The sequence below is a fragment of the Leptodactylus fuscus genome, chromosome 2, assembly GCF_031893055.1.
Source record: "Leptodactylus fuscus isolate aLepFus1 chromosome 2, aLepFus1.hap2, whole genome shotgun sequence".
NCBI lineage: Eukaryota > Metazoa > Chordata > Amphibia > Anura > Leptodactylidae > Leptodactylus > Leptodactylus fuscus.
In genome coordinates, this window is record NC_134266.1 from 19,168,574 (window position 1) to 19,312,752 (window position 144,179).

General features: G+C 43.3%; 1 protein-coding gene and 1 long non-coding RNA gene across 2 annotated transcripts; one reads left to right on the forward strand and one right to left on the reverse strand.

The window, feature by feature from the left end:
* Positions 1–15,662: 15,662 nt before the first annotated feature.
* On the reverse strand, positions 15,663–94,955 carry ADAMTS5 (ADAM metallopeptidase with thrombospondin type 1 motif 5). Its single transcript, XM_075263461.1, has 8 exons — positions 93,615–94,955; positions 73,459–73,591; positions 51,385–51,552; positions 36,738–37,021; positions 35,140–35,323; positions 31,615–31,790; positions 30,874–31,049; positions 15,663–17,970 (listed from the first exon to the last, which is right to left on the reverse strand). The coding sequence occupies exons 1-8, from the start codon at positions 94,653–94,655 to the stop codon at positions 17,415–17,417; spliced, it is 2,718 nt and encodes a 905-aa protein (XP_075119562.1). The 5' UTR covers positions 94,656–94,955; the 3' UTR covers positions 15,663–17,414.
* An 11-nt stretch (positions 94,956–94,966) lies between these two features.
* Positions 94,967–97,966, forward strand: LOC142194401 (uncharacterized). Its single transcript, XR_012715034.1, has 3 exons — positions 94,967–95,033; positions 96,442–96,602; positions 97,847–97,966. It is a non-coding gene; the product is annotated as an uncharacterized LOC142194401 (long non-coding RNA).
* The last annotated feature ends 46,213 nt before the right edge of the window (positions 97,967–144,179 follow it).

Sequence of the window (144,179 nt, forward strand, 5' to 3'; positions counted from 1 at the left end):
AGTACACGGTCACAGGTAGCAGGAGGCACATCGCTATAGGTAGCAGGCAGTACATGGCCACAGGTAGCAGGAGGCACGTCGCCACAGGTAGCAGGAAGCACATGGCTACAGGTAGAAGGTAGTACACAGTCACAGGTAGCAGGAGGCACATGGCTACAGGTAACAGGCAGTACATGGCCACAGGTAGCAGGAAGCACATGGCTACAGTTAGCAGGTAGTACACAGTCACAGGTAGCAGGAGGCACATGGCTATAGGTAGCAGGCAGTACACGGTCACAGGTAGAAGGAGGCACATGGCTACAGTTAGCAGGTAGTACACGGTCACAGGTAGCAGGAGGCACATGGCTACAGGTAGCAGGAAGCACATGGCTACAGTTAGCAGGTAGTACACGGTCACAGGTAGCAGGAGGCACATCGCTATAGGTAGCAGGCAGTACACGGTCACAGGTAGAAGGAGGCACATGGCTACAGTTAGCAGGTAGTACACGGTCACAGGTAGCAGGAGGCACATTGCTATAGGTAGCAGGCAGTACATGGTCACAGTTAGCAGGAGGCACATGGCTAGAGGTAGCAGGAGGCACATGGCTACAGGTAGCAGGTAAGTACACGGTCACAGGTAGAAGGAGGCACATGGCTAGAGGTAGCAGGTAGTACATGGCCACAGGTAGCAGACAGTACATGGTCACAGGTAGCAGGTGGCACATGGCCACAGGTAGCAGGAGGCACATGGCTACAGGTAGCAGGTAAGTACATGGTCACAGGTAGAAGGAGGCACATGGCTAGAAGTAGCAGGTAGTACACGGTCCCATGTAGCAGGAGAAACAAGGACACAGGTAGCCAGAGCACATGGCCACAAGTAGCAGGAGGTACATGGCTCCAGGTAGCAGAGTAATAATGCAGAAAGTCCAGAGGCTACAAGAACAGACTTGGACTAATAGCAGACTATACAGACAGACAAAACAGAAGCATGCAAACAGGACAAGGAACTGAAGAATACATACACATTGCTCAGCCAAGGTGAGATGGAGGAAACAGACTTAAATACATGTAGACACGCAGGGATAGGCTGGAGGAAGTAAAACAGGTACAAACTAATAATTACAGAGACAGGAGCAGGGACATAACACAGAGGTCTGGGAGAAAGGGAGAGGGAGAAAGCCAGAGAAAATAGATAACTGACGTTACAAATTGCTTGGCAGACACGACCACATATATTTTACTCCATAGTGGTCATTACATTGGATCAAATTGGCCATACATTGTGTCTGACTCCCGAAGCAACTAATCTATCTAGACATTTTCTAGCAATGTTCTTTCGAGGAAAGATCTTTCATCTACTGGAAGAGACTTTTAATCACAGCAGACTACTTTCCAGATAATGATGGCGTATCATCAGTCGGCCAAAACGGTTATTCGTCGTTAGATGTCATCCAACAAAAAGTCATTAGAACTTGTTCTCCTTATAGGAATCTGTAAGACATATGAAATATCTGGGATTCACCTGAAGTGGAAAATACTATGGCAGCGGTTCATGCTCCCCATCTATGGTACTCTGTACAGGGTCCATCAGCTGGAAGGAAAGTGGTGCCCGGACCAAGGTGCGTATAACTAGAGAGTGGGCAGGAAAAGGTTAAGGGTTCATAATTCTCCTCATTGTCAGGATTTTTCACTGTCTTCGGCAGTGACAAAGTGAAAAGTACATGTCTTTCCCTCATACGGAATAATGAGGCATAGCAGAAGTAATAGGATTGGATTAGAAATAGTAATAAAAGATAAGCTGCCCCAGTGCCTTGGCTGACTGATAAGTATAATGATAGATCTCTGAGTCATTCCCATACACTTGGATTATTGCTCTAGGTTAGGGATAATTGGATTGATGTTGACTCTGAGGGCTGTGCAAGGTGATTACTTTTGTTTCTCTGGGAGATCAGTATTCGCTGTCCTTTAACACTGTCCTTTAATATTCAAAAACCAATGTTGTTCCAGAGGCCACGGCTCGGAAATGTATAAAATTGGAAGCAAATGCTTGGGCTGACATGTTAGACATGTTCTCGACTCTTGGACCTGTGGTTACATCCGATTTGTAAAAGAAAGGCGATGGCGATGAGTGGTTTTGGTAAAATATATCATTTTTAGGTTAAAAAATGTTGAAAAAAATTGTCCATCAAGTTCAAGGGTCCATAAAGAGAAGTGGAGGACGCATCGTAGAACTTTATTTCTCCTTATAGGTAGAATAGGAAGGTGGAGAAACCTTTAAAACGCGAGTCAGTGTTCCCTAAGGCCCCACGTAGCGGGCCGCATGAAAAAGCATTGTGGTTTTTCTTGCAGCACTTTTCATAGAAAGTCCGCAGAGTTTTCCGCTGTGGACCTTCTGTTTCAATTATATCTATAGGGAAACCGCCATCGCTCCATAGTTAATTGGCATACTGTGATTTCCAAAAAAGCTTCCATCCCCAGGAACAACATCATCACATCAGGACCAATATGGTGGTGGCTGCTCTTTAGATGTCTCAGTCGCAGTTGGCTGAGGCGTCTACAGTGGAACAGCTCTGACTGGTTCCAAATGTAAGGGGGAAAGATAGGAAAGAGTAACTTATTTAACATAATGTCATAGATATGACAAAGTAACACAAGTCAACGTTCCTGTTTCTACACCAACAAGATAATGGTGGACAAGTGAGGAACTCCCAGAACATGTGGCATTGTGGTGTTGGTATACCTTTGTGGATACATCTTCCCATGCTGAGCCCCCATCTAGAAGATATGAGACAACATGTTTCCATTGTCCATGACATGTTACATTGTCAGGATGCCAGACTACAATTGTCCCAGAATAGAAGAGAAAAGTGCGGAATAGGGCATTGTGATTGGTACGGTCATAGTGTCATGGGGATATTTGTGGCAGGTACATTGCCATGGAAGAATATGTAGCTATTATATATGAGGCCTTCTTCTGTGACTGCTATACTTTTTTCAAACATGTTGGTCTTGGTCGTGCTAGAAACCTCTTGGTCTTGGCCCCACCATGGCGACCAGTGCTTGTCTGAGTGATCATTTCCTATGTTTCAAGAAGGGCCAAAAAGTAGAGAGGGTCGGGGGACCCAGGGAAAGTTGGAACAAGAACATCATGGGATCAGGGAGTTGAGTATTGACTATCTTTTAACCCATAGCCAACCCGTTCGGGGTTATTATACTAATTTTTGCCCATATAAAGCAAATATATTTAGTAGGGCTGGTTGGAACTTGTCATATCTGATAACAGTCCTTGTCCTCTAAGGGGCTTCCAAGTTATTACCTAATGTATTATTCCTTGCCTCAAGTCCTTAAAGGCAACACTTTTAACCCCTAATTGCCATGTGCTGACATAAGGGTATGCCTAAATGTGTTCACAGTTTTTCTGTTTATAAGCTCCCATATCTAACCGTGTTACAGACTATGAGACCTTATACATAATAGATAATAATATGATGCTAATCTCACACCTCTGGGATGTGGAAAGCAATAAACGCCCATGAATCAATGTCAGTATTTACAGCATTTGATGCTCTTTTTAATTTCACCTGCCTGACAAGCACGGATTATCACTTAAAAGGTGATAAAATATTAAGAAGACCCCGTCTGATGTACGAAATGAGCAGCAAATCGATAAAATATTAAGATAGAAGGCAACGAGTCCTGACGTGATTCCTCACACTCTGCCTTACTCGAGTGTTAAGACCCTGATATACGAGGACCCTGATGCACGAAGACCCTGATATATGAGGACCCTGATGCACGAGACCCTCGTACTATAGTCTTATACCATTCTGGGCTGGGGTTACTGGGCACCTGTATGGGAAGGGGGATGGGGGGGTTGAGTCTTCTTTATTGAGGTTCTTGACACACCTTGTCAGGGGAGAGTGGTCAGCTCTAGAGATGAGCGAGTAGTACTCGATCGAGTAGGTGTTCAATCGAGTACTACGGTATTCGAAATACTCATACTCAATCGAGTACTACTAGCTGTTCGAAGTTAAGATTTGATGCAGAACCAGCGTTGATTGGCAGAATGCTATACATTGCCAATCAACGCTGGTTCTTCTCCTACCTTTAGAACTCTTCTCCCTGCGCAGCGTCCCTGCATCCTCTTCCAGCTCTGCATTCACCCTGCCAGGCATCGGGCCTGGGCAGAGCCGACTGCGCATGCCCGCTTGTAGTGCGGGCATGCACAGTCGACTCTGCCCAGGCCCGATGCCTAGCAGAGTGAATTCAAGGCCGGAAGACGCCATGGGGACGCTGCGCAGGGAGAAGAATCCAGCCCGACCCTCACTCATGGACTTGGTAAGTTGAATTTGATCGAATGTTGCGTACCCCTGAAACGAGCATTTCCCCCCATAGACTATAATGGGGTTCGAAACCCGTTCGAACAGTCGAAGTGTGCGGCTGTTCGAATCGGATTTCGAACCCTGAACATTTTAGTGTTCGCTCATCTCTAGTCAGCTCCTGATATAATCTAAATCCATCGATATTTGGTGTGACCGCCCAATAGCTCTTGGCCAAACGCTCATTCAGATGACAGCTATTCCTCCTGACATACACTTATGTTCAGCCTAGGCTAGGTTCATATCTGCACATGGGTCTCCACAAAATTTGAGACTGAAACTACCCAAAGGATTGTTTTATTCGAACACAGGACGAAACGGATCTTATGAGATTTGCCATCTTTAGTGGCTTGGCTCAGTGGGGGGCCGGGTGGGGGTCTCATTTATCATTCTTGATGTTATTATTTATTATTAATGTCTTCTTATTCCTTGAGGATGCGCCTCGTCATATATATTAATAATGCCAGTCCTCATAAATCTGCCCCATTGTTTCTAAGAGAGAACGAGGCTCATTTACTAAGGATGTCGTCCCGTATACCATTCTCAATAATGGTCCAGACTGGCACAAGGCTCCCTTATAAATCAGACACGTGCCCATGTGCCAGAATGGATGTCTGGGCCAGTCAGAAACTGGGGTAGAATTCCTGAATAAGTCATGGATAGAAAAGGGAATATAGTAGATGAGGTTGGATGAAGACATCAGTCCATCAAGTCCAACCTATAACCCAACAGTCCCCTATAGTGTTGATCCAGAGGAAGGCAAAAATCCCCATGAGACACCAATTCCACCATTTCAGGGGAAAAAATTCCTTCCCGCCTTCAATCGGGCAGTCAGTATGGCGAATATGGCGGATCTGTATGGAGGGGCCACTATGAGACATTATACTGTATGGAGGGGCCACTATGGGACATTATACAATAAGGGCGCCAACGATGAACCACATCATCATACAACTCTACCAGAAAACTGGAATCCATGAGTTGATAAATGGAACTATATGGTAGCTGTGCAACTCTGTATCCGGGATCTGCACATACCGCACACCCATATACTTTAGACCCTATTGCCGTTTTTTTTTAATTTAACCTTACAAAAAACGTGTTTAGCTCTAAGGCGTCTAGTGTCATCTATGACATAATACATCACCGTCTTTTTGGAGGGTTTATACCTCTAGTCTCTGCTCCCCGCGCACCTTCGCTTACTCACCACCGCCATGAATATAAGATGATTCTTCTCCCTTTTCTATGTAATTTGTTATTGTTTTGTGCCGTCTTAGTCGTCTCTATTGTAGATCATACGGCTGAGAACAATTTTCGAGCCGCAGCAGTCGGCGGTACACAACATATTTTCAGGTTATCTATTTCAGAAAGGACTTTTCATTTTATTCGGTTTATGTTATTGCTATACTATTCAGGCTTTACAGCGCTCCCTCTTTTTTATATATAAATATATCACTTTAAAGGTCTTTCATAGAAAAAGGAGCTTTATAGACAGAAGAGAAAAATATTCAGAGGCTTCAGACGGAAAATAAATAAATCCCTGATATACACAATATAGGACGGAAGACAGAACTAAAGCCCTGTTCACATCTTGGCTTTTCTTAATATCATGAACTATGACAGAGGGCTGAATACCTTGACCGACCAATGGATCCATTGCCTTATAAAGGTAACCATCATGAATTGTCTGGGGAAGGAATATGCCATAAATTCTCCTGGGTAAAAAAAGGAAAACTTGCTCTAGCACCACCTTCTATAAGGTAGCTACCTTCAGAAAGGTGGCACTAGAGCAAGTTTTCCACCAAGCAGGATGTGTTTGCATATTTTTTCTTAGAAAAACCTGTATGGCATGTAAGGCAGCTTTATTAGGGAGGTTTAGTACCCCTTCTGGTCTCTGAATTTTCTTGGTAGTAAAATGAATACTCTTATTACACCCCATAGTATAATAATAGCTAGTGACTGCAAATCCATTGGGGTACTACACTATATGGAGGGGCCACTTTGTGATATTATACCACATGGAGGGGCCACTATGGGACATTATACTGTATGGGGGGGGGTCACTATGGGACATTATATTGTATGGAGGGGCCACTATAGGACATTATACTGTATCGAGGGGCCACTATGGGACATTATACTGTATAGAGGGGCCACTATGGGACATTATACTGTATGGAGGGGCCACTATGGGACATTATACTGTATGGAGGGGCCACTATGGGACATTATACTGTGTGGAAGGGCCACTATAGGACATTATACTGTATGGAGGGGCCACTATGGGACATTATACTGTATGGAGGGGGCACTATGGGACATTATACTGTATGGAGGGGTCACTATGGGACATTATACTGTATGGAGGGGCCACTATGGGACATTATACTGTATGGAGGGGCCACTATGGGACATTATACTGTATGGAGGGGCCACTATTGGACATTATACTGTATGGAGGGGCCACTATGGGACATTATACTGTATGGAGGGGCCACTATGGGACATTATACTGTATGGAGGGGTCACTATGGGACATTATACTGTATGGAGGGGCCACTATGGGACATTATACTGTATGGAGGGGCCACTATGGGACATTATACTGTATGGAGGGGCCACTATAGGACATTATACTGTATGGAGGGGCCACTATGGGACATTATATTGTATGGAGGGGCCACTATGGGACATTATACTGTATGGAGGGGCCACTATGGGACATTATACTGTATGGAGGGGCCACTATAGGACATTATACTGTATGGAGGGGCCACTATTGGACATTATACTGTATGGAGGGGCCACTATGGGACATTATACTGTATAGAGGGGCCACTATGGGACATTATACTGTGTGGAAGGGCCACTATGGGACATTATACTGTATGGGGGGGCCACTATGGGACATTATACTGTGTGGAGGGGCCACTATGGGACATTATACTGTATGGAGGGGCGCTATGGATTATTATTTTGTGTGGAGGGCGCTATGGATCATTATACCATATGGAGGAACCACTAATGGAGATTAGACCAGGTGAAAGGACCACTATGAATTCTTATAGTGTGTGGAGGGATCACTATGGGACATTATTCTGTATAGCAGTCTGTTTGTGCACAAAAATCGCAGATCGTTTTCCAATGATAATGCATGCCTTTTTGTGCAAAAACACAGCATGTGAATGTAGCTTTACATCAAAGTGAAGGTAGCAGCGGCCTAGGATTGGATGCAGCTATAGTAGATATCCTGCAGATATTGCCATACGGTGCCCCTGGACGCATACATTTACCACTAGTTGGGGGCTGCACATGGACTTTCACTGATTCTAATGGGAAAGTACAGGTGAGTCCTGGGAAATAGCAGTACATGCATGTGTCCAGAAGTATCTGGTGGCAGCACTTCCGTGTTATGGTTTATGCTATATGCCTTTAGTCTAGGGCTCTTCATCCTTAGCTCAGGGTCTCGAAGACAGTTTGCAAGGTGCGGAGCTGCACCCGTCATAGGCCAATTCCTCCGGCCAAACTCAATCCAATGTGTTCCCGTCTTTCTTAGTAGCCCGGTTCACTTCTTCTTGCAAAACAACGGCGTCTGCTATGAAAGCAATGTTAACTCCGTAACCGGTAAATGAAACAGGCTGAGTAATGTCGCTGCCTGTTCGGCTTACTGTGCGCTCGAAACGTACAAATGGCTGATGGGCGATAATGATGCTCGGTGCAGATTTCCGCCTAAATTCCCATTCTCTTTAATACACCTTCTTATGCTGAATCTCATTCTCTCTCATTCCCAATTCATCATATCTGCTGTTTATTCCAACATTATGCTTATGCCTGCGTTGTACGGACCAAAGTCACCTCTGTCATTTCCGCACGGGGTAGCACAATAAAGAAGCATTGCGCACGGGTAATTTAAAATAACCATGTACTACATCTTTATTTTTTTTTGCAATTTCGCCAAAAACATCAAACAAAATCCAAAGTCGAGAGTATACATTGTAAATAAAAACGTAATTGTTTTCGGGTTTACATTTGCTTTTGAACAAATTTTTTTTTTTTCAAAATTTTTTTATTTTTTTTTGGAAAAAAACGTGACATTAACATTCCATTACATTGCTGATACAGTACGGTTTTTTTTTTTCATTTTTTTTTTTTATCCTACAGTTTTTTGGATAATGTGGTGCAAACTACTGCATATACGAAGAGGAGACGACGTCAAGAAAGGGAGGTAACCATATATCATCTACCCTTAGATCCAATAGTGCAGTGGATTGTTATAGTCTTGACCTCAGCCCGGTAGACTGAGCTGTCCGCTAATAAAATACGCGTATCCTATCATTGACATTCATCATGGAGAACCTTAGTTGCATAATAATAACATAGACGGCTATACGGTGCGTCTCACCAAACACCAATAAGTAGGCTTGATGAATAGGGTGACCATTTACTTGCGTTATGTTGCGAATATGACATATGGTACAAGAATAAGGAATCTGGAATCTGATTTATTTTTCTAATTTTGGGATATGATTGATCCTTACATCTGGTACGCCAACCCAATAGGAACCCAATGGGTTGTGTTAACTTGTATCGGTAAGTTTGTAAATTACTTTGGACAAAGGGAAGACATAGGGGCAGTCCACACAACTTTTAGGATAATCTTATCATGCTACATACATATTTACGTAGGTAGTGGTAGCCTTCCACAGCACCCAATAATTGTATAGCATCTATCCCAGGATGGTCAACCTAAAGGGGGTATACATTTCACTAAAATCATTGGTGATCCACTTTGAAGGGATTCTCTAGGAAGTCTATGAACACTTATTTCCTCCAAGTGCCGAATGTAAGGGTTCTGGGATGGTGATCGTAACCAACACCTAGGCCTTGAGTTGTTCCGCCATATTCCTCCTCTCCCGTGTTCACTGGTGGTTATCCGTGCTACTTGCATTAGTATTATAATGATCTAATCTGCCAGTCCCCATAGCACAAACAAACAGATAAAAGGCGAAGCAGATCAGGGCCTAGTGCTGGCTCGAATCCTGTGCCCCAGCTCCAAGCCACCAGGGTCACCGCCTAAAAATACCAAAGGAAGTAAGTGATTATAGACTCCTTAGAGAACCCTTTAAACTGTACAAGAATCAGAAAGTGTTTAATTTCCTTGCAGTGCCTCCACAGGAGAACCAAAGTATTACACAGTCCCCGTGGACTTCAATATGCTACCTGCATAAAAAGCGGTAGATCAAGACAAGGCTTTTGTAGCCACTCTGACACATAGATGACAGTTCAACATGGGGGACCCCAATCTACTAACATAGAATTCCTTAATAATATATATGAAAAAAAAACAACAGAGAACCCCTTTAAGTTGTATGTCCAGGAGCCATAATATCTAAGAACCTTATTATACCGTACAGTAGTATGTTTTAGCCTGAGATATGCCATAAAGAAGCAAACACGTGATAAATAACATTAACTCATAACACCTCTCAAGTGTAGAGCCAAGGATCGTACAGATCAAGAGATCACTGTAGTTAAGTGAGGACTGCTGAAAAATCATATAAAATCCTAAAGAATGGGCTTATACCCATTGGCTTTATACCTTGTGATGTGGAATCTGATTATTGGCCTTTGCTTCCGCGAAAAAATTCAGTTTGGTGAAACTAATGGTTGTGTCCACTAAGTGGCCTCCGGTAATTCTAACTCGAAGGCCAGTCAATGGCCTGTAACATTTTTATTTGTAGAAATTGCCATTTATGAACCTCTAGAAATACAGAAAACAATGCACATTGCAATAATTCAGTCTGTTCGATGGGACACCCGCGTTCTATAGGTGTCTAGTCAAAATGTCCCAAGTCAAAAAAGTCAGAATGAAAACGACGGAGAGAGGAAGTAAAGTTTTTTTGGCCTTCGATAGGCCAACCAATAGCTACAAAGCTACTACTAATCACTGTATTTTGGATGTTTTGCAACTTTTTCCAGTTTTACTGTTGCTTTGCTACATAATTACCTTAATAACAATTAAAATAAGAATGTTTTTAAATAAATAATTTTTGGCAAGAAGCTACTGGTTCATTGAAGAGACCTAACCAGTATGGAGTTTCATAGGCAATGCTCCAAAAAGTATAATAATGAGCTCTCCTCCAGAAGACAGGAAAATGTCACTCTAGCGCTACCTACTGTAGGTAGCTAAAATATCAGTCAATGGGGCAGATTTATTAAGCTGTGCACACCAATTTTCTGTTGTACTAGGCCTAAAAAGTTGAAAATTTTTGTCTCAATTCGAATTTTTTCATTTTTGTACCATTGATAATGACGGTCTTAATGAATCTCCCCCAATAGGTCTGACATTGACTTACAAGATGGTTTATTCCAACAGGGAGCACCTCTTCCTACAGACTGATATGGACTGAAACATGTAGGTCCACCACATAACCACAGAGTTTTGGAGGGTGTGTATCCATTATAGGTTGCTTAAGCTGGATATAAGTTGAAGCTCCTAGGCCCTATAGCAAAATCTATATCACTGCCAACCAACCACCATATTCCATTTATAGTACTGGTTACTCCTATGTAGTAGAGGGGCCAAGTGGGCCAAATGCCCCTCTGCCACCTGTGTACCCCATACACAGTTACGCCCCTGAGCCTATTCCACATACTGCTACATGGCCTGAGTTGTGCAAACATAATAGAGCTTTTGATACAATTGAATATGGATACAGTTGGGTGGTTGGCTTCCCTTTGGTGGGCTCATTTTACCCCAGGCCATATGGGAACCATGACACTTTTTCACTATACTGTAAAAATGCCCACGTTCGACTCAGTAACATCTACATCAGTTCGCATTAGGCTCAAATTTGCATGTTCACATTTACCAGACATATGCAAGATTTTCTTTTTGGCCATCGTCAATATACATCTAACCGAGGCTACCCGATCGGTTTGCCTAAAAATACATTCTGAAAATACAACAACCTCCCAATGGTTGAGCATCATTCATTTTCAATACGGTGTACAGTAGAATCTATGGCATGAGGCAAAATACAACGAGTAATGAAATAAAGCAACATAAGAAACATACTCAATGAACACAGCTATATACGCACACAACAATATAGCTTGCAAATATCATTGGCGCCTACATTCGAAAACAAAAAATGTGAGTATGGCAAAGACGAGTGCAAAGAGCGGTGGGTAATATAGGATAGTTTAATAAAATAGAGTAGTATTTTCTATTATAAATTGATACTTGACTCATAAGATATACGCTTTTCGTAATTTACGTCTATTATTGCCAACTTTATCAATAGAAAAAGTATATTTTTACTTAATCCATTTCATTTATCTACAAATATAATTTTTTTTTGGGGGGGGAGAAAAAAAATCCTCTATGTTTATAATAAAAATATATAGGTCGACAGTTTACGATTTGTTGCCGTTTGGATTTATCAACTATATTTAACATAGAATTGGTGGTCGCAAATGGTACACACGTTTTTTAGAAAAAAATATTTTGTGATTCGAAAAAGTCAATGGTGGAGATATAGAATTTACACGTTTTAATATTAAAATACTCAAAAAAAATTGGTAACTCTTTTTGACTATAATATGGGTTTGGCGGGACTAAAACATCAATGGAGCGGAGCTATAGCACAATTCATCGGTGTAGGAATAAAAATTGAAGGGTCCGCAAGTGGCCCTTCGTTTCGATGATCTGCATGGATCGTTGGCAGTGGTCGGTGCTCTATTGATCAAATAACAATGGCTTGGCATAAGGATAGACCATGAATGTTTTAGATTTCCAATTCCCATCCAGAAATATTGGTAACGGGGGCGTAGCAGACTAAAATACTACCTTACTAGTTCCGAGTTTCCAGTTCTATGTTACTCTGGAAAGCTAGTAACACAAAAACACAAAAAGTTAATTTGGCCATATTGGTAATCCCAAATTATTAGGAAACCAATGAATTTCCAAAGTAGAGAATTATTTGGGAACTGTAGGACATTTTCCACTGGGGGATCTGTATAATGTCCTAACGAAGATATACAGTGGTTGTAGTGGAGTCACTAAAATTGGTGGTCTGAAGAAGGTCTATTCTCCTGACTCCTAAGGGTCTTTCTAGTTATAAGGAGTAAGGACTGCTGGAAATTGTGTAACATCTCTAATATCTAATAAATTGTTTCCTTTGAGAAAAGAAAAATCTGGATCCTTTATTTCACCAGGACATAAGTCACCACCAGTGGTGTTGGCAGTGGCTTCTGCTCCATTACTATATGGATGGATGCTTAGCTGAACCAAGTGTGAAGGTATATGGGGAGATTGATAGAAATAGTTGTTGCTCAGGTCGATATGGGACACTAAACCACCTGTATGTCCTTATGAACCGGAGGTTTAGTGTTCCATATAGACCTGTAGGTCATCTGTACCCCCGTAAAAAAACAAAAAAAAACACTCACCTAGAGATGAATCCAATTAGTAACATTGGAGTCATATCTGGTGGTCCTTGCACCTGTGCAGTTCTTTAGCGAAGATGAGGACATACAACCCAACGTCATGGCACATGTGTCGGAGATCTGGCGCATGAACACTGACGCTGAGGTATACTCAAGGTGGTTCACTAAAGAACTTCGCAGGTGGCTGGAGTACAGGAGCTTGGTAAGTATAATTATTTATTTTTTTTATGGTGGGTAAGGTGTCAATAAATGAGGGCTATATGGAACGCTATAAGGACCTATGGGTGGTTCAGTTTCCCAAATTTCCCAACAGGTTCCCTATAAGCCTTAAGTGCCTTTATGGCATCAAACTCAAACAATCCCACTAATTTAAGAAAATCTGAGAATTTGGTTCTTCAAAAGTGGAACAGAAGATCCAAAGTTCTTCTCAACTTGGTCTTCAAACAGAAGTGCAACCTTGAATTTATAGTCCTAGTTCTGTATCGGCACTGAATTGTGCCATGGTCTGTAACTACAAAGGTTGAGCCGATCTTGAGATTTCAGGATCGATTTTAAAATCTGATTAACGATCATTTTCCAGCCAATCCTGATCGTGAAATTTGCTCGATCGCCGATCGGGATCTGATCTTTCCCGATCCTGATCTCTCAACCCTAATTGTGTATTATATATACAGTGGGGTTGAGCCGATCTTGAGATTTTAGGATCGATTTTAAAATCTGATTAATGATCATTTCCCAGCCAATCCTGATCGTGAAATTTGCTCGATCGCCGATCGGGATCTGTTCTTTCCCGATCCCGATCTCTCAACCCTAATTGTGTATTATATATACAGTGGGGTTGAGCCGATCTTGAGATTTCAGGATCGATTTTAAAATCTGATTAATGATCATTTCCCAGCCAATCCCGATCGTGAAATTTGCTCGATCACTGATCAGGATCTGATCTTTCCCGATCCTGATCTCTCAACCCTAATTGTATATTTTATATACAGTGGGGTTGAGCCGATCTTGAGATTTTAAAATCCGATTTCCGATCATTTTCCGGTCGATCCCGATTGTGAAATTTGCTTGATTGCCAATCTTTCCCGATCCCGATCGCTCAACCCTAGCAGCGACCTAATAGTATGCTATATGCATTTAGTATATAAACCTTATAAAGTAACTCTCCGTCCTTACAGTAGATTTTGTGTCATATTTTTGAAAAACCAAAACTGAAAAAAAAAAGTTGCCATTGAACAGTACAATCTGATTTTTTTTCGAAGTGTAGTTTTGATACCAAGTGAACTTAGTTTGACCTGAATTTCCTAAGACTACATAAGTACATTTTGTTCAGCAGTGTGCGTAGACCATTGCCTGTCATAAAAATAAGAAAAAAAAAAAACAAATAACAAAAATAAAAAAAGCCAGTTTTTACTTTTCTTTGAAAGGCAAAACAAGCTGGTGTCTGAATATAGTCCTATAAAGAGAATATATATATATATTATTTACAGTATATGTATATGTACATTTATCTTATATTGAATGCTTTTTTTGTAAAACATAGAAAAGCAACCAGCGCTGCACATTATGTAAACTCACAAAGTGTACTATTAACACACAGGAAGCATAAATAGGAAAAAAAAAAAACTAAAATGACGAGAGTAAAACACGTTAAATACAGAACTTGTACAATAGGTATTTTTTGTTTTAAATAAAAAAATAAATAAAGTCATTACATATGTATTTTCACATATGAGTTGTAAAAACAATAAATTATTTCTCTCATTTTTTTTTTTTTTTCAGTGCCGCATCGCAAACGAAGGAGAATCACAGCCAAGCTGTACGTCAGGTTAATTTACGGAAATTTGTAGACAATACAATTTTACAAAATTGCTTCTCAAATTTTTGAAAACAAAAACAAAAAAACATGAAATCATGTTGGGGAGAATTTTGGAAAAATTGGAATAAAATTGATAGAATTTTTTTTCAATTGCCAAATTAAATTTTATAGTCAGTAGACCTATTTAGTATTCTATAAAAAAAAAAAAGAATATTTAGAACAAAAATCTAATTTAATAGTTGGCCATACGTCTCCTTTATTGCCTTCGTAGAGATTTTGTTTTGTTTCTTTTATATTTTTTTTTAATTATTTTTTACCTATTTTGTAACTCAATGAAACCACATTGAAGGTTATATGAGATTTTTTTTTTTTTTTTTTTTTTACCGACTGTGCAGTCCATTAATAAACCTTTGGTAACTGGAAACCTCCAAATCTCGGAACAATGTCCTTGTCATTGAGAAAAATGATACTGTCGAAGACACTTTATATAACGCTTACTGCCATTGGTGTATACCATGCATTGATTTTTTTTTTCTTAGTACATAATCAATAAAGTTAGGATCAAAAAGGTTTTACTTTACCGAATATCCTTATATCTATCCTTTTTTTTTTTTTAAAGGAGAATAAGAATCGTGTTTACCCGATGATATAACATTCTCACGTCGGAGAATAAGTCCTTTGTGTCCAATCCTCATCTCCTTATTGTCTGAATATATGTTGTCTGTAGAGTGTTAAAAAAGAACTTCATACATCTCCCATCCGGAAACCAAACTACTATGTCCCATAGACGTAGCAGAACCTATACATGGATCATACATGACCATGCCAACAGAATTTTTTGGGAAATGGGCCATATAGCCCCAATAGTTCTACAGTTCGAGTTTTAGTATGAGTAAAGTTGATAAAATGGAGGTACCAGATTGAAAAAAATGGGCACCACATCAAACATGGGAAATGCATGATAGAACAAAATCTGACAAATCAGTCGTAATGTGAAAATTTTGCATTCTGACTAGAATATTAACAGATCTGTCTGAGGTTCTCCATACATATGCTTCTCCAAGTAACTGGTAGCACCTAGTAGTATTTGTAAGATTATTACATGGAGAAACACGTCGTCCATTGAAGGTTCTTTCTTATCCCTCAAAATTTTAGTTAAGCCTAGTTTGAGTCAATGGTTCGAGAAACCTTATACTTGTCTTAAGAAAATTTGGTATCATATTGACTCTTTTTCTAATTTTTTTTTTTTAATTTTCTTACTATGTTTACACAGACTTTTAACCTAGTTTTAGTCAATGGTTCATCAAGAAACCTTATACTTGTCTTAAGAAAATTTGGTATCATATTGACTCTTTTTCTAAAAATTTTTTTAAAATTTCCTTACCACGTTTACACAGACTTTTAACCTAGTTTGAGTCAATGGTTCATTGAGAAACCTTATACTTGTCTTAAGAAAATTTGGTATCATATTGACTCTTTTTCTAAAAATTTTTTAAAAATTTCCTTACCACGTTTACACAGACTTTTAACCTAGTTTGAGTCAATGGTTCATTGAGAAACCTTATACTTGTCTTAAGAAAATTTGGTATCATATTGACTCTTTTTCTAAAAAATTTTTAAAAATTTCCTTACCACGTTTACACAGACTTTTAACCTAGTTTGAGTCAATGGTTCATTGAGAAACCTTATACTTGTCTTAAGAAAATTTGGTATCATATTGACTCTTTTTCTAAAATTTTTTAAAAATTTTCTTACCACGTTTACAGACTTTTAACCTAGTTTGACTCAATGGTTCATGGAGAAACCTTATACTTGACTTAAGAAAATTTGGTATCATATTGACTTTTTCTAAAAAAATTTTAAAAATTTCCTTACCATGTTTACTTTTAACCTAGTTTGAGTCAATGGTTCATCGAGAAACTTTATACTTGTCTTAATAAGATTTGGTATCATATTGACTCTTTTTCTAAAATTTTTTAAAAAATTTCCTTACCACGTTTACACAGACTATTAACCTTTCCACAGAAAAACACTTCTTCCCGTTAAAGGGAATGTCGGATACTTAGATACCCATTGGGCTGCTTTTATTTTGAATCTGAAATGTCAATGCCCTTAGAATTTTTAGTTTAGACTGAAATGTATATTTGCTCCTTACATTTCGGTAGGTCGCTCTAATGCATAAACAAACGTGTTGGAAATATCACAATTTCTACCGTGAAAATTGGTCATTCAAGGTTGGTCTGTCGGCAAAAAATAGTTGAACCTAACAATGACAGTGCTGATCAACCCGTCAGCGAGCTTCCATTTTGTTTCCCAGTAAATATCCACAGCTGTATTTGGAACAATAGGAGAAAAAGTAGCTGTAGATCTACTTTGGTCAATCACCGTTCTTAAGAAGCAAGTGATATATAAAGTGACACATCTAATGACACATATGTACAAAAACACCACAAATATAACCTACGACATGCCGTCCACAAGTATAATTTAGCAGATGTTCCTGAAGGCTGTCTTCTTGAGAGGTAGGTGATGCAAACAAGACGTTAAGGAAGCCAGCATCCATTCCATCACCTACAGAATGTGGTTTATTAAGGAATTCCTTTCCACCTTTAAGGTTGGTCGAAGAGCCCGCGTCCGAAAGAGTATCTTCATGGAGGCCAAAATAGTGTACAGCCCTTAAGTTATTTTGGTTAAGCTCGAACCAAACCTTAGCCAACTTTGACGTGCTAGAGCTACTTTTACACAGCAAGAAGACTGTGTCGTTGGAGACGAGGTCTATCCTTTGGCTAACATTTTTTCAGCAAGCATTGTTTAAAAGCTGAAGGTCTTTGAGAAAGTAGACATCCTTTAGCTAATTTTCCTTGTCCGTCTTGGCATTGGACAGTTCTGGTGTGCCATCCAGTGTCACATGTTCTAGAGCATGATAACCAAGGTCCAGTCACCCATTGAGGTTGGTTACTTTGAGGAACCACATTATTGTTAATGCTATTGGCGGATGACCCTTGCTTTGAGGGTACAAAGAAACTATAACGTACATCGATTGGTCTACTGATATCTGTAGCAAGAATCTGTACAATTAAAACTTCCTTCGTCGAGGCATGCCCCATACTGTGAAACGAATCCTCGGCATGGCTCCAGCCACTGTAGTTCAGGGCAAAGCTGTTCATTTCAATAATGGTCTCCGAAGTCGATATCATATATTTTCCATTAATGATGTATTCCCCGGTCTTCTTTTTTAAGGCTAGGTATGCAGTAAACTTAGTCTGGTCTTTGGCCTTGTACTGTCTCACTTTTATATGGGTTGCTCCTTCTGGAATCTTGACAATATCCGTGTAGCCTTTGCTGTAAAACAAATGAGAGTAATAAACATGTTATTTAGAGGATACAAAGTAACCATAAAGTATAGAAGGCAGCCAGAAATTACTGGGCACCGGCTGAGGAACATCATATTCTCCGTTTTCATTAAGGACTAGAGATGAGCGAACACTAAAGTGTCCGAGGTTCGAAATCCGATTCGAACAGCCGCACACTGTCCGACTGTTCGAACGGATTTCGAACCCCATTATAGTCTATGGGGGGAAATGCTCGTTTCAGGGGTAGGCAACATTCGATAAAATCATACTTACCAAGTCCACGAGTGAGGGTCGGGCTGGATTCTGCTTGAAGTCTTCTCCCGGCGCAGGGTCCCTGCATCCTCTTCCGGCTGGAATTCACTCTGCCTAGGCATCTAGCCTAGGCAGAGTGAATTCCACCCGGAAGAAGACGCGGGGATGCAGCGCGGAGAAGACTTCAGAAAGGTAAGAGAAAAACCAGCGTTGATTGGCAGAATGTATAGCATTCTGCCAATCAACGCTGGTTCTGCATCGAACCTTAAACTTCGAACAGCTAGTAGTGTTCGATCGAGTACGAGTATTTTGAATACCGTAGTATTCGATCGAACACCTATTCGATCGAACACTACTCGCTCATCTCTATTAAGGACCATTAAAATGGAGTTCAATAGAGCTTTACCGCTATTCCGCCCTCTATAGGTGTCCTTACTCTATAACAACAGAATAAGTAGAAATAGATCTATTTTTCAGAAACAGAAGGGTTAATAGTTTATTTTTGGCAAGTCACAAAATGAAGAAAAGAGAAATATAAAACCCATCAACATTCGGTGTGACCTTTGCCCTTTGCCTTCCATCAGTTCTTCTCGGTACTTGCAGACAGCTTTGGAAGAGCTCGGCAGGGAGGTTGTTCCCGCCATCTTGGAGAACTAAGCACAGATCTTCTGTGGATGTAGGCTTGTCCAATCCGTCTGTCTGTTAATCTCATCCCAGACAGACTGGATAATGATGAGATCAGTGCTATATCTATGAGGGCCATATCATCACTTCTCCAAGGAGCAAAAGTCACACCAAATATTGATGGGTCTTACATTTCTCTTTTCTTCATAATTAACAAAAATAAGTTATTAACCCTTCTATTTCTGAAGTTGCGTAATACATTCCTTCTGGTTACACCACAGTTGTAGTCCTACCATCTTAACCTAACTTTCTATGAACAGCAATAACTCAAGTCCCATACTGCAAGGCAAGTCCCTCATGCAAGGCAAAATATTCTAGCCTATACAGATGTGATCTTTCCTTTCAGCTCTTCAAAATAGGTATCTGTGTCACGGGATGACCAGCTTTTTAAGAGAATATGGTTTTGCGATACTGTGTCACAAAGTGATATGCTATGTGTGTCTATGCGGAGCCACCTAGAGGTTGCGTTGAGCATTGCAGGCCTTTCATAAGCCTGTTCTATTAATTTGCATTCACAAGAAATTGAAGCCCTTAACCAAATTCTAGCTGAGTGAACTGAGTGAACACTGGGCACATCAGTAAATACCCAAATACACAAAAAACAACTCCGGCGCCTCGGAGCACAATATATCAACCAAAGAAAACAATCACAATTTCTTCCCCCGGAGACTTGTTTGATAAAAATGATTCGTTGGCCTCATATTTTTTTAAGACACATTAACTTCCTGCGGAGAATTCTGCTGTTTAGCTCAATTCCAGTCTAACAAGAAAATGTTCGGCGTTCCCTTTCTGGATGAGATAATCTGCTGTCACTTGCAGAATATCGCTTGAATTTCTTCACGACTGGCGGCGAGATGTACAGAAGGGTAGGAGTGCTTACAAGGCATCCACATTGCAGCTTTTAGCATATGGGCCGCAGTGTAGAATTGCCATCTTGGAGATTTTATCGAGTGGCTGACTTAACGTATGAAAGCTTTTGGTATAAAAGGAATGCTTTTAGCAGGAGGCTTTGAATTTTATAGTAAGGACAACTTCTAAATTATAGATCTGCTTCTTTCCAATTTTAGATATATGTTTGAGGTTTTTCGAAGTCATAAATCTTTTCTTTAGCATTCGATTTCCAATGTGGGTTTTGGAGTTAATATGGAGCAGATGTGAATAACAAAACCCCGCAAATTAGTTTTATAGGGTGGATGGTGCAATAGTCAATAAAATACGGCCCTGGATCTAAAATGGTATGAGCCATGTGAGCATTGACTTTTACAGGAGTGGGGCCGAGCTCCAGTATGAGGAATAGTCAACTGCATACTTGTCTACAGTTGTGAAGGAACATCCGGGAGACTAGTGCAGGCGACTTAATATAAAGGGATGTTGTCACCCGTATGGGCATGGCCAATGCCACTGTCTTGTGACATGGGCATGAAATGTGCCCCTTTTCCATAAGGTGCCCAAGCCATATATAAAATAAGGGGCTGGGGAAATCTGCCTTCTCGTCTAGGAGTATGTCACCCCTATTTTTACAAAGCCTCCCAGACCATTCTGGAAAGGTTGACCAGTATGGGCTACTTTACTAGGAAAAACATTGAAGGCTCTATCCAGGATTAGAAAACATGGCTGCTTTCTTTCCAAAAAAAGTTCCACTTTCTCTTCTCAGACCGTGACATCAAATCCACTGGTGAAATGAATGAGTTGTAGAACGGCCGTGTGACTAGAGGACGTGATGTCACTACCGGAAAAGTGGATGCGGATCTCTTTATGAAAGAGAGCAGCACAGCGAACAGTAAAAGCGAACAGTAAAATGTTCAAGGTTCGATATTCGTTTAGAATAGCCCCTCAATATTCGACTACTCGAATCGAATATCGAATCCTATTATACTCTATGGGGGGAAAATGCTCGTTTCAGGGGTAGGCAACGTTCGATCAAATTATACTTACGAAGTCCACGAGTGAGGGTTGGGCTGGATCCTCTGAAAAGTCTTCTCTGCGCAGCGTCCCCGCGGCGTCTTCCGGCTCTTCATTCATTATGCCAGGCATCGGGCCTAGGCAGAGCCGACTGCGCATGCCCGCACTACAAGCGGACATGCACAGTCGGCTCTGCCCAGGCCCGATGCCTGGCAGAGTGAATTCATAGCCGGAAGGCGCCGCGGGGAAGCTGCACGGAGAAGACTTCTAAAGGTAGGAGAAGAACCAGCGTTGATTGGCTGACTGTATAGCATTCGGCCAATCAATGCTGGTTCTGCATCGAACTTTTCCATTCGAATAGCGAGTGGTACTCGATTGAGTACGAGTATTTTGAATACCATAGTATTCGATCGAATATCTACTCGATCGAATACTACTCGCTCATCTCCAGTCATGACCCCTTTGTTTTCCTGGAAGTTGGACCTCAGCTGAAAATACACTGATGCCCATTAAAGGCAAAGTTCTTGATGACTTATCTTTAGGACTGACCATCACTATTAGACAAGTAGAGGTCTGACTTGACTCTTGGCACTATGACCCATCAAATCTTTGAAAGGGCAATGTAACACGAGCAAGTGTTCAATCTTATCATTGTGTATATAAGTTTGTACAAATCAGACACCGTACATATAGCACTTGTTCTGGATATTGTAGTGCAGTCTCAGTCCTGGTATGAAATATCCAAAATCACGGCTAATGGTCCAGAGTCACAAGCAACCAGGGTTACAGTTTAACCAAACTCTAATGGTACTGATAGTAGGAGGTGAAAAAACTGGAAGAATTGGCTGCTTATGGTTATGACTAGCCTTTGCTTAAGAGGGGCTCTACATAAAACCTTCTATTGATGCCCCCATTGGTGAACCATACAGTATCCAGGTAACACACCTAGGCAGTTGCCTAAATAACATAGATGAATGAAGGGATTGTAGTCATATCCTGTGCAGCCATCAAAATGTACTTGACACTCAGAGGTTAGTATGTACTTGCGATAATGTTTTCTTAGGTAACCTGTTCAACAACCCAAACATTGGATTACTGGACTTGGAAGATGTAGAGTCGGTGTGCAGTGTTATGGAATGGCGACCTCCACCACGCCAGGAATGTGGAGAGTACAATCATTCATCTCCAGGCTTGGCCTCTAATGGGAATCGGATGTTTGATAAAGGTCTGACTTTCAGAGTGTAATGAGATCCTAATAGGATTATCAAAATTGCTACTACCCTTTAAGCGTGGTGTACCTTCCTATGTTATCGCACCTGCGTTTTTGTCGCTTTCATATAATACTTTCATTAGATCAGGCACCAAGTCAGGTATGGTATAGGTGTTGGTGCAAGCTTCGAATGCCAAGGCCACCGACTCCAATTGCATCACCTTCAGTTATGACAACTGATCTGCAGAGGTTGCACACCAACTACGGTATTGGGTGGTGCTAACTCCTCATGGTAGGGTCACCTACGTCAGTGGCATTCCCTTCACTGATGACCACTGATGAGTAGAAATCACCCAACTTTATCGACAACCCAGTTTATGGTATTCCCAGCTTCTGTACTCTTCACCTGCAAAAAGTGCTTGGGAACCAGGGATATAACTTGAAGGAATGCACTCGGTCACTTAGGAGGCCTATAAGTTGTCACTTCCAAATACGGAGACCAGTTTTATAAACAATACTTTGGGGTCTCTGATTTTAGTATTGACCCAGGAGCTTCACTGCCTGGAAATAACACGTCATGAAACTTCCCCCATTCGTGGTGGGAAACTTTTACGTGGTTAGTTAATTCAATAAAAAAGTTATTCGTAAACTTAAAATTTCCCCTTATTTTGTATTGCGGACGTACAATTGCTGACAGTGTTGAATGTGAAGTTGGGTTTTAGTAGATGATAATCCCTTCAGGATTACACAAGTATCTATTTTACTTCCCCTAACTCGACTCTAGTCCTACGTCTCAGATTCTTTTCTCATTAAAATCTTGTGATTGACGTGGAAGAGGGAAGCACAATGCACTTTAATACAGTATTAACTTCATCTTGGTTTATTACTTGAAGGTCTAAGGCACCTACTCGCTGGCATCTGCTGTGTCAGTCCAAGTACAAATCCGGAGTAAAACCTGAATAATCTTATCTCAAAATACACAGCTCTACTATTGGGAAATTACAAAGCTAATAGAAAAGATGGTAACATGCCAGAATTTACTTCTGCTGACAAGGACAACAATGAATGAAGGATGATAGACCTCTTCACACAGATGGAAAAGTTTACATCGGAATACCCAAGAGTGCAAGAGTAATAGACACCATACTGAGCAGACTGAGGGTGGGGTGGTATGTGCCCCAAGTGCTAGTCTCACTAGTCATACTAAGAAGGTTCGATATTCGTTTCGAGTAGCCCCTCAATATTCGACTACTCTAATCGAATATCGAACTCTATTATAGTCTATGGGGGGGGGGGAATGCTCGTTTCAGGGGTAGGCAACGTTCGATCACATTATACTTACCAAGTCCACGAGTGAGGGTCGGGCTGGATCCTCTGAGAAGTCTTCTCCGAGCAGCGTCCCCACGGCATCTTCCGGCTCTGAAATCACTCTGCCAGGCATTGGGCCTGGGCAGAGATTGGGCACTACAAGCGGACATGCGCAGTCGGCTCTGCCCAGGCCCGATGCCTGGCAGAGTGAATGAAGAGCCGGAAGACGCCGCGGGGAAGCTGCACGGAGAAGACTTCTAAAGGTAGGAGAAGAACCAGCGTTGATTGGCCATCTGTATAGCATTCGGCCAATCAATGCTGGTTCTGCATCAAACTTTTCCATTCGAATAGCGAGTGGTACTCGATCGAGTAGTTCGAATACCGTAGTATCCGATCGAATACCTACTCGATTGAGTACTACTCGCTCATCTCTAATGGTTATGTTTCTGGGAAACCTCTTTATCTTCATGGATAACCTCCTAGAGCTAATACGATAGTGACACTCCAGTAGATACTAATAAGCTTAGTACAGGCCCATAGAGGGCGCTGCAATCCATATGTCATGCTCTGCCCCCTCAGGCCCTGTACTAGAGACAATACAATGTTCCTTTAACTCATGGGAAGGTACAGAAAAGAATGACCTAAGGTGGCACGAAGTGTAAATCCTCGCCTGGCGCTTGTGTTTCTAGCCTGAAAATAACATATTTTTTCTTCCATATCACAGCAGCCAAATGTTTGAAGCAAGAAGTATTTTTGGGCACGGTGCCTTAAAAACAGCATTTCCCTTGCTCAATGGAAGCCAATAGCTTTAATTACATTTCCACCAGTTCAAGATTTTCCCAAAATAGTCTACAATATATTCTACTTGCCATCAATGAATGTGCAAATTATTTTTCATCTTACGAATAGGCTATTGATGTATGGACTTCACATCTCCTGTGACGCAAAGTAGACCATATAGATGAGGGTTGCGCAACGTGAATACTGGATACGTGCGCCATTTTATATATGCACAGGAGGAGGAGATTTACTTTCCTATAACCACCATTTCTATTGCTTCTTCATTCCAAAGGGTCTCTAAAAAAGTAGATCTGGTATGATATTTAGAGATGAGTGAACAGTAAAATGTTCGAGGTTCGATATTCGTTTCGAGTAGCCTTCAATATCGAATATCGAACCCTATTATAGTCTATGGGGGGAAATGCTCGTTTCAGGGGTAGGCAATGTTCGATCAAGTTATACTTACCAAGTCCACGAGTGAGAGTCGGGCTGGATCCTCCGAGAAGTCTTCTCCTTGCAGCGTCCCTGCGGCGTCTTCCGGCTCTTCATTCACTCTGCCAGGCATCAGGCCTGGGCAGAGACGACTGTGCATGCTTGCACTACAAGCGGACATGTGCAGTCGGCTCTGCCCAGGCCCGATACCTGGCAGAGTGAATGAAGAGCCGGAAGACGCCGCGGGGAAGCTGCACGGAGAAGACTTCTAAAGGTAGGAGAAGAACCAGCGTTGATTGGCCGACTGTATAGCATTCAGCCAATCAATGCTGGTTCTGCATCGAATTTTTACATTGGAACAGCGAGTGGTACTCGATCGAGTACAAGTATTTCGAATACCGTAGTATTCGATCGAATACCTACTCGATCAAGTACTACTCGCTCATCTCTAATGATATTGGTTACAATAGACAACTTCTATCTTATAAGATTGAACCAGGGTTAAAGTGGTTTGCCAACCCAACTGGATAGGTCATCAGTATCTAACCATTGGGGGCCCGACACCTGGACTCTACAACAGGTGCTCCGGTTACCTACTAACAATGGAAGCTACTGTCGTGGAAAGAGCCACGAGGAGATACAAGTAGTAGGTGTAGAGTTGCAGTCCCATGCACTTACATTAGACTAAGGTTGGCCAAACCAAAGGTGGATATTCCGGCTATGAAAAATGATTGGCCTTGTTGAATTTCCAAACTCCCTATCCTTTCATTCTCAGAGGAGATATGGTAAGCTGCCACTAGAGGTGTCTTCCATGATCAAGAACACACATGCTTAACCAAGCCGAGTATGTATGCGTATAGGACCAATTTTCATACTCACGACCTACCATATCCACATTATAGGTCAGTATATGATTGGTGCACTACTGATGGCCGACCAGTACTGCAGCTCTGCTCCTTTTTAAGTAAATAGGGACAAAGCTTCAGTATTTTTTCACGGTGTTAGACAGTGGATGGTGACTTCTATTTCCGGCTGTGACCCTGTATAGCTTCCAAAGCTAGGAGGCAATAGGAACAGCTAATCTATGTGGAGTCCTGGTTTTGGATCCCCACGAGTCAGATACTGATGACCTATCCTGGGGACAGATCAGTAGGGCATTTGCCTCGGGGCCCAGAAAACTTCTTTAATTAAAGAACTCCTGCTTCCCCCTTATTGTGTGCTTAATCCTTTACAGGATAATGCCAGGTGGGTGGTGTTAAAGCCAAATAAAAATGTAATTGATTAACAAAGCCTCAGTGTGAGCCAAGGTAGAGCCAAGTCATTTAGTTGACGTCTTTGTTTTAGATTTAAAGCGAATGTCCATTTGTTTTCGCTGTCTTCTCGTGTATGTAACCTTCAATCAATCACGTGGATTGGGTAATAATTCTCAGCAAGGCCAGTTACTTAAGGCCAAGAACTGATTAACTCAAGGCTACAAAGCTACAATACTGTAAACTGTGCTCAGGGTCTGCGCTGCCAAGGTCTAAATGTATTATAAGGGAATGGAATGATATAATATATCATAATGATATAATACTTATAATACATAGGAAACAATCCAACATATTCTATACATTATAATAATAAAAAATAGCCCATCCTGACTGACAACTTTCATGTTTTTCATGTCATAGAATACAATGGGTGAATTATTCTACAGCTCTAATGGGGTTGTACAGGATTAGGGAACCATGTCTGTTTTTCACCCGCACAACCCCCCCCCCCCCCCCACCTATAAACAGATTATATTTGGCATTGTAAGCCAATTTCATTCCTTGCATATGATGGAATAGATACCGTATATACTCGAGTATAAGCCGACCCGAATATAAGCTGAGGCCCCTAATTTTACGACAAAAAACTGGGAAAACTTATTGACTCGAGTATAAGCCGAGGGGGGAAATGCAGCAGCTACTGGAAAATTTAAAAAATTATAATGGTCGGAGTTTTTGGGTGCAGTAGATGCTGGGTGCAGGGGAAGGGGAGGGGGTGTTTTGGTTGTCTGTCTGCCCCTTCCCTGAGCTTGAGGACTGGGTTTTTTTTTCCCCCACTTGGAATTCAGCCTGGCTGAATATAGGGGATCTGCAGTGCTCCTATTAACCCCTTCCCAACGGAACAGGAGCACTGCAGATCCCCTATATTCAGTAGACCGGGCACTGTCAGACACAGGGATACCTAATGTGTATGTGTGTCACAGTCATTTTCTACTTTTATATGTATTCTAGGGAAAGATGGGATTTACAACTTTTATTTACTTTATTTTTTTTTTTAAAGCTTCTTTTTTTATTTCACTATTTTATGGGAGATTCTATACATTGATATTGCGGTTGGTCATAGACCCCCCTTCCGCCTAAAAAATAAATAAAAATATAAAAAATGGGTTTTTTTTTGCTGACTCGAGTATAAGCCGAGCGGGGCTTTTTCAGCTCAAAAATTGTGCTGAAAAATTGGGCTTATACTCTAGTATATACAGTATATATAGTGCAAATCCATAATTCAGTAATGTATATGAGGTCTGTGAGAACGGTTCTGAACGACCTCATGTGCACATCTAGGCAAATCTGGAATTGGACATAATATCTCTAATATGACTTCTGGATGGTTAAAGGAGTTGTCACATCTCAGACATTTTGTCACACCTTTGCTTAGTCTGTTGTTTCGAAACTCTCATAGAAAGAAAAAGGAAGAGCTGGAGTGAAAGGGCCGACGAGACCTCTATTAAGGATATAGACGCAGATCCTAGAAGCAGGACCTAGATATGTGATATATATGTCTACCTCCTACCTTTCACCACCTCCTCTAACTCTCACTCACATCCTAGGATAGGGGCTGCATCTCTGATAATGGGGCAGTTGAATTTTTTTCTTCAATCCCCACCTTTTCTGAGCAATTCTCTCTATTATTTTCAGCATAGCTTTGCTTTCTGCTGTCAGGTGGGTGGTTTGTTGGCGTTGTCTGCCCCATCCCAGGACCACCAACCTGGCAGTAGAGAGATAACAGAAATGAGTGCTCGGGAACTGTGGAGGCACTACATCGAATTGGTGGAGTGGCATCTATGGAAGGGTACAAAGAGTTGGTGGAGGCGGTGAAAGGTCTATTGTAAAGAAGGAATCTCAAGCAGAAGGTGGTGGTGAGAAGAAACAGTAATGGTAGTTAGTCAAGTAAGTATGGATGTTTATAGCATGGGGACAGACCATGCCGTGGGTTTGTGCCCTTGGAGAGGGTGGTATAGCCATGATTAGTCCCTTTTTTACTAATGGGCATCAAGAACATGAAGCTCCTGGCAAAATCTGTACCAAACCCCCAACTATAATCTATTGTTTATAGTATTGGGCTCCAAATATTGGGAAGAGACAGCTTATAGACCCCCTAACGTATGACTAGCACCCACTTATGTCCCTAGGAATTGGGTCTACTGGTGGATGAAGTGGTGCTTCTGTCCAAGGGTGCACCACAATGGGGTTTTCTCCATTTGCGCCATGGTGAGTAACTAAAGGAGATGTCAAACTGTTGCCTCGGGATCTCAATCATTTTTTTTTTGTGTTCTGCTATAAGAAGAGAATTTCCATTGAAATGCAGAGTGGGTCCATGCTGTCACGTATTGGGAAGACGTTACAAAACATCTTCATAAATGTTATCGTCTTAGATTCTTGGTATCAAGGGTTTTGAGGCTGCGGATAAGTCATACGTAATTACACCGCTTTATCGAGCTGAGTTCTGTTACATTTAAATGACTCTCTAAACTGGGATAGATTGTGATCCAAAGTCATTTATACAAGCGCATAGTGTTAGCGGCGCGTGCCGTAAAGGCCAATTTGCAGGCTAAGAAATTCACTTTTCATTCACTTTCGAATTGTATTTTTTTTTACATTAGAAGTGCTCGGTCTTCCATCAGTATCTGGAGGAAGAAAGGCCCCGGCAAATTCAGCGTCTTTCATAGTTGAGTGAAGGGAGATGCTCTGCAGATTAAGTTTCCCGTATAAAGTATCTTTCTAAGTTTATTTTAATATCTTCTGTTTAGCTCCACTGCATTGAGTGGGGTCGATGGGCAGAACACATTAGATTAAAGCCAACCTTTGCAGTCTCGGAGCAATGTGATGTGAAGATGTCTATTAGCATAGTGCTGAGTGTTCAAGAAAGACCGAAAAAGCCTTATAGTCAAGGAATTGGGGATATTTGTACTTCATTGGAAAGCCGAGCTATTCCTAAATGCTACAAGCTAGCAATTTCGATAAAGTCGTTCTCCGTTGTGGAGGTGGACACCATACCTAATGCACACCTAACATACCAGTGTCATTGACTCATGGATAGGACTGTGATGGAAGTTGGAAAGGGTTGCTCAATGTATAGGAGAAATGGAAATGATCCTACAGGGTCTAAGGCTGGTTTGAGATGGCTGTGTCTGGTCTGAGAATTACAGATCCTACGTTGGCCACATTTCCCAAACCAAACACTGAGAAGAGACCAGGACTCCAAGTATCAACATCATCTATGATACCAGGAGTCCCTGCTTTCCTGAAACTACTGTTATGTCCGGTTCCCTACTCTGTGAAGTGCAGATGACTTTCAGACCATATTTCACAGACAAAACACAGTCTTCTAAAACGGGCCTAAGTCTGAGATCGGTCTATTTACCCAGTCTATCTTGAGCCTAAACTGCTGGATTAAAGATTCACTTTACCGTTTATTCATCCTTACATCAGGTATGAGCAGTGGCGTCACTACCGCTGTAGCAGCAGAGGCAGCTACCACAGGGCCCGGGACATTAGGGGGCCGGTGACAACCGCTACCGCTGCTATCATTATACTCGGGGGTCTTTTCGGACCCCCGAGTATAATGATCGGCGGCCCGGTAAAGGTAAGAAACATAAAAAAAACTGTTACTTATCTCTCCACGATCCGGGCAGGCTTCGGCCTAGTAGTCTGACGTCTCATGACCCCGGCCTGCGTCCTGGGTCATGTGACGTCTGACGTCATTGAAGACGGACTACTTCGGAGGCCGACATCGTAGGAGCCGGGAGATAGGTGAATAACAGAGTTTTTTTTAATGTTTTTCTGGGTCTCCGATTATTATACTCTGGGGTCTGAATAGACCCCAGAGTATAATAATTGTTTATGAGTGTCAACAGTGGGGCATAATACTGTGTGCAGGGGCCACTATGGGGGATAATACTGTGTGCAGGGGCCACTATGGGGGATAATACTGTGTGCAGGGACTTCTATGGGGCATAATAGAGCGCGCAGGAATGCGTAGGAGGGGGTCGGTCGAGGTCTTCGGCGTCGGTCGGGGGGGGGGGGGGGACACCATTTCAAAAGTTTGCCACGGGGCCCTGCCATTTCTAGTTATGCCACTGGGTATGGACAATGTCAGACTGGTCTACCAGACTACCAGAGGATCCTCCGATGGGCCCAGGCCCTAACACAATAATGATCCAGTAGAAGGCAGCCAAATCTGAAGGACACTGTTGTCTATTTTTTAGTGTTGTTGGAGGGTGGACTCCAGAATCATCTGGTGGACTCAAGGACCTTCAGTCCGATGTGGTATAGAGAAATATAGGTTGCAGTACAGTTGTTAAGGGAAATGTAGGACATCGAAGGTGTCTCATGAACGTTTTATTCTGAGGACCCATGCATGAGATACCTAAAGCATAGTATGTGTACCTTGGGAGCTGCATGTCAAATTGAACAAGAGATTGAAGGTAAAGTGACTCTTTAAACATATACTAGGGCAAATTTATGAAGTCTGGCATTTCACACTCATTCTTGATCTTCTGCATGTTGGAGTTAGAAACACAAAATGTATTAAGGTACACACCTTTTGGGTTAATCTCTGGTCCTCTGTGCACTACAAAGTGAACTTTATGCTACCTAGCTGTACAACTCACTTTTGGGAAAAGTGTTGACCGTAATAATACAATTATTTTCCTTATTCTGGATCAGTACTACTGGATCTTCTACTCCAGTAAATCCAGAACCTTCTAATGTAATTAGGAGTCTAATAGGGAGTCTTTTTGTAGTCTACTAGTGTCAATACTTCCCATAGTATGATAGTGGATTGGTCAAGAAGAGAAGCCATTTGACCACGGACTGTGTACAAAGTTAAAGGAACCCCTAGACAAAGGATATACAATGTGTTATGCGCTATTCCCAGTCTATAACCTGAGAACATATGTAAGTTATCTAAAGCAGATCACAAGAATACTCTATGAACTTCTCCAAAAATCAACTTATGGAATGTTTTGCCGAGTTCTGTAGAAAATGACTATACCTCATATATAACAAATACCTTTTAGTGGTGAAGGTTCCCATGACTTTAGTGCAGCTGGAGTTGTCTCCTCCACAAATTCCACATTTGTCAAACTGAAGCTTGGATCCTATAATGCCATCGCAACCGGTACGGACACATTTCCCTTTTACACATACAGAATTACTGTACGGTCTACATTCAGTGCCATCGGTCACCTAGGGGGGCAAAAACATCTTTCAATAATAGATATTTCTCGGACAAAACCTTAAGAGTTGAATATCAAACCTGAATGGGCCACCTTCAAACCAACTTTATATCACTATCCATGACTTAATGGATCCCTCCAAGTTGATCTGCCATATACTGGTAAATAAATTTGTTGAGCGAACTTGATAGGTTGAAGAACTGGAAAATGTGGTGGATCATGATTGATGTCAAGTTGACAACGGCATAAGTGGAGACCAAAGCGGATAACTCCACCCAGGGACAACATTAGGCGTCTATGTTGGGTTTTCAGCTCTATCACGTAACTGGTGGATGACATAGGCCTCATAGATCTCAAGCATTGGACCAGGCGCTGTCTTAGATCGACGAGATCTTCATATGTATATGACGTACAACTTTTTCCAAGTATTTTTTATAACGCTATCAATAATTGATATGAATCTTTCCAGGACGCAAATGGTGGCTGACCCTTGAGAAGGTTGGAAAGTGGCTGATTTATACCGGAGATGTCTCTCTGGGTTTTACCTTTATACTATAATACTGTTATGTATTTACCTTTTGCGAGAAGACAACATAATATCCAGTTCCTTTAGCCTGACATATGAGCTTGCAGACGTCTCCAGGCTGAATCCCTGCATATTTCGGAACCCACTCAACAAATGTCTTCACACCCTTTGCATCAGTTTGATAACCGTTCCTCGCTTCACATTGCTGCTGTCGGAATGATTTAGCTTAAGGGAAAGAGAAAATAAAGTTCTAATGTTATATCTCCTTTCATATTTCACTTTCTTCTACATACTTAGAACAAGAACCGAAAATATGCTGTGTGAAAGTGTCCTGTCCTCATATTTCTTGCTAAAAACAGGAACGGATCACAGTAGGAGGAAAGTTGGAGAAGTTTTCATTTGTCAAAGGTTTTGTTTCTTTCCTTTGCTGGGATACATTCCCATCCTCGACAAGAAATGTAAAAACAGAAATAGGTCCTTAAGGCGGTGATTCCCAAACTTATTACCAAGGAGGACCCTGAAATTTTTTCCACTTCTGGGAAACGTTCGGCTCCCATTCCACTTCAAAGAATCTTGGATTAGGGAAATGTGAAGCATTCTGTAATTCCAGTGATATATCTTGGCCACAAGTTGCCGTGCCATCTCCAGGCCAAGCATCTTTGAGCAATTCAAGTCAGCTTACTATCCCCGTTGTAAAATTGGCAAGGCTTGTTTCTCCTCTTTTCTGGAGAAGCGCTAGCCAATTTCAAAGGAAGACCAGGTTTCGTAAGATACGTGAAAAATGTCTCATAAGTAGGGGTCCCATTTATGGAGAAAATGGTTCATGGGAATGGAGTGCTGCCCACATGAAGGAGAAGAGAAGTGTCAGCCCATATGGATGTCCCAATATGGTTCCTACTTATACTACTATATTCTGATTTATGGCATATCAAGAAGTTTGGTGCCAAATATATATCATTACTCTATTTACCATCACATCTATATGTGGCTGTTTACGTGAAAAGGGCCCAGATCGTCGATTTAATTTGTCACTTTAATTCTAACGAAATCTGCACCAAAAGTGTACAAATTCTTAAAAGTCTCAACAAATTTGTAAACTTGACATATTTTTAAATAAAATTTTTGCATAAAACAAAATTGTGATTTTTTTTACCCAAATGTTTTGGACTATTTTCTCTATAATTAGTATCGACGATCTGGGCCCTTTTCACGTAAACAGCCACATATGGAAGAAGAGATGACCCATATGGATATCCGAGTACGGTTCCTAGAGCTGTTATTTTTTTGTTTCAGCATCTTACATTTTGGAGCCATAGGGTAATAATTAAGGTTAAGCGATAGGGATTGGAAAAGATCGGATTCCGATCGGCAATCGAGTAAATTTCACGATCGGAATTCCGACCCGATCTTTTCCAGCGGGATCGAGATCGGAGGTTATCTCAAGATCGGCTCAACCCTAAAAGTGACTTTTCCCATAGAGAAGCATTGATTAGGGTTGAGGATCGGGATCGGAAAAGATCGGATTCCGATCGGCGATCGAGCAAATTTCACGATTGCGATCAGCTGTAAAATGATCGGAAATCGGAATTTAAAATCGATCTTGAAATCTCAAGATCGGCTCAATCCTAGCAATAACCAATACTATAGGACAGGTTCTCTTAATATGTATAAAACTTTGATTTATTGCATCTTTAGCAGTTTGGCACTTAAGATTTATCATTATCCATTTCCTGTCACATTATTGAGGGATAAGAGAAGTGACAATCCATATGGACGTCTCCATATGGTTCCTAGAGATTCCTTGAACATCTGATCTTCAGTTTCTTAACTTGCTAGGCAAATGCCCATAGGGTGCAATAATACCTATCCAGATGTCTCAATATGGTTCCTAAAGCTGTTGTGATTTTTTGGCTCGAACATCTGAGATTCAATCTCTTAACTATTTGGGGCAAATGCCCATAGGGTAATAATAATAACAACCAATATGGCGTCAAACATATACCTACTTATCAATGACGAAGAAGAGAAGTGACAGCCCGTATGGATGTCCCATGGGTTATAGAGCTGGTGTGAATTTTTGACTATTTCTTAAATTTTAAGGCCAATGCCCATTGGGTAACAATAATAACAACCAATATGGCGTCAAACATATACCTACTTATCAATGACGAAGAAGAGAAGTAACAACCCATATGGATGTCTCATGGGTTATAGAGCTGGTGTGAATTTTTGACTATTTCTTAAATTTTAAGGCCCATGCCCATTGGGTAATAATAATAGACACCAATGCCAATATATCACTACTCCATTTCCATTCATATTGATGAAGAGGAAAAGGAATTACAATTCATATGGACATGTTGAGATTTTTTTGTGCCTAGGATATCTGAGCTTCAGTTTATTAACCTTTGGGGCAAATGCCCATAGGGAAGTAATATTAAACCAATAGCACTGAAAAGACTGTGTGAAGATATATATAATATTATTATATTTTTAGGACATATATCACCACATCTATGGGGAGAAGAGAAGCTCTAACGCATACGGATGTCCATTATGGTCCTTAGACCTATTCTGATGTTTTTGTCAGCGACATCTGAGCTTCAATTTCGTAACTTACAAGGCAAATGCCCATAGGGTAATAAAAATAAATCCAATACTAGAGAACAGACTGTAACTGTTACTATATATACAATACTTTGATTTATTGTATTCTTTACTAGAGATACATCACTTTCTCACTTGCAATAAAGGACATCTGGCCACCACTTGAGAAGCTCAATGGGACCTATAATGATGCCGTCTTGATATGAAATAACCACGGAGGGTCGTGGACCTGGTGAAGTCGGACAAGTGAATTACGCTGTGTTGTAGACCCCCGGCCTATTAGCATTGTATTTGTTTTCTCTCTTTATTTGGCGTATGATTTAGCGGCTCCATTGTGCGGAGTGATTCGGCGAGGGATGAGATCCGCCGCTCTGCTGACAGTAGATTTGCTATGCTTATAAAGCCGGCGCTCGGCGCTAATGAGACTTTACAACATTTTCTATTAGGAGTGACATGTTCACAGCAGGTACCGGCTCACAACACAGGGATAATATTAGATCATGTATTTGTAATATCTCCACCTAACTATTCACATCCCTGGATAAAGTACAATTTAATTTGCTGTAGTTAACAGGCCACACGGATTCCTCTCACGCTGACACATGCTGAGGGAGAAAATGAAGATACTTTATAGATTTTCTATCTAATCATTCGCTTGATAATTCTTATTGTACTGGAGACGTATTGTTTCTGCTTTTCATTAAAAGCGTTAGGAGGGGGTCTGAAGGATTTAGAGGACGTTGTCTGCTTAGGACAATCCATTTTTTTGGGGGGTCCCTGGAAAATAAGATGACCACGGAATGTCCTACTAATCTAAGAATCCATGATGGAACCCAGCAGAAGGGCCAGGTTCACAAGGACCAAAGTGAAGAGGAATTTAAGATGTTTTTCCATCTCAGATTCTCCCCCACTGGTCTTCAAGGATAGGCCTGGAGAACCCCTAACATTTCTAAGGAGGCTTTCTTACCATTGGATGGACATGGGTTGACGTTACAGGACCGGTTGATCGCACGCTTTCCTGTACAGTATCTACCACTGTTTCTTGGAGCAGGGTCATTGCAGTGACGATAGGCAAACTGGACCCCTCCTCCGCATGTCCGGGAACATTGTCCCCAAGGGCCCCAGGAGCCCCAGTTTCCATGGCTGGAGATCTGCAAAAGACAATGAATCAGTTGAATAGAATAAATCAAGACAACTTAATAAAATATGATGAATCCAAAGAGATTATAGACTTCAGGAGGAAAAACTTTGACAAGCAACAACTGTATCGAAATGAAGATCTAAGTCATCAAATAACTAAGATCATTTTGGCGTGTGGTTTTTGGTCATCGTCCTATAATGCTATAACCATCTCAAGGCAGTTGCTCAAGATTACAAAAACTTGGCTGACTACAAAAACAGTGTCACAATCGCAGAAAAATCAAGCACAAAGTCGGTCGAAGGATAAAATCACCTTTTATTTGGATTCATTAAAAGCCTCCATATAGGAACCGTCTGTTCATTCCATCAGTGCATAGATGTAACTGCTACGCGTTTCGGGACCAGGGAGTATGCCATGAGGAAGGGACCTTTCTGGTCCCGAAATACGTAGCAGTTAAATCTATGTACTGATGGAATGAACAGACGGTTCCTATATGGAGGCTTTTAATGAATCCAAATAAAAGGTGATTTTATCCTTCGTCCGACTTTGTGCTGGATTTTTCTGCGATTGTGAGTTGACTCAGCTGGAGAAGCCCACTGGCGTCCATGCACAGTTAGACGACTGGGAACCCAATCTACTCCATGTGAGGGTGAGCTGAAAGAATCTTTTTCCTTTTGTATATACAAAAACAGTGTCCTGCTTCTCCATATTCACTCATTTCAAAGAAGCTCAGATGCAATACCACACACAACCTGTGGACAGGCATAGCGCTGCAACTGTAAGGGTAAGTTCACATGGTTGATTTTGAGGTGCAATCCACCATTCAAAATCCACTGCATGAATCTTGCTGCCATTAGGGTTGAGCCGATCTTGAGATTTCAAGATCAATTTTAAAATCCAATTTCTGATCATTTTCCAGCCGATCTCAATCCTGATCGCAATCGTGAAATTTGCTTGATCGCTGATCGGAATCCAATCTTTTCCGATCCCGATCCTCAACCCCAGTCAATGCTTCTCTATGGGAAAAGTCACTTTTAGGGTTGAGCCGATCTTGAGATAACCTCTGATCTCGATCCCGCTGGAAAAGATCGGGTCGGAATTCCCATCGGGATCGTGAAATTTACTCGACCGCTGATTGGAATCCGATCTTTTTTGATCCCGATTGATCAACCCTAGCTGCCATTAGCAGAAAGGTATCAACTTCCATTAACTTCAATGGGAAGTTTTGGTGGAATCTGCCCAAAGATCGGGTACGGTGCTTCTTTTTTCTGTTAGCTAATGGATTCTCCACCAATTATACTCTAGTGTTTGAAGACTCCTACACCATCATGAAAACCTTGGTGAGATAATAGGCCAGACCCATGAAATAATTGTTGTTATCACCTGTATATATACATTATGACTAGTGTCACGTCGTAACGTACCGAATAATACTTCTTCTTGGTTTTGTCTACACACTTGCCATGCAGACAGATTCTTCCTTTTCCACAAGGAGTTCCCTCCACAGCCGGCAGTTTCTTGGTTAGACAAACCATCTGACCTTGCCGAACGACCGCACACCACAGCCGAGAGCAGACATCCATACCAGGGCACACAGTGTATGTTGGTCCAAAGGCCAGCTTACATTGCCGGACGGCGTCATAACTCTGTCCAGGAAGCTCTTCAGGACCCAGAATTTGGGTTCTTGGTTGGTCCAGCAAACAATTTCCTAAAAAAAATAGATAAATTGTCAGCTTAGAAGGTTGGACATAGAAATTTAGGCCTCAAAATTGGACTCTGTTGAGTTTTAGCATTCTGTCTAGGTTCCTTTTACTTGTGCTAGGCTTGATAGTTGTGACTTGAGCCAGGGCAAGGTGCAACCATTGGATTACAATGACATGGAAGTAATTCAGAAATTCTGTCTGTCCACAGACACCAGTAGAGGGCGCTTACTGCATACTGATCTAGTAAGCTTCTAAGCTCCTCCTAGAGGTGGTGAAGGAAATTACTACAAATTTACCAAGTAAAGGGAGTCTACCTCCTCGCCCAAGCATATTCAACTGTTACCACCACATCACAGAGAACATTACAGTGATAATAATATACGTTTGGCATCTATGTCCCTTTTATAGTTTTGGAGGAAACAACTTTGAATTGTTATGAAAATGACACAGTTGGTGCACTGGAGGTGGGACTTTGGTTCCCTGGAGCACTGATTTTGCTACTCAGACCCCTACCATCTCCTGCCTGTACTCCCCTTTACTGTGACAGTTGATCCTCCCATTGCTATGACATCATCAATGCAATTTGATCAGAAACCCTAAGTGCTGCAGGAAGCTGAAGGCCCGCCCCCAGTGCACCAACTGCCTCATTTACGTGACTTTAAAGCTGTTTTCCACCAAATGTACAAAAGTGACATATATAATAATGGCATGGTGCTTGGGGGAGATAATAGACCTTTAACAAAGTTGATGATAAGGCTCTATTCACATCTGCAAGGTTTATTTTTGTCCTAGAAAACAAAAGCACCCAGTCAATCTCATTGACTATAAGGGGGTTCATTGCCGTTCACTTTACCATAGCATGCAGCATTTTTTTTTTTGGCATCCGTGACTCAGGTACCTGATGAACCCTCCAAGGAAAATGTGAACCCAGACTAAAGGAAAGCATTGGACTTGGAACTCTGCATTATTCAACGGTGAAATTCGGACCTTGAAACTGTAATGTCAAACCATCTTCTGGGGCCACTTTACAGGGCTTGGCTGGTTTCCCATAAATGTGCTCATACATCATAAAATGCAAAATTATACAACCTATTAACTCTCTGGCAGGTTCAATTTCATGCTGTTTTTGCGATCACACAATCCCCAGCTTGGTCGCCCATGTTATATCATAGCCCTTGAGGTCATGTGATATACCTATAAAAACGTTTGCTCCGCGTCTTTCTGGTCACGCTTAGACTGAACTCATCGTGTCTATAGCATGGAGTAAGTTTATCCTTTCGGCTGTCGCAGGTGATGAACCTTGAACAAGGTGTACGTGGAGAAAAAAACAGGGGTCAGGGGTCTGCTACAGTCAGGATTTGCTCCGGTTTCTTACAAAAATAATGGAGTATTGTATATTATTAAAGGGGAACTTATCATAAAAAAATTTTTTTCACATATCAAGAGTTTTGTTCAGTCCAGACTCCCACCATTCCCTTAAAGGGATCCTATCATTTAAACACATTTTTTTTTCTCCCTACCACGTCAGAAAAGCTTTAAGAAAGGCTTTTCGTTTCCTACTTTTAGAAGTCTTCTCTAGGCTGCTGTTCGCTTCAAATACCGGTTTTCGCCGCTATGCCAATTAGTTCTCTCACAGTAATGGGGGCGGGCCCCAGTGCTCAAACAGCACTAGGGGCGTCGCCAATGCTGCCAGAGAACTCTCTAGCGCCGCCTCCATCTTCGTCAGGAATGCCATCTTCCTGTGCCTTTTTCCGGCGCAGGCTTTGAAACTTGTAGGCCTCGGGCAGAGCCTACTGAGCATGCCCGCAGCCACAAGAAAAATGGCCGCTTACACAGTAAGTAAGCTGCCATTTTCTTGTGGCTTGTGGGCATGCGCAGACAAATTTCAAGCGAATGGTGGCCCGGAGAAGACTTCTAAAGGTAGGAGACGAATAGCCTTTCTTATGGCTATTCCGACATGGTAGGGAGAAGAAAATTTGTTTAAATGATAGGATCCCTTTAAAGAAAGGGGTAAAAGAACTTAGCCATGAACCATACCCCTTCATTCCTCAGGGAAAGGACAGAGCAGTGTTTTCTAAAATTTAACACGCAGGTCAGGTTGAAAAAGTTGCAAAAGCTTTATTGGTCATATTTTTAGTCACTTCGGTGGTGGTAGACTCTCTTTAAGGGGGTTACCCAGTAGGAAATTAATGGGATTGAGCTGCATCATGGCCATATCACCAACGGACATGAAGTCACATCCTGAGAAGAAGAAAGAAGCCATGGAGAACCCTCTTATGGTGGAATATCCCTTGAACAACCACAATGAATACGCAACACTTACATTTACTTAAAAAAACCTTGCAAATCTGTGTTGGTGATAGTTTTGGTATCAAACTGGTTCTATATTGTTTGTGGTTGGTCTGTGAAAGTTTTCATCTTGGACAACAAAACAACAAATTCTCTGGTTTGTCTGGGCTTTCCTTGATGGAATTGAACTATGGTACCCAACAAAGACTGTAAAAGTCCAACACCAACTGAAAGAGACTAACTTTTTTGCAAATGGGCTACTGGTCTTTACCTGCCACTAAAATGTGCCAATGGACTTACAACGTGTCTAGTGTATGGCCGGTGGCACAAATACATGGGTCAGGTCATGACATTTCCTACCACCGGTCAAGGCGTCCATTGAATACAGAACGTTCTATATGTTTAGAGATGAAGTTGGATGTCGAACTCATGGTCACCCCAAGGTCCTGGAGCCTCGTTCTTTGTATCAATACTATAAATGGCACATGGTCGTTCGGGATCCTCTTACCGATTGTGCAACTTCAAGTTACTCCGCAGACAACCGTCCTAAGTCTATAGAGCTGTAACAATATTCTTTATTTATTACAAGTGCAGTGGAAATGACGAAGATAAGATCTCCAATACAACAATCTAAAACTTCCAGTTCCTAGAAAATTCGGGTCTGTGAAACAGGAAACCCCCTCTCCGATAATGAAAAAGGAAATAGTGTTTGCCAAGGGAGAGCGCTGCATTAAAAACCCCGTAATAGATTCCAAAGGGAAGTTTAAGCAATAGATGTATTTTATTGAGAACAAGATTGCCGAGCCAACAGATTGAAATCAATAAACAGGTTTCGTCTACTCATATAGCGCGCGCGGTACTGAAGTCATGCCCGGGGAATAAGCCTCTTCTAATGCTTTCCATATCCTTGGCTACGACAACGTCTCTTAAATGGGTTTTCATGACTGTCAGCAGTTTTGAGCAAAGAAGAAAGGTATAAATACAAGCGCCCCCGTGGAATTTAGCAGAGCTCTGTTGACTCTCAAAGAATGCTCCTTGGCGCGGGTCCACCAGGACTCAAACACTTGTGCCCTTGTGCCCGCCGCTGGCATTGTAAATCAGCCCCAAACAAGTAGTTGGGTATTATGGAAAGAAACACTAACATGAAAACCGGAACATTAAAACAGGCTGCTGGTGGAGCATAAAAGGCCGATGTGAAAACAGTCTGCTGTAATTTCCAAAACAGAATCATGGTGACCTCATCTACCCTCTGACTGCGCTTAAGAATTCAGCTCGGCTTCCAGGAGCTTTTATCAATTGCTATGTGTGTTGTTTTGCTGCTCCACTGACAGGCCTGGCACTGTCTAATAGGGGCAATGAGCGTGAAAAGTCATTACGGGAACAGTCTATTGAGTGACCCCGGTATTGGTGTCTACTTGTTTGATCGCTTTATACTACGTTCTATTGAATTGTTGCAGATGTAGCAGAGCTGAGGTTGAATCGATGTCTGGTTACATAATAAGAAAACTCCCGCTAAAACGATTCTCGTAATGGCTTTATACATGAAGGACGACAGGTGATCCGACACTACAGTCAGTAGTCCATAGAGATCGTGGCACACCAGGGTAACACTAAACCGTATTATATCACGCCATACTTTGTAGGCTGTGTATCCAACTCTCTACTCTAATCCCGTCTTCCGACCAGAAGTGAATCCATAATTCTCTGTGTTAGGTTAAGGCTACACAGCGACATCTATCGGGCAACTCGCAGCAAAGTTGCAAGACGACCTTCAATGTCTCAATAGCGTCACACTCCGACATGCAACATTTTCTGTGTGTCTATTTACAGCTATGAAGGAGCAATAACAATTGGTGCCATATATATGCCCATAGGCCTTGAAAAATAGTCATTTTTCACAACTGATTTTCATCATGGTTATGTGAATAATGACTTAAAAATAAAACATATCCAATGGTAGACATTACAACCAACTCTCACCTTCCAAATGGTGGTGCTAGAGAAAGTTCTCCCATTCCACCAATATGTTTATTCACATATTCCTTGACCAACTTTCACTGCATGAGAAATCCCAACTCCAATGGCTCAATGGCTAGGAGCCTTTTCATATATGGTAGACCTGGCCCTGAAAATGGGTTTGTACTGGACCTGGCCCTCACTATGGGTTTGTACTGGACCTGGCCCTGACTATCGCTTGTACTGGACCTGGCCCTGACTACGGGTTTGTACTGGACCTGGCCCTGACTATCGCTTGTACTGGACCTGGCCCTGACTATCGCTTGTACTGGCATATGCAAAAAACAACTTGAGACTAACAAAATATAATAAAATATAAATAATTTTATTGATAAATATATATAATCCAAATCGATTGTACTGGACCTGGCCCTGACTACAGGTTTGTACTGGACCTGGCCGTGACTATGGGTTTGTACTGGACTTGGCCCTGACTACGGGTTTGCACTGGACTTGGCCCTGACTATGGGTTTGTACTGAACCTGGCCCTGACTACGGGTTTGCACTGGACTTGGCCCTGACTATGGGTTTGTACTGGGCCTGGTCCTGACTATGGGTTTGTACTGGACCTGACCCTGACTATGGGTTTGTATTGGACCTGGCACTGACCATGGGTTTGTATTGGACCTGGCTCTGTCTATGGGTTTGTACTGGGCCTGGCCCTGACTACGGCTTTGTACTGGGCCTGGCCCTGACTGCGGGTTTGTACTGGACCTGGCCCTGACTATGGGTTTGTATTGGACCTGGCTCTGACTATGGGTTTGTACTGGACCTGGCCCTGACTACGGCTTTGTACTGGACCTGGCTCTGACTATGGGTTTGTACTGGGCCTGGCCCTGACTGCGGGTTTGTACTGGACCTGGCTCTGACTATGGGTTGTATTGGACCTGGCCCTGACTATGGGTTTGTATTGGACCTGGCTCTGACTACGGGTTTGTACTGGACCTGGCCCTGACTATGGGTTTGTATTGGACCTGGCTCTGACTATGGGTTTGTACTGGACCTGGCCCTGACTACAGGTTCGTACTTGGCCTGGCCCTGACTATGGGTTTGTACTGGGCCTGGCCCTGACTGCGGGTTTGTACTGGACCTGGCCCTGACTATGGGTTTGTACTGGACCTGACTCTGACTATGGGTTTGTATTGGACCTGGCTCTGACTACGGGTTTGTACTGGACCTGGCCCTGACTACAGGTGTTTACTGGACCTAGACCTGGTTGTCTCAGCAAATCTTCTTGTGAGTTCCAGAATTGGCTCCTACGTTACCTCTCAAGCAGCTTAGACCAGAACAAAGCAGAGCTGGAGCTGCTTCTGATGCCGAGCACACAGACCTGGCATACGGCTCGATGGCTTAACAGCGCCATGCATGAAGCAGCTTGCACAGTGAACTCTGTTTGGCAGCTGAGGTATAATGTACGAGCAGGATCCTGTCAACAAACGTGAGATCTGGGAGCTGTCAGCTTGTTGCTAAAAACAGTTTGTGCTGTTTCTTCCCTGTGTAAAGAAGAAAGAAGAGCAGGAACTTGGGAATATAGAAGTGAGGGTTATGCTTCTATGTCCACCGTTCCCCTGGGGATGTTCTTCTCGTACTGATCTGAAGTTTCTGAAAGTCTAGTTCACACCAGTCTCTAACTTTTAATATAAAGTCACGACTATCATAAGGGAAGGTCATAAGCCCATCCAGTGCCAGCCACCAATAATAATCTAATGTGTAGGGCCATCATTATTTTTGAGTGTTTAATCTCAAGTGTTTGAGAAGGAGCCAATTCATCCAACTAAGTTTCCGTGATCCATGAAAAAGTAAGACATGCTCTATTTTCCATGGATCGGACTCTCGGTTTCATTTCATGGACCAAATTCAATAGAAGTGAATGGGTCCATTAAAGAAAAAAACATGGATCTACCAAACAATCGGCTTGACCATGTGTATAGAGGATAATGGATGGATTGGACAACCATCTACATGTTCGATAAGCAGCAATTTTCCAAATTAGACACGGTCCATTCAACACCAACCCAATAACAGATGCTAGAACGTATATGGATTGTGTGATTCAAAAGGATAAATGGATAGGAAACCTATCAATGACAAATCTTCATTGTCTTCACCTTAGGCAACTCTTTTCCCAAACAGTATATTATAAATCACTGCCGTCCAGGGAGAGTTTCCGTAGGATCACGCATGGTCTGCACGGGTTGTATAATTATCAGTAGCAGTCACATGTAAAAGCCATTTATCTCCAAGAAGTGGAAAAATAAATGACACGAGCTGTAAGTCCTAAACAAAAGTATGAGAGCTCTCGGAGTTTACTCGGTGGTGTCCTCAGGCAAACTTGCAGCAGTTACTCAGCTCAAAGCAATGCTTGGCACGAGACTTCAATGGTTCTCTGCCATGGTCCTTGGTTAATGTTATTAAGTCTGATAAAGAAATATGCTTTGTATTTCTTTATCAGAATAATTAAGTGTGCCAGAAAACTAATAGGACTCGACAATGGAAAGACTTGTCTCATGAAATAATAATGATGTACTTTTACTTTGTTCTTTTTTTTGGGAATAAAAAAATAGTCGTCATCATTCTTTGAATTGTGGAGAAGAACTAGGAAGGCGATTCTTCATCTTATTGAAGATAAGGGCTAACGGAGTGAGATGGCTATGGTACATGGGTCTATATGCTATAGAGACAAAGTAAGTGGATGCTATGGGGTCCTCTGGGATAGAAGGTGCAAACCTGCTTTCCTTCTGAATGGTGAGAACATCCCAAGACTGGTGAGAACATCCCAAGAATGGTGAGAACATCCCAAGACTGATGAGAACATCCCAAGACTGGTGAGAACATCCCAAGACTGGTGAGAACATCCCAAGACTGATCAGAACATCCCAAGACTGGTGAGAACATCTCAAGACTGATAAGAACATCTCAAGAATGGTGAGAACATCTCAAGAATGGTGAGAACATCCCAAGACTGGTGAGAACATCCCAAGACTGATAAGAACATCTCAAGACTGGTGAGGATATCCTAAGACTGATGAGAACATCACAAGACTGGTGAGAACATCCCAAGACTGGTGGGAACATCCCAAGAATGGTGAGAACATCCCAAGACTGATGAGAACATCCCAAGACTGGTGAGAACATCCCAAGACTGGTGAGAACATCCCAAGAATGGTGAGAACATCCCAAGACTGGTGGGAACATCCCAAGAATGGTGAGAACATCCCAAGACTGATGAGAACATCCCAAGACTGGTGAGAACATCCCAAGACTGGTGAGAACATCTCAGTGGTGAACATCTCTGAGGCTCCGGAGGAACTGTACTGTTAGAAGCGGGTGGAGACCTGACCTAAAGTTTATGGAAAGGGTTAAATAATCACTAGGACATTCTACCCTTCTAGTAGGGGTTCCAATTTAATTTTTGCGGTGGGGCATTTCTCTAGTCTGTGTGTTATTGTCCTAATTAGTTTTGGTTGGTTGGACCAATTTTACAAGCTGTCACTATCCACAGGATAAGGCATAACTTTTTCATCATGGTGATCTGACCTGTGGCACCCTCACTGAGCCAAAAAAAAGGGATCTGAGGGGTCGGATTGCCATGATCAATAAATTATCACTTATCCTGTGTCAAGTTAACTTGGTCCAACCACCCAAAACCAACTTGGACAATGACACATATATGAATCTGGTTACACATTTGCGATGCGGACCACCGTAGATAGCTGAGTACAGGGTTAGGCATTGATGGCCCAATGGGTAGTGCACTGGGCACGTACGGCTGGTGGATCCCAGGCATTTTTATATTACTATTGCCTCGTTTGCTTCTAGTATACTTATCTGAATTATTCGGAACCCCCTGTATGTTGCCATTAAAATATCTGACAGCTGCAGCTGTCCGCTTTGCTTGAATCCTTCCATTTCCAGGCAATAACCTGAGCGCCCGTTATAAATTCATGAGTCTTCCGTCTCCCTATCACTCTTGTATATTTTATTCGGTGGCGCACGCCTGCTCCGCGCACACTAAGCGCTGTATTTCAGCACAGCTGCACTTTCCGTATTAATCTAGGGTTTACTATGCCGAAGTTAAAACATGATTTTCTGAGAACGGTTAATCTTTGGCTGAGTACATAAGTATATGTAAAAGTTTGTACTATTATCTCTATCCCATCATATTAGAGTGTGCGTCTATCAAGTTGCAGAAGACCCATCTGTTTGGGATTAGGACCGGTTTTACATAGTGCCTTAAAATGAAGCTCCACTACTGTAAAAATATATTAGGATGCTGCATAATGGCCCAATGTGAAGTTATTATTTCTATTGCCTCCCTATAGCAGTCCTAGCCAGGGAATAGGTATAATGGACCCCCGCTGACCATAAGAATGTGGGTCCCTGAGTCGCTCGTATGGACCCCCACTAAGAATATGGATTCTTGAGTCCCTGGTGTTAATGGATCAATTGTGAGCATTAGTGGACCCCTCTCTTTTTACTTCTATAGTCTGTTGTCTCTCAGTCCTATAGCTGGAAAGATGTATCATACTAATTCTATTCAACTGATATTGTACCTGAAATACCATGGTTAACCAGATGGTGTGCTGTTGAGCAACAAAAAGCACAATCAAAGCACTCAGGTATGTGCCACCTAGTGGTAGAAAGTTAGAGCATGAAGGGGCAACACGGTGGCTCAGTGGTTAGCACTGCAACCTTGCAGCACTGGAGTCCTGTGTTCGAATCCCACCAGGAATCACATTTGCAAGGAGTTTCTATGTTCTCCTCGTGTTTGCGTGGATTTCCTCCCATTCTACAAGGACATACTGATAGGGGAAAAAATGTACATTGTGATCCCTATATGGGGCTCATAATCTACATGAAAAAAAAAAGAAAGTTAGAGCACGCCTGGAGACAGATAGAGGAGCGGTGTCTCTGTTCCTAAGACCACTGGAAATATGTGTTTTCCGATGGTCTTAGTTGACCCCCGTGATAGGGTCGTTTGACCACCAAAGGTGTCACCACTAGAGATGAGCGAGTACTGTTCGGATCAGCCGATCCGAACAGCATGCACGCATTGAAATGAATTGACGTAGCCGACACGCGGGGGGTTAAGCGGCCGGCCGGCGTCAAAGCGGAAGTACCAGGTGCTTCCATTCATTTCAATGCGTGCGTGCTGTTCGGATCGGCTCATCTCTAGTCACCACCTATTGGTTGAGAACCGCTGCTCTAAACCAACAATATAGACATTTTGCAATCCTCAGGGAAATGAAAAGCAAGACAAAAATCAAGTTCTTTGGGGAAAAAACATATGGAACACAGAAAGATATAGAAAGGCAGAAGGAATGGCGGTCATGACTGCAAAAACACAGCTGTGTTGACAAAATCAGTTTATACTTAGAGGATAAGCAGGACCATCCAAATACGACACACGGAGAGGAAGATCAGCGCAAGACGCCATTTGGACCAAGTTCAAAATAAAAATGGAATTATACTTGAGTAATTCCATCTAGACAGATAAGTATTCCTGTTATCTACGCTGTATAAACACCGGACTACGGATGATTTATTCTTCCTAAGCTCAGAACATTACAAGATACTTAGATGTAGCTATAAAATATAGTATAACATATACAATATGTATACAGATATATATATATATATATATATATATATATATATATACATATATATATATATATATATATATATATATATATATATACACCGAAAATGGCTGTCACACTGGAGAACATCTCATCATGTAAAAATCACTGACTGCAATGATTAAACTTCACCCAGATTGGCAGCCGTTGTCAGGGATAGGGGTGAATATCAAACAGAATGGAGAGGATGAAGCGGAATATAAAAGCCGAGTATGGCGAGTCTTTATTTCAATTACCGTACTCATAAAACTGAAATCAGGACCCACAGATTTTTTGGACATCTCAGAGTACCATCTATTGAACCCTCTCCAACCCCTGACCTAGCTATAAGAATTGGAGTGGGGTCACAACTGCCACCAGGCCCAGAACCCAGGGGGGCCACAGGACTCCGTCACCACACTAATGTGAATTACACCTTTCTGATTTCCTTTGGTAGCTGTCAGTCTCTGCATTGTAAATGTATTACCCCTGCCCACTGGTACACTGAAGGGAGAAGATTTATGATGCACAGCCTTCCACTGTCAGAAAGGAAAAGAGGGGATGGGAATGATGGATAGCTTGTGTGCACAGATATGTTGTCAGCGCATTTTCATGGTTGTCTGGGCCCTGCTAGAGAAGTAAAGGCAAATGTAAAATCTTTAGGGGGGCCACATGGCACTGTGGGGGCAACCAGGGGGGTGGGGGAACATGGATCTGTGGGGGCAACTTAGAGGGAGATAGGAAAGGGTGGGGGCAACCTGGAAGGGGACATTATAAGGGCCATTATCTTGTATGCGTTCACTAGGGAGTAGGGTTGAGCGATCGGGATCGGAAAAGATCGGATTCCGATCGGCGATCGAGTAAATTTCACGATCGCGATCGGAATTCCGACCCCATCTTTTCCAGTGGGATCGAGATCGGAGGTTATCTCAAAATCGGCTCAACCCTAAAAGTGACTTTTCCCATAGAGAAGCATTGACTAGGGTTGAGGATCGGGATCGGAAAAGATCGGATTCCGATCGGCAATTGAGCAAATTTCAAGATCGAGATTGGGATTGAGATCGGCTGGAAAATGATCGGAAATTGGATTTTAAAATCGATCTTGAAATCTCAAGATCGGCTCAACCCTACTAGGGAGGCATTATACTGTGAGAGTGCCAGGGATGTTATACTATATGGGGCCATTGAGGGGGCATTATAATTCGTGCAGGTCATATATTTCTAAGTGGTAGTGATTGGGGCCTACTTATGAAACCTTTGCACAGGGTCTGCCAATGTGTGAAAACCAATGCACTCATTTTCACATTGGTTAGGTTCAATATTCTAAGTCTCAAAATTGTAAAAGTCTAGAATTCACACAATGAAAGAAAAAATTTTGAGTTTCTTCCGCCTGTTCTACCTCCAGTACCTACAAAGAGCGGTGTCAGGAACTTGGTCCTATTGTATGGATAAGTAAATCTGGTGGCAGGAGGATATACCTATTCAGAAGGCAGGCACATATTGATCTCTTTTCCTTGCAAGAAAAATTTAAAAATTTTGAAAATTTTAATTGTTGAAAAATGATAATTCCAGAAAATCAAACATTTTTCTAGCAAAAAATAAATGAAAAATTGAAATCATTCAGAAATTTCCAAGGAACCAAGCATAACAAACAGCTGTAACAGCTAATCTAGAATACTTGTAATAATAAATATTACCGCGAGTCGGCGACATTGTGCGCAACGCCTCCTGTTTGCTCAGTAATTGGTCACAACTGCCCCAACACCAGAGAGCTGGAACGTGAGACGTTGTGTAGCAGACAATGCCGGGCACCAGACGCATTGAATTTCATCTCCGTAAAATAGGATCTAAAATTGTCTGTGTGGTATGCCAGGCTTCTTCTGACTAATTTCAGTCAATCGCCCACAAACCTCAAAGGACAGATGATTAAAAGGCGAACGAAAAATATTATTTTATGGTGGATGGATGAAGTTTCCTGTGCAGCTTATTCTGGAATTAAATGTGTTTTATATTTGTGGTCTTGTAGGATTGTGCCATGAGTCTGCCATCATCCTTGTGTTATCTCATGGCCGGGGGTGGGCACGGGCCCCTGTGCCAGAGAAGCTCAACATAGAAAACCTACTTTTGTCTCTTTAACAATTGACTCGTAGGCGATAGCTTTTAGGGTAACAGTGGGCCCCTGGGGCCAAGCTAGCCCATGTGCAGGAGCAGTATATAGCCCCTCGGTCTTCAATATCAACAGAGCACCATTCTTACTTCCCTCTCTAACAAGGGTGAAAATGGGCCCTCTTACCTATTCAGACCATGCACAAGAGCAATATATGGGCCATTTGGTTTTTAAAGGTTCACCATATTAGTCTATCTAGCAATCCATCAGTGAGAAACTGCTTTTAGGGTGGAAGCGGGCAATCTTACCTACCGGGCCCCTGTGCAAGAGCAGTATATAGGCCTTTTGGTCTCTAATATCTGAGCACAGAGCACCATTTTTATATCTCTCTCTAAGGCCCGGTTCACATCTGCGTTCGATATTCGTGGAGTCTGATTGAGGACCTCCCGAACAGAATCCTATACGCATTAAAAAGCCACATGGAGCCCCCAGACTATAACGGGGTCTGTGTGGTTTCGGCACAAAACATGCGGAGAGAAAAGTCCTACAAGCAGCACTTTTCTTTGCGCATGTTTCGTGCGGAAACTGAGCGGGAACCACATGGACCCAGTTTTATAGTCTATGTGGTCCGTGAGGTTTCTTAGGTAACCACTTTTTAATGAGTATAGTTTCGCATGGGGAACGGAAAACCGAACGCAGATATGAACTGGGCCTAACAATCCATGATTGGAAAGTTTTTTTTTAGGATAGCATGAGGTCCTATTATATACTAGATCCTTGTGCAAAATCCACATATTTGACCCATGGTCTGCAATAGGTCATTGTATAGTCTCTCTAATAATCTACCAGCATGGAACTGCTTTTAGGATGAAAGAGGAAGAGCTGTCTATGGTCCCTTGGTCTAATAATATCATAGAAAACCTCTGTTATAGGATGTATCACTACAACCTACGATATATGGGCCCCTTGGTCTTCAAAGGTTCATCATAAGGCACCTCCATTAGTCTCTGTAACAATCCACCAAAAAAGCTGCTTTTAGAGAGGCAGTGGGGCCCATTGCCTACTGGGAGCCCGTGAAAGAGCATTATAATGGCTACCTGGTCTTTAATGGCTAGTCATAGAACACCTTCATTAGCCACGGGTAGAAAGCTGTCTTCTGGGGTGTGAAGGTCTCCTTACCTACTGAATCCTGGTACAGAACAGAACAAAGACCTCTTAGCTCAGATAACCAGTTTCCTCAGCTTATCACCAATAAGAGCCACAGAGTGCCCCATTTCCCACTAAACCCTTACACAAGGGCCTCTTAGTGTCTAGTGGCTCATGATAAAGCACTCCCCTTACCGTTTCGATTATTGCACCAGTAGGACGTTCCTTTAAGGGTGTCATTGGGCCACCTTACCTAATGGAACTAGATAAAAGAGCATTATATTGGGGCCTTGATCTTTGCTGGGTCTTCCTAGATCACCTCTCTAATAGTCCACCAGTAGGAAGATCTTTTTAAGATATCATTGGGTCCCCTTACCTACCAGGATTAGGTACAACAGCACTATATTGGCCCTTTGGTCTCCGATGACTCTTCATAGAGCACCTCCATTAATCTCTCTAACAATCCACCAGTAGGAAGCCCATTTTAAGGTGTCGTTGGCATCCATAGCTACTAGGACTATGTACAACAGCAACATATTGGCCCTTTGGTCTCCGATGACTCTTCATAGAGCACCTCCATTAATCTCTCTAACAATCTACCAGTAGGAAGCCCATTTTAAGGTATCATTGGCATCCATAGCTACTAGGACTATGTACAACAGCAACATATTGGCCATTTGGTCTCCGACAATTCCCCATACATTCCTCCACCACTAGAAATCTCCTTTTAAGATGTCACTGACACCCGCTCCTATTGGGACTTTGTACAATAGCATTATATTGGCCTCTTGGTCTCCTGTGACTCTTCATAGAGCATCGCTCTTAACAATTCCCAGTTGGAACCACTTTAAGCTGTCAGCGGGCCCCTTTACAAGCCCCTTTGCACCTGCCAACTTTCTCTTCTTCACCCCTGTTTTAGGGAGTCAAGCAAAACCGGACCACTTTAATTTTTAATGAAGTGTCAGGATCCCTTTTCCCGGTTAAGAACTTTTGTCACTTTTCATCCATTAGAATGTGTTTAACACATTTTATCTCCCATTTCGCAGACGGATAATGTCCCTGACCCAGCACCATTAGCATTTACCATAGGAAGGACTTCCAAAGTAATAAATTGCCGCCTGACTTCATAACTGTCAGTGATTAAAATTATGGAATATTCTTGACAGTTTGCGCACTTCGAGGCACTTACCATGGCCGTCGTCCAAAAAATCAGTGATTGTCGCTGAGGTGCACTTTGACCACGGTTTGGAGGCATCGATGCTTGTTAGAACAGATGACATAAGACGTTTATCTTCCAGGGAGCCAAAGTTTTCCTCGCAGAATTTCGAGTCATCATGGGAAAGCCCAAGGAGATGTCCTGTAAATGGAGAAAACATATGGATGGAATGTATTACAGAGAGCGGTATGAAGGCTGCGGTTACGTCTTCATGAGCAGACACCTACAGATATTTTCCATGAAGAAACTCTGGCTAGAAGATCTGTCATACTAATGTATATAAAGTTGAGGGTGTATTTGTGCGCTTATGTATAATGCAATGCCCACAAGGAATATATTATTATACAAATTTCTGGACCCGTCCCGGACCATGGGATAGTGGCCATATCAGCACCATCAATCTGTTAACCTGGATCCATACCAGGAGATGTAGCAGAGGTAGCAGTTGCCCCAAGCCAACTTCTAAGAACGCCCAAAATCCTCTCTATCACATAAGAAGATGCCAGTATGACGGACTGCGCCGTACCTGTTCTAAGATAGATTTATATCGGGGTGCGGGTTCTTCAAGTTAATCCTCTGTCTACAGCTTGTGACCCTGCAAAAACAAACCTCCTACTTCTATAGATACTCAGGTGAGACAATGGACGCTTTCTTGTGTTCCATATGAAAGTTTGAGGGCAACTAGCAATATGCTGTTACTAGGGTTCAGCCGATCTTGAGATTTCAGGATCGTTTTTAAAATCCGATTTCTGATCATTTTCCATCCGAACCCGATCCCAATTCCGATCCTAATGCAAGTCAATGGGATTTTTTAATGATCGAAAATCGGATTTTAAAAACGATCCTATTCACTACACAGCATGGAGTCAAAAAATTGAAGGCTTCCCCCTGCTGTCCGGTTACCTGCACAGAACCGCTGCCGCTTCCATTCCCGATGTGTACGGTGCTCCGGGCCATTGTTCTCTGTCCGTTTCTCTTCTCTCTCATTCAAACGCCGGCAGAGTGCCTACGCGCCCCCGCCTCCCCTCTGAATCTCCCCGCCCTGTACCTGCTCACACTCTTCTAAGCCACAACAAGCCCCACCTACTCCCAGTGTCAGTAACACTAGCCTAGGGAGGAAGGGGTGTGCACGGCACTCTGCCAACTTGTGAATGAGAGAGGAGAGGACAGAGAACAACGGCCCGGCGCTCCGGGGAGCGGCAGCAGTTCTGTGCAGGTAAGTTACAGTTAAGTTGAGTTAAGTTGCAGGTAAGGGTTGAGCGATCGGGATCGGAATTCTGTTCCCGATCTTTTTTAGTCAGGATCGGAACCCGATCGCGATCGTGAAATTTACTCGATCGCCGATCGGGATCTGGTCTTTTCCGATCCCTCAACCCTAGCTGTTACTTTTCAAGATTGCAATACCTCTTAAAGTTTAGAGCTCTGTCCTATTGCCAAACATTATTTAGGCTAAGATACCACCTAGTGAGCCACAACAAAAAAATGTTGCGGAAATTACTGCAAAAACGCATTGCAGATTTTACAGCAGTGTTTTTCGCAGAAAGTCCACAGAAGAAAAATCTAGCAGGGGTATAATATCAAACTCCTGGACCCCAATGCAAAATCTGTACCAGGTCCCTTAACTATAATATATTGTGCATAGCATTGGTGTCCTAATATTGGGAACAAACACTTTATGGGCCCCATAAGATGAGCGAGTACTATTCGAAACTCCCGTTTCGAGCAGCATGCACCCATAGGAATGAATGGACGCAGCAAAGGAATGAATGGAGGCAAAGTCTGCATGCCGGTCGATTCCATTCATTCCTATGGGTGCGTGCTATTCGAAACGGCCGTTTCGAATAGTACTCGCTCATCTCTAGACAGTATTGGAGCCGGAAGCCACCCTTAAAGATTACGACTGTAACGGGATAAATATCTGTATAGACTTTATCATTGACAACCAATACTTTCAACCCGTCACACGATGGAATTCTGTTAACCACCCACAACAGAAAGTTTTATACGTGTATCATAAAATCGTACCGTCAGCAATTATTATAGTACCGTAGACATAATTATCGGTAATGAACCAGGTTTCGGGGGGGTTCATTAACATAGCTTTCCATCTTTCGTCAGCAGGGCTCTTAGAACTTTCTTCTCTATTTTCTCTGCTTCTCAAAGACGCTCTGTCGTTACATAACACCTTGTGCATAAACTGCTATAATGCGCTCAGCTTTAACTATTAAACTAACAGCAAAGTAGCATAAAAAAGTAAACAGGTCTGAGAGCGGCGACATATTGCAGGTGCGCTACTTACTATTTAATTAAACAACCGGCTCAAAGCACTAATTGCCCAGAGCTTATTCCCCCGGTAAAAGTTACGTAATTGCTTCTTGTCACCTAAGATTTTTTCCATAGCGTCGAATGCCAACATTAACATGGCTTTACTAGAAAATTCACGGTGAGTATCAAGTGGTGTGTAGATTGCATTTCACAGACTTAAGAATTTAAGGAGCTTAAATTAAGAAACACACATGCCGTTCCCTCTCGAGCTTCTCCAAGTGTTGGATATCTCCAAACAGGGGAGCCCAAAAAACTTCAGCTTAGGTTTCTAATCTTTGGTCTTCAGAAGCCATTTTGGGATAATATTTATGAAAAAAGTTAGAAAAGAAAAAAAATCAGTTCTATTGTCCAATTGGATAGGTAATATCTAATAGCAATAGGGCGTGCAGAGGTGATAACTGCACCAATGGCGGTCCCATTTTCAGAGGGGGCATAAGGATACAGATTTTGGAATAGAGCCTTTCCCGATTGATCTACATTTTTGAGTTGGCCTAAATTGTCATGAAGGGGTTGCCTCTTACCCGCACCTATCCACAAGATCAGGAGTACAAAGTCTCCCTGGATCCATCCTGTAAACGAAGTGCCAATGCTCCATTCATTTCTATTGCAGTCCCAGAAGCTCCATAGTAGTCAATGAGTGGTGGTCACACAAGTATGGACACCACAAGGAGGACGTAGAGGGACTCTTAGCCCCCCATTCTCCTAATGGCTGGGGAATCCAATGGTTAGACTTTTCCCCTATAAAGGATTGTCCCATGACCAACACTTATCCCCTATTGAGAGGACAAGGTATAAGTGCCCCTCTCCCTGCTACTTCCAATCCTATGGGGCCGCAGAAGACACCCAAGTCCCGTGGCCATGTTTTTCCACTGTCGCACCATCCCATGACTGACTAAGTCAATAAAAACCCCTATAAAAATACTCAGATCCTTCGTTCATAAAACCTTTCCCAGCAGACAGAATTGCTCGAGCCATGATCTACATATGTAGAGGAAATGTAGCCCTCGAGTTATAGTGTCATGTCACTGTCATTGGGTTTGTCTCCATGAATTAAGCTGTCTTAAAAATGACGTTAATAAGTTTTATTATATTTATGTAACTTTGGTGAACCCCATTGCCTCACAGTGACAACATTTCTGGGTGAGTGGCTCTGACGTCAGTCCTGGCATGTCTAGTATGTGAGTGTGGACGAGTGTGAGGTTAAGAAAACGGATATCATTGATGATGTCCCAGGGGAGAAGGAGGAAAACCACCAGAATTAGCTGGTAATAGACAACTTCCTGGAGTCAGACTCAGAGACAAAAAATGTCTTCTGGTGGAGGTGTATGAGGTCAGTAAATCCATTCGCTTTTAACCAAGTTGGTGTCTACTTTCCCAGATATTCTTCATCCTTTGGCCAACTAATGACTACATTCTCTACTCTTCTACTTGCCATGTTCTTGGTGGATCTCGCTTCCCTTCTTCACCTCTTTTCTTAAGCATTTATACCTGTATAACAAGCAAACATCTGTTCTCCACCCATGGAGTGGTCTTACTTTTCACCACTCATGTACCACAACTAAACCCAACCAGTATCTCACAAGTCATACATGGCAGCTATAGAGATCAGTTCACATCAAGGGCACCAAGGTCAGAACCCAAGGACATACCTACACGCTATATAGCTAGGACATGGATGACCCTGAAGGGAAGGGGTTTGTCCAAGACTGTAAGCAATTGTGGTCAAGACCCCCTTGCAAAATATAATAGGGTACTGTACATTTGATCTTTGGTAAAACAATGGGTTTGATCATCACATACTCCCCTAAGGCGTTGCGTAGTCAGTTCACACGAGGGAATGTACTTGTCACCCCAGGCGTTTTGTCAGACCTGTATAATTTTGCCAATTCTGACAATTTGCTCCTGTACTTGCCGTGCTACCAGTCATATTTTACGTGACTTGGGCACAAATGTTACAAAAAAGAGGAATGACTGGTATATTTTGTGATCAAAACACAAAAAGAGGGCTTGTCATGTCCCAAAAAGGAACGCAACAAATGCACAGGGATTTATTACAATTAGCTCCACTGTAGAGAGACTTTGCTGCAGTACCAGGCACAGCCTGTATATAGGTGTGGCACTGTGTTAAGAAATAAGTCACTACACCTGTCCATTAATTATGATATTGCAGTTCCACTGAAGAGAATGGGACTTTGCTGCAGTACCCGGAACAGCCTGTAGTTTGGTGCGGCACTGTTTTAAGACATAAGCATCTACACCTGTCCATGATTTATGCTATTGCAGTGAATAGGGATTTGCTGCAGTACCAGGCACAGCCTGTAGATAGGCGTGGCACTGTTTTGTACGTAAGCAACCACACCTGTCCATGAGTTATGCCTAGGAATACTGCTTTATTTTAAGAGAATGGAGCATAGCTGCAATACCAGGAACAGCCTGTAGATTGGTGTGGCACTGTTTTAAGACATAAGTAGCTACACCTGTCCATGAGTTATGATATTGCAGTGAATGGGGCTTTGCCGCAGTACCAGGCACAGCCTGTAGGTTGGTGTGGCACTGTTTTAAGACATAAGTAGATACACGTGTCCATGAGTTATGATATTGCAGTGAATGGGGCTTTGCTGCAGTACCAGGCACAGCCTGTAGATTGGTGTGGCACTGTTTTAAGACATGAGTAGATACACCTGTCCATGAGTTAACATATTGCAGCTGTTTTGAAGTGAATGGGGTTTGCTGCAATACGAGGCACAGCCTGTAGATTGGTGTGGCGCTGTTTTAAGACATAAGTATCTACACCTGTCCATGAGTTATGATATGGCAGCTCTATTTAAGTGAATGGGGCTTTGCCGCAATACCAGGTACAGCCTGTGGACAGGTGTGGCGCTGTCTTCAAAAGCAGTTTTGCACACCCAGGATAAAGAAGAGAATGGCTCTCATCCCGCTCCTCACCTGCTCACATGTTAATTCTAGATTCCCCTACGGTGTTAACCAGGAATGTGGCCGTAACCTCAGATTTCCTCTCCGTTTTGCATGTTATCATCCCAGCAGCAGCTTTCAAAATAAAAGTCTTGTTTAATTTAGCCGTTTGTTGGGAAGAACTTTCACATGGATCAGCAGAAACGAGAGGAAAAAAGCCTCAAACCACAGCAAACGCCGCGCGGAGATAGTGTTGTGTCTGAAGCACTTCCTAATATCTTGGCTGTACATTCTGCTTTGATTTCAGATTGTCTAACTTGTGCCTTTGACTCATTTTACCAGCCGAAAGACGAAAGTAGAACAACATCACTTAAAAGGAGGAAGAAAAGGAGCAGCCGATCCTGGTGCGAAGCGCGGCTTCAAATGGAACAGCGTCTTGAGAAAGGAACTTGTGGCTCAGAGGGGAAACTCAGTTATAGGATTACATCTCGGCGTAGTCAAGCGTTAGTCGCTTCGTAATAGAGAACTAAGGGCCGGGATCTGCAGGAATCTACAACCTGGATAGAGCAGAGTGTGAAATGTTATAAGACGTAGCTGAGCTGTGTTTGCTATTTGCCCAGGCGCGGGGAATTTACTGGGATAAAGTTGCACCTTTGCTGCACTTTCTCTTTTTGAAATTTTTTAGGCTGGGGGTCTGTTTTAAAGTACCCCTAGCAATTAGGTCCCATCTCTTTGGGGCCGCTACAGATTGACATCTCGCATCGGTCCGGCTCACGGTAACTTACTGCTGAACACAAGTGGATTTTGCAATGGCTTCCAGTTGCGATTCCCAGGTGGCTGACTCTGATTTCAACCTTTGCACCGCAACCCGGGGAGAACATGCGGTAATAATTGACATTAGAGATGAGCGAACACTGTTCGGATCAGCCGTTCCAAACAGCACGCTCCCATAGAAATGAATGGAAGCACAGCCGGTCGCCGTGCCAGGTGCTTCCATTCATTTCTATGGGAGCGTGCTGTTCGGAACGGCTGATCCGAACAGTGTTCGCTCATCTCTAATTGACATGCCGTGTGTTCGGAATCCGCAGTGCAAGACCCTTACTATTGTGGGGTTAAGGAAAAGTATCTTAGTACCATGTTAGCCAGTGGATACGAAATATTAAAAAAAAATGAGAGTCTTTAGTAGTTGATACCTTTTTTAATGGCTACAATGATGACAGATTGCAAGCTTTTGGGACTTCTTAGGTCCCTTCGTCAGGCAAGTACCCGACGAAGAGACCTAAGAAGTCCCGAAAGCTTGCAATCATTAAATAAGGTATCAACTACTGAAGACTCTCAATTTTTATATTGTGGGTTTGTTTTTATGCAGTATTCAGGGGCAGAACTTGAAAATTCGGGGCCTAAATCTGGTCACGGACCCGTGAATGGGCCATACCTCTGCAGCCCCACTCATAGACAGGAATAGGACCTGTTCTGAGTCTTGATCTTGGTTCACCATACAAGGGACCATGAAAATACACACCATAGAAATGAATGGGTGAGTGTGCTAGCCATGACAAACACATTGTCTGCGCACACGCTCGTGTGCATGAGGCCTAAGGCTGGTTTCCTGTGGAACCTGTAGTGGACAGCTGAAGCAGAGCTTTGGCTTTCCAATATGGGTTTGCACGCTGAGTAGTTTCACCCACAATGGAGCTGATCAGCGAGAGTCTCACGTCACAGTCTCCGGGACTAAATCAGCTGTGGAAACTATGGCAAGATCACCGTATATACTCGAGTATAAGCCGACCCGAATATAAGCCGAGGCCCCTAATTTTACCACAAAAAACTGGGAAAACTTATTGACTCGAGTATAAGCCGAGGGGGGGAAATGCAGCAGCTACTGGAAAATTTCAAAAATGAAAATGGTCGGAGTTTTTGGGTGCAGTAGTTGCTGAAAACTGTGCTGAAAAATTTGGCTTATACTCGAGTATATACTCGAGTTGGATGTTTTTTTGTTTTTTTTTCAGCATGGAAGGCCCTAAATACAGATCGCGGCAGCTGAAACCTCTGCTGATCACTAAGAGAAGCTGCAGTGGCCACTACAGGAGACATTTGGTATTACATGCAACACCTAATCACTCTATGGACTGCCATGTGATATATGGTCCCATTGAGTCCTCCAGAGCGGAAGACCCTCTTTACCAGGCCTAAAGGGCTAATGTGAAGTCTTGAGATGTCCTATTGAGACGAGCCGTGGATATCAATAATGTGCAGAGACTATAATAAAAAATCTCTAAAGGATAAATGCTATATCCATTAACCCTTTAAGCACTGCCCCGACAGCTGTACTAGAATATGATCATCATCTATAAGGCTAGCCTTCATTTCACGCTCCGGTAACCGCTGTTATTATAACATGACATAATGAAGGGTTACTGTAAGCATTTGCTATGGACACCGGCTACTCCCATGTGAACAGCGCTGACTCAGCTCTTCGTTTACCGCCTACAACCCCCATCCTCCATATACAAGGATGACTTACGAGAGTGACAGCGAAAAACAATTGTGAAGAGCCCCGGATGGTCGTGCTCTGTATATTACTGGTAAACAAGACGAAATGCTGATGCCGGCTATTACCGCTGAGGCTTTTAAAATTCCTTATCTAGAGATCTTGAAGGAGATTCCTGGGTCTTGAGGCACAATGAGAAGGCTTCATAGTGGGGGAACGCTTTCAGCATCCAAACATCTGTTCTCAATCTGCCTACAGACATCTATACGGGACAACATCATAGTCAAATTCTCCAGATCTTCTCCATCTATACATCTGGATAATGCACAATACAAATTGCCTGTTAGCTACTTAAAGGGAGGTTCCAGTCTCATGTAGACTTTACAATTCATTGGACTCAAGATCACTGCTTAGGCAGGGTTCACACTACCGTTGGATTTCGGAAAAAAAAGAACCCATTAAAGTCAATGGGAGGTTTTTTTTTTCCACGCAGATTCAGTGTCAAAATCAGCGCCAAAACAAACTCTGTGTGAATGGACTCTAAGGCTGGGACCCCACGGGCCGGAAATGCCACGTGGCGTTTTACAGTACTTGCAAAGTGGATGGGATTCATGCGATTCCCATCCCCACTTTGCGGACACACTGCGATTTCCAAAACAGGTTTTGAATATCGCAGCATGTCCATTATATCTACGGAAACGCCAGCGACTTTCCCGTAGATATAATGGTAATAGAAATTCCGCAGAGGAAAACTCCATCAACTTTCTGTTCAAAGCGCAGGAAGAATCGCGATGTGTTCACGCCACGTTTTTTCCCGCTGCAAGGCACCATGTGGGGCTTTAGCCTCAAGCAGATTTTTTCTGCTTGTCAAAAACAGATGAGGATTTTGACGCTGAATTTGAAGCTGATTTTGGAGAAGAGTGTCGTTGTAGGTTGCCGCTTGTCCAGAGCCAAATATCCAAATTCAGCTCTGATCTTTTGTGCCCTGGTTTGCGCCACACATGCACCGCTTGTTGTTTTTACACCATAGTCGGTGTCTCTGAATACAGTGAGCTGAACAAGATAGGAGTGAGTTATAGCTAACAATTGCATCAGTCCTTGGCTAACATAACTTTCACCTAAGAGGCACTAAAGTCTCTTAATAATTCTGGTAGTTAATCTGGTGTAGAAAACATCAGCCTTAATACATTCCCTGGACATTACTGGATGCAACTCTCACTATGTTTCATGAATACAATGACAGAGAGCAGTAAAGACTGACACACCAGCAGATCAGTAACTCCATAGACTATAATGGGGGCCCTTGGGAATCAAAGGCAATGTATGGTGGCCATCAGGTTTCGCTTCCTCGTTGCAGGACTTTTCTCTTTGTGCCGATTATAGTCGGACACTAGTGTGAACCTAGCCTTACTAAAATGATGGAATAGCATACAGGGCTGTTACCAATTTAGTGACAACCATAATGGGCAAGGCAATGGCTACCAATAGTAGTTGTCACCCAGCTATTACTTGTAGAGGAGCTCATGATAACTGATGGTCGAGCTCTACACTAGGCCATTTTTTTTTTCCTTAAGAGTGACATGTTGTTTTAAGAAGGAAACAGCTGCTGAGATTATTGGCTGTGTGAAGACAAGTCCAAGATACAGTGAAAGAACTTCAATAAGGAATCCCGGGCCTCATTTATCAAAGCTGGATGTCTTTGTTGCCCATGGCAAGCAATCAGAGCTCAGGCTCCACGAGCAAGGAAGGCCCCACGTACTTCTATGGCGGCCCTATTACATCTCCATGCAACAAAAAGCTATAATATGTCCGGGCAGATGAGAACTTATAGGGAGATGTATCAAGACTGGTGTAGTGTACGCCAGTCTTGATAATCCCTGATCTATCAGGAGCTTCCTCCCCTAGGCCATACACCTATACTGCAATGTATTCCAGCAAACCTGGCGTATATTTTTGGCATCATTTATGCAAAGGGGTTTGATAAATCTGTCCCATTATGTACCCGTTGGCCAAAACAAACTTTTGAGCCTTGTGAGCTTCCATACACATGCATGCTTGGCCAATGCAGAATACGTTTAGAGGGTAGACTCCTCTGATGGCGGTTTTTCTCCTCCAACATCTCCCATAGACATTAGTTGGCGAGTCCGTCCCGGCCGACATCGGAGGGTCTGGATCTAACGTGTATGGCCGTGTATTGCAGTTCACTAGACTTGCGTCCTGACCCTGACAGTACAAGAAAGAGACCCTACAAACATTAGGAGACCATCATTCACCATCTGAAGAGGGTGAAACCCAAACCCCCGGCCTAAAAGCTTTTCTACAAACAAATTAGAGAAGAAGTAAAGTGCTCTCATCTTTCACGTATAGAATCTTAGTCCGACCATAAAAAATCCCTTATGTCACAGACGGGACGGGAAAAGCCCCAGGAGACACCTTAAATGGTCGGCAGCCTCGTATCTGCTCTGCACATAGAAAGCCATCGCCTGTTGTGTGAGACGTGTAAGAATTAGATCAAATTTAGAGAGAAATGGTAAAAAATAAAAAATTCAGAGAAGACAATATGGCGGTATTCTGCGCTAAGCTGTCACAGGAGCTTGAACTTTGGTTCCTGGATGCCAAGATAACCGTATTAACTCTGTGCTGGGTAAAGATAGGCAAAACTGGATGACGTAGCCAAAATTCCCCATATAAGATAATGGATTATAGTATTGCTCTCTCTATTGTTCAACGCCATAATACGAGCTTCAGCCCTCGGTGCGATGCCAATGTAATATTCACAGATTCAGTCATCGCTAACAGGGACGTTAACAATACAAAACTTTTAAGAAGCATCAACAGTGCCCAGAAATACCGTACGAATCCCAACAATGACGGTCATAGCTTCTCCGTTACCAGTGCCAACAAGCGCCCCCATCAGAGGCGTGCCAATACAAAATACGTAACGGCCCCCACTTAACAGGCCTCTATAATACTGGTGTTGTCTTATATACTACAGTGGCCTTTGGGCCCCCCTGAGGCTCTAGGGCCTAGCAGCAATTGCTAATTCTGCGCCCCCTATAGCGATGCCTGTGCTATAAACAACAAGCTGTACTAGCATAGTTCAGGCTACCTACCAAAAATTCAGGCTACCTACCCCCACCACCACAAGTGGGCAATCACTACTCAGATATTTATAAGCCAATCAATGGGGATACAATAAATAGATTAGCTCATTATAGTTTGCAAGGGGCATATGTAGGATTTGTAAAGGGAACAATTCAGGCAACAACCAAATTTGTTTGTGTTGCCCCTATGTCCACTCACTTCCCCTTTGTGCCCCCACACAGTCCTCTTCATTGTATACCACCCAATATAATGCACCCTTAGTGGCCCCGCATACTTTGATTCTCCCTTAGAGGCCCGCATACAGTATAATGCTCCTTTAGTGTACCCTGCACAATATAGTGGCAGCTTAGTGGCTCCTAAATTGTACCGTACTCAGTGGGGGCACCAGTAGGGTGTATTTTGAGCATGGTGCAGCAGTCCAGTGCTAAACCCAAAATAAGGGTCTGTGCAAAATTGGGAAATGAGAAAGGTAGAAGTTTTAACTGAGAAAGTGCCCCCTTGTGTACTCCCCTGAGGAGCGCTCAACCAGCTCAGGAGAGTAGTCACGTATGAGTGCTATAAGGCTAATAAGATGGGCACCTTATACATTGTACAAACATGCCATATTTTATATGGCTCATTATTGGTAGCTTGGCGTGGAGATCATGGTATGGTCCAATTCTGCCCATCTGCGACGAAATGAATTTTTAATTATTCGCTTTTATAACTTCTTCTAATAACAATTTCCAGTTCAGAACAATAGGCGTTCAGCAGAACACCCGGTGCCAGGCCGATAAGTGCTGGCTGTTAGGTTGCAAATAGTTTGAGCCATGTTGTGTTATGTCTTTGGTCTTGGCAGGCCAAACCGAGGATCGTTCTACACATGCCAATGCTTTGGTCCTGCTCTGTACAATAGAAATAAAACAACTTTCTCCACTTTCCTGCTGGCTGGATGTAGTCAGTGTATTTGTTATCTCTGGCCCGGCCATACAGTGACTTCCCTGCCGTAGCTGATTATCCCCTACTATTCAGGACCACAGCCATTGGCGAGATGCCAGAGTCTCACTGATCCAGGTTATGTCACTCACTGCCTATCAATGGTCCCAAGCTCAGCAGGAAGGATGGGGAAGGAGAGAACTGCGGAAGTTCAGGGAAAGTCAGAAAGTGTCTGTGTTTTAGTGTTTGCTGAGTCTGGAAATATCCCTATGTCCTCTCGGAATATACAACATATGTATGACCGGTCAGCGTCTAGGTCTATGTGCCAGGATCTATGTAAGAATCCAATGAGAAAGTTGTTACCTTTCATAATAACATGGATACACTGCCAAAATAAACCGCCCACTGGTCTAGTGATAGGGCCTTCGTATCAACGACCCAACCCAAATGTGATAAATAACAGTAGAAAAATCCTTATCGGTAAATTCCAACTTATTTTTACTACTAAACCACCCTAAAAATGTCACTGACCTCTCAGTACTGGGTGATACATGTTAAGGGGAGTTATTGCTCTGGTCGTAGATCACTAATACTCAATATTCTACAACTAATAGGGGATAACATCGATTTCCGACTGGTGAGTGACAGCGCTGGTCTCTTATTGATGGGGTGCAACTTTGGTCTCTAACTGGTGACAGACAACATTAGTCATTGACTGGTGGGAAACAACATTGGTCTCTAAACGGTGAGTTACAATATTGGCTATCTGCTGGTATGGACAACTCTGTTCTCTCAATGGTAGGGAATAAAATGTGTGCCTGAATGGTGTGGACAACATTGGTCTCTGGATGGTGGAAGGTAAAATTCGCCTTTGACTGATGGGGCATAAAATTGGTCACCCACTGGTGGAACACAACATTGGTCTCTGGAAGGTGGAAGGTAAAATTCACCCCTGACTGATGGGGCATAAAATTGGTCACCCACTGGTGGAACACAACATTGGTCTCTGGATGGTGGAAGGTAAAATTCGCCTCTGACTGATGGGGCATAAAATTGGTCACCCACTGGTGGAACACAACATTGGTCTCTGGATGGTGGAAGGTAAAATTCGCCTCTGACTGATGGGGCATAAAATTGGTCACCCACTGGTGGAACACAACATTGGTCTCTGGATGGTGGAAGGTAAAATTCGCCTCTGACTGATGGGGCATAAAATTGGTCACCCACAACATTGTTTGATAACGGGTGGGGCACAATATTATTCTGCAACTAATGGGGCACGGTATTGATCACTGACCGGTGGGGAACAAGATTGGTCTTTAACAAATGGAAAAAATTTTGGTCTTCAAAATGTAGAGGTCATCATTGGTCTTGACTTACAAATGTGGCCTCCCAATGATACTGGCTAGCATTGACCTTCAACTGGTGGAGGGGAACCTCGACCTTCAACTCTTTGTGGACTAGACTAACCTTCAAGTGATAAGGGACAACATTAGCCATTAACTAGTAGTTGATAATATCGTTCTCCAACTATTGTGGACAACATTGGTCTCCAGTTTGTAGGACACAATCCCATAGGATCTAAGGGCACACGAGTCAAAAATTTAGTAAAATTGACATTTTGCATGGAAAAACATAAACAAAGCCTACTATTTTCTATTACTCTAAGGCAAATAACTTGAAGCTTTGGGCCCTGGTGTAACTACCCCCCTCCCATCTAACCATGAGTGCTGTCACCTGATCCTGAGTACAATGACTCCATTGTGGATCGATATATGTTAAAAGTTAAGAGTTCATTCAGTTGATGGAATAGATCATCCGTCTGCCATTATACAATTAGCACTACAGTTCTATAATGCGAGAGGAGGCTTTGGGTCCCTCGTAGACATAAGGCCCCTGATCTCATTACAACGTCTACAGCTCCACCACCAACTACTCCCAGTCTAAACAACTACATATAAGAAGTACTGTATACTTGACAAGTTTTTATAGGTTCAGACAATTCCAAGAGCTGTATGTAGCCCTTGTTCCTTATGGTATACATAAATTTATACATTTTGTAGAACTAAATTTATTCTTTAGCACAACTTCTCCGACTAAAGTGATGTGCAATTGGCTTTTCATAACAGTACTGGAATAGTTCAGCAATATGGTGTCCGATCAGATAAGTATACAACAGTGCGGTTGTGTTCCGCGGAGGTCTATGGGTGACGTAATAGAACTCCATAAAATTTAGAGTTTGGATGGAGCCATAACAAGCTTGTGTGCATGAGGCCTTAGGTAAAGGAAAAACCAGGCGTCATCATATCACAACACAACATTACTCATACGCCCAGTATTAGCCAGTCTATTGCCATCCTAATATTCAGCAAGTTCTCTCGAGTTAAGTCGGACCCTCCACCCACCGCTTTAGTGGTCACCGATGTTGACTTGGAGGACATGTAACTTGCCTAATTGGTTACAGGCCGCTACAGAGAGAAATGATTAATCAGATTGAGAAAACACAGCTTTATAACACATTATTCTACGGCTATTTAAAGTGGTTTGAACTCGTGAACCGAGACTCAAAGGCAAACTTTATTTTGATTTGGCAAAGATTTCGACGTAGAGTTCAAGTTGGCAGTTTCAAAATCAGTTTCCCTCGTGTTGTTTTTTCCCTGCCAAGAACACGAAATAATATTTTCTTTTTCCTATTTTTTTTCTTTTTTTTTGCAACGTGATGATCACTCTGTAAAGTCATGCGCTTTGTACATGATACCGTGAAACGGCTGAATAGACTCAAAGCTAGACTCTCCTTCTCAACTCTGCCCATCACCATGGCCCTATATTAAAATACACTGTACAAAGAACCTAGCACTTGAGGTTTGTCCACCCAGATCCAACTAACTAAACCTCTGGGCTCATATATATCAGTGGCGTGACTAGGAATGGCGGGGCCCTGTGGCGATCTTTTGACATGCTCCCCCCCCCCCCCCCCGACCGACACAGGCGCCAAAGACCAACATTCCTACGTGCTCTATTATGCCCTATAGTGACCCCTGCACACAGTATTATACCCCATAGTGGCCCCTCCACACAGTATTATCCCCCATAGTGGCCCCTGCACACAGTATTATATCCCATAGTGGCGCCTGCACACAGTATTATCCCCCATAGTGGCCCTGCACACAGTATTATGTCCCATAGTGGCCCCTGCACACAGTATTATGTCCCATAGTGGCCCCTGCACACAGTATTATGCCCCATAGTGGCTCCTGCACACAGTATTATCCCCCATAGTGGTCCCTGCACACAGTATTGTACCCCATAGTGGCCCCTGCACACAGTATTATACCCATAGTGGCCCCTGCACACAGTATTATCCCCCATAGTGGTCCCTGCACACAGTATTATCCCCCATAGTGACCCTGCACACAGTATTATGTCCCATAGTGGCCCCTGCACACAGTATTATGTCCCATAGTGGCCCCTGCACACAGTATTATGCCCCATAGTGGCTCCTGCACACAGTATTATCCCCCATAGTGGCCACTGCACACAGTATTGTACCCCATAGTGGCCCCTGCACACAGTATTATGTCCCACTGTGGACACCCATAAACAATTAGTATACTCTGGGGTCTTTTCAGACCCCAGAGTATAATAATCGGAGACCCAGGGGGAGAAAAACATAAAAAAAAACTCTGTTACTCATCTATCTCCCGGCTCCTACGATGTCGGCCTCCCAAGTAGTCCTTCTTCAATGACGTCAGACGTCACATGACCCGGAACGCAGGCCGGGAACATGAGACGTCACACGACTAGACCGAAGCCTGCCCGGATCGTGGAGAGGTAAGTAACTAAGTGTAAGTGTTTTTTATGTTTCTTACCTCTCCCGCGCTGCAAATCATTATACTCGGGGGTCTGAAAAGACCCCTGAGTATAATGATAGCTGCGGTAGCGGCTGTCACCGGGCCCCTAATGTCCCGGGCCCTGTGGCAGCTGCCTCTGCTGCTACGGCGGTAGTTACACCACTGATATATATGTTGTTCACTGACCTGAGTGGTCTCCAACCTGTAGTTAACACTATGGCCTCCAGACTACACATTGTTAGGTGATTTGTCTAGTCTACTATTTCCATCACGATAGTCCATATTTTTCTAACCATAAAAGAACAATCGGCTTTTTAGAAGTTAGTCAAAGCCCTAATGGATCACCAAGCCTTACTGATTTCTGGAACTTGGAATTATCCACGGAAGAATTAGACTAGGGCTACGACTTTGGTTGCAACTTCCTACATGCGAACGAAGATCACTGTGTCTCCCTGTGACTCTTTCACTAATTTAACTGAATGAAGTTGTATTGTGACCCCATGGGTGCTCCGTCTGTGACTTCTAATAGCAAAAAAAAATCAGAAGTGCTCATTGTTTTTGTAACCAGAAGTTACGGTTCCAAAACTTTCTGGGCCACAATGCAACTCCATTCACTTACACCAGTCAAGGAGTCTCAGGCCATCATGATAATCTTTGGGCTCAAGATGGGAGTCAAAGCCAAAGTCACCATGTAATCCCAGCCTAAAGATGAAATGAACATATAGCTTTCAGTGATGTAACTTTCCAAGTTTGAGAAGAAGAGATCCCACCATTATTTGGGCTCGTTCACACGGGGCAAGTAGAGGTGGATTTTGACCTCAAAATCCGCCCCCTCACAATAGAGGTCTATGTAGTCCACTATCTTTCTTTTTTGCGCTAGTGGTGTGTTCCCACTTGCGCAGAAAAGAAGCGAGCTGCCCTTTTCTTCAGACGGATTCTGCGACTGATCAAGCCGCGTTCGCTTCGCAACAGCACCCTCCGGACTAGGCCCATTCATTTGGGCCTACTCTGGAACAGGAGGCCGTGACTGTCATGGGTTCCGACCGGCAGGCGCATTTTGATCCTATTCTGACGTGGCTTCCCGCCCAAAATCAGGACGAAAATACGCGGTCACTATCCTCTTGTGAACTAGCCCTGAAAGTCCTGAAAGGCGTTAATGGAGGTTCCAGTTATTGGTGGTCACCAAAAAGCATAATCAATCCTAACATGAAAAGTCGTCTACCAGCACTGAGAAAATTTGGTTGTACTGAAGTTATATTTCATGTCTATTAGCAGGGCAATGGTGGCTTTAGTGTGATGTATATGGATTTCTGTCTTCTACAAGTTTGAGAAATGGTGAAATCCATTTACACCAATATTCCTATAGTGGTCAACATCTTCAAAATCCTTGTCCATTTTGGAAAAAGAAGATCAAGATTTGCTCAACAATCCCAAAAGTTCTTACTAAACCATCTCTGGACTTGGCATGGCAACTATAACAATAGTCAACCAAAGTTTGGTAAGTAGTCCACCAAGATGGGAGTCTGAATACTACTGATAAGTAGAGATAAGCGAACACTGTTCGTATCAGCCGTTCCGAACAGCACGCTCCCATAGAAATGAATGGGAGCACCTGGCACGGCAACCGGCCGCCGGCAAAGTGTACGTGCCAGGTGCTTCCATTCATTTCTATGGGAGCGTGCTGTTCGGAACGGCTGATCCGAACAGTATTCGCTCATCTCTACTGATAAGACCTACACAAGACAGTAGCACCCACTCTCGGACTGAGCTCACCATTAAAATAAATTCTTGGGGTCCCTGCACATGGATATATATGTCACCCATTTGCAATTTCTTAAATTCCTTGCTGCCTAGTCCTCGCCTTGGTCTGGTTCTGTCACTAATCTACTGACTGACTGAAACTTGCCTCCATGACAGGGGATACATGTATACACATTGACAAGCCTCAGACTCGACGCTGCAAAATGACTGGTGATCGAGGCCCCACCAGTAGCATGGAGCAGGCAGATCCAAGGTGGGGGATACTAGACAGCCAACCTTTGTAGCTTGATGTCAGTCTAGACGGCCAAAACATCTCTACAGTATATTGTATATATTCACCTCCTACCGTATTAACCAGTCCAAGTCTGGTGGCACCACTCCTTTGTTATTTCCATTACAACATACAATAAGCCCTTTGACCCAATTACTTTGATATTCTGTATGAACTGTATGAAGCTCTGAATTGCAAAGATGTGGAATTTCATAACGGTTATTGCAATGTGAAGCAAGGTTATGAAATCATCTTCAAGGCTATAATGATAGCAATGACAATAAATATGGAAACAGTCTCAATGTTCCCGGCCAAGGCCACCAACGCTAAACCCTCTGGGACTCTCACCAATCATACCAATGAAGGAGATATAGCGCTCATTCAGCATTGCATCTTCATAGTTTGTCCCCTAAGCAGCAGAGCCCAGCCGCCTACTGCACGAGGGAACTGCAGAATAACCCAAATGAATGGGCCCAAAGAGGTTCCCAGCATGGCTGGATGGCGGAGCACTGATGTGCAGGGAAAAACACAATGATATACAGTCCTATGAAAAAGTTTGGGCACCCCTATTAATCTTAATCATTTTTTGTTCTAAATATTTTGGTGTTTGCAACAGCCATTTCAGTTTGATATATCTAATAACTGATGGACACAGTAATATTTCAGGATTGAAATGAGGTTTATTGTACTAACAGAAAATGTGCAATATGCATTAAACCAAAATTTGACCGGTGCAAAAGTATGGGCACCTCAACAGAAAAGTGACATTAATATTTAGTACATCCTCCTTTTGCAAAGATAACAGCCTCTAGTCACTTCCTGTAGCTTTTAATCAGTTCCTGGATCCTGGATAAAGGTATTTTGGACAAACAATTCAAGTTCAGTTAAGTTAGATGGTCGCCGAGCATGGACAGCCCGCTTCAAATCATCCCACAGATGTTCAATGATATTCAGGTCTGGGGACTGGGATGGCCATTCCAGAACATTGTAATTGTTCCTCTGCATGAATGCCTGAGGATTTGGAGCGGTGTTTTGGATCATTGTCTTGCTGAAATATCCATCCCCGGCGTAACTTCAACTTCGTCACTGATTCTTGAACATTATTCTCAAGAATCTGCTGATACTGAGTGGAATCCATGCGACCCTCAACTTTAACAAGATTCCCGGTGCCGGCATTGGCCACACAGCCCCAAAGCATGATGGAACCTCCACCAAATTTTACAGTGGGTAGCATGTGTTTTTCTTGGAATGCTGTTTCTTTTTGGACGCCATGCATAACGCCTTTTTTTATAACCAAACAACTCAATTTTTGTTTCCAAAATGAAGCTGCCTTGTCCAAATGTGCTTTTTCATACCTCAGGCAACTCTATTTGTGGCGTACGTGCAGAAACGGCTTCTTTCTCATCACTCTCCCATACAGCTTCTATTTGTGCAAAGTGCGCTGTATAGTTGACCGATGCACAGTGACACCATCTGCAGCAAGATGATGCTGCAGCTCTTTGGAGGTGGTCTGTGGATTGTCCTTGACTGTTCTCACCATTCTTCTTCTCTGCCTTTCTGATATTTTTCTTGGCCTGCCACTTCTGGGCTTAACAAGAACTGTCCCTGTGGTCTTCCATTTCCTTACTATGTTCCTCACAGTGGAAACTGACAGGTTAAATCTCTGAGACAACTTTTTGTATCCTTCCCCTGAACAACTATGTTGAACAATCTTTGTTTTCAGATCATTTGAGAGTTGTTTTGAGTAGCCCATGATGCCACTCTTCAGAGGAGATTCAAATAGGAGAACAACTTGCAATTGGCCACCTTAAATACCTTTTCTTATGATTGGATACATCTGGCTATGAAGTTCAAAGCTCACTGAGGTTACAAAACCAATTTTGTGCTTCAGTAAGTCAGTAAAAAGTAGTTAGGGGAATTCAAATCAATAAAATGATAAGGGTACCCATACTTTTGCACCGGTCAAATTTTGGTTTAATGCATATTGCACATTTTCTGTTAGTACAATAAACCTCATTTCAATCCTGAAATATTAATGTGTCCATCAGTTATTAGATATATCAAACTGAAATGGCTGTTGCAAACACCAAAATATTTAGAACTAAAAATGATTAAGATTAATAGGGGTGCCCAAACTTTTTCATAGGACTGTATATCCTGGAGGACCTAGGTACATAATTAAAACAAAAGAGTGTTACTATAAAGGGAGTCTGTCAGTAGAACCCAGTGTATCAACCCAGCTATGCAGATAGGTTACGGTCACATAAATCACATTATGTTTACCCCCTGTATATCGCTGGCTTCATTGGCAGAATATCACCTTGTTTGTCAATTTACACATGAGGTCTTTGGAGTAAAAATAAAAGAGATCATTTACATATTGACAAAATAGTGATCTCTCAGCAATGGAGGCAGCAATTCACAAGGGGAAAATGCTGTTGGAATCAGGTGACACTAACCTATCTATCTGCAGGACTGGGGTGATATGCTGGTTCTGGTGACAGTAACCTATCTATCTGCAGGGCTGGTGATATGCTGGTTCTGGTGACACTAACCTATCTATCTGCAGGGCTGGGGTGATATGCTGGTTCTGGTGACACTAACCTATCTATCTGCAGGGCTGGGGTGATATGCTGGTTCTGGTGACACTAACCTATCTATCTGCAGGGCTGGGGTGATATGCTGGCTCTGGTGACAGTAACCTATCTATCTGCAGGGCTGGGGTGATATGCTGGCTCTGGTAACACTAACCTATCTATCTGCAGGACTGGGGTGATATGCTGGTTCTGGTGACACTAACCTATCTATCTGCAGGGCTGGGGTGATATGCTGGCTCTGGTAACACTAACCTATCTATCTGCAGGACTGGGGTGATATGCTGGTTCTGGTGACAGTAACCTATCTATCTGCAGGGCTGGGGTGATATGCTGGTTCAGGTGACAGTAACCTATCTATCTGCAGGGCTGGGGTGATATGCTGGTTCTGGTGACACTAACCTATCTATCTGCAGGACTGGGGTGATATGCTGGTTGTGGCGACACTAACCTATCTATCTGCAGGGCTGGGGTGATATGCTGGTTCTGGTGACACTAACCTATCTATCTGCAGGACTGGGGTGATATGCTGGTTCTGGTGACACTAACCTATCTATCTGCAGGGCTGGGGTGATATACTGGTTCTGGTGACACTAACCTATCTATCTGCAGGGCTGGGGTGATATGCTGGGTCTGGTGACACTAACCTATCTATCTGCAGGGCTGGGGTGATATGCTGGGTCTGGTGACACTAACCTATCTATCTGCAGGACTGGGGTGATATGCTGGGTCTGGTGACACTAACCTATCTATCTGCAGGGCTGGGGTGATATGCTGGTTCTGGTGACACTAACCTATCTATCTGCAGGACTGGGGTGATATGCTGGGTCTGGTGACACTAACCTATCTATCTGCAGGGCTGGGGTGATATGCTGGTTCTGGTGATACTAACCTATCTATCTGCAGGGCTGGGGTGATATGCTGGTTCTGGTGACAGTAACCTATCTATCTGCAGGACTGGGGTGATATGCTGGGTCTGGTGACACTAACCTATCTATCTGCAGGGCTGGGGTGATATGCTGGTTGTGGCAACACTAACCTATCTATCTGCAGGGTTGATATGTTGGGTTCTGCGGACAGACTCCCATTTTTCCCAGCCACTTTGCACCCGAGCAGCGCTTGTTTTCACGGATCCATCATACATTTCAGTGTATTGAAGAACCTTTGAAAACAAACAAAATTCTAACAAAAATCCGCCCCCATCACATTCAGTGAATATAATACAGCTGTGGATGTTGTTTTAACTTTTGCTCTTCTTGAGGTTTGTGTGTACGAGGTCCAACTCCTATATTACTATATCTGCTCCATCAGCATGATGGGACATCAACGCGCTATAAATCAATCCCAATATTACATATAATACCGTATATAAGATCATATAGTACAGTCTATCATGTTCCTACCGATATCCTAACGTTTATTTCATTAAATTGTGGGAGGAAAGGGTCAGGAGGAGGTAAAACGGAGGAGAGGAGTTACCGCATTGCAGCCTGTACTTATCTGGCCCAGTGAACCATGTGATTTGCATTAGTTGGGTAAACCCCATGAGATGTGCGCGCTGCGTGTAATTGTTACCGTATACATACGCTCTCAATATGGGATCCACATAGCCTTTAATGACAATGCATTCCTATTAGACCATGTCAAGTGTGTGGTGTCCATCCCTCTGATGACCCCGGGTTGTGTTGTGCTTGGGCCGTCCCCGCGCAGGTTAATCCCTGTGTTAACAGACGGAGAAGTGCAGGCCTGGAATTCGTATTTTCCTAATGCAGCTGTTTAGAGTGTTTGATTTGGCTACGGAACAGAAACAGCGCTACATACCAATTTCATGAGCGACGGTGAAAGCTGCATGGAGGCCGTCATCTTCAATTACTGCACAGCTGCGCTCAGGAGAGCATATGGTCCCCACGTCTGCCATTCCCAGGGTATCACATGAATGATGCCCACATAAATCCTGCCCAAGAAGAAGGAAAAAAATAAGTCATGCAAATCTTGTTTTCTTACGCTAACAGTGAGTAAGAACGTGTTGTCAGCCACTTTACAGAGACGAGGCCTGCGGCCGGTGGATGGGAGCCTGGCTGGGGTGGAATGGATTACAGACATCACCTGTCTCTACAACACGCGCTTCCTTGCCAGAGAACGGTCACATTTCCTTATTATTTAGACTGGCGTGGTATAAAAACAGGCTGGATTGGAGATACACGCCGTATCCGGGCGTCTATACTGGTCAACGTATTTACAGGCGTGATACAAGGCTCTATATCATATACGTATAGGGGCAAATCTGACCACTGGGACGGGATGGGGTCTCATCTGTCTGACCCCCATACATATACATCTGTCATATAAGCACCCTGCTGGTTCATCTAGTTTATTCAATCAATACGGCCACACCATTCAGACAGGGGTACAAAGGACCCCCTTTCTTACAATCTTGGGGGTTCCTAGGAGTCAGACCACCACAGATCAGACACTTAAACCCTATCCATTACATAGCGTATAAGTAGAGATAGACGAACCTCATGAGATTTGTTTCGTGAATACCTGTGAGGTTTTTGGACCAAACTTGCTCAGTGCTTTTCACTTTAGACCTGGGAGTATAATAAGCGGAGGCCCAGGAGGGGTGCGGTAAAATAAAAAATGCTGCTACTCATCTTCCCTCCCCTGGGAGCCCTTCGGGGGTATTCATACGGAGTTTCCGTGGGCTGATTCTGACACGGAATTCGGAAATAAAGCCTCCCATTGACTTAAATGTGTTCCGTTTTCCGCGTTGAACCCATTGAAATCAATGGGGGGAAAAAAGCGTCCAATTGATTTCAATGGGTTCAAAAAATGGAACCCAATAAAGTCAATGGGAGGATTTTTTTTCGATGCCAAAATACTCCGTGTGAATGCCCCTTTCAGGCTTCTTCTGAGACATTATTACAGGCTTGTGATTGGGCCTCAGCAGTCAAACATGGCGGCCAACATCCCAATATTTGCATTAAAGCATCAGGATGTTAGTACGCCCTATGTCACCGCTGATTACCGAACACAGACCTCAGCAGTTCGCGGCCCTTTAAATCAGGCCCTTCCCGGTCTGACTGGACCGAACTTTATAATCATCTTATACTTGTTGTAATATGATAAGGCTGTGCTTATACAGAGCAACCTGAACAAGCAGAGCTGCAGTGTCAAGTATGGGGACAACAGCCTGAGACTCTCCATAAACAATGCAACAGATAAGTATACCATATTAATAATTTGGGTTCCTACGATATGGACATATTCACACTGGACTCATTTTGGTGCTGGGTTTGCTTAAGAGGCCATAATACATATATAATAATATACAAGTTAGAATCCTAGGGGAAAAGGGAGATCGACTTCTCCATACAATCTCCCACTTGATGTGGTAGTCACCCTGTAAAATGCACACGTCAGTGGTGGAAAATGGCTGCAAAAAAACAGCCATTTTTAATGGCCGACTTGCAACTGAGGGGCGGTTGTTCGCACGGATCTCCCGTATATCCAATTAAGGCCAAGGCAGAAACCATTTCACATTATGAAGCTAGGGGCAGATGAAGGGGAGGGGGAGGGGGGGAGAATGACATGTAACTGGGGCAGAGATGGAGGGGGGCATGAAACTGGGGGCAGAGATGGGAGGGGGGGGACATGAAACTGGGGGCAGAGATAGAGTTTGGGCATGAAACTGGGGAAAGAGATGGGGGCATGAAACTGGGGGGCAGAGTTGGAGGGGGCATGAAACTGGGGGCAGAGATGGAGGGGACATGAAAATGGGGGACAGAGATGGAGGGGGGGCATTAAACTGGGGGCCAAGATGAGGGGGGAACGTGAAACTGGGGCCAGAGATGGAGAGGGGGGACATGAAACTGGGGGCAGAGATGGAGGGGGCATGAAACTGGGGGCAGAGATGTGGGGCATGAAACTGGGGAGCAGAGTTGGAGGGGGCATGACACTGGGGGCAGAGATGGAGGGGGGACATGGAACTGGGGGGCAGAGATGGAGATGGGGGAATGAAACTGGGGGCACAGATGGAGAGGGGGGACATGAAACTGGGGGCAGAAATGGAGGGGGGGACATGAAACTGGGGGCAGAGATGGAGGGGGGACATGGAACTGGGGGGCAGAGATGGAGAGGGGGGACATGAAACTGGGGGATAAGATGGGGGAATGAAACTGGGGGCAGAGATGGAAAGGGGACATGAAACTGGGGCAGAAATTGAGGGGGGACATATAATTCATGGGTGAGTGTAGTAGGATTATACTGTGTGGGGGCACATGAAAAATAAATGAGAATGGGCGGAGTCAACATAAAAGTGAGCAGATCTAAGTTTGCCGCAGCGCACTCCGCGCGCCGCACATTTTATCCCTCTTTTTGTTCTTCGAAAGTTGGGAGGTAGGCTATCATGGTGTCTATCATACACCACTACCATACACATATCATTATGATAGACACCATGATAGCACTTAAGTGTTAAATACAATGATCACAACTCAGCCTAGCGCACAAACATGACACATTCAGCTCTGCTCCATCTACATCCCCCCACATTGTAAACATAGTAAAGCCTATGCTGCAGATAATAACAGGTTGGATGTAGTTTTTCTCTCTCGCTGCCATGAGCGAGCTTCCATGCCAGGTGACAGCGCAAGTTTAGACATTCCTACAATAAAACCGCCATAATTCACATAAGACATTAGAATGCACATCGTCTACAAATTCCTGTTTTATAATGGACCGTGATGTTGCAGCTTGTCTATCACCAACCTGCCGCTAGGAATCAGCGGGGCTGAAGTAAAGTGATTAGACATGTATCGGTAGCAGCTTCATCACAGGTGATGGGATCAACATACCTGTATGAGCGACCGAGACTTCTGCTTATTTGTACGGAGCCGTTCGTGCCGCGCCACCGCGCCATATGTTCTTGTTTTTTCGCTTCTTTTTACTTTATCGTCTCGGGAATTTCAGGAATACTGCAACGGGCTGATAAGGAGACCTTTGATTTAATTACAAAAGACTTCGGTATCGGAGCCACTTGACTGTAATTTGTGAGACCGGCTTCTTCCCAATGCCCGCGACTGTGAAAATGTGATTTTACGCTGTTTGGTCAGGGACTAATTGTTCCTATAAAAATTCTCCGTACACCACGTCTGCTCGAAAGCAGCTAAACATTATTATTAAGAGCTTTAATGTTTTTCCGAGATATGTCACTTCCCCCTGAAGGATCTATAAAACGGCAATGAAAAAGTGGGGACGGAGAGGGGAAAATATGTTGTTTTTGAGCGGAACGGTTCCCAAGTGTTTGGGGTGGAATGATGGAATTTCAAGTGCAAAAAAACGTCTTGCTGCCTTTAAAGCCTAGGTCGACTTTAAAGGAATTGACCAGGATTACTGCTTTTTTCCAAAAACAGTGCCACACCTGTCCTACAGTTTAGGTAAGGTATTACAACTCAGCCAATCAGTTCGATGGAGCAAGTGCAATAGCCAGACCAAGAGTCCAAGTCCAAGAGTTAGACAATGTGTGGACAGCTATGGCTCTATTTTTGTAAGAAGGCGGCCATGTTTTATTAATCCTGGACACCTTTGTTATCTAGGGGTTACATTGCCATCAAAATCCTTGGAATCCTAACCCACCTAACAACACGTCGCCTGGGAGGATTCCCCATTCATTGGTTTACCATGAATGGGGTTTGTTACAAATTTTCCAAAAAAATTGGGTTCTCATTTGTCTCTTAGCCAAAGTTAAACCATAAACCACTAATATACTCTTTAGTACCGTCAACCAGCCCCCGTAGCATAGGTGAGATCCATACATGAGGGAGGGGTAGAGAGACTTAGGGTTGGTTGTTGGTTCCAATTACATAACTCCAGGCCCAAGGTCCAACATGAAGAATCCACCAGATGGATTAAAGGGGCTCTATCAGCAAAATCATGCTGATAGAGCCCCACATATGCGTGAATAGCCTTTAAAAAGGCTATTCAGGCACTGTAAATGTTATATTAAACTACCCCACAGCTTTAAAATAAAACTCTAAAACAGAATGTGATAAACTTACCGAACGTGCACGGTGGGCGGGCATTCAGGGTGCGCAGTCTTCTTCAGCCACGCCTCCTCTTCCTCCGATGTCCTCGGGTCCCGTCCTCCTCCGGCGCTCGCGAACTGACATTGCTTAAAAAAAATGGCCTGGGCGCATGCGCAGCAGCATGCGGCTTCTACTACAGCTACTGCGCATGTGCCCAGGTAATTTTTTTTAAGCAATGTCAGTTTGTGAGCGCTGGAGGAGGACGGGTCCCGAGGACATCGAAGGAAGAGGAGGCGTGGCTGAAGAAGACTGCGCACCCTGAATGCCCGCCCATCGTACACGTTCGGTAAGTTTATCACATTCTGTTTTAGGGTTTTATTTTAAAGCTGGGGGGTAGTTTAATATAACATTTACGGTGCCTGAATAGCCTTTTTAAAGGCTATTCACACATATTTGGGGCTCTATCAGCATGATTTTGCTGATAGAGCCCCTTTAAGGTAAATTTAGTTCCCTAGACAACGCCTTTAAATCAACTAACCAGTCATGAGCTCAGAAATGCTCCGTAAATTCACAAGCTATAGGTGAGTTGAACCTGCTACTTATCTTACCTAGTTGTTCCTTGGCTACCTTTCAGTTCCGCTTCCTAAAAGTAGAGCTGGACAGCTTAGCTACAGTGCTAAGGGGAGTCTGAGGTAGTCTAGGACACGCCTCCTGTCTTATCATTGGTTCAGGCTGCTCCTCTTGTCCCTCCCCCTACAGTTCTGCCTTTTCTGATTGGCTCCCGTGCATAATCACAAGGCCATCGAGGCTCAGCAGGACGTCAGTGGATGGAGGACCGATTTCTATTACGGTGTTGGTAAACTAATGGTAATTTCTCCAAAAATGGGTCACTTTAAGTAACATTTTTCTGTATTTTTACGCAGACTATTGTTTTTCTATCCATGAATGGGAAGTTTTTCAGCTTTGGAATGAAGACAATGTATTAAACTCTCATTATTTCCGGAGTCTGTGCCCAAGGTCAAAGTGGCCATGAACGCGGCGGCGACTCGGAGGACGGTGGATATTGCTGAATTGTGTATCTCTACGAAACAAGGGACTGGGAGTAAATAATGAGCTGCATTCGGGCCAAGAATAACAGGAATGTATTTATCCAATGTAATAACTGCTCAGAGGTGGAGAATGTAGATCTTCCCCGACGACTTTCCAGGCCATGATGACATTAAATGAGACAAACATCGCCATCGATTCCCCGCTCTATTGGGTTTCCTTTTATTAGGCTTCTTATGTACGGAGATATTAATAAGTGCGGATTACATAATATATAGATTTACCTTTCACCATGGATTTTATAGTCAGAGTAACCTCAGAAAATGTCATGGTAACTTGATGATAAAATCATGAAGGAACATGGCAACAGATCTATTACGAGATACAAGATGTGCTATTTAAATCCTAGCCGGGGAATCGGGAGGAAAATGGATAGCGCGCCAGCCAAGAAAGTGACAGGTTGCTTTTACATTTTCATATTATATACCCTGTTATATCAGTATACGTTACCGAGCGCTCGTATAAAATTATACTAACTACGTGTATTTATGGACCTCTAGCTGTGCCCGAAGCAGATGTGAAATGCATTCATAGATGCAGGTAAATGGTAAAATTATGACTGCCAATAGGCACCACTAGGGGGAGCTAGCAACAAACAATGTATACATTCAAAAAACGGTATGCCGTAAGCTCAGATGCCCACCTAGTGGTAGCTACAGGGAGGAAGAATTTCATTAAAGGAGGATTCTAGGGTTAAGATAGGTCATCCATATATTATCAGTAGAGATGGGCGAACCTCCGATCAACTTTTTATTTTATTTAGAGATGGGCCGACCTCTGAAGATTTGTTTAGTTTTGGCTTTGGACGGTTCGGGCCAAAACATTTTTCAAGCCAAATTTGATTGGCTAGGAACTGGAAGTGACATTATTATGTTCTGGGGTCTGTTCACACCCCAAATACAATAGATGGAGGCCCAGGGGAGGTGAAAAAAATAAACATTTCTACTCAACTTGCCTTATCTCTTTTGGAACTCCGTGCAGGATCCGGCGCTCTCCTTGTGATGTCATAAGGTGCATTGTCCCCATGTCATCGCTGATGCCCAATTACAGACATGATGTCACCAGAAGACTGAAAAAGGGGCCTCAGAGTTTAATAATTTCACTTCTGGTTCTATCTGAACTTTTTCCACCCAAAATAAATCAGGGACCCGAGTCACCCAAACCCAAAATGAAACAACTTGGGGAGTTCTCCCATCTCTAGTGATCTAGGATCTGACACATGGCACCGGCTGTATGTTTGGATGTGTACTGTGGTCTCTCTATCGCTTAGCAAGTGCAGCATCCCAGAGTGCTACTGCTTTAAGTGTTTGTCTATTGGGGTGCATGTGAAGCGTGCTCGTCCTAGCAGGTGCATCCGCCATTACAACTCCCATCTTCCGGTCTCCTCCACGTGGGTTGAGACACAAGCACAGCGGCGCTACGGTATGTATTGTATATTGGCTTTGCTTGGTATTGCAGCTCAGCATCATTCACTCAAAAGGTACAGAGCTGCAAATAGACCATGTGACCAATGACTGTGATGTCGCTGCCTTGTGAAGCAGAATCGGGGATCACCTGAACACAGCTGATCTACAGAGGTACTGGATGTCGACCTGATATCGATGACCTATCCTATATCCCTTACAACTTAGCATTATCACTGGGCAATGAGGAACCCCACCCCTGACATTACAAGGATATAGAAGTGTACCAACAGGAGGCCTTTCTTACCTTACCTCTGACAGTTCGGAAATATTGGTGCAGAAACTAACACCACCGATATCTCTGCAACCGGGGCAGATACCGGCAAAGTAGAATTCAGTCTTCCAGTTAGAGGACACGAAAGAAAATCTTTATAGAGGTTGTCTGGAGGGTGAAACCCATCTCACTTCCTTCGTTTTTTTTCTTGCTGGACCCCGGGTTCTAACCCCAGGTCATGTGATCGGAACCAGCCCAGATTCATGGGTGGCTCCATTCTCTCCTGAGATCTCTGTGTAGCCCTACCCTAATAAATGGGCACATCTCATTTTGGTAACAGAAGAGATGAAGATAAATCTCCCCATAGATGGTAACAAATGTATATTCATCACATCAGTTTGGTGGACATGATAAACATTGTGTTACGCGATGGCATTTTAGTTCTCTGCCACAAAATATCCAGATGTCCTGAAATACGGAGCTTAAATTAATATTGATTTCCAGATCCGAGCTCTAACGTGTCATTGTTCCCAGCTCCACTAGAAGAGAGTTTCTCTCATCGATTTTCCCAGGTATGATATTGCTTTTGATGTTAAGTTTTTCTGAACAAGTTGTAGAAGCAGATACAATATCTACGTCTTCACATCCATGTCATTCTGACGATGGAAATTTGTATATATTGATTGATTTTAATATGTTGCTACCATATTGGACTGTTCTTTTTATAGTTTGTATCACACTTGAAAAAAGGGCAGGTGCCCGAAACGCATCGAGTTTAATAAACTGTTCAAGATCATACTTTGGTGTGTGCGCTTACTCCCTACCCCTTCACCAGAACCAGCATATCACCCCAGCCCTGCAGATAGATAGGTTACTGTCACCAGAACCAGCATATCACCCCAGTCCTGCAGATAGATAGGTTAGTGTCACCAGAACCAGCATATCACCCCAGTCCTGCAGATAGATAGGTTAGTGTCACCAGAACCAGCATATCACCCCAGTCCTGCAGATAGATAGGTTACTGTCACCAGAACCAGCATATCACCCCAGTCCTGCAGATAGATAGGTTAGTGTCACCAGAACCAGCATATCACTCCAGCCCTGCAGATAGATAGGTTACTGTCACCAGAACCAGCATATCACCCCAGTCCTGCAGATAGATAGGTTAGTGTCACCAGAACCAGCATATCACCCCAGTCCTGCAGATAGATAGGTTAGTGTCACCAGAACCAGCATATCACCCCAGTCCTGCAGATAGATAGGTTACTGTCACCAGAACCAGCATATCACCCCAGTCCTGCAGATAGATAGGTTAGTGTCACCAGAACCAGCATATCACCCCAGCCCTGCAGATAGATAGGTTACTGTCACCAGAACCAGCATATCACCCCAGTCCTGCAGATAGATAGGTTACTGTCACCAGAACCAGCATATCACCCCAGTCCTGCAGATAGATAGGTTAGTGTCACCAGAACCAGCATATCACCCCAGTCCTGCAGATAGATAGGGTACCTGAATAAAACAGTGTCTTCCCCTTGTGAATCACTGCCTCCATTAATATATCACTGTTTTTTCAATATCCAAGTGAGTTCTTTGGAGCAACAAGGCCGTTATCATTGCTAAAAAAATTAAGCGCCAACACCCTCCTTGCTCCAAAGAACTTGTTTGCATTTTGATAAAAATGAGTATTTCTTGGTAACAGGGGCATAGATTCACTAAAGGACCCTCACCTATCTTTCTGTAGGGTTGATCTGTTGTGTTCTGGTGCCAGTCTCCCTTTAGGCTCATCTTTTTAGGCTGCGTTCTACCCTCCCACTCCCTTTCCTTGCAGCCAATGACTAGAGTTTATGTGGCTCAGAACATTTGTCTCTACCGCAGATACTTGGCATATATATGCACGCCCCTTACTACGCAGCCATAGATTTGGTACTGAAAAGCGCTATCAAGGCTGATAAACACCTTCGTGGCACTTGTCAGGCGTCTTTCATGTTACCACTTTGCATTGCATAATATTCTTTTATTTTCAATACTATGACTTCACTTTTGCAGAATATAGGGCTGATTGCACAAAGACCCTAATGACACGGTGTCACCGGCGCCTGCACAGAGTCACTCCGGGTAATGTTTATGACAAATTCCAAAGTCCCATTTGTACGCCGGCTCTAGATATTCCTGTGTTCAGCTAATGCATACCTTCGGTGCATTTCACAGTTCCCAACCACTCGTGAGACGTATTTCACTGACAGATGAAATGAAAATATTATTTCTCTAGCACATAGACACCAAGTTCAAAGCCGACTCCACTGGTAAACAGGAATGGAAAAAGTACCTCACGCGTTTGCTTCATGGCGGATAAACATGCCATTAGAAGACGACATCTGGACGTTTCGACCTCGGCAAAAGCAGCAGTCACAGCCCATCAAAACACTCAGATGATAGTTTGGCGTCTAGTTGCCTAACGACCAACTTTACACTTGCAAAACACATTTGCAAAAAGTTGGACAGCTATACCCATTGTAAAAAAAAAAAAAGGGCTGAGATCACTTCGAAGGAATATGTAATCTCAAAATTCAGGTTCTCGATATTTGTTCCAGGCATGGTCGTAGAGTTGTATTCATTGGTCATCTGAAATAAAAGGTTAACTCAGGCGAGGCCGGCCCAAAATATCGTCTTTCCAAAAAGAGCCTTCCATATTACAATGCTGCAGACGTCGTAACTGCAAATTCCTAACCCGTTGCTTCATTGTTCCGAACATATTTAGGAAGCCGGCTTCTCCTGGGGTTATGGTACGTTGGACAAACGGTTTTAGCATATGTTTTGAGTTAGTTTGGTGAAGTTTTACGGGGGCCTACCTATTGTATATCAAGATCCCGAAGACAAATACCGCATTGTATATTTTACCTTCTAAATTTAACACTTTGTGTATTTGGACTAATTATATCGTCACTGGCTTTCATCTGCCGGAAACCACTTGCTGAAGAATGATGTCCAAAGGTTAGGCTCGCACGTTCTCCTCGAATATGATCTAGGGTTCCTTAATCGGATTAAGAGGAACGGGACATCTGCAGTCTCACGGTGACTTATAAACAGAACAATGATTTTGTTGGGGTCATAAAGTTTCACCTCGACAGGATGGATCCGCTTGTATAGAAAGAATGCACGAGTGCAGAAAAGCAAAAGTACCAGCTAAGAAGGAGTTCCAGCTCTGGAAGTTATGCCATGCCATCTGGACGAGCAGTTTCCACAAGGCATTCCAGGGACATTTTTTCCAAACCTCTGATGTGGAAATGAATTTATAAACTCTGAGGCTGGCATGCAACATCTAACATGAAAAGAAGAGACGGAGTGAAGGTAATGCATTGGAAACTCTCGATACTGTCACATTTGAAGAATCCGACGATTGATGGATTTGTCTGGGTCACCAAGGAGCACTGAGCTTTAGGATTAGGTTTGGGCCACCATGGGAGGTGACTTCTGCTTCAATAGTCAGTGTGCAAAGACTATTTGTTGAAGAGGGCGATTACTCTCACAGTCTGATGGTGTCCTTCCAATAATGTTATGAGCTATTGCCTTGGATTTCTTCTTGATTCTATTTTGAAGACACTATCGTCTCCTTCTTTGTATGAAGACTATGTTGTCTTCTCATCATGCAAAATTGTTAAAGATATATTTAGCAGTGATGAGACATATTTTACAGTGTCTTCCTCACTCTATTACAGTTATTACTATTTTTTACAAAATGCAAATTTGCGAGCAATGAGGTACACAAGGAGAACAGTCCGATTCAGGTGACCCTAAACTATCTATCTGTGGGGCCGGGTGGCTATGCCAGGTCCTGGTGACAGACTCCCTTTAACAGAACCCCAACCTACAGTACCAATAATTAGTTATATAATGGGGGCCTAAGGAACACAGGGATACCTGAGGCCATCATGAACCAGGTCCAAGTGCGTCTCTCTGACTAGCTTTTGAAAGGGAGTCTTTCTGCAGCTTTCACTCTTCAGAACTACAGACAGCACTGGACAGGTAAGGGGTAAAGAAGGTTAAACATACCTAGGTCAATACTCATACCAATTATATGATTGATAAAAAGAAGCTGGAATCTACCACATGTCAGATGCCAAGTGTCCACTGGGCATTCTCTACACCAGGGTTTCCGCAACCCTCTGGTCTTGAGTGACAGCTTTAGTGCCCATCCTGAAGACCACTACAGCTTCTTGCTCAAGAGCAGAAGTAATGGGTTGAGGAGCACAGAGAGCTGAGAATACTTCACAGGTACAGACCACCCAGGGCCCAAGACTCTTCATAGGTTGGGACCACCCAGGGCCTAGGACACTTCACAGGTAAGGACAATCTAGGGCGCAGGACACTTCACATGTAAGGACCACTTATGACACATGACACTTTACATGTAAGGACCACCCAGGGCCTAGGACACTTCATATGTAAGGACCACCCAGGGCCCAGGACACTTCATAGGTTGGGACAACCTAGGGTCTAGGACACTTCACAGGTAAGGACCACCCAGGGCCCAGGACACTTCATAGGTAAGGACAACCCAGGGCCCAAGACTCTTCATAGGTTGGGACAACCTAGGGCCTAGGACACTTCACAGGTAGGGACCGACCACCACTTCCTAGGTTGTGACCACCCAGGTCACAGAACACTTCATAGGTTGCGACAACCCAGGGTCCAAGACACTTCACAGTTGGGAAACGCCCAGTGAACACCATTGTATCACAGTGCAAGGATGAGTAAGACACTGTCGGTCACACAGCTAGCATGGTCATGGTATGTTTTATCTGCTTTACATATAACCTCTCTAGCAGTCAGCCGTTTTGATTCCTCAAATCTCCTGACAAACTCCCTTTAAGGTATCTCTACAGGAGAGGATTGAATATATTCTACCCAACAGGTATTCATTAAGTGGCTTCTTGTCAGTCGGAAACAGTACAGCTGAGACAGGAATACCTGACCTGGAACATAGCCATCAATCAGAAGCTTCTATAGTCCTGGTTTATGTAAAACTACGGCCAGTAAGACAGGACGCAGAGTCAATGGACCATGGGCCACTTTATCTGCGATAGTAAATAAGATATTGTACAATCAATCTCAAGCTTACCATAAAATGTACTATAAAAAATTACTACTATCTATGATTGCCTGGGATTGGATTCCGAAGTGTTTGTACATATATAAGGACCTTAGGACTACCCTCTAATACAGTAGGGTCAACTATACTTTCATGAAGTTCTATAACTACAATTGGCATTAAAGGGATATATTGGCAAATGGGAGAACGTCATGTACAGGAATTGCTCTTTATCTTGTAGATCGGTGGACACCCACCAATCACGAGAATTCACCCACCATTTTGAGTGGAACATCAAGTTGGAAATACGCGCCGTAGCTCCATTCATGTTGCTGTACTCCAACTATCTGTAACAGTTCCCGTTGAAGTGAATGGAGCAGTGGTGGCCTCTTCCAACCTGGTGATAAAGTTCTCGTGTTAAGTGGAGGTCCTAGTACAGTTGTAGGTCCACCTTTGATGAGCATGCTACCCCTATCTTTTGGATAGGACGCAACTTCTTATTACTGGAATATCTTTAAGTTGGGAAGTCAATTATGGGAGACTGGAGTCTCTAATGGTTCGCCCAACATGGATCATGGATTACCAGCGATTTTTTAGGAAACCCGTTGCAAGGTGCTCAGTCTGCATCATGTTTCATTCATTATTACTCTTTTAGGGGTCTTCTTTATGAATGCTGCTTCCGCTTCACAGGCCATGTGATGTCATATTCATTGGTCACACGTTCTGATCGTTGCTCAGTCCCATAGACCGGGCTAAACTATGATACAAGTATAGCCACTATACAACTGTATGGCACCGTGCTTGGTAAGTAGTGAACAGGTTGCAGCGTTCACGCAAATCCTCCAGACTGGGGTGTCGGACTCCTTCCAATCTTTAATTCCTATGGAACGGTCATCAATTAATAAGTTCCCCGAAAACCACTTTAAAGAGGTTTTCTATCTAAATACTACTAGGACATAGATTATAGTATAGCTTTATTGCTGCCAAACATACTTGCGCCTTTTCCAAACAAACTTCACTTTAATTTGGTGCCAAAGTATCCTACTAGAGTGGAAACGCTGGAAAGTATCGGGCAGATGTGTTCATTTACATTCAAAGAGGACAGCTGGCAACATAACAAGTGAAACACTGGCCACCCTCCTGGAATGGATGCCATGATAACTCGATATCCTGCTGTGGGTTTATACTCATAGTCGCCCCTTGTAAGAGAGAAGTGATTTGTGGAGTAAAGGAGTCCTGAACTCGGAAGAAGGATGGGACAACCATGGATTGCACAAGTACACCGGCTCTTTCTAGGATGTGCAAGCTCTCGGACTGACTGAGGACACACTGCCTGACCCCCCTCCCCCCATATAATAGGAAGCATAGCCCTATAAAGCAGTCTCTCCTAAATAACTCAGCTGTTCAGCAAAAGCTGACTTGGCACGGTGCTGACTGAAGAGAATGGGAACGCCGTCCAGCAGCAGTCACGCCGTGCCAGTCAACATCTCAGATATGGTAGTAATTAGGATTGTCTAAAAATATACTTTAATTGACGACTTTGCTGTATAGAGACTCCTCGTAGCTCCATTTAAAGGGGCTGTCCCACCATAACAACCTATTTGCATGTTTGGAGATAAGTGGTGGTTTGTTGGGGGTTCCTCCAGTACCACAATGACGGGTCCCTCACTAGAATGAAGTCATGGTCACCCTCGCCTACTTCCACTCCATTCAGTCTCTACAGAACTGATAAACAGGCGCATAACTTGTGACAGTGTCATCGTATCTGGGCCCAGGAGCCTTGGGGAGCCCATAAGGTGTATCTTTTCATTATGAGGAGACCAGTACTATCAATAACACATTATATTTGGGGGGCAAGGCACAGGTTTTGCACTAGGACTCATGAGCTTCATGTTATGCTACTTGGTAACAAAGTACAAGGATTGGTTATCTCCTTCAGGCCGATAGTCTTTGGCTAGAGCACAAGAATGCATGCACGATACAATTCCAGTCAAACATGGGACACTGGAAGCCCTTCTCTGACCAGTCTTGGATAAGGGGATATTGTCACTCCTTGGGGAGAGACCACCATATAGGTGTGTAGAGACTTATTAAGCCTTTAGCACTCCACTTCACAAGGGACCATAGGAAGAATATGCAAATCTATCTTCCATGATGTAATTAGGAAGTCAGCTGCTGCCTCTGTGTTGCAAACCAATAGAGGGCGCTCACTGGAATGTGCAAGCCTGTCTTCCCTGATGTAATTAGGAAGACAGGATTTCAGTGAAATAACCCAATAAAGATTTGCTCCCTTTAGCATCATGCTCGACCTTCCAAGAGGCCTTTATTTTGCATTGATGCTGGGATTATTACCAGGTATAGTCTCTCAACCGAGGACGGCCGTTTCGATGTACTTGCATCTCGTCAGCCCATTGTAGAGAAGACTATAACCTGGTAGAGGTGAGAGGCTTAGATAGGGATAAGGGGATATTGTCACTCCTTGGGGAGAGACCACCATATAGGTGTGTGGAGACTTATTAAGCCTTATTAATTACATCATGGAAGACAGATTTGCATATTCTTCCCATGGTCCCTTGCGAAGTGGAGTGCTAAAGGCTTAATAAGTCTCCACACACCTATATGGTGGTCTCTCCCCAAGGAGTGACAATATCCTCTTAACCCTGTCTAAGCTTCTCACCTCTACCATGTTATAGTCTTCTCTACATCGGGCTGACGAGATGCAAGTACATCGAAACGGCCGTCCTCGGTTGAGAGACTGTACCTGGTAATAATCCCAGCATCAATGCAAAACAAAGGCCTCTTGGAAGGCAGGCAGACAGATGGATGCCTCCATTGCTCAGGTATTGCAATTTTTGCCAATATGTAAATTAGCTCTTTGGGGTAATAAGGGCACTGCCATTGCTCTAAAGAGGTAAAAAGAAGTGCCCTCATTACTCCAAAGAACAGAGATTTCAATATTGTCAAAAAGAGTGTAGGCAGCAATTACCAAAGGGAAAACACTGTTTGATTCAGGTGGCCCTAAACTACAGTCCTATGAAAAAGTTTGGGCACCCCTATTAATCTTAATCATTTTTAGTTCTAAATATTTTGGTGTTTGCAACAGCCATTTCAGTTTGATATATCTAATAACTGATGGACACAGTAATATTTCAGGATTGAAATGAGGTTTATTGTACTAACAGAAAATGCGCAATATGCATTAAACCAAAATTTGACCGGTGCAAAAGTATGGGCACCTCAACAGAAAAGTGACATTAATATTTAGTAGATCCTCCTTTTGCAGAGATAACAGCCTCTAGTCGCTTCCTGTAGCTTTTAATCAGTTCCTGGATCCTGGATGAAGGTATTTTGGACAAACAATTCAAGTTCAGTTAAGTTAGATGGTCGCCGAGCATGGACAGCCCGCTTCAAATCATCCCACAGATGTTCAATGATATTCAGGTCTGGGGACTGGGATGGCCATTCCAGAACATTGTAATTGTTCCTCTGCATGAATGCCTGAGGATTTGGAGCGGTGTTTTGGATCATTGTCTTGCTGAAATATCCATCCCCGGCGTAACTTCAACTTCGTCACTGATTCTTGAACATTATTCTCAAGAATCTGCTGATACTGAGTGGAATCCATGCGACTCTCAACTTTAACAAGATTCCCGATGCCGGCATTGGCCACACAGCCCCAAAGCATGATGGAACCTCCACCAAATTTTACAGTGGCTAGCATGTGTTTTTCTTGGAATGCTGTTTCTTTTTGGACGCCATGCATAACGCCTTTTTTTTATAACCAAACAACTCAATTTTTGTTTCCAAAATGAAGCTGCCTTGTCCAAATGTGCTTTTTCATACCTCAGGCAACTCTATTTGTGGCGTACGTGCAGAAACGGCTTCTTTCTCATCACTCTCCCATACAGCTTCTATTTGTGCAAAGTGCGCTGTATAGTTGACCGATGCACAGTGACACCATCTGCAGCAAGATGATGCTGCAGCTCTTTGGAGGTGGTCTGTGGATTGTCCTTGACTGTTCTCACCATTCTTCTTCTCTGCCTTTCTGATATTTTTCTTGGCCTGCCACTTCTGGGCTTAACAAGAACTGTCCCTGTGGTCTTCCATTTCCTTACTATGTTCCTCACAGTGGAAACTGACAGGTTAAATCTCTGAGACAACGTTTTGTATCCTTCCCCTGAACAACTATGTTGAACAATCTTTGTTTTCAGATCATTTGAGAGTTGTTTTGAGTAGCCCATGATGCCACTCTTCAGAGGAGATTCAAATAGGAGATCAACTTGCAATTGGCCACCTTAAATACCTTTTCTTATGATTGGATACATCTGGTTATGAAGTTCAAAGCTCACTGAGGTTACAAAAACAATTTTGTGCTTCAGTAAGTCAGTAAAAAGTAGTTAGGGGAATTCAAATCAATAAAATGATAAGGGTGCCCATACTTTTGCACCGGTCAAATTTTGGTTTAATGCATATTGCACATTTTCTGTTAGTACAATAAACCTCATTTCAATCCTGAAATATTACTGTGTCCATCAGTTATTAGATATATCAAACTGAAATGGCTGTTGCAAACACCAAAATATTTAGAACAAAAAATGATTAAGATTAATAGGGGTGCCCAAACTTTTTCATAGGACTGTATCTATCAACCTATCTATCTGCAGGACTGGGGTCATATGCTGGTTCTGGTGACAGTAACCTATCTATCTGCAGGGCTGGGGTGATATACTGGTTCTGGTGACACTAACCTATCTATCTGCAGGACTGGGGTGATATGCTGGTTCTGGTGACAGTAACCTATCTATCTGCAGGACTGGGGTGATATGCTGGTTCTGGTGACACTAACCTATCTATCTGCAGGACTTTGGTGATATGCTGGTTCTGGTGACAGTAACCTATCTATCTGCAGGACTGGGGTGATATGCTGGTTCTGGTGACAGTAACCTATCTATCTGCAGGGCTGGGGTGATATGCTGGTTCTGGTGACACTAACCTATCTATCTGCAGGGCTGGAGTGATATGCTGGTTCTGGTGACAGTAACCTATCTATCTGCAGGGCTGGGGTGATATGCTGGTTCTGGTGACACTAACCTATCTATCTGCAGGGCTGGGGTGATATGCTGGGGTCTGGTGACACTAACCTATCTATCTGCAGGGCTGGGGTGATATACTGGATCTGGTGACACTAACCTATCTATCTGCAGGGCTGGGGTGATATGCTGGTTCTGGTGACACTAACCTATCTATCTGCAGGGCTGGGGTGATATGCTGGTTCTGGTGACACTAACCTATCTATCTGCAGGGCTGGGGTGATATACTGGGGTCTGGTTATTGTAACCTATCTATCTGTGGGGCTGATTAATAAATCAGGATATGTCCCGTACACTATCTGTATACATAAAGGATATCCCTCAGCTCATTTCCTCCGCTGGGCCCCATGCCTCGCCTGTGAATTATTTAGCTATGGCAGATGTCGGTGCTATACATGAGACCTAGCAATAAGTAAGAGTTAATCGGTCCATCTTCTACACTGTGGTTTTTGGCATTTACATCTGATTGATATAAAAAAGTGTAAATCTCACTATTTGCACTGAGCGTGTTTTCATTCCCGCTTACGATAAGACTTTCTCTCTGAACTTTAATACCTCTCTGTGGGTAAAAATTCTAATTCACGTCTTACCCACGAACCACAGGAGCTACATTACCCACGCCTTTCCTCAAGGCTTTGGGCGCCCTCTCAAATATAAAGCAGCCGGCCAAGATACAAGTCAGCCAGCTGTAGCTATCCTCCAGGGCCTTGTTTAAACTTTCAGCTGCAGATCTCACATTTCCTCCACCCAACCTGCACGGCTTCATAATAAAGTGCTCAGTGTGACCCCAGGCGAAGACGGGGGGATGCCAAAAATACGGGAAAAACTGGAGTATTTTCCCAACAAGGCCACATAACAATCATGTTGTGTACTTGTCACTTGCGCATACACTAATATTTGGGTTGCCCAGGTACAGGTTCGCTGATGTCATCCTCCAGGCATCCATGTTTCCAGGTCTGGATGAAAACACGTTTGGCACATCAATGGGTGCAATTATACCGCGTTACAGTATAGGGGTCTTTCTTATGGGAAGGTGACGTATAGGGTTTAGGAGCCTTGACGTTCTGAAGTTTATCATTTCTCATCTGTCAGCCCGGACGAGGCGATGAAGTGACTGAAGGGAGATTAAGGAACTGCAAACTGACACTTATTTCTTTGAGGAATAGACGGATAATGAAGATAATATTGAAGGAATCCTCCTATTCTCAGGGCAGAAGTAAGACGCAGCCGCCCCAGGCACTTGATGTGGAAGGAATGTGCTTGTTTATTCCAATTACTCCTAGTGTCAGGGAATATCTCTGTAATGTAAGAGCCGGGTGTATACACAATGCAATGAAGGACTGGTATAGGGGATGATGGAGCCCTCGTCCTGAATAATATGCCATTGGAAACACCTGCTTGGAATGACTGCCTCTCCCCGACACAAGGTATACGGCTCGGATAGGATATGCATGCACCATACTTCTATTTTTGAGCTGGAGCGTGATAAGACGGGTTCATTTTTGCAGATTTGGGAAGCTCAGCTGAGGTCATGTGAATTCAGCAGATCCTAAATGTAGGTTACCTATAGCTTCTGGCTGTCGTCTGGCGCGCTTACTGTACACTGCACTCATTTAGGCAGTGAAGGACTACAAGTCCCAGCCACTGCTTGGTTTTAAAAAAAGTAAAGGCTGTGCTGAGACTTGTAGTACTCCACGACCTGGCAAGCGGCCAAAATTAAATCTGCAATGCCAAACAAGCAGCAGGGTGTTTTATATACAGTAAAGATCATTTTTACCAGGGATGACCTATAGGTGGTGGGACTACAAGTCCCAGCACTGCAGTGCAATTCTAGGAAACACCTAAGAGGCAGTATAGACAAGCCTGGCAACGGGGAATGACAAGCTCCAACGTGCCGGGCTCACAGCTGTTAACCCATAGAAAGCTGCTTTATGCAAACAAGTACCTGGCGGTAGACTGTGAGGAACTACAAGGTGCAGCAAGGCCGTTTATGACAGTATATAGCATCTGCTGCAGTAGGAAGTGGTACTACAAGTCACATGTTAACCTATTACATGCTGTATATAGATATTAGCTCCAGCATCCTATGAAACACTCAGGAAGTAGCCTATATCATGGCAGGTAAAGGGGAACTACAAGTCTCAGCGAGTCTCTTTCCATAAATTAGCAATTATTAGTGTCCGGGACTGTCACCCAATGATTTGCAGTAGGAGGTGGAACTACAAGTCACACGTTAACCTGGGTATAGCTTTTAGCTCCAGCATCTTATTAACTATATCTTGATGGGTATAAGGGGAACTACAAGTCTCAGCAAGCCCACTTACCTTATAGAAGCAATTATAGGGAAATCTAGTTAATGTCAGAATCTAGGACTGGTGCTAAGAGGTGGACTACAAGTCACATGTTAACCAGTTACTTACTGGACATAACTATTGGTACCAATATCCTATTAAATAGCCTACAGCAGGTATAGGGGAACTACAAGTCCCAGCAAGCCCACTTACCTAATTGCAATTACAGGGAAATCTAGTTTATGTCAGGACTGGCACTAAGAGGTGGACTACAAGTCACATGTTAACCAGTTACTTACTGGACATAACTATTGGTTCCAGTATAGAGGTAGCGTACAGCAGGTATAGGGGAACTGCAAGTCTCAGCAAGCCTTTGTGTCTGAAATAACTATGGACAAAGAGGAGGGGTACTACGAGTCACATGTTTATCAATCTATCCTGTTAAACATCTAAAAGGCAAATGAAAGGGAACCACAAGTGTCAGCAAGCCCAGCTCGGCAACCCTGACGGATTGGCTGGTTGCCCTAGTTAACGCATAGGAAGATTGTCGGGAGCCATCTGTGTCTGACCTACAGCAAAGTCAAGTCCTGCGACTACTGATTCCCATTGTGGTTAGCCTCAATACACACTGCATGCCACAAAGCTATGGAGTCATGTAAGGTCATGCACCGACCCGACTGCACACCACACTCACCTCCCTGGTGAAGAGGATGGCCGCATCGTAGTGCTGCTCGTGCTCATCGTCCAGCTGGTTGTGCTGATGTTGCCATTTGCAGAAGTTCTTGAGAGTTGTGGCTGCATTTTTGCTCACCTCCGGCCCCTTCTCCTTGTCAGTGACCATCACCACCTTCACCACTGCCAAGCGGATGTGGTTCTCAATGCTGGGATGACTGTAAAGCCTGGAGGCGATGGAGGCCAAGGTCAACAAATAATGGTGGAGGTCCTTCCCATACTTCTTGGACATGGACTCATCTGCTACCAGCAGGAGCTCCACATGCCTGGATTTGGAGATAGATCTCCTCTGGCGTCTTTTTAATGCGGTTCCTTGCTGTAATAAGAATGTTTCCTTGAGGTTGGGGTCAACAGGAAGGCTTTGGTTGGCTTTGTGTGGGCTCCCCCACCTATGGTGGTCTTCCCTGTGATGTCTTCTGGAGCTATTCCCATGCTTATGGAGATGGTTGCCAAAGCCTCTGGTCTCACAGCTAGCTCTGGTGGGAACAGTCTCAAAACTGAAGCGATCCTTGATAAAAACATGCAGGACCCTCTCAGATCCATCCCTGTACACCTGCCCTACGCCAGCCTTGCCCTTGATCAGGGGTTTGATGGTATAGTGGGCATGCTTGACTGCAAAATAGCCATCCAGACCCCCACATAGGTTGAAGACAGCCAAGGATTGGGGGCTGGAGTCTACAGTCCCCCTGTAGAAGCAATGCCTATGCAAACGATGTTGAGGATGGAGACGTCCCAGGTACTTGGTGCTGAAGTGAGGAGAAAGCAGCATGTCGTCCCTTTCCAAGTCCAAAATAAACTTCTTGCCATCCGCGTAGAGGATGTAGCCCACCTTGCCTCCTCCAGAGTAGATCTGGTCAATATTCTGCACTATCCCACTCCTTCTCTGGGGTTCGGACCCTGCCGGGTGATGTTTGCTAGAAGAAGCAGGTGGTTCTCCATGCTTGGACTCTGCAGTCCTATCACCAATAGCAGCAGCAAACATGAGCAGCAAGATCAGCATCATTGTTCTGCCTTGGAAATTGGAGAGAGAAGAGGAAAAAAAAAAAAAAAAAAAATCCCAAGCCTGGGAATGAATCAGCCAGAAATGTCAACAGAAGCTGAGACTGGGCTAAAGTTTTCTTGGAGCAGCAGCAGAGGTGACTTATTTCCTCTCCTCCATCAGATCACCAGCTTGTAGTAAAGGCTGGAGACCAGGAGCCTAACCCCCAGGCAGCTGCAGGACACGATGACTTAACTCCTTGGCTCCTCTTTTTTGCAAGTGTTTGCACTCACTCTCTGTCTCTCTCTCCAGCCCTTGTGGATGTGAACAAGGAGAGAAGAGAAGAGAGATGTGAAGATGAGGAGGAGGAACAATGAATTTATACTGGAATGCTTTATAAATGTGAGTAGTCACTGCCTCTTAAAGGGAGTGCTCCCCTCCCTCCCACACTGCCTGCAATCCGCACATGCAGGAAAGTCTTACACTCTCTGGATGGCTTTTCTTTCATTCTCTGCTTTTCGCTGCTTCTGGATCTGCTATTTCACAACTGTCCTGACTAACAGCTGACTTCATCTCCGACGCAGCATTTTATGGCATTTTAATGTCTTGTCGCAGGGGGGGGGCATCCTAATAACACCATGATGCAATGATGATGGGGGTTCTAGTGACTCTTCCCAAGGAATTTCCTGTAGATCTGCCATCCGAGCTGTCACCTATTTGTCCATAGTGATGGGAAATGTTGATTTAGGAGGGTCTCGGTGCCAGGGGCATCCTGTAAGGCTTCTTATTGCAGCCGCCTTTCATCTTTAAGGGCTGCTTATATAACCTTAAGGTAGGTCACGCATCCTGAGATAAGTAGAAGAAATGGAAATGATCCCAGTCCATTTGATTCTCGTGCTAGGGATGAAATTGCAGAGGACAAGTGGATTAGGAATCCAGATTACTCTTCGCCTTCCAGGGTCTGAGTTCTCTAATATATTCTGGTAGTATTAAATAGCCTGCAGAGATTCATTACATATCGCTAAAGGTGGGGGTGGGTTGGGGTAGGGGGGGTTTCACCTTTGTGTCTTATGAGAAGAGCCGAAAGTCACTGATGTGCGAATGGAGACTGTGTACTTAGATAGAAGCAGCTTGGAGTTTGCTAGTTGTGGAACTACAAGTCCCAGGAGGTGCTACATGGATTATATAGGATGCCCTTCAGATTCTCAGGCACTACAAATCCCAGCATGTGTTGTGCGGTTTACGTAGATGTAAAATATGACGTCTCCATGCAATGTTGAACAATGTACTGGCCACGGGATGGTATGGGGGCGCTAGAACCTCCTGTCCAGGGTAGTTAGAGATTGTGATTTTTTGGAATTAGTACCCCTTGGACATTACCGAACACTATATATATATATATATATATATATATATATATATATATATATATATATATATATATATACCCAGTCAGGGTTGGACTGGCCCAGGCTCTAACACAATAATACAATAATACACATCATGGTCCAGCAAAAGACAACCCATTTCAGAGGCAATTAGAGGGTGGTCCCCAAGAGGTTAATAGAGAGGGGTTCCCTGGGCTTTGTAAGGAACCCTGGTCCAACACTCTGCCTGATCTTTTTGTTGTCGGATAGCAGGAGTCTAATAACCACGCATTTCCCTCTTCCTACTCTGAATAGGTGCATACTTGTCTAAGCCCAGCATGCATGTGCATGGGGAGATACAGGAGTAATAATGTTACAGATTAAACATCTGGCTAACCGCTATAACTAAAGGGCTCACAAATGTCACTTCTTCTTCTCCACAGGGGATAGTTGTCAGAATACTGTGGGTCTGACTGGTGGACACTGATAGAGATGAGTACAATGGTGAAGCAGGAAGCTGCCGTCTCTCTGCTTCACCATTCACTTCCTGGTGCTGTTACCGGTGTCTTGGTGACACGACTAAATCGTACCTACTGCTCCAGAGGTATTCATTTTTTAATTTATTTTTTTTGTGGGGGGATTTTACAATGTGGGGTGCCACATGAGTAGGTATTGTACTGTGTACGAGTATGAAAGGTACACTATACTGTGTGGGTGCCCAAAAAATACTGAACTAGATTGGGTGATTTCAAAGGTACAGAGGCGAAGGTTGTCATACAGAAATTTTCTGTGGTCATTTGGTGAGTATTTAAAAACACTAGTTGTCAATTCATTCATACATTTCCAGGAGGAATAGCAGAGGACTGATATAATGCAGACAAAGAAGGGATTGCCCCAGCAATACAATTGTTTACTAAGATAGACCTGTCAGGAGATCAAGGATTCTCCTAAAAGATAGTCTCAGTGTACAGTACACTATACGACACTGACTTACGTGACAGATAGATAGGTTACCGTCACCTGAATCAAACAGTGTTTTCTCCTTGTTTTCTCTATTCTATTGCCAATATATGCCAATGAGCTCTTTGGAGCAATGAGGGCATTGTCATTGCTCGAAAGCGACAAACAGATTTTTTTTTTTCACCTAGCCCCACAGATAGATAGGTTAACTCAATCAAATATTATTTTATGTTTGATTAAGGTAACCTATCTATCTGTGTCAATCGACCTGCAAATGTCATTTTAGTATGTCGGTCTTTTCTGCATCTTTGCAAAGTTTGACAGCAGTGGACTACCCGCAGCGGGTAAGCGATATGCACACGACAGTGAATAATGGTCGCGTGATGTCTGTTTTTTTTTAACAGACGTCATATGGCAGCATTACATTAAATTCAAGTGAGTGGGGGCTATTCACATGACGTTATATTGATCACCATTGTAATGCAAAATATAGGTCATGCCCTATTTTTGTCCATCATATCATGTCAATTGGATCAGTGAGAACGAGCGCCCCTCGGGTGCAAGACGGTCGTGAAAAAGTTTGCACTTTGGTTGCCTGAATGTAGCTTTACAGAAGGGAAAAAAAAAGTACATCCCATTCTGGGTGTCTATTGCTGTGGTGGCCTCTTTCCCAGCAGAGCCGTCCCCTGGGACGCCGCCCGTGTTCCCGCAGCTCTGTTAGTATATCCGCTCTCCTCCCCGCAAAGATCTGAAGCGTCGCTCATCGATCTCCATTCACATTCATGCAGGTGAAAAGTTGAGAACAACAGGAGGAACCACTTCTTCCTATTTGTCCTTGTTCACATCAGACACTTTGCAGATGGTTTTTCCTTTCATTTGTCTTTTCAGATTCTCAGCAGGAGAGGAGGATAATGAAGATGAATTTCCCAATCTTTGCCAGGCTGTTTGGGTTCCTCCCATCTTCAAATGGAGCAATTTTACCTATAGAAATCTATAAGAATGTTAAAACACTTCGTAATGAGCTGGGCTGGTTATGAATTTTCCCCAAATTTTGGGTTTGGACGAAATAAAAAATTTCGGGTTTCGCCAACAATTGCACTCTCTTTACTTGCGTCTAAATATAATATCATTGCCCCTGCTTTTATTACTATCCTTTTAGGCCAATTTCAACAAAAATTTCAAAACTATTGATAGAATTTTTTGATTTTTGGGGTCAGCTGTTTGTCTTAGGTACAGTGTTTTTTTGGCATTTTCTATTATACGTCTACAGCAAAAAAATCTACGGTAAGTAGAGAAAAGTTCTAAAAAATATTAAATAAGATTTGGGGTCGTCTCCTGTAGATTGAGTTGCGTATGTATGATCACATTACTTAGGAAAATTAATAGAATGTGCCATTAACTCTTCATCCCTACCAAGTCATGGGAACCCCAATAATCATATTTTCAAGGGTTTTCCAACCGCATGAATTTTTTTTTTTAATAAAAACAGCAGATAATGGTATGTAATAAGAAAAAGAATAATGATCTCCAGTGAAGATGTACCGAAGCATATATGTTGCTCCTAAGTGGTGGTGGTGATGTGGCGACACCGGTGGTCTTGTAGCCAGTGACTGGTGCATTGGTTCGATATATTAACATGACAACACTGGTGCTGGGACCAGTGGCGTATCTAGGAATGGTGGAGCCCCGTGGCGAACTTTTAACATGGGCCCCCCCGACCGACGCCGAAGACCTCGACCAACCCCCTCCTACACATTCCTGCGCGCTCTATTATGTCCCTTAGTGGCCCCTGCACACAGTATTATGTCCCTTAGTTCCCCCTGCACAGTATTATGTCCCATAGTGGCCCCTGCACACAGTATTATGTCCCATAGTGGCCCCTGCACACAGTATTATGTCCCATAGTGGCCCCTGCACACAGTATTATGCCCCATAGTGGCTCCTGCACACAGTATTATGTCCCATAGTGGCCCCTGCACACAGTATTATACCCCATAGTGCCCCCTGCACACAGTATTATGCCCCATAGTGGTCCCTGCACACAGTATTATACCCCATAGTGCCCCCTGCACACAGTATTATGCCCCATAGTGGTCCCTGCACACAGTATTATACCCCATAGTGCCCCCTGCACACAGTATTATGTCCCATAGTGGTCCCTGCACACAGTATTATACCCCATAGTGCCCCCTGCACAGTATTATGTCCCATAGTGGCCCCTGCACACAGTATTATGTCCCATAGTGGCCCCTGCACACAGTATTATGTCCCATAGTGGCCCCTGCACACAGTATTATGCCCCATAGTGGCCCCTGCACACAGTATTATGTCCCATAGTGGCCCCTGCACACAGTATTATCCCCCATAGTGGCCCCTGCACACAGTATTATCCCCCATAGTGGCCCCTGCACACAGTATTATGCCCCATAGTGGCTCCTGCACACAGTATTATGCCCCATAGTGGCTCCTGCACACAGTATTATGTCCCATAGTGGTCCCTGCACACAGTATTATACCCCATAGTGCCCCCTGCACAGTATTATGTCCCATAGTGGCCCCTGCACACAGTATTATGTCCCATAGTGGCCCCTGCACACAGTATTATGTCCCATAGTGGCCCCTGCACACAGTATTATGCCCCATAGTGGCCCCTGCACACAGTATTATGTCCCATAGTGGCCCCTGCACACAGTATTATCCCCCATAGTGGCCCCTGCACACAGTATTATCCCCCATAGTGGCCCCTGCACACAGTATTATGTCCCATAGTGGCCCCTGCACACAGTATTATGTCCCATAGTGGCCCCTGCACACAGTATTATCCCCCATAGTGGCCCCTGCACACAGTATTATCCCCCCATAGTGGCCCCTGCACACAGTATTATGTCCCATAGTGGTCCCTGCACACAGTATTATGTCCCATAGTGGCCCCTGCACACAGTATTATGCCCCATAGTGGCCCCTGCACACAGTATTATGTCCCATAGTGGTCCCTGCACACAGTATTATACCCCATAGTGGCCCCTGCACAGTATTATGTCCCATAGTGGCCCCTGCACACAGTATTATGTCCCATAGTGGCCCCCTGCACAGTATTATGTCCCATAGTGGCCCCTGCACACAGTATTATGTCCCATAGTGTTCACTGCACACAGTATTATACCCCATAGTGGCCCCCTGCACAGTATTATGTCCCATAGTGGCCCCTGCACACAGTATTATGTCCCATAGTGGCCCCCTGCACAGTATTATGTCCCATAGTGGCCCCTGCACACAGTATTATGTCCCATAGTGGCCCCTGCACACAGTATTATGTCCCATAGTGGCCCCTGCACACAGTATTATGCCCCATAGTGGCCCCTGCACACAGTATTATGTCCTATAGTGGTCCCTGCACACAGTATTATGTCCCATAGTGGCCCCTGCACACAGTATTATGTCCCATAGTGGCCCCTGCACACAGTATTATGCCCCATAGTGGCCCCTGCACACAGTATTATGTCCTATAGTGGCCCCTGCACACAGTATTATGCCCCATAGTGGCCCCTGCACACAGTATTATGTCCCATAGTGGTCCCTGCACACAGTATTATCCCCCATAGTGGCCCCCTGCACAGTATTATGTCCCATAGTGGCCCCTGCACACAGTATTATGTCCCATAGTGGCCCCTGCACACAGTATTATGTCCCATAGTGGCCCCTGCACACAGTATTATGCCCCATAGTGGCCCCTGCACACAGTATTATGTCCTATAGTGGTCCCTGCACACAGTATTATGTCCCATAGTGGCCCCTGCACACAGTATTATGCCCCACAGTGGCCCCTGCACACAGTATTATGTCCCTTAGTGCCCCCTGCACAGTATTATGTCCCATAGTGGCCCCTGCACACAGTATTATGTCCCATAGTGGCCCCTGCACACAGTATTATGTCCCATAGTGGCCCCTGCACACAGTATTATGTCCCTTAGTGCCCCCTGCACAGTATTATGTCCCATAGTGGCCCCCTGCACAGTATTATGTCCCATAGTGACCCCTGCACACAGTATTATGTCCCATAGTGGCCCCTGCACACAGTATTATGCCCCATAGTGGCTCCTGCACACAGTATTATGTCCCATAGTGGCCCCTGCACACAGGATTATCCCCCATAGTGGCCCCTGCACACAGTATTATGCCCCATAGTGGCCCCTGCACACAGTATTATCCCCCATAGTGGCCCCTGCATACAGTATTATCCCCCATAGTGGCCCCTGCACACAGTATTATGTCCCATAGTGGTCCCTGCACACAGTATTATACCCCATAGTGTCCCCTGCACATAGTATTATGTCCCATAGTCGCCCCTGCACACAGTATTATGTCCCACTGTGGACACCCATAAACAATTATTATACTCTGGGGTCTTTTCAGACCCCAGAGTATAATAATTGGAGACCCAGGGGAATAAAAACATAAAAAAACACTGTTACCTGTCCCCTGGCTCCGCTGCAGTCCTCCGCTGTCGGCCTTCTTCAATGACGTCAGACATCACATGACCCGGGATGCAGGCTGAGGTTCATGTGATATCAGAGACGTCAGACAACTAGGCCGAAGCCTGCCCGGAGCCTGGAGAAGTAAGTAACACAGTTTTTTATGTTTCTTACGTCTCCCGGGCTTCCGATCCTTATACTCGGGGGTCTGCAAAGACCCCCGAGTATAATAATAGTCTTTGTGGGGCCTGCGGTGTCACTTACCGATCCCGGCCCTGCCAGGATCGGTAATTAAATAGAACCCGTTAGCGGCTGGAATAACTCCAGCCGGTAATGGCCTATTAAGTAAAAAGAAAAACCTGTGGCGGTAAGCTCCCTAATGTCCCAGGCCCTGTGGCAGCTGCCTCCGCTGCTTCTGCAGTAGTTACGCCACTGGCTGGGACAGTGGAGGACCGGAGTGTTGGCACAGGAGCAATATTACATTAGCGATATTACATGTCCTGGAATATCCCTTTAAGGTCAGTCATACTAGACTGTAATATGTTGCCCTCTCTAGGCTTGATGCTAGAATAGAGTGGGTAAAATCAGGTGTGGTCTAGTATGCTGAGGATCCAGTAGGTGGCGCTACCTCCAGTGACTGTTAGTATGAGGCAACACCTGCTGGATCCACGTCAAACCAGGCAAGTTAGGGTTGCATATAGGAGAGGCGTAGTTAACCTCTACATCAGCAATTCAACACCTGTAAATGCCAAGGCTCTGGGTCAGCGGCGTAACCTGCGGGGTGCAGAAGGTGCAGTCGCCAGGAGCCTTAGGGAGTCCATAAGCATCGGCATTAATATTGAGATTGCAGCTTCCATCCGGCGCATAAACCAAGGAGACCCTCAGATTCCCCTAAGGTGGATTAAACTCCTTAGCCCCTGTAACCATCACTATCAAGAATTCACTGTAGGGATGAGGTAGGGGGCCCCAGACCAAAGATGGCACCGGGGCCCAGAAGACTTTAGCTACGCCACTACTCTGGGTGTGTTAGTTATCATAGGCTTCTAGGTGGAGCGCCTCCTACTGGATCCCCAACACACCACTCCATTCTAGACTCAACCCATTTCCAGACTTCCAAGCGATTCAGTAGGCTCAGACATACCGTAGATCACTCCAGAAGAACAAGGTGATGCAACTTCAGTAGAATGAGATTGGTTATACCTGACCTTAAATCTGAAATATTAAATTTTGCGGCCGTACAAACCTCGTCCTGACAACGCCAGCCAGGAATCGTAGTGAATTACTAATCGAAAATTAGAAATAAACAAGCGGGTGACATTTAGACTTGTATAAAAGCGAAATAAATATATAATCCCATCTCCAGACGCCGGTCAGCCCGGACTTTTAAAAAAGGCAAAAGTCTGTTTATCAAATGTAAAGCAAAAATCAATGCAGGTTTGGCACGGCGTGATTACTGATGGCTCCCACCGCTCCCATGGAATAATAATAGGAGCTGGAGCTTGTTCGGCAGAACTTCTATTTTTTTCCTCTTTTTTTTTTACTCTTGACATTAGCAGACCGGATTGGTGTGAATCTCAGGCATCAGATAGGTGTCAAGAGGGAAACATCTGATAATAACTTTCTCCAAGATGACATTGTCACATGGGAATGATAAAGAAGTGCTGAATGTTTCATATTACAGATGTACAGGGAGGGCAAACCTGGCAAAGCTCAATAAGTTATTACAGTGTTATCTACTGTATGCCGGTAATTGCAGAGATTTCGCGATGTGTGGACATGCTCCAGTCTAGGTTCACGGTGACATGACCTTGTCGGAAGAAAGGGCGGAAGAAACAAAGCAAGAGATAGAAATGAAAAACAAGTGCCGAGGACTTTTTCATGAGTTTTCACTGCCGTACGGGAAAGTGGGTAGAAGGTAGTGGGCAAAGTCTTAAAGAGGAATTCTAGAACATCGAGTGGTAATTTATTTAACCGTAAGAGCCAATAACCCCAAGACTACTACTACTTTTCTAAAAAATTCCATTGAAATAAAATAGGGCCCATTATATAGTGAGGCTTCAGTCTATTCAACAAGAACAGGCTTTGTGAATTTTTTAGAATTCATAAATATTTTTAGAATTTTATTATGTAATTTATTTATACGTGTCGACAAATGGCAATGACTTAGATGTCAACAAAGACTAAGGCTGCGTTCGAAGATTGTACCCCCCATTCTGCTTGAAAGCAGGGCTTTTCTCTATGGAACCCAATGGACCCCATTATAGTCTATTTCTGCAGGTAATCACTTTTTAAACAGTTTGGGTAGCCATTTTTCCGGTCCCCAAGCAAACCCGAAGAATGGAAACCACAACACTAGTGTGAAACTAGCATAAGCAGTTCAGTGCTGTAGAGAGTATGGATTCACAAGTTTCCCCTGTCTCAATAATACTCCGGTTCCCCTGATCTTCTAGTGGTAATGTATAGTCATAGTATGACGGTAAAAGCGGTATTGGCTATCGTGGCCATATGGATGATTGTGAAGAACAGCTCAAGAGGTATAATAGAGGGCCTCAACTTACACTGTGTTATCTATAATACCGATGTCATCCTGTTGTGGAGAGTCTCCGAGACCGAGATGCAATTGCTACCTCTTAGTTGTACAAGAGTGGTGGACTATTTAATAGTTAGGTGATGTGTTCCCTTTTTTTAAATGTAGATTGTGAGCCCCACATAGAGCTCACAATGTACATTTTTCCCTATCAGTATGTCTTTTTTGGAATATGGGATGGAAATCCATGCAAACACGGGGAGAACATACAAACTCCTTGCAGATGGTTACTTGTCCTTGGCGGGATTTGGCTGCAGTGCGAACCACTGAGCCACTGTGTGGCCCCATTTTTCCTTTTTTCTTCTGTACCATCCCTTAGCTGTAACAACGTATAACATGACACTTGTATTAATGTTATCTGCTCTTCTCTGGATAGAATTTACTGTAACTAAGGCCCATATTCTGTTACTTCTCCTGTATAGAAGCTCACACGAGTCCTGGTCCTGGAATGAGATAACCCACCACCAAGGGCTTCCACTAATCCAGGTCTGAATATCTATCTATAAAAAAAAATTGCCATAGGTCCAAATATCTTGTCATGCCGCTCCACAAAGTATTGACCACCATGTATTTGTGAATAATTTATCTTTTCACTTTTCTTTAACAGAAGGAATTAAGAAATTATACACAAGACCATGGATGACCCAGAAGGTCAGGAGAACATCTTGCAATCTGTTCCAAAATTTTTGCAATGATCTTGCAATCTGTTCCAAAAAATTTTCTGGGCGCCAGCTAAAGTACATTATGATTAATAATTAAAGCCCTTTAATTGTCATTATTACAGACAATAGGGGAGTGAACAGAAGGGATAAGTGAGGGAGATGATTTAGGAACCGATTTCAATTATCATTTTCCAAAGGACTACTGATAAGGAGCGCCAAAATCTGATCCACTTTGTACCAGTGTCCCTTTATTATCCATAACATTGACTCCTTGTGTGCCTACTGTAATGTTATGGAGGGTTCAGGAGACGAATGAACGATACATTGTTGTAATTTTTTTTATTCACATTGTCTACTAAGAAGGACCAGGCATCACCATGTTCCGGCTGAAGAAACCTCCGAAGAGAAAGTTTGGGAAGCCTCGATGTCGAAGGAATACTTCTAAAACAATGGTAAGTAAAAACAATGGGAGACATAATATCTTTGTATAAAGAAATCTCTCAGATGAAGGATAAGTCTTGTTTTTCCTCAACAAAGAAGAACTTTATGAAACATGTTGCCTTGCTGTAAGTACGTAATCCCATAGAGCTCAAGAACATCAACATCTACTTAGACTCCATTCTTATTCCCTCTTTGTAACTTTGCTCTTCCACTTCAGAGTTGTCTGTCATTTCTTCGGAGCTGGACCCATCGTGTTGCTAGGTAGAGCATAAAACATAAAACTCATAAAATATAACAATACACTTCAAAGAACAGTGGATCATCTATAACAGCAGTCAGAAAACAAGTTACACAACTCTCAAGGACCATTGAAAGCACGGTGGATTGAGCTTGGTTACTCAACATTTCTCTTGTCGGCTCTCCTTCTTCAAAGATAGTATATGTCAACGGCTTTATCCTTGAGGAAGGATTGAAGGGGATGTGTGGGATTTGTACACATCTCAGCCTGTGCTTTATGTGCTATTGAAAGGATTGCTTCGAGACTACTATATTAGACACTATAGGACACTGATTTCTGGAACCCTTGGCAATGGAAAGGGACAAATTGCAGAAAAAAATGCAGGGCTAGAGGAAGCCCCATGTTATATGTGAGGTCAATGCATTGAGTGGTCAGAAACCAAATGCATTAAAGGGGGCACAAATTTGTAAAATTTGTAGTCATTCATAAATGTAGTAGAAATCCAATTGAGGTACAGAGGAAGCGGTCAAACAGGTAGTGAAACAGTCAATTACAGATGGGCGAACCACTTTAGGTTCAACCCGAATATCCAAAATTGTTTGGTATTTAATGAAACCAAACAATTTAGGATTTTTCTCAGGTGAACTTAAATGGCCACTACGACATGCATTAAGGAAAATTATTACACTCTGCTTGTCTCTCTTCAGACTCCTAAGTAAGATAGGTGGAAAACCAAGGGAGGAAAAAATAACTAAAAAATATGCATACTCATCTTCCCTTTCCTCTTTTGGGTCTCCTCGTGGCATCCAGTGCTTTTTTTCACAAGTATAAATGTTTTTTTTTTTATTTTTTTACACCTCCACTAGGCCTCTAACAGTTATACTTCGGGGTCTATAAGAGACCATAGGTCACTTCCAGTTCTTCCAAACGTGTTCATCCCAAAACGAATCAGGGATCTGAGCCAACCAAACCAGAAACAAAATGAATCTTGGGAGGATCTCCCATCTGTAATCAAAACATAGTGTATAACACTGTCAGGGCTCCTAGGAACCTATCAATAAAACATAGTGTAGAACACTGTCAGGGCTCCTAGGAACCTATCAATAAAACATAGTGTAGAACACTGTCAGGGCTCCTAGGAACCTATCAATAAAACATAGTGTAGAACACTGTCAGGGCTCCTAGGAACCTATCTATAAAACATAGTGTATAACACTGTCAGGGCTCCTAGGAATCTATCTATAAAACATAGTGTAGAACACTGTCAGGGCTCATAGGAACCTATCTATAAAACATAGTGTAGAACACTGTCAGGGCTCCTAGGAATCTATCTATAAAACATAGTGTAGAACACTGTCAGGGCTCATAGGAACCTATCTATAAAACATAGTGTAGAACACTGTCAGGGCTCCTAGGAACCTATCAATAAAACATAGTGTAGAACACTGTCAGGGCTCCTAGGAACCTATCTATAAAACATAGTGTATAACACTGTCAGGGCTCCTAGGAATCTATCTATAAAACATAGTGTAGAACACTGTCAGGGTGGTATAAATAATAAAAATAAAAAAAAAAACATTTAAACTGCCCTTCCGTTATCCCTTTTGGGCCTTGGTGTTGCATCCTGCTCTCTCTTTCCACCTCCTTTTTGACATCATGCACTCTTGGTCACTGCTGAAGTCTGTACTTGGTGCAGTGACATGGTATGGTACTTGGCATGACCATGCGACCACTGGTGATCCAATCACAGACAGCAGTGGTGACCCTGGGCACATGACATCACCAGGAGAGCTCCAAACATTGCAAGGAGGCCCAAAGAGGCGAGAAAAGGTAAGTATAATATTTTATTTTATTCACCCCCCTGGCCCTCCACTTGAAGATTATAATGCGGCAGCCATTTGTTCTCTCCATTTCTTAGATGTCATTCAATAAATCAAACAATATGCAATATTCACTTCGATCCCAGTAAGTGTCGCTTTGTCTATCTCTATTCCGAATGTGAACGTAGCCTTACCGGTCTCAATATTTCTATCCCGAACATGTCCTTGTGCGGATTGCCTCCACCTCCATCCGCACAATGGCGTAATCACTGCGGCGTTCGGTTCATTTACTTGAAAATAAAAAAGTGTTGCTCACTGGAATAAAGGAGAAGTAATGGTGTGATCCAATGGTTTCGTCTTACTTGCATTCTTTACATTTCAGTCTTCTCAATAGACCTGAGCGTAATTAGATTTTACAGCGCATTAACGTCTTAATACTGTTGTTACTGGAGCAGCGGTAAGTTGACCTTTCCTTAACCATTTCAGGGACTTTGTTTTTCTGCCGGACCAGTTCTTTGTGTGATCATTGTGGAGGTTTTAATAAAAGCTGAGACGGTTTTGTGCGCGCCGTGAACGCCGAGGTCTGAGCTCACAGTCCTTCCTGTGTGGCCTTTTATGAGTCACCACCACAAATCCAAAAAAAGCCGTCTCAGCACACTTTGCTGTATATAACAACCTCACTGCAGAGGGATTATCTCATTCCCATTGACTAATAAGAATATAACAAACATGGAGAACGGTATTACACTATAATTTTAGGAAGGGGGGGGGGGTTTCGCTATGAATAAATACGCAGTTCTTGGCATTCCATTTCTCCTAGAATATGGGCAGAGATGGAGAAATCCTCCAAACTGGAAATGCCGCCCATATCGGAATACAACACTCTTCCTCAATGTCTGATATTCTTATCCTTACTCATTTTCAAAAGTAATTTTAAAGATTTATTAAAGAGGTCTTCCCAACATTTAAAGGGGTTGTCCAGTTCATAATTGTATTAATAGGGTGGGGATGTGCTCATAACAAACAAGTACTCACCTGTCTCCAGGTCTCCAATTCCGGAAGCGATAGCTCCATTGGTTTGTATACAGGTGCCCTAGTTGACATTACCATCGAGGCCCGTTTTTGTTAGGGGACCTCTGTAGCCAATCACAGACCTCAGCAGTCACCTCTTCACAAAGGGCACATCACAGCAGTGTGAATAGGTCACCATTGCCCCCTAGCGTAAACAGGACATAACTAGTGACGTCAGCCCAGACAACCCCTTTAAATGTAGCGCTTAGGAACTGGATAGGTGATAAGTGCCCTATCAGAAGAGGTCCAATTTCTGTAACCTAGTATTTGCAAACTGTGCTGCATTTAAGAACCAATTAGAACCAGAAGTACTATTTAGAGAGGAGTGTACCGATGCAGATTGAAGCATAGTCGACCCAAATTTGCCAAAATTTTTGAGTATGATAAGTGGAGGCCCAGGAAAAAGTCCATCAACATAATAACGTCACATCTCCCCTCCCAGTACCCGCCCACACTCTCCTAAGCCTTCAGCCCCGCCTTCTTCCTAGCTCTTTAACACTAACCTGGGAGGCGGGGGCAGCGAGGTGAAGAAGAACAAGAACACCGGGCACCGGACCAGCCATCTCTGCAGGTAAGTAGCTACTAGAGATGATAGCTAGTTTCCCATTAGAATGAATGGATGCAGCTGGCGCGCAGGGGTTAACGCTGTGTGCCGGCTGCTTCCATTCATTCCTATGGAACCGCAGTGGAGCCTTCACACTGAGTATACACTCTTCTCAGAATGAGCGGAGCGTATACTCAGTGTGAAGGCTAAGCAAAGCAATGTGGGAAATAGTACCGATCTCGATCCCACCTAAAAAAATTGTGTTCGGAATTCCCATCGCGATCGTGAAATTTTCTCGATCGCCGATCGGAATCCGCTCAACCCCATCTACCACCAATTTTTACATTGTTTACCTATTGCTACATCGTCCTTCCGATATTAGTAATGGTATAAATATTACTTATAATAATAAAAATAATAACTCTGATACTACAGATTAGTAAAGGACTAAACAAAAAGATCAAAGGATGATTTTTCTTCTAACCTAAATCCTCCCCCCCCCCCCAAATACCATAATAGCCGCACAAAAACAGCTGTTGCCTCCCTTGGACGCCTTGTGAGTCTTATTTTGCACTGAGACGTCCTCATTAAATGCTTTAGACTTTATCTCTGAGCTTTTTTTTTTTTTGCTTTTTGTATAAAAGCGCACTTTAAAATAGGTCAGTTTACATTAACTCGCTATATCCTCCAAGGTCCTTTGATGTAGTCGCTCCACATGATAAATGTAATGTATTTGGAAAATTTCTAAAGTGCCTTAGCTTTTTAGGATGAGGAACAGGACTTGAGCCCAATTTACTGTTAAATTCTAAGGAACTCAAAGCAAAATGAACTCACCTGTAAATAATAGATAAAAAAAACATTTGCATTCCTCTGGAGTTACATTACATTTTCTATGCAAAGTAATAGAATCGCGCCATGGAGACCAATGGACTCAAAGATTCAATTAAACACATTGCAAGGGAATGCTGGAGAATGTATATACTAAATAATATATAGAGTGTTATGATATTGTAATATATACAAAATCATTTATACATAACTGCATTGTGGACCCCGCAGTGTTCAGCAGAGTTATATAGGACCGTATAGAGAAATATTGGACAGGATTACTATGAATAAAGCACTTGGGGTAAGATAGCAAACTTACTAGTAGCTTCAGCTGTGTTTGATTCAACAGTTTCACACTCAGCTACTCCTCTTCTCTACATAGACTTTTAAGGTCACGTCATATGATTTTTCAGTGTGTTTTAAGAAATTAACATGAAAATGGCAGAGACTATGGCCTCATGCTCACAACTGAGTCTGCAAGTCAGGTGGGTCTTTTAAGAGAAGGCATCCGAGTGCTTTCCATGCTTCCATTTTGATCTATTTCCACGGAGCAGGAGAGGACATACCGTATAGACTCGAGTATAAGCCGACCCGAATATAAGCCGAGGCCCCTAATTTTACCACAAAAAACTGGGAAAACTTATTGACTCGAGTATAAGCCGAGGGGGAAATGCAGCAGCTTCTGGAAAATTTCAAAAATTAAAATGGTCGGAGTTTTTGGGTGCAGTAGTTGCTGGTGATGGGGGAGGGGAGGGGTGTTTTGGTTGTCTGTCTGCCCCTTCCCTGAGCTTGAGGATTGTTTTTTTTTTTCCCCACTTGGAATTCAGCCTGGCTGACTATAGGGGATCTGCAGTGCTCCTATTAACCCCTTCCTGACAGAACAGGAGCACTGCAGATCCCCTATATTCAGTAGACCTGGCACTGTCAGACACAGGGATACCTAATGTGTATGTGTCCCTTTGTACACCTGAAGAAGAATCCAGCTTTCGGTTTCAAAACGCGTTGTGTGTGAGGCTTTAATAAAAATGAGACAAGACTACGGTTGGTAAGCGCGGATCCATTTGTTCACTTGATACTTCTGTAGAAGTTGGTTGGATTGGTCCTCTTCTGTATAGTGCTATTTATACGTGTTTTCACGGTTAAGATCTGCTGGCTACTAGTCATTTTGGTCTATTAAGTGATACTTGAGAGCTGTGACTAACTCACAGCACTTAAAGGTGATTATATTTTGAGCATTATCGTGTAGAATCACTTTAGAAGGTTAATGCACAAGGTGCCGCGCGGTGTTCTCTCTTTTTTCTTGTAATGTGTATGTGTGTCACAGTCATTTCCTACTTTTATATGTATTCTAGGGAAAGGAGGGATTTACAATTTTTATTTACTTTATTTTTTTATTATAATTTTTTAAAGCTTTTTTTTTTTTGACAATTTTATGGGAGATTCTATACATTATTATTGCGGCTGGTCATAGACCCCCCTTCCAAAAAAAAAAAAAAAAAAGTATTTATTTAATTTTTTTTTGCTTGACTCGAGTATAAGCCGAGGGGGGCTTTTTCAGCAAAAAAAACTGTGCTGAAAAATTCGGCTTATACTCGAGTATATACGGTTCTCCATAATCCTTGCAACGCAGCACTGGAACCCCCAAGTGAAAAGGTTTTTTTGGAGGGATCCTGATAAGTGGAGGAAGATCCATTTTGCAATTACGTTACAAAGTTTCTTATATTCAATCGTAATGTCGATCTATACAAAGCTTTTCCAGTGACCAACATTTTCAAGATCTGATACTAGTGACTTCACGAGATTTGGTGCTAACCGGAAGTGCCTTTAGTATACTCTGGGGTGTCTTTACATCTCCATGTGTAATATTCACACCCGGGGTAGTTCACAACTATAAAAACAGCTCATATTCACCATTCTTAACCTCGCCAAGAATCCGCCGTGGCATCCATCCATCGTCTTCCAACCTTCTCTGTAATACAGTCATGACTTTAATGCCCCCACGTGACTCCTAAGTCCCTATTATAGACCTTAGTGGTGACCCGGGGCTGCTTATGTCATGGAGTAGGCCAGAAGATGGTGGGTTCGCCCTGGAATGAAGACCAGTCACAGAGCCCGGGAGAGGTGAGGAAAGTTGAGGATGTTTTTTTTTTTTTATTTGTGTTTTCATGTCTCCCCTGGGCCTCCGATTATTATATTCTGGAGTCTTAAGAGACCCCTCAGTATGATAATGATAATCTAGTCAAGGCCGACGACTATCTGATCCCAGTCTTCAAGTTAATACCTAGAGGCTTCATTCTTACCTAGCTTTACTCATACAACCAGACATTTAACTATAGTGTGTGCCAAAGTTGTGGCCCTAAGGAAGCCCACGTGGTCCTTCTATACCTTATATACCTTATATACTGCAGGGAGACCAGTGCTACAAAGGACACATTGTAGGTCTGGTGACCGATTACTGATTTTAGGTTCCAAGAGCTTCATGGAACATCAAAAGTTCTCCATCTAACTATGTGAACGTTGTCAATGTTCATGAAGATTGGCTATGCGTGATACTTTTGGCCAAAAATACCAACATTTGCCATGATTGTCCACCCATGGCGCTCACTGAACGGTCAGCTTAGTTGTCAGCGTTGATGGTGCAAGCGACCCAACACTGGTCAACATCACCCAGATGGCCCTCTGAAATTTAAAGGGGTTGTCCAGGACTCGTTTTTTAATGGCCTATCCTTAGGACTTCAATGGGAGATGTTATAGTACCTGCGGCCGACCTTGTACGGCTGATCAGTGCAGGGGCAGCGCATATGTCCCCACCAATAAAAAAATAAATCCTGTCCGTCCCCTTTAATGTATCAGTCTGGGTTTATGGAGCGAGACTGAACATGAGACTGAACACGGCTTAGTCAGGGCAGATTTGCATTCATGAAGTCAAACAGAAATGATTGGAAATTAAAATACCAGGTAAGTCAGAAAACTGAATGAACTTTATTTATAATAAGACGGGAAGACGTCTTTAACGCCCGCCATCTGTCCGTATTAGGTAGATTTACGGAAAATAACATTTCTATTGTTTTGCAACGTTTGCAATGTGCAAAAAGTAGCGAGAAACATATGTTCTTCTAGTTATCTGCACAAGCACTTGGAAGAATCTAGAAATGAACCCAAGCAGCATTAATCCGTCTTAGAAATAACCTTCTTGTGAGTTTTCCTGCTCCAAGCACATTTCGCCAATTGTTGCGCACTCTAAAAATACTTCAGTGAATGTTGTCCTGATTATTCTGAGCTGTTCCTACTACAATAGCTGTAAGCGGAGCCGGCAATATTCAAGTACTTTCCTGGGACAGCTAGATTCTACCAGATATAATATTTTTCTTACCGGTTTTGTGCTCACTCGACTTCATTTACATTTTATTCTGCTTGTTGTATCAGTTCCAAAATGCCATCTGAAGCTGCGGGCCAAACGCTCATTCATCTGAAAGTAATTCCTCCCCGACTCTCATACACGTGCACACTCGGCTGAGCATGCATGTGCTCTCAGGGGAGAGAGTGGGGTAAGTTATTGGCAGGTAGGGTAGGGCAAGTTGGGGTTTAACATTCATGAATCTTCTGAACGCCCCAGAGTTGTAGGGTTATGCTAAGAGCAGAAAATAGAACGCACTTTGCTGTGGCATATATGGGCACCTTAAAGAGGTTGGACACATATCCCCTATGTATAAGATAAGGGGTTAAGTGCCTGATCGCTGGGAAGGAGGGGGGCTTTGGTTACTGGGTCTCCCAGTGATCAGGAGGATTGGGTACTGAAAGCCCATCTAATGCGTTCTTGTAAATGGAGCACAAGTGCTTGAGTGACCAATGCTCCATACACTTCTATGGGGCAGCCAGTACTGAAATCTCTGGCAGCGACTGTTAGGCTGTGTTCCCACGAAGTAACGTGCCACGCCGTGTATACACGTGTCAGAGTGTAAGTGCTCAAAACAGATAACCATTCACTTCAATGTGTGCCGGCTTACGCGCGCTACCCATTGAAATCAATGGGTTAAAAAGCCTCCCATTGATTTCAATGTGTAGCACTCTTAAGCCGGCATACATTGAAGTGAATGGGATCTATTGTGAGCGCTCACACTCTGACACGTGTATATGCGGCGCGATGCTCCGTGGGAGCGGATCCTTACAGGAGTGAATGGAGCCCCAGTCACACAAGTGCACCAGTGCTCCATTCATAAAGAGGCTTTAGGGGGACTTTTAGTTCCCCATCCTTCTCATTACTTGGGACCTGGTAATTTGTAGCACAGAGATCAGACATTATTAAAGGGAGCCTGTCACCAGAATCCCCGCCCTGCAGATAGATAGGTTAGTGTCACCAGAACCAGCATATCACCCCAGCCCTGCAGATAGATAGGTTAGTGTCACCAGAACCAGCATATCACCCCAGCCCTGCAGATAGATAGGTTAGTGTCACCAGAACCAGTATATCACCCCAGCCCTGCAGATAGATAGGTTACTGTCACCAGAACCAGCATATCACCCCAGCCCTGCAGATAGATAGGTTAGTGTCACCAGAACCAGTATATCACCCCAGTCCTGCAGATAGATAGGTTAGTGTCACCAGAACCAGCATATCACCCCAGCCCTGCAGATAGATAGGTTAGTGTCACCAGAACCAGCATATCACCCCAGCCCTGCAGATAGATAGGTTAGTGTCACCAGAACCAGTATATCACCCCAGTCCTGCAGATAGATAGGTTAGTGTCACCAGAACCAGTATATCACCCCAGTCCTGCAGATAGATAGGTTACTGTCACCAGACCCAGCATATCACCCCAGCCCTACAGATAGATAGGTTAGTGTCACCAGAACCAGCATATCACCTCAGTCCTGCAGATAGATAGGTTACTGTCACCAGACCCAGCATATCACCCCAGCCCTGCAGATAGATAGGTTAGTGTCACCAGAACCAGTATATCACCCCAGTCCTGCAGATAGATAGGTTACTGTCACCAGAACCAGCATATCACCCCAGTCCTGCAGATAGATAGGTTAGTGTCACCAGAACCAGCATATCACCCCAGTCCTGCAGATAGATAGGTTAGTGTCACCAGAACCAGCATATCACCCCAGTCCTGCAGATAGATAGGTTACTGTCACCAGACCCAGCATATCACCCCAGCCCTGCAGATAGATAGGTTACTGTCACCAGAACCAGCATATCACCCCAGCCCTGCAGATAGATAGGGTACTGTCACCAGATCCAGTATATCACCCCAGCCCTGCAGATAGATAGGTTACTGTCACCAGACCCAGCATATCACCCCAGTCCTGCAGATAGATAGGTTAGTGTCACCAGAACCAGGATATCACCCCCATCCCTACAGATAGATAGGTTAGTGTGGAGGCTATTCACACATATGTTGGGCTCATATAGCAAAATTTTGCTGATAGAGCCTCTTTAAGTAGACATAATATCCTTTGCAAACGTTTGAGCATGCATGACTTGTATACATATATTAGTAAAATATACGCGCTATAATCCTTTTAAGTGCAGGTTCTCTTTGGTTTCTGTATCAGTCACAGATCTTCCAGTCACAGCTGTTGTATGGCCCCAAATGTCCTGCACCAAATGTTCTGTCCCAAGGGGCGCAGCTCGCTTTATGGCCCTGATTCCGCTCAGTAGTGACTATAAAGTGTTCTGTGCTGGAGCTGGATATGGGAAGTGACAGAGGGAGTAGGCATCCGGGGAAATGTGAAATACCACTACAGCTGGGACCAGAGGATCTGTGTCTGATACAGTAGAAATAGCACCTAAAGTTATTAAAGTCTATTCTTTATTTCTGTTACTTACCTACATAGCGCCAACATATTCCATAGCGCTTTGTCATCACTCTCTGTACCAAGTAGGACTACAATCTTGTGTTTAGAATGTGGGAAGGAACTCAGGACTAAGGACCTGAACTATTATCATATACTGCTATACAATGAGAAGTTACTAATGTTAGCGTCCCTTAGCAATGTGGGGGCCTCATTGGTATGAGATGGGAGCCAGTAATACCCCAGTAGTCCTACTGAGGCCACTGATTTGTTCCAGTGGCTAATTACTGGCTAATAGGGTTGAGCTGATCTTGACTTTTCAGGATCGATTTTGAAATCCAATTTCCGATCATTTTTCATTCGAACCCGATCTCGATCCCAATTCCGATCCCAATGCAAGTCAATGGGATTTTTTTACTCGGAGATCGGATTTTAAAAACAATCCTATTCACTATACAGCATGGAATCTAACAATTGAACGCTTTGATAGTTAGAATCCACACTGTGTAGTGATTTTTTTTTTAATCCTCTGGCTACTTAGTCCCCCCTGGTGTCCACTTACCTGCAGAGATGGCTGGTCCGGTGCCCGGTGTTCTCGTTCTTCTTCGCCTCGCTGCCCCCTGCCTCCCAGATTAGGAGAGTGTGGGCGGGTACTGGGAGGGAGACATCACATCTCCCGGCCCTGTACCCGCCCACACTCTCCTAAGCCACAAGCCCCGCCTTCTTCCTAGCTACCTGGGAGGCGGGGGCAGTGAGGCGAAGAAGACCAAGAACACCGGGCACCGGACTAGCCATCTCATTAGGTAAGTAGCTACTAAAGATGTTAGCTAGTCTCCCATTAAAATGAATGGATGCAGCCGGCGCGCAGGGGGTTAAGGCTGTGTGCCGGCTGCTTCCATTCATTCCTATGGAACTGCAGCGGAGCCTTCACACTGAGTATAAAGTACTCAGTGTAAAGGCTAACATTGTTAGCTTTTCCCACAATGCTTGGCCAGTAGCAAAGCATTATAGAAAACAATCACTGATCTCGATCCCACCTAAAAAGATCGTGTTCGGAATTCCGATCGCGATTGTGAAATTTTCTTGATCGCTGATCGAAATCCGATCTTTTCCGAACACGATCACTCAACCCTACTGACTAATTCTAAACAAAAACCAGGGAGATACCGCCTAACCATGCAGGACATATATAGAGAAATACTGACATGTACTGATGTGAGTAAAGTGCTTTGGTTGCGATAGAAAGCTTCTAGTAGAACAGCAATGACATAGCCCACCAATACGTTGTCAGTGTTGTAAATAGGAAAACCCTTTAAGTGTTCTTTATGCAGTAGTTGTGACAAAGTATCTTCTACTGGACTAAAGTATTGTCATCTATTAGCCCGTAACACATGTCCCGACCGCAGAGCCGCCACTCCCTACATTGGTATGACGTTCACTCCTTTATGTATTAATATTAGATTCTTGCATATTTTCACATGTATACTTCCTCCCTTAATACCTATTAGATGATTTCAGCTGTGCGACAACAGCTGCATTGCTGCTTATTGGATTATCCAAGTGTCAGCTCTTCTCACCTCAGGCTCCACGTTGGCTGTCTGCTCTATATACAGCGACTCTAACATATTGGAATCCTACACACATCCTGACTTTGAACTTTTTGCTTCATATTCAGATATCAAAGCAGAGCCAAATGTAATGTATAGTATGAAACGTAGCAAAATGCAAAATAAAATTAGAAGTGACTATGCAGTGTTGGCCAAAAGTATTGTCACCCCTGCAATTCTGTCAGATAATACTCAGTTTCTTCCAGAAAATGATTGCAAGCACAAACTCTTTGATATTAATTAGAGATGAGCGAACACTAAAATGTCTGGGGTTCGAAATCCGATTCGAGCAGCCGCACACTGTTCGACTGTTTGAACGGATTTCGAACCCCATTATAGTCTATGGGGGGAAATGCTCGTTTCAGGGGTAGGCAAAATTCGATAAAATTATACTTACCAAGTCCACAAGTGACGGTCGGGCTGGATTCTCCTTGAAGTCTTCTCCCGGCGCAGCGTCCCCGCGTCTTCTTCCGGCTGGAATTCACTCTGCCTAGGCATCGGGGCCTAGGCAGAGCCGACTGCGCATGCGCGGTCGGCTCTGCCCGGCCCGAAGCCTGAGCAGAGCTGACTGCGCATGCGCGGGCATGCCCGCGCATGTGCAGTCGGCTCTGCCTAGGCCGGATGAATAGGCAGAGTGAATTCCACCCGGAAGAAGACGCCACGGGGACGCTGCACGGAGAAAACTTCGGAAGGTAAGAGAAGAACCAGCGTTGATTGGCAGAATGTATAGCATTCTGCCAATCAACGCTGGTTCTGCATCGAACCTTAAACTTCGAACAGCGAGTGGTGTTCGATCGAGTACGAGTATTTTGAATACCGTAGTATTCGATCAAACACCTACTCGATCGAACACTACTCACTCATCTCTAGTATTAATATCTTCATTTATTTTGCTTGCAATGAAAAACCACAAAAGAGAATGAAAAAAAAGTCAAATCATTGATCATTTTACACAAAACTCCAAAAATGGGCCGGACAAAAGTATTGGCGCCCTCAGCCTAATACTTGGTAGCACAAGACAAAATAACTGCGCACAACCGCTTCCGGTAACCATCAATGAGTTTCTTACAAGGCTCTGCTGGAATTTTATCACAAAACCTTGTGTGAACATAGTCTAACTGAGGTCAAGCCTCAATGCAAACCATAACTCTCCGCAAGCCCTGACAGCGTGAGTGATGCCAATTTATTGCTCTACTGCAATATCTTGGGTCTGCATACAATCCCAGACCTTTAGACTTGAGGACTTGAGAGATGACATTCGACCATTTGAATGGACCCTTAGACCAGGGCCCTGTAGGCCACAAATGCAGCGATTTGCCCATGGCAGAAATCCGGGGGGGAAAATCGTGGAGTTTTACAGTAAGTGCAAAGTGGATGGGATTCTAGAGAATCCCATGCCCACTTTGTGGTAAAAACTGGGGTGAGAATATGTCATGATTTCCAAAACCGTGTGGTTTTGGAAATCGCAGCATGTCAATTACATCTATGGAAACGCCAATGGTTTCCCCACAGATATAAATGGAACAGAAAGTCCACAGAGGAAAACTCCATGAACTTTCTGTTTAAAACGCTGCGGGAAGACCTACGATTCATTGCCACTGCGTTTTTTCGCGCAGTGCTTTTTGGCTGCGGGACGTCCAGTGGGGCCTTACCCTTAAGGAGGTTGTCCTTGCAAAAAAAATATTAGGCCCAGGGAGGTGAAAAAAATAAAAATCCTCTTCACTTGTCCCGATGCTCCGGTGTCCTCCCTTGGCGGTCCCTTCTTTCTGCTCTGGTGTCTTCTAGAAGAGAAATACCTCTCCAGCTGTGATGTCCCAGATTCCTTAAGATGTTGCGCCGATTGCTGAGGCCAATTGGTGGCATTAGGAGGTGACCCCATAGGTAGGGACATCCCATGTCCGCTGAGGCTGCGGTCATATGTAGCAGAGGACTTCCACCAGGAGACAACGGTGGATTGGCAGGACCGGACTGTGCAGGAAGGCTCTGGAGCACTGGGGAAAGGTATGATTTAAAAAAAAAAAAATTTTCACCTATCCTGGTCTACTTAAAATATATATTTTTTTGTCTGGACAACCCCTTTATGGCTCATTTAGATGTCTGTGGTTGTGGGACGGCACATCTGAAACTGGGCTGAAACCAACAGTATTATAATCATAGATCAACGTGATGCACTGAGTTGGGCTCGGCAAAGTGGAAAATGCGGCCATCACAATAACCTCAAAAGTTCTACTGTATTGTTGGATAAGAATTTTGGAAATTCACCCAATCTATCGTAAGGCTCTGTTCCCACGGAGTAACGCGCTGCTCACTTAGACACGTAAACACGTGTCAGAGCGAGGCACTTCAAAACAGATCCCATTGATTTCAATGGGTGCCGGCTTACGCGCGCTACACATTGAAATCAATGGGAGGCTTTATAACCCATTGATTTCAATGGTAAGCCGGCACCCATTGAAGTCAATGGGATCTATTTTGAAGTGCCTCGCTCTGACACGTGTTTACGTGTCTAAATGAGCGGCGTGTTACTCCGTGGGAACAGGGCCTTACATTGGGTTACTGCAGTAATTACTCTATCCAACATCTACAATACACACAGTTCAGTATTGGGGAGGGAGGTTGCTGCAGCAGAAAGCTTCCACCACTGATCTGTCTACAGAGGAGACCAAGCAAGTCTTAAGCACTGCCCCCTTAAGATGCTCTGTCCAAACCTGCAGCGAATTGGTAGGTGAAGAACCTCTTCCTCTTTCTCTGTGCTAGATTTTTACAAGATTGTAACGGGGATGGCAAAAGTCCTTGGAGACTGCCAAAGACATCTATAAATTCTACATTTTTTTAGTTTCGTGTCCGTTAAAATTACAATTTTAGGATATGACTTGTGACTGCTAATATATATTCATTGCTTAATGTTTTCCAACCGTACTGATGATGGTAGAACGTAGGAAATCCACTTCATATTAAGGATTTGTACTTCTTAGGGAAATGTATTTTAGTTGGCTACATTGAGTTTTCATAGTGTAAAAACCTGCAACATCTGTCTTCTGAATGGGAGAGAAGTCAAGGAAATCTCCAAAGAATATAAATTATTTTAATTATATTTTATCCACTAAATTCTTGAATGAATAGATCCCGCGCTGCAGTATGGGAACGCCGTGCAAGATGATGAGTCTACAAGGTGTAAATACTATAGGCGCCAAGTAATGGTGTAAACTATATGAATGCAATCTTTTTTAGAGGATATTCATACGCAGCAAATTTATTGCAGAAATTTCAGCAACTGACTCATCTGAACGAGACTTGCAGAAGTCCATAAACTACCATTCACATCAGAACATATTCTTACACCCCGTTCACATCAGCGTTTGGATTCTGTCCGCATCGAACGGAATACCAAAAGCAAGTGCAAGCGCTGGTATGGTAAAAGCACACAAATCCCCATAGACTATAATGGGGTCCGTGTGCTTGCCGCCAGATCTCCACAAGGATCTTGCGGACAGACAAGTAGTTCACCATCTACTTACCTCTCTGCATGATTCATGTGGGCAGCGTGCGGCAAACACACGGACCCCACTATAGTCTATTGTGTTCGTGTGCTTTTACAGCACAGCGCTTGCACTTGTGTTTGTATTCCATTCCCCATGCAGACTCCCCCGGACAGAATCCAACGCTCATGTGAATGAGGGCTTAGCAATACACCTGCAAATCACTAGAGGGTGATGGTCCTATTATCATGGCCGGCCCACTAAGAGTAGTAGCCTGAGCAACCCAGAGGGGAGACCCATCCAGAAAGGAGCATGATGGTATTTTGGTTCTTGATACAAAGACAGCAAATTTCGTGACATGAGAGCAGCCCATACTGAGCCCCAGCAAACTCCATTCGACGGAGAGGGAGGCTCCCTCTGTACAGGCCAGACGACTAAGTACTAATGAGACCTTTGTTACCAGTCGCGCTGTTTGCAAACTATTCCGAATTCTTCCATTATACCTAAGATAGATGAAGAAAACTTATATCCCCAATGGACCCAGTGGAGAAAGCCTCTGCCGGACAACAAGGGCTGCCATAACTGCTTAAAGGTCAATGTGCTCATGAGTAGGGATGAGCGAGTAGTATTCGATTGAGTAGGTATTCGATCGAATATTACGGTATAATACTCATACTCGATCGAGTACCACTCGCTATTCGAATGGAAAAGTTCGATGCAGAACCAGCATTGATTGGCTGAATGCTATACAGTCGGCCAATCAGCGCTGGTTCTTCTCCTACCTATAGAAGTCTTCTCCGTGCAGCTTCCCCGCGGCGTCTTCCGGCTCTTCATTCACTCTGCCAGGCATCGGGCCTGGGCAGAGCCGACTGCACATGTCAGCTTGTAGTGCGGGCATGTGCAGCCGGAAGATGCCGCGGGGACGCTGCACGGAGAAGACTTCTCGGAGGATCCAGCCTGACCCTCACTCGTGGACTTGGTAAGTATAATTTGATCGACCGTTGCCTACCCCTGAAACGAGCATTTTCCCCCCATAGACTATAATAGGGTTCGATATTCGATTCGAGTAGTCGAATATTGAGGGGCTACGAACGAATATCGAAGCTCGAACATTTTACTGTTCGCTCATCTCTGCTCATGAGCACTGCGGCCTGTTCCCTATGCCATTGACATCACATTCATCAGTCACATGGTACAACAGCAACTCAGTCCCATTCAAGTGAATGGGGCTTAACTGTAATACCAAACACATCCCCGACACAATACACAACAATGTGTTTGACATTCACTGAGGAGGCTGCCCAATTGCTGCAGCTTCTTCATCCAGCTGATCTGTTGGAGTCCCAGGTGCCAGATCCGCACCAATCACATGTTGTTGACCTTTCCTAAGAATAGGTAATCGACATATACTGTAAGTTGTATTGTTGTGGACACACAGCTTTTTTGTTGTTGTTGCAGATTTTGCTGTGTTTTGAACCAATGATCGGAGTGAATTGAGCAGAAGGGAGAAGTATAAAAACTTCCTATCATTTCCTATTGTAGCCATTCTTCGCCTCAGGTTCCGGACCAAAAAAATCCCATGTGAACTTACCCTAAGACTTCCATCTTCTTTCTTCGTCTTCCATCTCCTAGCTTCCATTTCTCTCTCCTGTTCCTTCCCCATTTTTCTTCCTCTCCCGCTCACGTCCCCTTTGGAAATCTTTGTGCTCATCTCAGCTAATGAAGGAGTTTAAGTGCATAGAAAATTGGAAAGACAACAGCCACAATACATAACATTGTTTTAGAGCCTCGGTGTCTGCGGTGAACTTGGGAACCATTAGAGCGGTCGTTAAAGGAAGAGTTATTCGGCATAGACGCAGCGTGATAGCGACTCCCGAGCGCTCGCTCCTCTTCACACTGGATGGTTTAATGACGCACTTGGATTCTGAGATGTAATCAACAAGTATAAGGATTAGAAGGGACTGCACAAGACGTGGATCATCTACACCTCCCGCACATTAGATCTCCACTCACATTAAACTTTTATTATTCCAGAAATTTCACAACATTTCCAAACACAGTAAAATTTTTGGATCGTGGATGATTTTTTAATTTTTTTTGTTTATTGGAAACCTCTACGTCAGGGGTGCTCACATTTTTTAAGCATGTGAGCTACTTTATAAACTGACCAAGGCAAAAGATTTACTACCCACTTCTTGCGGGCGGGGCCGGGGTGGGCCTATGGGTGGGGTGGGTGTGTCTATGGGCGGGGTTGGGCGGAGCATGAGAGCAGGAGACAGCGGCGTTCTGTGGCCGCCCAGGGATCCCCGGTGTCTGCTTGTTCACAGCGCAGGCTGAGAGTTATCTCTGGACAATGGCAGACTGGGACGGTGACAGCCCCGCCTGCCTGTGTCCGGAGATGACTCTCAGCCTGCGCTGTGAACAAGCAGCGCCCCGACTCCCTCCATCCCTAAGAGCAGGAAGCGCGTCATCCCCCGGAGCTGCTGCTGCCCGGCCTGCAAGTGTCCGGAGTGCTTGTTCACAGCGCAGGCTGAGAGTCGACTCTCAGCCTGCGCTGTGAACAAGCAGACACCGGGGATCTCTGGCTGCATCCCGCGATCGACCCATATGTCCTTTGTGATCGACCGGTAGATCGCGATCAACGTATTGGGCACCCCTGGTCTACGTTGATAGTTTAATGTGTAATTGAGACCTGGATTACATTGTTTCTTTCATGTTGATAGGTGATAAATATGTGATCGTTGGGATTCCAACCACCCTGACCCCCACAAATATAAGAGTCCTGAGGTCCAATGTACTTAGTTATCCCTACCAGTATTATAGGTACTGTGACCACTACTCCATTCAAAAAGGGGACAATCCTTGTCCTCATGATCATGTAATGGGTCAGGAACCAGTCTTCATCATGTCCAGCATAGACACATGTATATGGCTCCCTCCCTACACCGACTTACCCAAGGAATGGGCAGCCAATTGGTGGGTGTTCCAGTCAATAAGCGTTGCATTTCCTTTTTTCCAACTATCCCCAATCTGCTGGAACTGTCTTGCAATTTTGGTAACAATCCAGGCATTTCCCAATTCAAAAAGGCATGGTTTACTAGAATCCCAACCCCAAAGAAGAGGTTGCCCAAACTCTTCCAGAAAAGAGCATTTGCAGCCTGATTCGGGACCTTGGAGGGGATTAATCATTTCTGCTCCCTAGAACACAAAGATGGTCCATATGGTATCACAGTTTCCTACAGAAGCTTATGATCTTTTAAAAAGGAAGAAAAAATAACGCCTTGCTATGGATCTGTGTGTTAATCCTGAGTTAGAGCACGTAGATAGTTAGATGATGTGGTGAAGGTGAAGGCTACCACTGTCAATGCTACATGGTAATTGGGGAAATGATTGTCCTAATGTGGACACACTAAATGGATATTGTGATATCAGCACAACGTCTTGCAAAATTATGTTAAAATAATATCTCACTTCCTCTTATGATTCTGTTAGAACATTCTGACCAATGAAACTTGGCGACCATGAAATGTGGCTTAGTGAACTTTTGAGATCAAGAAGTCCAAGTATGGTTAGCCTAAGTGTAATTGCTTGACCAGGCAGAGTTAGGCAAGGAATCACCAGCAACCGTTGCAGCATAAAATGGATTTTGTAAGTTGGTCAACCCCTTTAAGGTCTTAAAGGGGTTGTCCCGGATAACTGCTTTTTAATATGAGGTTGGGGACTCATCTGTCCCTGGTGCTCCGGTGTCTCCCAGCGCTATACAGTCCTAACACTTTAGTGTTTTATTGTGACGGAAATCTCGACGCACGTGACCACTGAGGCCACACGTGACTATTGTGCCAATCGGCAACCTCAGGACAGGACCCGGGATGTCCATAGGTCGTTCATTGGCCTTAGTGGTCAATTGTGGCAGGGGCTACCACTGGAGGAAAACACCGGAGGAGGTGCTGGGAGATGCCAGAGCATCGGGAACAGGTGAGTGGTTATCCAGGACATCCCCTTTAACAAGCAGCCCTTTAATCCCAGATCCAAATTAATATTAATATTTAATAAACTTTAGTCCAGATCAACATTCGGACACAATTGTAAAGACTCATTTGTTCATTTGAGCCTTCGTAGGTTACCAGGCTGTGCTCTCTGCATGCAATGAATTGCTTTAGATTGTCAGCTCCTGGGATCAGCCCCATTTTTTCCTCTTTTTTAAATTAGCAATCAATAAAATCCATAAAGCATCTGATGCTCCGATGATAAAAGGCAAAAAAACTAAGTAATTAGTCACAAACTGGGGCAATTAACAAAGAATAACAAACACACCAACTCCCGACTGGATACATTTTCTATAATATCAAGGTCGGATATTCCCTTGGCCACATTCCACCTCTTTTTTTCTGATTTTGGAATGATAAGTCCTATGTTCTGACCTCCATTGGTGACACACATATAAGCCATAGCATGCTGCTTGGGAGTCAGTCTGCATTTTATTTAGGAAGTTTACGGGTCCGCAGAGTTTAGTTCCCAAGAAAACAGGACTAGATTTTTAATGAGGCACATGAGGCCAGTGTCTAGGGGCAGCTCTGTTGGTAAGGGGGGCTCAGGGTCATGAGTCAATGACAGTCTATACACCGGGGAGAAAGGTGTTGGTGTTAAACATACAGTGCTGTGCAAAAGTTTTAAGCAGCCTTGGAAAAATGCTGCAAAAGTATGAAATAGAAGTGTTAATAATTTATTTTGGCAAATCTACATCCCATCGATGCTTGGTGTGAGCGATCTTTGCCTTCTAAACAGCATCAATTCTTCTAGGTACACTCACACATAGTCAGGAATTTTGTTGAATTAAAGCCAGGTGTATTATTATCCAGTCTGTCTGGGATAACAGGAAGAGACAGACAGATTGGAGCAAGTCTACATCCACAGAAGATCTGTGCTTAGTTCTCCAAGATGGCGGGAACAATTCCCTGCCGAGTTCTGCCAAAAACTGTCTGCAACCGAGAAGAACTGATGGAAGGCAAAGGGCAAAGGTCACACTAAAGAATGATCGGATTTGGAATTCTGGTTTGTTCATTCACTTTGTTTTTTATTATTTGTAATAAGTAAACTGTTAGCACTTAAAGGTTCAGTGTTCTGGATCGGATCGAACTCGATTGAACCCGAATTTTAGAAAAAGTTCAGGCCGACCTAAACCTAAAACTTTTGGGGTTTGTCACATGTCAAACACTGTTATACTCTGGGGTCTGAAGAGTATAATAAGTGAAGGCTCATAATAAATAGTTATACTCCCTATGTCCCACCTCTTCTGGGCATCCTCATGGCATCTGGGGACGTCACCGAGTTCAACACCATCTTCTTCCGGCCTCTAGCTGATGTTATACACCCACTGGTCACCTCTGAGGCCTGTGATTTATTTTGTGATACTGCAATACCATTGCACATAACAAGACATCAAATCAATTAACAGCCTCCTCCTCCCCTCCCCTCTCCATAGAGCTCTATGTGTGAGGCTGAGTATAGAGATAACAGTCTGAGTGCCGGGAAGGCAGAGGAGGGCAGACTGATCCATGGAGAAGGAAACATTTCTTTAATAAGATATATTACAATGTTTCTTATATTTACTTATTCTATTCATTTATTAAAGGGATCCTATCATTAGAATGCCCTTTTCAGTTAATATCATGTTGGAATAGCTTTAAGAAAGGCTATTCATCCCCTACCTTAATATCTTTGCTCCACACCGCTGTTACTGTGGCCACTTACACTAGTGTACTCTTCCTGTAAGTGGCCACAGTAAAATGGTAGAACAGACACGTGCAGGCGACTCTGCGACTCCAATGGCAGAGACGACTGCGCATGCGCAGAATTTAGATTCTGCACTCAGGCTCAACTGGAAGAAGACTACATGAAGGACGCGGCAGAGAGGCTGTAGAAGATGGAGGCGTCACTGGAGAGTCTTCAGGTAGCACAAGGGGTGCCATCTTTGCTGTCTGGAGACTCATTTGCATAACGGAAAAAAACAGTATATCAACGGAACGGCGGCGCAGAGCAGAAATATAAAGGTAGAGGACGAACAGCCTTTCTTAAAGCTATTCCGACATGATAATACCTGAAAAAAAATGCAAATGATATAATCCCTTTAAGCACTGTTTTTTAGATGCATTTTAAAGGGATTCTATCATTAAGATGCTATTTTTTTTGTCCCTAACACAAAGGAATAGCCTTAAGAAAGACTATTCTTCTCCTACCTTTAGATGTCTTCTCTGCACTGCCGTTTGGCAGAAATCTGGATTTTCTTCGGTATGCAAATGAGTTCTCTCGCAGCACTGAGGGCGGCACACAGTGCTCAAACAGCACAGGGGGCGTCCCCAATGCTGCGAGAGAACTCTCCAGTGCCACCTCTATCTTTGTCTGGAACAGCCTCTCCCTGCATCTTCTTCAGCTCCTGGCTTCAAACTTCTCAGGAAGAGACGACAGTGCATGCCCGTGGCCATTTTCTTGTGGCCGCTTACCCCGGCTTACTGTGTCGGTGGCCACAGGAAAATTGCCACAGGCATGCGGCAGTGCCCCAGTGCTGCAAGAGAACTCATTTGCATACAGAAGAAAACCCGGATTTCTACCTAACGCCGGCGCGGAGAAGACATCTAAAGGTAGGAGAAGAATAGTCTTTCTTAAGGCTATTCCTACGTGTTAGGGACAAAAAATAGCATTTTAATGATAGAATCCCTTTAAGTATGGACACATCTGTACCCCCAGGATCTAGGTACACATGTTGTGTACCATACGCAGCCTTTCATTCCAAAATATCGACAGGCAGGTTTGATGAGCAGGTTTGTTATGCGTCTGTAGCTAATTATATTTTAGACTTTATTATACTCCGCTATGTCTAAGATGAGAATTCCAGGACTTGTAAGTCTATGGGCATATGCATGGTGAAGGATGTAATTTAGTGCCTTCTGTATGGCAGTACAAAGTAAATACACCCATAGAGGGCTTACATTAGCTGAGAACAATTGAGTGTAATGAGCTGTCTTTCTTCATAGGCTCTTGATTCCCTCTCTGTGGGACCTCCTAGCATGGGGTAATGAGAATGAATCTCTGTTTAATGAGTAATTTTCTTGTTGTGGGATTTGCACTTGATGTTCTTCATGCTGCGAAGTTACCATATAAACTTTGTAACCTTATGATTCATTCTAACATTGCCATTCATTTATCACAAGCAGAAGTGTGGATTTACACAAAGCAAAAATTCCATGTAAACCACGGATGACCCATTATCAGACACAATATGTGAATGGAAAACATCCGCACGCATATTAATGAACTCAGCGCAATTCTGTAAATTATTATTATTACTATTAGACAGGCTGTATAGTTCAGCCATACTGTTATAATGGGGGTGTTAATTATTAAAAATGTGTTTTGGAAATGTGATTTTCTTTTTTTTTTTTTTTTTTAGCAATAAAGACATTGCATTAAAATGAGCTTTAACCCCTGTGATGCTGTGATCAAAGAGTGTGTGTGTGTGGGGGGGGATATGGTATTAAAGGACCCCGGGCTGCATTATCAATCATATTAATGAGGTTGTCCACGATTATGATACTAAACTCCACTTACTCTCATAAGGAATTGACATCACATCTGTTGCCCACATGGTCATGTTGCAGTTCAGTCCCAGTCAAATGAATAGGGCTAAGCCAAGGGTTAAGAGGTACAAAATTGCAACTAGAAGAATAGTCAAAGGGAAAAGCCAAAATCAGAAATAACCAATAAGAGAAACAGTAAACTCCACTTACTCTTATAAGGAATTGACATCACATCATGGTCATGTTGCAGTTTAGTCCCAGTCAAATGAATAGGGCTGAGCTGCAGAATAGTCAAGTGAACAATGGATAAGATGTCCATTACATAGCTGCTACTGGGACATGGGAGAGTGGGGAACAACAGAGACAGTCAGTCCTAATGCTTGACCAATCCCTAGTCCCTACCTACTTGCCTCAACTACCCTAAGCATAGAGGACAACTGGATAATCAAAAAAGCCAAGGGTTAAGAGGTACAAAACTGCAACTAGAAGAATAGTCAAAGGAAAAAGCCAAAATCAGAAATAACCAATAAGAGAAACAGTAAACTCCACTTACTCTCATAAGGAATTGACATTACAACATGGTCATGTTGCAGTTCACTCCCAGTCAAATGAATAGGGCTGAGCTGCAGAATAGTCAAGTGAACAATGGATGAGATTTCAGCTGCTACTGGGACATGGAAGGGTGGGGAACAACAGAAACAGTGAGTTCTAATGCTTGACCAATCTCCAGTCCCTAACTACTTACCTCAACTACCCTAAGCATAGAGGACAACTGGGTGACGGTCCCTTCTTATAAAAGTGAATACACAAAATAAGGACAAGACAAACAAGCAGGAATGGGTAATCAAAAAAGCCAAGGTTTAAGAGGTACAACATTGCAACTAGAAGAATAGTCAAAGGGAAAAGCCAAAATCAGAAATAACCAATAAGAGAAACAGTAAACCGCTAGTATACTCTAAGAGACTAATACCAAGCATCAAAGGGAGGGTCAATAAACTATATAAAGGAAATTAATAATCCGCCCCAGACTTCAGTGGCAGGGAAGGACATCAATCAAAGAGCAATAACTTAACTCTTTAGTAACCAGAGAAACTCAGAGCACTGGCTGGACTGGTGCACTGCAACAAACTCTCAGCTGTGCTACAACAACAGGAGGCCCAGGAGCAGAGGATTATAAATGGTCATGCCTACTGCGCCATACGATGGAGAAGAAGTCATAACGGGCAAAGATGTTACATTGTCCCTTCCTGAAAAGAAGAAATGGAACTCAGTATCCTATTCTTGAACATCCCCTTTAACTGGTGTTGGGGCCCTAACAGCTTTTTGTCTGTCTACTATTATCTAATACATTTAAGGGGGCGTTCACACTACCGTCGGTGTCCGACATGTAGTGTCCGCTCCTAGTGTCCGCTCAAAATCTGTCACCCTGCATGCAGGGTTCTTCTGTCCGCTTGAGAAGTCGGACATCTTCTCTTGCGGACAGGAAAGGACGGGCACGGAGTGCAAAAGAACGCACCCGATGCCCATTCAAGTGAATGACAGGTGTCACGGACACATCTAGTGTCCGCTCCTAGTGTCCGTGACAGATTTTGAGCGGACACTAGGAGCGGACACTACATGTCGGACACCGACGGTAGTGTGAACGCTCCCTAATAGTAAAAAAAATATGGGGGCAGTCACACGGAGGAAGTTGGCGCTGACTCTGGCGCGGACTCCACATCAGAATCAGCGCTGAAAAAAAGCCTACCATTGACTTCAATTGGTTCCACGCGGAAAACGGAACTGATTCTGATGCAGAGTCCGAGCCAGAATCAGCACCAATGTCCTCCGTGTGAATAGACCTTAAAAGTCAATTTTAAATCTGTTTTTTAGATTGAATCAATTGCAACCCAAAAAATAAACAAAGCGATATTATGAAAAATATCAACAAAATCAAACAATTTTTTATTATATTTTATATAACGTATAAGATATAAATCCGAAGACGCAAGTCACAACATATTTGTTATTCCAAAAAATGTGAATGTACAATCTATTTCTGAAACATGAAAAAACTAAATTGGGGGATTGATTTCATTCAGCATTTTTCCCCAAAATAAAAATGAATATTACTTATACACCAATGACTATGTAGATAGGAGTGGTACCTATGAAAGTATAACGTGTTCCTGAGAAATTAAGACAAGGCTTCCTACAGAAATCTCAATTTACAAGTAAAAAGTGACTATTCAGATTGCTAAAAGGCAAAAGTTTAGTTAGCTGAAGGAGTCAGTATTAACCTTTTAGCAATTGGTGTTGCGGTAGCTTTTCTGTGAGATTGAACTAGATGGACTAGTCTTTGCTCCGTATACACATCAAAGAGTGTTGGGTAGAGATGAAAAAACTCTCATGATTGTTTCATTCTGGGGTCAGGTGGTTCATGAGTCTGGACCAAAGTTTATTTCTGGTCGAAAAAGTTTGGTACAAAGCATACCTTAACTTGGCTTAAAATATATAGTAGAACACTTTTAGGGTTTCTAGAAACCTATCTATATACCATAGTGTAGAACACTGTTATTGGCTCCTAGGAACCTATCTATAAAACATAGTGTAGAACACTGTCAGGACTCCTAGGAACCTATCTATAAAACATAGTGTATAACACTGTCAGGGCTCCTAGGAACCTATCTATAAAACATAGTGTATAACACTGTCAGGGCTCCTAGGAACCTATCTATAACACATACTGTATAACACTGTCAGGGCTCCTAGGAACCTATCTATAAAACATAGTGTATAACACTGTCAGGGCTCCTAGGAACCTACCTATAAAACATAGTGTATGACACTGTCAGGGCTCCTAGGAACCTACCTATAAAACATAGTGTATAACACTGTCAGGGCTCCTAGGAACCTACCTATAAAACATAGTGTATGACACTGTCAGGGCTCCTAGGAACCTATCTATAAAACATAGTGTATGACACCGTCAGGGCTCCTAGGAACCTATCTATAAAACATAGTGTATAACACTGTCAGGGCTCCTAGAAACCTATCTATAAAACATAGTGTAGAGCCCTGTCAGGGCTCCTAGGAACCTATCTATAAAACATAGTGTAGAACACTGTCAGGGCTCCTAGGAACCTATCTATAAAACATAGTGTATAACACTGTCAGGGCTCCTAGGAACCTATCTATAAAACATAGTGTATAACACTGTCAGGGCTCCTAGGAACCTATCTATAAAACATAGTGTATAACACTGTCAGGGCTCCTAGGAACCTATCTATAAAACATAGTGTATAACACTGTCAGGGCTCCTAGGAACCTATCTATAAAACATAGTGTATAACACTGTCAGGGCTCCTAGGAACCTATCTATAATACATAGTGTATAACACTGTCAGGGCTCCTAGGAACCTATCTATAATACATAGTGTATAACACTGTCAGGACTCCTAGGAACCTATCTATAATACATAGTGTATAACACTGTCAGGGCTCCTGGGAACCTATCTATAAAACATAGTGTATAATACTGTCAGGGCTCCTAGGAACCTATCTATAAAACATGGTGTAGAACACTGTCAGGGGCATTCACTTTATACATGTAGTGTATATCTAGTATAACATAGCCCCATTCAGACGTACTGTAATATATGGATTGATTCCTCCAGAGCAAGGGGCCCTGATTTTTTTTTACTCCTCTCCCTTCTGACCCTTATAGGACATATGGAGAGGGGTGGTCTTTACGAGTCAGACATAACATTTATAGAAAGGGACAGAAGTCGTGAAAAAATCTAATAATTTGGCTTCTTTTATGGCTTTATGGGTTGAACGTATCTCAGTATAAATAATCTTTTGTGTACAGATGTATTCTATCCCCTCTGTCTAGTATTTTGGGAGATAAAATAACCTTTTCTGACTGCTGGAAATATTATCAATTATTTCTTCAATTTATGAGATTTTTTTCCAGGTATTTTTCCAATTTCCTTTTTAACCAGTGTATTTTTTCTATTTTCTCCTACTCTTCGATCTTGATCTGACTGTGATGTTTTTCTTATATTTCGTGTGTTTTCAGCAGAGAACTAGATTACTGCTAAAGTTCCCAGCACACTTAAAGTAGCAAACAACATCTGTCTTAATGCAGTCTTAATTTCTTATCAGAGATTCTCAGTTGGTGGGGTTACACAAGGACTCCGAATTCCATCTTGTGAGACATTTCATTGTTCCTCTTGAGTATTTCTCCCGGGACGCATTTCACTGTATGTATAATTCCCTGATATACATACCGCCTGTGACATTCCCCCTCTATAATACACCATATAGACACAGTATAATAATATAGCATTTGCAACCAAGATCAATTTTCGTGTAACATAGGAATAAGTCGATGGAGCCGACAATAAGATATTACATATTCTATTTCTAGGAGCTGCTAGTTATGTATTATCTCTGTATTGAGACATTAACAATGTTGAATCAATAGGCAGACTGTGAAATACCATATTTTAGGTCGCATTGTCATAAATTAGCATAAAATGAATATTACTGACTTAGAGAATCCACTGGTATTATATGTATATTTAATTATGCATTTTTGCCGTGTCTTTTCTGTGTCTTGGGCAATTTTGGCAAATTGTTGCAAGTATAAAAGTACAATCACACTGCCATTATTAATGTCCATTACCGTCATAGGATGACAGCAACAGACATTAAGTGTAGCAAAGTAACCGACCCCCTAAGTCTGAGGGGCTTTTTAAATATGGCGACTAATTGTAATACCCCTTTTATTAACCCTTTACTGGTCCAAAGGAAAAAAAAAAAGATGCCCACCTGCCACACATGTGAATACTTCTTTTGGTGGTGCAGCTTCCACATTAGAGATAGTGTGGGCCGTCTGGTCATCATGACAGCCTGGAACCTTGTGAAGACAGAACTCAATAGGCATAGAGTTGTGGGACTCAATGGCTGGGTTCAGACGGGTTTTTTTGGGCTGGATTTTGAAGCCTCCCGCCTCAATGGGAGCCAGTCATTTCCTTTTTCCACCAGCGGTTTGTTCCCGCTCGCAGAAAAAAAAGCGACTTGCCCCATCTGAACCCGGCCAATAGGTATATAGCTAGGGTTGAGCTGATCTTGACTTTTCAGGATCGATTTTGAAATCTGATTTCCGATCATTTTTCATTCGAACCCGATCTCGATCCCAATTCCGATCCCAATGCAAATGGGATTTTTTTACTAATCAGAGATCGGATTTTAAAAACAATCCTATTCACTATACAGCATGGAATCTAACAAGTGAACGCTTTAATTGTTAGACTCCACGCTGTGTAGTGAATTTTTTTAATCACTAAGAAGCCAGAGGATTTTTTTTTTAATTCTCTGGCTACTTAGTCCCCCTTGGTGTCCACTTACCTGAAGAGATGGCTTGTCCGGTGCTCAGTGTTCTCGGTCTTCTTTGCCTCGCTGCCCCCCGCCTCCCAGGTTAGTGTTTAAAGACCTAGGAAGGCGGGGCTTGTAGCTTAGGAGAGTGTGGGCGGGAACAGGGTGGGGAGCCATGACGTCTCCCCTCCCAGTACCTGAACACACTCTCCTAACCCACCCACACTCTCCTAACCTGGGAGGCAGGGGACAGCGAGGCGAAGAAGAACGAGAAGACCAGGCACCGGACCAGCCATCTCTGCAGGTAAGTAGCTACTAGAGATGTTAGCTAGTCTCCCATTAGAATGAATGGGAGACTAGCTAGCAAAGCATTGTGGGAAATGATCACCGATCTCGATCCCACCTAAAAAGATCGTGTTCGGGATTTCGATCGTGATCGTGAATTTTTCTCGATCGCCGATCAGAATCCGATTTTTTCCGAACACGATCGCTCAACCCTATATATAGCAATTTACTCATTGACTGCAATAAAGTAGTATTACCATCCAAGGGGCAAGAAACCTATGGTGGGGCTTTAAAAAAGTTAAAATTTTTTTTTAATTTTTAAAAATAAAAAATTATAAAAGTTCACATCACCCCTTTTCCTTGGCTCTCAAATGAAGATCAATCAACAAAAAGAAACATAAGCAAATGATGTGTCCCCACGTCTGAAAATGCCCGGTCTATGAACATATAAAAATAATCTTTCCATATGGAAAACTCCATAACAATAAAAAAAAATCCAAATGGCCAATTTGTTTTTTTACCATTTTGCCTTCCATAAAAAATAAATAAAAAGCGATAAAAGCAACAGACTTTCCACAAAATGGTATAAAAATTACATCTGGCCCCGAAAAAAAAATACTTTATGCATCTGCATACATGGAAATATAAAAAAAGTTATAGGTATCAGAATATTGCAATGCCAAGAATTTTTATTTTTATTTTTTGCAAAGTTTTGCATTTTTTTTTTGTTAAAAACCGTAAAAATAGACTATATAAATTTGGTATTGTTGTAATCATACTCACCCACAGAATACAAGCAATGTGATTTTAGCTGCAAAGTAAATGCCGAGAAACCAAGCCCATAAGAAACTCACGCAAATGCAATTTTTCAGAATTTTTTTTAAAGCTTCCCAGTACGTTATTGTAAGGAAATTGCAAAGAAGCAATTCCACAGTAGCTGCTGGAGAACCCTGGGGGGAGGGACACAACAGACAGTGAGCCCTAAGCTGAAGCCCCCCACTGTCCCTACCTGCTTGCCAGTCCTATCCTAAGTAATAGGTGGCAACTGATCAACGGGCCCTTCCTATAAAAGTGACAACACAGAATGAAGGCAAGACAAACAACAATAAAGGGAAGTCAGCTAGCCATGGGTCCAGTAACAATTGAGCAATGTAGTACAGAATCAAAATCCAAGAGAATAGTCAAAAGGGAAACCAGAGGTCAGAGGTCTGTAATATAATAGTAGCAGACAGAGGAGCTAGCAGGGACAAGGTCTAAGGACAGAGTCTCAATAGAAAGGGATGATCTCCAGTATATAGAAAGCCCAGGACCAGCCCTAGATTTGATTGGAAGACAGTCTGTCAATCACACAGGCAAGACTAGAATTAACCATTTCATGAACAGAGGGAATCAAGGAGCAGGAGATGGGTGTAGTGGAAATTCAATGACTGAGATACAGCAGTGTTCTCACAGTGCAATGAAAATCACTAATCAACGAATCAAACTGACCACGCCTCCTGTGCCACAGTGTGCGAGCGTAGGGTGGCGCACAGACCCAAACAGGCAGACACGTTACAGCGGTACAGAATATTCTCCCTTTGCTTCTGGCTCTATGCACTGTATCATACACAGACACCTGGTCCACACGGGGCCTATTGGCCCTCACTGATGTTTAAGCTTGTTGGACCTACAGCTTTGTATCTCAGTGGTTATTGCTTCTAGATGTTTCCACTTCTCAGTAATAGTGTGAATATATCGGGATAGAAATACAATTCTTTTTCATACTATTGTTACTTATATTTCAGTATAACCTTCCAGAACTTTAATTCTGCGTGGCAAACAACCATGGAGGTTCCTTGTTTTTCTAGCAGACTTTAGTAACCTTACTTGCTGTACAGAATATGTTATGTCCAAATCGATTCTAGAGCATGAAGTAGCGAAAGCATCAGGTGTAGAAACACGCGGCAATTTAACCTTAGTTATTGGGATTTCACGATTCCCTTTCGCCAATTTAGTTTTAATCTCGAGAATGACATGGAGCATCAGTTTTGATGAGTTGCCGGAATGGACATCGTACAACATTTTTAGAAACTTTTTTTTAAATACAGAGCTATTTGGCGAATTCACTTAACATGTTGCTAGGAGTGTCAGTGTAACTATATCAGTCTTACAATGTGTATCTCAATTTTAGCGATATTGGAAGGACTACGAACCCCAAGACTCCAGGCATGATGTATCGTTGTCCTTTGTTTTCTTGAGATCATAGGTTTTACCGAGGAAGTTTAGTGATTGGTTAGTTAAAGGGATTCTACCACTAAAGCAACATTTTTTCTAATTACCACGTCGGAATAGCCTTAAGAAAGGCTATTCGTCTCTTACCTTTAGACGTGGTCTCCGTGGTTCCGTTCCTTAGAAATACCGGTTTTAACTGGTATACAAATGAGTTCTCTGCAGAAATGAGGGTGGGCCCCAGTGCTCAAACGGCAATAGGGGCATCCCCACTGCTGTCCGAGAGCTCACTCCAGCTCCGCCTTCATCTTCAGCTGCAACCCCACCTCTTCTGTCTTTTTCTGTTGGCCGGCCGGCAGCCATTTTTGGGAGGCCGCTCTTGCTCTTGTAGTTCAATACAGGAGCGCACTGCGCAGGCGTCGGACCGAGACGGAAGACAGAAGAGGCGGGGTTGCAGCTGAAGATGGAGGCGGCACTGGCGTGAGCTCTCAGGCAGTAGTGGGGACGCTCCCATCGCAGTTTGAGCGCTGGGGCTGGCCCTCATTGCTGCAGAGAACTCAATTGCATACCGGTTAAAACCGGTATTTCTAAGGAACGGCGCCGCGGAGACCACGAATAAAGGTAAGAGATGAATAGCCTTTCTTAAGGCTATTCCGACGTGGTAATTAGAAAAAATGTTGCTTTAGTGGTAGAATCCCTTTAAACAAGACTAGAAATGAACAAAAAGGTTCAAATCAAACAGGATTAGGGTTGAGTGATCGGGATTGGAAAAGATTGGATTCCAATCGGCGATCGAGTAAATTTCATGGTCACGACTGGAATTCCGATCCCAATCTTTTCCGGTGGGCGACTGCTGTGGTCCTATCTTAGACTCTGCCTCCTCACAGACGAGCCTCCGGCAGAACCAACATTGATTGTCTGAATGCTGTACACTGGCAAAATCAACGCTGGTCAATTCAATCCTATGAGAAAAAGTAAGCTCCCTCGTAACAGCAAGCTGCCAGCTCTCCTAACTAGCAAGGACGAGCCTGCTGCAAATCAGCGCTGGTTGTGCAGTAGTCTCGTCCTTGATAGTCAGAAGAGCTGGCAGCTTGCTGTTACGAGGGAGCTGACTTTTTATCAGTGCAACTGCAAGCACTGTGCTGCTAAAGCACACAAACCCCATAGACTATAATGGGGTCCGTGCGCTTTAACTGTACAGCGCTCCTCCTAAACACTCTCCTACTGCTATTCCTGGACTTAGTGACTCTCCTTTAGTCGAATAGTGGTTTCCCCTGAAATGAGCATTTTTCCCATAGACTATAATGGGATTCGATATTCAATTCGAGTAGTCGAATATTGAGGCTCTACTCGAAACGAATATTGAATCTCGAATATTTCACTGTTCGCTCATCTCTATTCATTATTAATTAATTAGCCCCCCAAAATATAACAAAGATCTGCCAGCAGACGACCACAGTCAATAAAAGTCTTGTATGCTGTGAGTTTTACTTTCTAGATGGACATGGCATGTTCTCTTCAATCAGAATGTAACACTCTTTCCACCAGTTTCTATTAAAACTTCTCCATCTTCAAGGCTGTTTAACATCTTTATATTCTGGAACTTTTTGCTCAAGAAAATAATTGCAACCATAAGAAACACTTTGTATTTCTTACTGAAAAGAGAAGGACTCTCAGGTTGTTTGCACTCAATGTTACCACTCATAGAAGTGTATTGTAGTTACAGTCAATGCGACTTCCTATACACAGGTCAACATCTGACATGTCATTCACTCCTTATTCTGCTCAATGTCAATCTATTATTTGCAACAAACTTTGCTGCATTGTCTGGAAATTATTTCCCTTACAATAAGACAGGTTTGTTCTGTATTAATCATTCAACATCGAAATGTTTCAACAAATGGCGAGTTAGCTGAGACTGGAACCTTGGATCTTTTTATTAATATCACAAAAACAGCCAATAGAACAGAATATGTATTTCTTTAAAGCAACAATCCAGCATTTAACCCATGCAAGGAAGTCAAGAATTTGAAATCTGAAATAGGTAATGTTGATATTCATGTCTAGTACCTGCAACCACGTCTGGTACCTCTATCAATGTCTAGTACCTGCACCGACGTTTGGTACCTGTATCCATGTCTAGTACCTGCACTGATGTTTGGTACCTGTATCAATGTCTAGTACCTGCATCCACAGCTGGTACTTGTACCCATGTCTAGTACCTGCACCCACGTCTGATACCTGTAATAAAGTCTAGTACCTGCACTCACTTCTAGTATCTGTGCCCATAGCTAATTTATTTACACATGTCTAATACCTGTAACTATGTCTAGTATCTGCACCAATTTCTAGTGCCTGTACCCATGTCTAGTAACCATACCTTTTACTAATACCTGTAACCATGTCTAGTGTTTGTACCCATATCTAGTGATTTTATCCTTATCTAGTACCTATAACAATCTCTATCAACTATACCCATGTCTAGTACCTAAAATCATGTCTAGTGCCTGTACCCATGTCTAGTACCTAAAATCATGTCTAGTGCCTGTACCCATGTCTAGTACCTAAAATCATGTCTAGTGCCTGTACCCATGTCTAGTACCTAAAATCATGTCTAGTGCCTGTACCCATGTCTAGTACCTAAAATCATGTCTAGTGCCTGTACCCATGTCTAGTACCCATAGCCATGACTAATACCTGTAACCATTTTTAGTACCGGCACCATTGTCTACTATCTGTACCCATGTCTTGTGTTTGTACCCTTGTCTACTACCTGTAACCATCTGTAGTATCTGTAAGCATGTCTAGTACCTGTAACCATATTTAGTACCTGTACTCATGTCCAGTACCTGTACCCATGTCTAGTACCTGTAACCATATTTAGTACCTGTAGCCATGCCTAGTACTTGTAGTCATGTCTATTTCCTATTTTTTCAAAGACTGCTTAGCTCATACCTTCAAGGACCTTACAATGTGTGGACTGATGTCAACTCTGGAAACTGCACCAACTGCTGCCGAGCGATAACACTGGGGAAGGTAATGGGGGCATGGTGGTCCGAATTATGGACAGTATGTGAGAGGGGGCCATAGGGAACATATTATGTCAGAGACAGAGGAAGAGCAGGGAGGTATTTTACAGAAAAAGGTGGGCAGAAGAATGAGGGTGGGATCTAATGAATGTGAAGTCACATGGTAGCTCCAAATATCACTTGCAGACACATAATACCTCCTGTTTGCAAAGCAACCCATGCTAGAAAAAAGAGGTCACATTATGATCATGTACCTTATAGAAGAAGGTGATAGCAGGATAAAGAACGACACTGTGAATAGACAACTATTACTATTAGAAGATGGTCTTTCAGAGTATAGAATGATTTGAGAAGAAGAATATCTCCGGAGTGTCCCTTTAAATAAACTTAAAGGATTACCTGTATCAAGCAGATGTCTGATTCCTTTAATTAGAAGACTTTACACCTTTTTGCCGTGTAGTAGAGAATGACTAAGTTCATTTACATAGTTCTGTATACACACAGCGCCGAGCCGATGACATTTCACCTTAGGGACAGATTGCATATTAATATATTCATGTGTTTGCTAACGTGAATGCCACAGACATTTAGAAGGAACCTTCAGCTTAACACCATTCCGACTAAGATGAAAGATTTGTGTTTTTTTGGGTAGAGCGGCTGATTTGTAGTTCGGAGTCTCATCAATCACTATAGTCGGTTATGTCGTCACTTCGTTGCGTCTTATGTCTGATTATCGGATTTCAGCGTCCATGACTTCATCGCACCTCGGAACGTATTTGCCGACATTAATGTAACAAAAATATGTTGTAATAGTGAACTTGTCAACCCGACGGAACGATGACATACAACGTTTCATTGTTGCATTGGTTTCTATGGAGGGCCATAACATTCTCCTCATTACCGGTCCCATTAGCATGTCTCCCCGGACCCGAAATACAAAGAGTTTTTGGTTTTTTTCCGACCTCATTAATGTGCATCTCATTATTGATCGGTAGATTGTGGTGAGGGGAAGAAAGTCTTTGGAGTCATTAATACCGTAGCGTTATATTGATTAAATTAGGCAGTTACGACGCGGAGAACCTATTAATCTAGGCGGTAGAGTCAATCATTTATCCCGTCGTATATAGTCATTACTTGATCACAGTTTAATGGAGAGGAGCACATTTAAAACTCATTTAATAATATTTATGTTAAGCAAATTCTTCCTTTTACGAGAAAACAAGGCGATAAAGATTATAAATGGATGTCGCAATGCCCACTATCATTAACCTGTTAATGGATCAGAGACTGAGAAATCCTATAAGGACTAATGTATCAGGGAATTCTTATGTAAAGGAAATGTATCACCATACCCTATATGTAAATAATATATCTATATATATTGTAAGCGATGGCCGGTCAGGTAATGGAGGGGGTGTACATCTCACCCAGACTACTAAGGGTGAGATGAGAAAACTCCAGAAAGAATATTTCTCAGCAGATAACTTTTGTCTGCTGAGGGTTATTTCAGAGTTCTGGTTACTGGGCTGGATTTTTAGGAATGGCAGATAGGTTGGTAGTGGGACCTGTCATTCCATCTCCCTCCAGTCCACACTTTGGGGATGTTCTGGCAGCGACTCAGCTGCAGAGAGTCTCCTCGTCAAGAAGGCTTAAGAAGTCAGCTCCAGCAGCAGACTGCGGCAGAGTTTGGCTGGAGAACAAACAGAGAGGTCATATTTTGGAGCTGTGTCCTGAATGATTCTACTGGCTTTTGGATTTCTGTTATTCTAGGTGAGGTAACCTATTCTATGTTTAGTTAGCGCCTCGCCGGGCAGGGGTTTATTTTTTGTATTGTTTCCTTTTGTTGCTGCACTGTATTTTTGAGTGAAAGTAAACTCTACCTTTGTTTTGGACTAAAGAAACTGGACTTGTGTGTCTATGCCACCCCACCTAGCAACCCCATATATATATATATATATATATATATATATATATATATATATATATATATATATGTATTACATTCCCATTAAATAGGAATTCACTGATACATCAGACCTTATAGGATTTCTCAGTATCTCATCCATTAACAGGTTATATACATATATTCTATTTTTTGTACATGATTATGCTCTGATAACAGCATTTAGTGTTACGCTTTACGGCAATCTAATGGCAATAGGCAGCAATAGTCTGGTGCTGACTTATTGAGGTCTAGGAGAGAGTTTTCTAGACATACTCTGTCTAGGGAAGGCAGTAGATAAGCCGTCAGTAGTTGATGTAATGATTCATCAAGGAGTTTATCTGTAGAGGTGTTATCTTCTATTGTAATCCTGTCTGTGATGTAAATGAGGTGACTGCTGCAAAGAGGCTTCGAGCCTAGATTGAACATTGAAGGATATAATGACACATCTTTAAAATGTGGTGATTGGAGATCAGAGGCTGCGCATGCGCACTGTTCTTTGTGCTCGTGCAAGCCTCCGCTTCAAGCAAGTGAGCAGGTACTTCCCCCCCGCCGTCTGGTCCAGTATATTATTTTGCGCATGCGTGATGAAGTTCGCGCTCATGTGGCACATACTGCCACTCCACATGCATGGGAAAGGCACTGCGCAGCCGCAGTTATACCTTCTCAACGTTGCCAAGCCAGGTTACCTCTCCCTAGAGACGAGCATTAAAGGTATACTCTACTTGATCATTACCAATGAGTGCCCTGGTGATCTATGACTAGAAGTATGTGATGCTTGATGTTGCCTATAGTGTAATTTAACTATGTGTTGGATTTGTGTTGTGGACATGCCAACTTTTGTTTCCGTGGGCGTTAACCTTTTCAAGAACTAATTGAAATAGTAGGGGATGTCAGTTTTATATAGCGCTGTATTCTTGTCCATTGTACACTTGATAAAGGGGTCTTACACCCCAAAACGCGTTGTGTGAAGCTCAATCCTTTCGGGGATCTAGAGATCCCATCTTTGTCCTTCCTGGCTAAGGTGGTGATTGTGGCACAGAACGGGGGTTGTGGTACATGTTTGGTGCAAGAAAGGGCCTTACTCTAAATGTGCCCCATAATATCACCTCGTAGCACATAGAATATAAAGTTGAGTTTCTACAAATTTTTAAGCGGATTTCACTGTAAAATCTGCACCTAAATCCTAATAAAATATAAGTTGCATGCATGTGAATCAGGTTTCCGCGGCCCAGTCTACATACACGAGACATTTCCCACCTAGATTTTTACTTGCTGCCTATTTTACATGGATATGGAATATCTGTGCAAGAAAACTGGCGTGACTATTGTGGTAAGTTCACCCCACTGAGTCTAATAGCTAAAATATAGAACAATTTGAAAGATTTGCTTCGCTGCAACAGCAATTTTCCAATAGAAAATTTTCTATTACTCTGCCCATATTAGGAAAGTTGTAGTCAAGCAAGACTACTAAAATTTTGCATTTTTTGACAAAAGGTTCCAGCTCAGTTTTTGAGTATACTAGGAAATGGTCTGGTGGTAACAACCCTGATTTTTTCACTACCACGATACTAAGACTAAGGCCCGGTTGACATCGGCGTCCGGACCATTCCATTTGCCTATGTGCGTGAAATATGCAGAGAGAAAAGTCCTGCAAGCCACACTTTTCTCTCCGCATTTTTCGTGCGGAAACCACAAGGACCCCATTATAGTCTATGGGTTCCATGGGTTTCCTTAGGTTACTGCTTTTTTATGCGGATTGGTTTCCATTCGAGGGGTCCCCAAGCAGACTCCCCGAATGGAAACCCGAACACAGATGTGAATAAGGCCTCAGGCTAGGTTCACATCTGTGATCCGGTTTCCATTCGGGGGGGTTCCCCGAACGGAAACCTAATCTGCATAAAAAAGCATTTACCTAAGGAAACTTGTGGACTCCATAGACTATAATGGGGTCCACGTGGTTTCCGCTTAGTTTCCACCCAAAAAGGGTGAAAAATACGAAGAAGGGAACGGAATCCCCATACGGAGAGCCAACACTGGTGTGAATCTAGCCTAAAAATTTGCTTCATCCAGAAGGTCCCATCTTCACATCTTCCATGTGCATGAGAATTTTGAATGTTCCCATCCATCTTGCCATTGGTAGTATTTGATCGAGTAGGTATTCGATCGAATACTACGGTATTCAAAATACTCGTACTCGATCGAGTACCACTCACTATTCGAATGGAAAAATTCGATGCAGAACCAGCATTGATTGGCCGAATGCTATACAGTCGGCCAATCAATGCTGATTCTTCTCCTACCTTTAGAAGTTCTTCCGGCTCTGAATTCACTCTGCTAGGCATTGGGCCTGGGCAGAGCCGACTGCGCATGCCCGCACTACAAGAAAATGGCCGATTTGACTGTAAGCGGCCATTTTCTTGTAGTGCGGGCATGCACAGTCATCTTTGCCCAGGGCCGATGCCTGGCAGAGTGAATTCATTGCCTGATGATGACGTGGGGACGCTGCACGGAGAAGACTTCTCGGAGAATCCAGCCCGACCCTCACTCGTGGACTTGGTAAGTTCAGTTTGATCGAGTGTTGCCTAACCCTGAAACGAGTATTTTCCCCCCATAGACTATAATAGGATTCAATATTCGATTTCAGTAGTCGAATATTGAGGGGCTACTCGAAACGAATATCGAATATCGAGTATTTAACTACTCGCTCATCTCTAATAATCTATCCTAGATTTCAGTCGTGAAACTCAGTCCATGTGTTGGCCTGGATTGACCGGCTTGAACAGAATGGCGGTCTTCCTAGCATAATAGTTATCTATGATTCCAGGAGTCCCAACCTCTCAACGATATACTGCCCTCTAGTGATTATAGCAAGAGACAGTATATCGCTGGGAGGCCGGGACTCCTAGCTGTAGAGATAACTATTAAGCCAGGAGTCCATCTCCAAATTTGGCCAACAGATGGACCAAGTTTCATGGCTGAAACTCGGTCGTTTGAATGCGGGGTAAGGATTGGTCATCGATATGTCATCTTGCACAACTCCTTCCCACGTTGCGGAAACTCAACTTTATTTGTTGCAGATTTTGCTTCGGTTTTTTGAGCCAAAGCCAAGAGTGGATTGAGTTGAAGGTAGAAGTCTAAGAACTTCCCGTATATTTCCCTTTCCCTTTATATCCATTCTTGGCTTTGGCCCGAAAAACCGCAGCAAAATCTGCGACCAAAAAAGTTGCGTTTCCCCAATGGGGGGGGGGCTTGACCTTAAATGTTTTTT

Bases quoted from the DNA above. Each gene is read 5' to 3' on its own strand.
- ADAMTS5 (XM_075263461.1), bottom strand. From the start codon at position 94,655: ATGATGCTGATCTTGCTGCTCATGTTTGCTGCTGCTATTGGTGATAGG. The intron at 31,791-35,139 runs GTAAGAAAGCCT...CTTTCCCTTAAG, and splicing joins CAACCCATGTCCATCCAATG to CTAAATCATTCCGACAGCAG. The intron at 17,971-30,873 runs GTATTTGTTATA...TTTGTTTTACAG, and splicing joins GGAACCTTCACCACTAAAAG to CAAAGGCTACACGGATATTG.